Raw genomic sequence first — 144,179 nt, 5'->3', positions numbered from 1 at the left:
GTGCACCAGTAATACACTTATGCCCTGGTGGATTCTGGGAGTTGCGGTTCACTGAGCAACACCTGAGCAGGAACCGGACAGCTCCTAGTCCTTGCACACAGAACACATCGCCCTGTATAGATTTATATGTAGATTGATGTGCTTGTATATCACTCTTCCCCTTCTTGCACCTCTGCAAACTTAGATAATTACCAGGCTTTCCACAGAGGAGGGAGATCCCCTGGTTCCAGTATTGTTAGAGAGTGTGTTAGCATGCTCTAACACAAGCTTATATGTCACTGGCATCAAAGCTAATGTTATTGCATGTAAACAGATTGTATGCTGTATTAAACAAACACGCACTATGGGGGGAATTCAATTGGTCGCGTTACTGTTAAAAGTAACGCGTCCTGCGCATTATTACTGTTATTACGCTAATAGTGCGCGTAATTACCGTTATTACGGTAGCTCTAACGCCGGCTTTTTGCTCGCAGCTCCCTCAGCTGCGAGCAGAAAGCCGGGTTAAAACTACCATAATAACGGTAATAGTTTTAGCGCGGCGGTACTTCGGGGGGAATTTAATTCAATTACCCCCTATGTATACTTATTTTAGTTCTTATTCGTAAACATAATCTCTAGAAAAGTACACATATTTACCATCCCTTTAAATAGTAGAGGTCATACAAGATAGATAGATAGATAGATAGATAGATATGAGATAGATAGATAGATAGATATGAGATAGATAGATAGATAGATAGATATGAGATAGATAGATAGATAGATAGATAGATAGATATGAGATAGATAGATAGATATGAAATAGAAAGATAGATAGATAGATAGATAGATAGATACGAGATAGACAGAGAGTTATGACATAGATAGATAGATAGATAGATAGATAGATAGATAGATAGATAGATAGACAGATAGATGTGAGATAGAGAGATATGAGATAGATAGATAGATAGATAGATAGATAGATAGATAGATATGAGATAGATAGATATATAATGATATAGAAAGATAGATAGAAAGATAAATAGATATGATATAGATAGGTAGATAGATAGATAGAGAGATACGAGATAGATAGATCGATAGATAGATAGATAGATAGATACATAAATACGAGATAGATATGAGATAGATAGATAGATACATAAATACGAGATTGATATGAGATAGATAGATAGCTAGATAGATACAAGATAGATAGATATGAAATAGAAAGATAGATATATAGATAGATAGATAGATAGATAGATAGATAGATAGATACGAGATAGACAGAGAGATATTTGATAGAAAGATAGATAGATAGATAGCTATGAGATAGATAGAGAGATATGAGATAGATAGATAGATAGATAGATAGATAGATAGATAGATAGATAGATAGATAGATAGATCATACTTGCCTACTCTCCCCGAAGTTTAATGTTACATATAGATGCTCTGCAAATATTTCATTCCTTTCGCTACACAGTGACAAATGAATTATGACACTTTTGTTCCTGTGACAATTTGTAAGATACAAATAAATACATGTAACCCTGCACCATAATACATCTCCTTGACGTAAGGCAGAGAAGCCATGAATATATATTTTCTTTAAATAATATTATAGGTATAGTCAGACAGCGATCAAAGTGTAGAACATTCCTGCTGCATCTAATGTATATAACAGACTCCCCGTTATTACCACATCAAAACACATCCACTAAGCTTCCATTTAGGTTCGATGCAGCAAATTGTTACCAGAGCGGAGAGCAAACAGATCACTGTTTAAACAAACGGCAAAGAGTCACTCAAACACAAAGCTCAAGAAAAACATACAGAGCCCTCAATTTTACCACTGGAAATTTATTTATAGAACGCCAAATATATTGTTGCAAGGATATCAGTCTGCCAAGTCTCTCACTCAGTCGTAACAGAACTTGTATTTCACATCTGCGGTGATCTGATGAACGTTGGCTGTAGATTTAAAATGTTATATATATATATATCTGATAAATAGCTATAGACGTACAATTATACAGGCACACACTCTTTGACCTTACTAAGATGCCAATTTTAGGACACACCTTGTACATACCAGAGGGTGATAAAGATAATATGCTGCACAGTTGTTATAAACTGGAGATAACTCAGGAGCTGGTGCAGGGGGAGACATACACCAGTTAATGTAGCGTATGCCTAGGAGGTCGGAACCGTTCTAACATCGGCCGAGTGCGGTAAAGGCGTGTTTAGGCAATCACGGACCTGCAGAACCACGCATGTACGCCTGTCAGGAGTCGTATCTTTTGCATCTGATACACCGCAGGTGCAAACTCTCGCAGATGATGATGAATCATCGTAAACCTGGTGCATTTGCTGATAATTCAGAGACGGGCGTACCTCAAGATGGGTTTACGCCAGGCATATGTCACAGACACTTATGTCACACTTGTGCTATATTTTTAAAATTTTGTGCAACTAATGTATTCACTATTAAACATCCACAGTCAAAATTACAATAAATAGACATTTACAATACTAATTAGATAGAATAAGGACAATATAACATACTGAACTCCTATTTAACCTGACAATGTAAATACAGGATTATTTTGGAGATAGAATTCTTACTTCATCAAACTGTTCATACTTTATTGTACAACTAAAGTTCTTTTCAAGTGGTGGATTGTGAGTACTCCTAGACAAACGGTCTTTCTGATAGAGATGCTCGGGCTCAGTTTTCTGAAAACTGAACCCACCTGAACTTAGGAGATCCGAGTAGGCTCGCGAGCCGGCTCGTTACTTTCGCGCGTCCTCGGATCTGAATCCAGGCAAAACTGCCATTGTTGCGTTGTTGGATCTCGCGGCTTTTGGATTCCATAAGTACCTCCCTCTCCAGGAGATCCAGCGCCATTGCTCACAATAAAACAGGGGTAGCAGTGTTCTTGTCACTCTCCAGTCTCCAGTGATATTGCTCAGTGACATTGCTCACACAGGAGCAGGGGTAGCAGTGTTCTTGTCACTCTTCATTCTCCAGTGACATTGCTCAGTGTCATTGCTCATAGAGAAACAGGAGGGGTAGCAGTGTTCTTGTCACTCTCCAGTCTCCAGTGCTATTGCTCAGTGCCATTGCTCAGTGCCGTTGCTCACAGAGAAACAGGGGTAGCAGTGTTCATGTCACTCTCCAGTCTCCAGTGCTATTGCTCAGTGTTCATGTCAGTTGACAAAAATTGACTGGAAATCACTGAATATTAATGTTATTGAGGATAATAATAATGTAGGAACAAAAAAGGACCTAAATGATGTGATTTTAGAAAAAAAAAATAGGAATATTAGAGAAAAAAATAGGGATCCAAAAGCAAAACACGCGACGGGTGATTTTGCCAAAGCCAAAACCAAAACAGGAAGTTAATCCAGACCCAAAATCAAAACACGAGGGGTCAGTGAACATCTCTACTTTCTGATTGGATCTCCGGTGTCTTAACCAACATAATGGGAGCGCCCAGACCCTAAGGATATGTGGTGACAGCAATTGGTGACTTCCAATTCTTCTATCATGAAATACATTGTAATGGTCTAATTATTCTAATTTTGACCATGGAACTATCTGAATACAGAGAATAACTAACTGACTAAGTCAAGGAGCTGGGCTTTAAATAGCGCTTATTTTCTAGTGCTCTAAGATTCTTTTGCTCCAGGAGAAGATCTTTGAGGGTAGACTGATTACACCTTGTAGAAAGGAAAAGTGGAGGTGTTGCCCATAGCAACCAATCAGATTCTAGCTATTGTTTTTAGGAATGTAGTAGGTAAATGATAGCTAGAATATGATTGGCTGCTATATGCAACACCTCCACTTTTTATTTTAAGTATACATCTTCCACCTGGAGACCTTTGGCTTCCCCTATGGTGTCATGGTCTATTGTGTACCTATTTTTTTTTCTAACATATTGTAGGGTACGGGGCTAAACCTCTTCTTACTTATTTTCTCCTGTAAAATGTGGCACATTCACCTTGGTCAACATTTCTAGAGAAATTGAAAGTGCTTACTGGCTTCCTTAATTATTGCATGTACTCTTCCCTTTTTAGGCGCTGTCACAAGACTTATTTAGCGATGACAGCAATACAAGGAAAAAAGCTTAGCAACACTTGGTAATCTGGTGATAACACGCATTAAGTAATATTCTTTAAATAATCTAATTCTGAAGTGTCATGTAACCTTTGGTTAATATTTTCCAAGCAGGTAAAGTTGTTTATGCAATGTGACCTGTTTTAAAGCACAAATTGCACCAATAGCCAGCCGCTATAGGTAGTATGAGCTACAGGGCATATAAGTCTACACACCCTGATTGCAATTGTAGGTGTTTGTGAAGTAGAACCTGAAATCAAGATAAATCCTGTCAGACCAACAAAATTCAGGTGAAAGACGAATTGACATTTTATTGTAGGAGCAATAAGTGAAAATAAAAATACCTTCCCTTGGTTGCATAAGTGTGCACATCCCTAAACTAATAGTTTGTGGAAGCTTTTATTAGAGAAGGGAGCCTTTATGAATAAGTCTCTATCAACTTCGCACAACTAGACTTTGCGGGCCTGAGACATTAAGGAGGGCAAAGCAAAAAAAGGAGTAAGTTTGTTCCTGGACAAACCATGTTACAAGGGGTGCAAATTAGTTTATTATTTTGCAAATAAGTTAAATACTGGCTGTTTTTTCATGTAGCACACAAATACTTGATAGTTTTATTTTTACACTGAAATATAAAGTTGATCTAGGACATGCCCTACCCCAACTATAAATCTGTCCCCACATTTTAAATTTACCTCCCCTTCCAATGCAACATGGTTTTGCCCAGGTGCAAAGTTACTCCTTTTTTATGCTTTGCTCTCGTTAATGACTCAGGTCCTACAATTCTATCTCACTCTTCTCTGCAAAAAAGTTCAAGGTCCATTTAATTGCACGTAGGTCTCCTGTGGGCAGCTCACTTTAGGTCATTCCACAGGTTTTCAATTTGGATTAAGGTCTGAGCTGTGACTGGGTCATTCCAAGACTTTATTATGATGATAATAATAATTATTATTAACATTTATTTATATAGTACCAGCATATTCAGTAGCATTTTACAACTGGGAACAAACACAGTAATGAAACAAGACTGGGTAATACAGACAGACAAAGAGGTAAGAGGACGCTGCTCGCAAGCTTGCAATCTATGGGACATTCATCTCCCGTTTCTGAAGCTATTTCTTGGTTCATTTGGATGTGTGCTTTACATCTTTATCATGGAGGGTGAAATTTCTCTTCATCTTCAGCTCTCTGACAGAGGCCAGCGGGTTCCATGCTAAAATATCTGGATATTTGGAGCTATTCAATGTGCCCTTTATCCTGACTAGAGCCCATGATGACAAACTCATGCAATATCAATAAGGGTGTGTAGACTTTTTATACCCCCTGCATTTAGTGCAGTGAAACCATTGGTCAATAAAAGAACAACTTTGACTGGGTAGACACTGCAGAAAACGTCTCCTGATGGGATATCGTTAATGATTTTACCAACGACTGAAAGTCCCGATCAGCAGCCGATTCCTGTGTACACATGAAACATGGTCTACAAGATTTACCTTCAGATCTGTGCTCTTCATCTATCATAATAACCATTGGCTGAAAAGCTGGTGACTCTGTAAACTCTATAGAGATCTGTGGACACTGCCAGTCCTGAGCGCATACACACTGCAGAATTGGAACGACATTGAATGATGTTTTTAGTTCTGTTTAAAAAATCAAATGAAACGATACAATGTACTTTGGGACGATAATCGTTCATTGTTTCAGTGTACACATTAATGTTATATCGGGCTGAACGATCGTTGATTGTGTGATTGGCCTGATAATTGTACTCAGCCTTTGTCACAGTGACTGGTTGACTATGCTGAGACTTGTAGTTCTACAGCTGAAGATCTACAGAGGATTAGCCTTGGTTTGGGTGGTGTGTGTACAGTTTTAGTATATAAGGAGTTTTGGTACTTACAGCAAACTCCATACCTTAAAAGAACGTCATATACCTGACTGTGTATTTATCTTTGATTTCAGAGGAAAATATTACACTGTCTGTGTTTTCCGATAGACTTGCAGACAGGAAGCCTTCTCTGCATAGGAAAAGCAATCCTTCGCAGTGGTCATAATTTTATTTCCAACATATACAGGTCTGAGAGGCTATTGATACTTTTCCATATGTATTTTTATATATAGATATATATATATATATATATATATATATATATATATATATATATATGTATACAAAACAGAAAGAAAGTTGTCAGCACTTATCCTTTACACTGCATATCTGTGTGTGTCGAGCAAAATGAAAACATGAGGTATTAGTTCATATTTTGATCAAAAGACTTAAGACTGCATCCCAGTGTCAAGGGCACCTCATTATATGCAGGTCCTACACTGACCTATATGCTTTAAACACTATTAAAATGCAGTTAAAATCAGATGCACTCACCTCCCAGGTATAGGGGTTTACATCTAGCAAAGGCTGGCTTGTGAGCCACACCCAAATGTGCCTTAAATAGGCTTGATGGACAGTTGCTATGACAAAAAGGCAATATTTTGAAACAAAACCAGAGAAAAATAAGCCCGCGCTCGGTATATCCCACATTATATATGGTACCAGCTGACAAGCCAGCCTTTGCTAGATGTAAACCCCTATACCTAGGAGGTGAGTGCATCTGATTTTAACTGCATTTTAATAGTGTTTAAAGCATATAGGTCAGTGTAGGACCTGCATATAATTAGGTGCCCTTGACACTGGGATGCAGGCTTAAGTCTTTTGATCAAAATATGAACTAATACCTTATGTTTTCATTTTGCTAGACACACACAGATATGCAGTGTAAAGGATAAGCGTTGACAACTTTCTTTCTGTTTTGTATACATATATGGGCATTTATATTGCCACGCAGCTGGTACCACATACAATATGGGATATACCGAGCGCGGGCTTATTGCCAAGCAGCTGGTACCATATATAATGTGGGATATACCGAGCGCGGGCTTACTTTTCTCTGGTTTTGTTTCATATATATATATATATATATATATATATATATATATAAAGAGAGAGAGAGAGAGAGAGAGAGAGAGAGAGAGGTTTTTATTGGAGCATAATTGTATTCTAGGTTTAGAGGTTTGATGAAAATTTTCAAACAATGAAATAATTTTTTTTGCAATCAGCTACTGGGCAGGGTAACTGGACACAAGCATCGGTCTCTCCACCCTAAATATAGGACATTGTTGCTAAGTGGTGAGCTCCGAACGAGAAGTTTATGTAATACAAAGAGGAAGCTACTTATCTTTTAGCAAAGATTGTAACAGCGGCACGTATAAAAGAGGAAATAGCTGAAGTAGAAGTATCTTTTTATGGAATAAAATGTGATAATATTCAGTGATGATTTTAGAGAATCTCTCCGTAACAAAACAGAACAAAACAAAATTTTCCAACACAGGTCCAAGTTCTGCCGAACACTTCACAGTTATGTCCATTGAGAGTTCATTAGGTTAGAAGTGCAAAGGAAGCCTGGTTCAGATAGGTATTATCGCAGCAGCATAAAAAAGGATATTAAATCACCCTGACGACATAAAAAGTGGCACAGTGCATACTTTAATTTGGAACTAAACCCAAAATTAATATTCTGATATGTTTGCATGCCCTCCTACAACATTTACTATGGACTTTGGAGTTTTATGTACTAATGAACAGTGTTCTGAGTTAATACATATACCGAAACTCTGCTCAAAAACAGAGCACAACTGGCCTTCAACTCCTCAGATGTGCTGGAGGATTTTGGCGCAGCGAGCAGGGGAGTGGGCGGGGCCACACACTGCATCGTAATGGTTAATCTCATTCCCACGGGTCTCCACCCTCTCTCCATGCTGACTCCCTCAAAGAGGACACGAGCCAGGACCGTTTTTTCGACTGGGCTCGATGGGCAGATGCCCGGCGGCCCAGCCGACAAGGGGACCCGAGGGACTCCTGTAAAAAAAAACAAAAAAAAACTTACCTTTTGCGGTCACCTGACCGTTCAGGTTAGGTGGCAATCCGGCTCCCTCCCTGGCTCCTTCTTCCGCGCTGCGCTAGCAGTGAATGTCGGGCATGATGCTGTCATCACGCCCGATATTCACTGCAAGCACAGCAAGGAGGAGCGCAGCACGGAGGAGCGGAGAACAGCGACGAGGAAGAGAAGAGGATCGGGCTCAAACAGGGCGATTGAAAGGTAAGTTAACGGGGATTTGAAAACAAAAAGTGATATATATATATATATATATATATATATATATATTATAATCACTTTTTTTACACACACATATATATATATATATATATATATATACAAGTTAACCCGTGCATGATACTCATGCATTCTAGTCTAATCAAGCTACTTAAGGTGTTAAAAAGGTTCTTGTCATGCATTTGGGCCTAGCCCAGACCTCCTCAGGGGAAGAGCGTTACTTCCCGACGCAAGCGCCCTTTTTTAACGTGGTGTTGTCCACATGTCACCACCTCATCATTTTTCTCCATCACCTCATCCTTCATCTTCATCGCCACATCCTTCATCAAGCTACTTAAGGTGTTAAATACTCCCCACTGTCACCCCCGGCAACCACCAACCACTCCCAACTGTCACTTCTCCTTCAAGAAATATATAGGTCAGTGTATAACTCTGCCCAGCAGGTGGCGCTGCAGCTTGGTTTTTTTTTTCTTCACACGCCACTAGGCATTTATATAGTAGATATAGATATATATATATATATATATATATATATATATATATATATATATACATATATATATATATATATATATATACATATATATACATATATAGGGGCCCCGGTGCACTGCTTTGCCCAGGGGCCCATAATGTTGTTAAGATGGCCCTGGCACGAGCCAATACATTAAGTTTGAGTGAAGATGGAAAATCCATTTAATCATTTTAAAGAATCATTATGTATTATGATAATATAGCATAGTACTAAGAATAATAAGACTAAAATATAATTAAGATTTCTACAGCAGGTAGAAATTATTTAGCTAAGTTGTCAAATAATGACTTCAATATTTTGCTTAACGCTACATATTCATTTCACAGCTAGAACTTGGAAACAATTCCTTTTCATGTAGCAGACGGAGAAACAGGTGACACGGACTGTACTTCGAGTTTTCGCTCGTATTTGTCATCTTTCTCTAAACTTCTTCCCTGCACTCTGTGAATAGCCGCTTGGTAAATACATTTGTTACTTTTCTCGCTCGACGTTATATTCTTAAACTCAAGTTCAAACAACGTGGAAAGAGAAGTGTCCCATGTGAAACCACATTGTGAGGATGATCTGGTTATATACAAGTCAGACATCGCCACCACAACAAAGTGTGAGAATGATACATCTCATTCCTTGTTACATTGTTACCATATTGAGATTGAAGAATATACATGTATGCAAAGACCAGTTACCTGTCAAATGACAAACAGCAGAGAGAAGGATATCACCATTTATCTATGAATCTCCTTTGTCTGTTCGGTGTTTAACAGCTCCTCGTTTGGTAAAATGACACATTAGTTACAATTGTTCTAAAGGACTTTTCTGGAGTGTGTCAGATGGATAACCGGTGGGTCATGACCCCAAATAGAACCCAGCATGGTTTTTTTGGTGTCCCCTGATAGTTAGATATATAGAGTCTGATTCATTAAGTAAATGGACTATCCGATCCGGTGACTTTCCTGAGCGTGGTGTATCCTCAGTGTATCCGACCCGGAGTTCCACTGTACAGGGCTTGGTTTCTTCTGTATGCGCTGTGTGTCTTCAGCTAACTGATCCTGCTCCTCTGTGCCGTACCACATTACCTCTACAGAGAATATTCTCTTTATTCTGCCAGATCTCTTACCTACCGTCGGTCACTTATCCCGTCAGTGGGCTAACCTAAGGGCCGCGACCTGCGGACCTCCGGCAGCAAAATCCATCCCACCTTGCGGCGGTTCTTGGTGAAGACCGGGGGGTTAATTAGACTACACGCCTTAGGAAGGTCAGCGCTAACACTGACTGATAGGAAACTCCTGAGCACCGTAACAAATTCACAAAATTTAGGGAGTTACTAGGGTAGACGAATCTCCGCACATTTTTGCTCGTACTTCCATGTGGAGTACAGTTGTACAGCAAGAGCGTGAATCAAGATTGAAGTGTTAATACATACAAAAGGCACACACTGTCACTCTGTGAGTTCCCGGTATAGAGAGCAATCATATGATTTGGGTTTAGTGGATTGAATAAGAGGCTACATGTACTGAAACTGATCTGATCGAAGGAAGTAATGACGGGGACAAGTTTTATATTTCCAGTTAATTCCTCTCAGTACTGTCCTTTGAAGTGTCACTCATCTGAAGAGTTATTCTGTCCCTACCGGAAATTAAAAACTGTGTCTCGCTGATCAGGTTGTTCGCCTAGAATAGGGGACGTAAATGTTCCCTCTTAGTTCTCTGTTTACATGGATAGATGCACCTAGCGAAGAGACAGAAGAGTTCTCTCCTGTGTGGGAATATCTTATTGATAGACATGTGCTGGGGGGGTTACAGGTGCCCAGAATCCCCCTAACCAGGATCAGACCTTCAGTATAAAACACGAAGAACTGTTGCACCGACATTGATAGAATCAGAACATTGGCCCAAGTATCCAGACCCAATGTTGGCCCAATATACTGACTGATTATTATAACTCTGACATCTTTCCATATAGAAGCTGTCTGACAAAACTCAAATCAAGGAAGTAATGAATGTATTGAACCCTACAATCAAATGGAAAAAGTATCTACTGGTTTTAGATACTGTACCACCCAGTGGTCGAAGAGGTGGTATGGGAAATGTTTTGCAACTAGGCAATAGGAGAAGTGGCAGTATGGCATACCACCATATATTAGCCCACTTTGACCACTGATACCCCAAAATTAATATAAGATTTGAAGAAATATACTAATTATTGAATAAGGACCTAAGGCAGTGATGAGCAACCTGATGCCCTTCAGGGTGCCCATGGACGTCCCTCTAACCTTCAAAAACTCTGCACATTACCCATAGTCTCAGAAGTAGGTAAAAGCAATACATTTAATCAAAGAAAGAGACACCAATCTGTAATAGCATATCAGCAGGCACCCAGTATTATAAGCTATAACAAATATGACAATAAGGCTGAAAGGAGCTGAGGCCACAGGCGAAGGCTCGGAGGGCTGCATGTGGCCCTGGGGCCGCCTGTTATCCATCACTGGCCTAAGGGTGGAAGTTCCCCCAGTTTTAATACTTTCACACACAATTTTCTATAACTTTAGGACACAATATTCATTTTATTTGATATTTCGCCTTGGAGAAAGAAGTGTCGGATCTACAAAAAACATTTTAAAAATAAATATAAGAAAGATATTATTTTAAATGTAATGATCTTGGGTCTGATTCATTAAGGAAAGTTAGGTAAAAAATCGAGTAAGTAGTTTCCTGGACCAAACCATGTTCAATGCAAGGGGTGCAAATTATGTAGCACACAGATACTTGATAGCTGATTTGTACATTGAAATTTAAAGTTGATATTTGTGTGCTACATGAAATGACAGGCAGGATTTAACTTATGTGCAAAATAGAAAACTAATTTGCACCCGTTGCATTGTAACATGTAACAAGTTGTTATCCTTTGCTTTTATTTATCCCTTTGTATATGTGGTTTGACGAGTTGTGTAACACTAGAGAGTTTCACTAAAAGTGAAACTGTCTTTGTACACGATTGCTGAAACATTATGTGAATGATGACAGCTCAACCTTGATGACCAGAACAACATTCGCCCCAGGTTCACATGACAATAATGATATAGGACACCCGGGGGAAGGGGGAGATCTCTTATCCACCAGTGAGGTCGGAGCTTCATTACTTCTGTGTATCACAACTCTCCATCTGTCACTTATCGCAATGTGATAAATATCTGTATCGTCCTGGCTAACGTCAGCCCTACGAATCACAGCGTTCACAGAGAGCTGGCAACCATGATGTTTCCTAACATAGTGCGCAGTGCTGTATATAGCGACAGCATTACATTATCCTATTAAACAATGGGAGCTGTAAGCAGAGAATGGATAATAAACAAGACTATTCCGCTACATACACTGGGCCGCATTCAGAGTTGCGCATAAGAGCAAGTCAGCGATGTCATTTTTTTTTTTGTCGCATTGTGAATGCGCAGGTGGGTGTGTTGCAGTAAGGACGTGCGGGAGCATGTTAACCACACCCCTTTGAGTTTTGTCACATTTTGAGTGACATCTGTCATAAGGTACGCGCAACTCAAAACTACAGCTGTAAACCGCAAGTGTGCGGACTTTTGCAGAAATATGACAGTATGCAGTGACTAACCTATAAATGGCCATCTAAGTAAACTGACCTGTTCTGACTTTGCTTATTGGTGAGTGCTGGCTGCACAATTAATTGACTCATCTAAGGCTGACCACACACATATCCCCCCCCCCCCCAAACAAAAAATAAACAATTACATTTTTTGATTGTTTGTCGCCACACCTCCTGAAATGGCGTACTTCCACCACTAGGTGTAGCGTCATCTATCTGTCATGGAATAGGGAGTTAATACTCTATCAAACTTTTCTTTTTAGCAGAGCTGCAGTGGAATGTCTTGTTAATGTTGAGCAATGTATGTTACCTTCATGCTTCTTATCTGATCATTTACATTTTCGGGTTTAGCGGTGCTTTAAGCCTTGTACAATAAGAGCATATTCGGTCATCTGGACATAAATGAAAGTAAAATAAGGATGAAATACATTTCCTAATGACCTAGTTATCTTTAGGTAAAACAAACGCATGCATACAGGGAGAGCTAATATAATTTGTACATTATTCTGCAGAAGAGTGGAGTGAATATATGTCAAGACATCCAAACATCTCAACTTCCTTCCTCAATTGCCAGTGATTCGAGCGGTGTCTGATAATCGGAATAATATCCTGCATACAATTTGTTGTAGCCAAGTTGTTTTTTATACGTCTTAATGTTCAGCATTTCTTAAACAGATTATTCTCTCAGTTGTTGCAATGAATATAAAAAGGAAATATTAGCATTTGTCGAAGTCAGCATGAACGCTTAATAAAATCATCAAAACAAAATGGTGTTTGGGACGTCTCAAAAATGCGTTCTCTAATGTTTGAACAGCTGTGAATTAATATTTTCTTGAGAAACAAAAAAATGTGTAAGTATGTTAAGAGGGTTTTTATTTTTGTAAATGTGAATTTGCAAGCTTTAAGGGAGTCTATGATGAGCGTAGGGTTTTTTTAATATGAGATTGTAACATTGATTATGTTACACTAAAATTCTGGTTGTAGACTACCGTAGAAACCAGCAGGCTGTGCAAAGCCTGATTATGCCACTTAGCGAGAGCACCAGACAACAAGACCATTGTCCGATCTAGTCACCACCGTGGTGGGCAAGTTGGAGGTAACGATCAGCAGGAGAATGCTGAACAGTGAATGAGAGCGATTCCCAGGCCAAGGAACAACATGAATGGACAGAAGTGTAGATTGGGAGATTAAACAGAGAGAAACTATGACCCAAGTACTTAGCAAAGACAGATATAGCAACCAATGGACAGAGTCCAGGGTCTGGAGCGGACAGGAATACAGCATAGGGTCAAAACTGAAACAGCTAGCTAGCCAATGGGTCATGGCTAGCTAGCCATGGGTCAACACCACATATCAAAATAGTGTATCAGGCAAGGCTTGAGGCAGGATTAACACAAGGATAAGGAAGTTAAATAACCTGACACTACAGGACAACCAGTCTCAGTGTGCTCTTTGGTCTATAGCAGACATTTTTCCCCACCAGACTGGCCCTCGGGTATTGGATGCCCTCCAGGACTTGGATAGCATGAAGAACTTTGGAACTAAAGCAGGACACTGTAGGGGTGGCAGGAGCAGGACAGACAAGGTAAGGTAGCAACATTAAAGCTGGGTACACACTATAGGCTTTTCAGCCAATCACACGATAAACGATGGTTTGGCCCGAAATCGCATTGGGAGGTACAGGGTAAACAATGGGGAAGGATAACATGATACACAGGACATACAGGTCTGAGAGGGAGACAGAGACTGGATAAGCAAAGCCACTAAATAAGACAAGAATGCAGCAAGCACCAATCAAAAGATTGAGAGTAGAGCTCGACACATGGACAAGTCACAAAAAGGTCCAGCAACCTCCATTGTACTAACAGGCCTTATATATTCCTGGAGGTTGCTGGAAGCTGACTACAGCTGGTTTTGTTAAGGGAGAGAAGACAGACTCAGAATGGAGAGAAATATACCATAGCACTGGCTCCAGTGGTGTCTAATCCCAGGCAGAACCTCCCATTGGTCAAGATCCGGCCAATAGGCTTCTAGGTCAAGTAGTTGGACCATTACCAACAAGACTGGAGCCTGATAGCATGGTCAACTTAATGCCCACTGCATTTACCATCATACTTATGCTTTTGATTGGATTATTAATGACCAATTATTGTGTGATATCGCATTGTGCTGCCGGAAAACAACAGTGATGACCAACAATAGTCCAATTGGTCCAACTGCCCCATAATAAGTAATTTCTGAGCTTGAATTATGATAATCTAGGTGTGAGGCCCTTGACTGTACAGCCATCATGAATAACAGTTTTATACATTTATGACAAGTTGAATGATGTCATTGAGGTTTTTTTTTATTATGCTAGATCCATTTTTAAGCTCAAGTGACTATATTTAAAGTAAAGCCTCTTCTATTTGGCATTAATATATAATGATGGCTCTGTAGTACTAAGCTGGATAACATCCTACATAAAATAACTGGAGTGTTTACACCTAATATGTCCATCGTGTTCTCATCCACTCCTCTGTAGCAGGTTGCTATGTTAGGAGGGGTTCTCTAACACAGCAGACATAGAGTGACTGACAACTATCAGGCTTCTCCACCCCTTTTATTTACTTAATGTAGCCTCATTCATTCCACTCTGTGTCATAGCATCTGTAGGCCTGTTTGGAATCTCTGCTTCACTCTAGTTCCTTGTGTGTAATTCTCTATTTGACATCAGTTTACCACCTGCATCAGCATTCACTGCTTCATTTTTACTGTTACCTCAACAAGACCCGCAGCTGTCTTGGAGTACTGTCAGTGTTTATAGCTCAGTGGCTCAACAGCCATTGCTTCAGTAATCCACTGGGCTCTCCAATAAATTGTCACGATTTAGGCGGACAGCCCTGAGTTCAGCATGTTTGTCCTGGCTCGCTGGAAACACAGAAATTCAAGACTCTTCCAGACATCCCAGGATAGTATACTAGTATGGATAGGATCTTCTCCTATATTTGAAGGCTGAGTATTCCAGCCATAACTCTACCTTCACCAAACCCCTTCCCAAAGTGGCAAACGTATTTTACTGTTATCAGTAATTTGCTCAGAGAGGAAGATGATGGAAAGAAGTGGGAGGATGATGGGTAGGAGAGAGGAAGACGATGGGAAGAAGGGAAGAGAGTGATTGAAAGGAGAGGGGAGAATGATGGGAAAGAGAGGGGAGGATTATAAAAAGAAAAGGGGGGCATGATGGCTAGGAGAGGGGAAGATGATGGGAAGGAAGGAGAAGGTTGATGGGAAGGAGGGGATGATTAGAAAGAGAGAGGATGATGTTGGGAAGAAGACGGAAGATGATGGGAAGGAGAGAGTAAGATGATGGGAATATGAGGGAGGATGACTGGAAGGAGAGAGGAGGATGATTAGAAAGAGACAGGATGATGTTGAGAAGAAGACCGAGGATGATGGGAAGGAGAGAGTAAGATGATGGGAATATGAGGGAGGATGACTGGAAGGAGAGAGGAGGATGGTTTGGAGGAAAGGGCACAATAATGGGAAGGAGGCTGATTGGAAGGAGAGGGCAGGATGATGGGGAGGAGGATGATGAGAATAAGAGGGAAGGATGATGGGTAGGAGATAGGAAGATGATAAGAAGGCGGCGGATTATGGGACAGTGAGGTGAGGATGATGGGAAGGAGAGGAGTGGATGATGGGAAGGAGAGAGGAGGATGATGAGAAGGAGAGGGAAGGAGAGAGGAGGATGATGAGAAGGAGAGGGAAGGAGAGAGGAGGATGATGGGAAGTAGAGCAGAGGATGATGGGAAGGAGAGAGGAGGATGATGGGAAGGAGAGGAGGATGATGGGAGAGTGAGGGAAGGATGATGGGAAGGAGAGGAGGATGATGGGTCAGTGAGGGGAGGATATTGGGAAGGAGAGAGTAGGATTATGGGAAAGAGAGGGGAGGATGATGGGAAGGAGAGGAGTGGATGATGGGAAGTAGAGAGGAGGATTATGGGACAGTGAGGTGAGGATGATGGGAAGGAGAGGAGTGGATGATGGGAAGGAGAGAGGAGGATGATGAGAAGGAGAGGGAAGGAGAGAGGAGGATGATGGGAAGTAGAGCAGAGGATGATGGGAAGGAGAGAGGAGGATGATGGGAAGGAGAGGGGAGGTTGATGGGAATTAGTGGAGAGGATGATGGGACAGTGAGAGGAGGATGATGGGAAGGAGAGGGGAGGTTGATGGGACAGGGAGGGGAGGATGATGGTAAGGAGAGAGTACGATTATGGGAAAGAGAAGGGAGGATAATGGGAAGGAAAGGGAGAGATAACATAATAAGCTCACTGTCTCTCACATAAATATATTTTTCCACATATAGAACTGTTAAATACAGACAATATTTGCACATGTACTTTCCTGCACACATCACAAATAAATCAAGAAAAATAATTACATTTGTGTCCCTTTACCAAGTTAAATCAAGAAATATTTCAGCTTCCTGCAGCTTCATTTGATGATTTTTTTTTAAATTCATATCAATATATAAAACTGAGCAGGTTAAAATTAACATTTTTTTTGTCTAAAGATTTTTTGTTTTCTAAAGTAACTTTTTTTTTAAGCTATAACGAGGACCTTCTAAAATATATTGTAAGTGCGGTTCAATAACAGCTATGTGTGTGAAATCTGCAATGTAGTCCAGAAATGTTCCATGATTCTGGATGACATTCTCTGTTTGTTCATCTCTATGGTTACACCAGTGAGTCACAACACATCCTTGGGCTTCCGTAACTGTAAATGAAGAAAGCTGCGTTACCATATTCTCCAGCCACATGAAATAGTGGTGCTTGAAACTCAGCCATTAAATTCCACACTTCCTGAATGAAGGAACCCGCAAGGCTACGAGGGCTGGCAGCGTTATCATAGTCAATTATCAGTTACAGAACTGGAAAATGAAACGTTTCATATTTGTGTCTCCAGCTCTCGCAGATAAAGGAAAGATTCATGATACGATTCTTCTCCGACCTAGAAAGTGCAGCCTCATTCTGTGGGACTGGGGCACAGTTGAAGTCACTCATAGGGGAGAATTCAATTCTCCCCTTAACTACGCAGCGTTAAACCTATTACCGGTAATACGGTAATTTTAACACTGATTTCTGCTCGCGGCTCCCTGATATTGATATTACCGTATTAACAGTAATAATGAGCACTATTACCGTAATATCTGTCATAGTGCGCATGCCGCGTTACTTTTCTCAGTAACTAGGCCAATTGAATTCCCCCCATAGAGAGGTATTGAAGTTCCTGACCAGTAGGTTGTCTTCACCTACCAGTCTCATACTTCATTTTATGGGGCATATTCAATTGTTGGCTTTACATGTAAAAGTAACGCGGCAATTACCGTTATTACGGTACCTTTAACGCTGGGAGCTGAAATCTGGCTTAGTATTACCGTAATAACGGTAATACTTTTAGCGCCGCGGGAAACGGCAACAATTGAATATGCCCCTATGTGTACTAAATCATTATTTAATGGGCAAATCTATATGAAATTAAACGCAAAAAATAAAACTCTGTTATACAGTTATATAAAGTAGTTTTTCTTCTGCAAATTCCGAAACAATGACAATAATGTTGTTGCAATAATTCCTGGGACAAAGATAACCTAATGGAGAATTTTACAACTAATTTATTTTGACAATTTTGTAATTACTATTATTAGAATTAATATTGTTTATTCTGTAACGATCCTGTAAGAAGTTAAATAAAAGAGGATGAAATAGGGTAATTTTTGTTGCCCACTAGGTGACATTACCCACAGACTCTCTATAGAAAGGAACTTGCTAAAACTTTGCTGTCTTAATATGTGTTAAGCTCATTATTAGTCTAATTATGAAGGTATGTATAATATATAGCTAAGATTCCTCTGGCAAATTGTGAAGTCAAATCACTTTCTATATTAAAGAGGAACATGTGAACGCTCATCAATCTCCCGGACCTAAAGATATAGGACCACAAGGGTTCTATGGCCTGAGAATCATGGTGGGTAAATATATGTCGTGAATACATATCACTTTGTTACTTTAGGTGTTGAGGGTCTTCCATTAATGGATTTCTCTTTAATGGAGTTTTCCCATTCATATCATTCTTGTGTAATTCCTTGCCTGAGAAGTTGAGTTGGTGAATCACACTCAACAACACCAACGATCCGCCAAGTTTCCAACACCAATCTATCAAGCCATACGTCTGTCTCGTTTTGGCAACACACTTTATCAACAGTCTTCGACTATCAACAGTGACATTGTTGGGATTATACATCTGTAAAACCTCTCCCAAGGCAACAGATTGCAGCTACTGGTGAAGCACACAGCAACCCCTATACATCTCCATTCTATTTTCTCCCAGACCAACTACATATTTTCTTTGGTGTCCATAGATCACTTTTATACCAGTGCTGTAACTTGTGGCCATTCAAATCTTACTCCAGGGATAAATTGGATAAACTATGCTCTATGGCAAAGCTATGATCTACCTTATTTCAACTTCTCCTTTTTTTTGCCCGCAGACCGTGAGTTAGTCGGTTGTGCACACTCCCCCTTCCCCAATGTGTCTGAGATAGCTGTTCTCTACCCTACTCCTCCTGTGGATAGTAGCAGCAGTTGTTTTGGATGTTGCTGAATACATTAGCAAAACAAGATATGTAATGAAGTTAAAGAAATTGGGGCCTGATTCATTAAGGATCTTAACTTGAGAAACTTCTTATTTCAGTCTCCTCGACAAAACCATGTTACAATGCAAGGGGTGCAAATTAGTATTCTGTTTTGCACATAATTTAAATACTGACTGTTTTTTTCATGGAGCACACAAATATCAACTTTAAATTGCAGTGTACAAATAAGCTATCAAGTATTTGTGTGCTACATGAAAAAACAGTCAATATTTAACTTATGTGCAAAACAGAATACTAATTTGCACCCCTTGCATTGTAACATGGTTTTGTCCAGGAGACTTAAATAAGAAGTTTCTCAAGTTAAGATCCTTAATGAATCAGGCCCTATGTTACTATGAATGTATCACCAATGTATTCTGCAACAATGTATAATTACAGAGCTGAATTCAGATACATCTGGGTCTCTGCCCCAGTGGAGCTTACAATCTACTTTCTTTACAACACACACATACATCATGGCCAATTTTTGTATGTAGTGTGAAATTTACAAATACAGTGCGGATCGGCCAAGCAAAGTCGGAACTCAAAGGTGGTTAGCACTTCTGCCTCACAGCGCTGGGGTCTTGAGTTCAATTCCCGACCATAACCTTATCTGTGTGGAGTTTGTATGTTCTCCCTGTGTTTGCATGGGTTTCCTCCGGGTGCTCCGGTTTCCTCCCACACTCCAAAAAAACATACTGGTAGGTTAATTGGCTGCTATCAAAATTTACCCTAGTCTCTCCCTCTCTGTGTGTGTGTGTGTGTCTGTGTGTGTGTGAGTGTGTGTGTGTGTGTGTGTGTGTGTGAGTGTGTTAGGGAATTTAGACTGTAAGCTCCAATGGGGCAGGGACTGATGTGAATGAGTTCTCTGTACAGCGCTGCGGAATCAGTGGCGCTATATAAATAAATGATGATGGTGATGATGTAGAGTTGTTGGCAAAATGGTCATAAATTAAAAAAAAAAATAATCTGAACTTTTGTTTCCTGTCGTTGCTATATTGCTAATTGTTTATTTTTCCTGTAGTGTGTACCTTGATCAGCTGATTAGGACAAAGAGTTGGTGAGATAGGATGAGAGATAAGGTAGAGAAGATTTCAGGAATTAATGAGATAGGCTGAAATTTATATAGGTGCAAATATCAGATGGGACACAGTAGATAGTTCCATAACTGTGGTGAAGCTCAGGAGAAGTCTTGAGGTAGCAACTTAAAAGTGGTCCCGATTCCTGCATATTCCCATCTACCACCAGGGCTGACAGACCTGCAATTACTTCCCGGCTCAGTAATCTGTTTTAGTTCAAAGCAGAGCTCGCTCATCCATGTCTATCTTACATTAGTCATTATCCATGCATTAGTAAGCAAATGCATTCTTTATAAAAAAAACATTCTGATCACATAATAGAGCTTCTAGAACACTTACATTTAGCAAACAATTAAAGTCACTAATAGGTAATAATGAAACGTAACGTTGGGTGTCTGGTATTTTTATAGGTGTGACTAAAGTACTCAAATAAAAACTGTCATTGCTGATAGCCCTCTCTGGGAACGCTAATGCTGTCACTCACCCGGGCTAGTATTAGCTGTGCGAAATTAAATTCATGGTCTGAACACTCGGGACGTTATAATAAATGTGAATCATGGGCCCCAGTCCCTGGTTTGGATTCCAGCAACTCAGTTGCCGATGTTTTCAATGAAAACAAATTCATATCAATATAAAATGTAGCAAGGGGTAATATTTGCGCCTCTAGGCTCAAACAAGGGAGCCATAAAAAGTATGTAAAGCAAAAATGGAGTTGCAGTAATATAAAAACAAATTGGTGTGTGTATACAATATAAACCACAATTTACTCCACATAGGGCAACACGGTGGCTCAGTGGTTAGCACTTTTATGTCACAGCACTGGGGTCATGATTTCAATTCCCGACCATGGCCTTATCTGTGAGGGGTTTGTATGTTCTCCCCGTGTTTGCACGGGTTTCCTCCGGGTGCTCCAGTTTCCTCCCACACTCCAAAAACATACTAGTAGGTTAATTGGTTGCTATCAAAATTGACCCTAGTCTCTCTTTCTCTGTCTGTGTGTGTGTTAGGCAGATTAGACTGTAAGATCCAATGGGGCAGGGACTGATGTGAGTGAGTTCTCTGTACAGCGCTGCGGAATCAATGGCGCTATATAAATAAATGGTGATGATGATGCTAATAGTAAACCTAGGAAAAAAGTGATTATTTACCTGTACATATTTTATATATGACCCACCAATGTTCATAGTCATATAAATGTTTATTACACCACTAATGCTTACTTTTCTTGCACCCCATAGCACTTCATACCTGTAACCGCCTATGTGCCCTCTGCTTTCTCATCCACCACAACCCAGACTCTGGACAGCTAAGTAGCAGATAAAGATCACACGGCCCAATTTTATTCCTAAAAACCTCGGATCCTATTTGGTCCTTAGCTTTTTTCCTGATTTACTATAGTCTTATTGCCTATTCCAACCATGATTGGGCAGCACGGTGGTTCAGTGGTTACCACTTCTGCCTCACAGCCCTGGGCTCATGAGCTTGATTCCCGACCATGGCCTTATCTGTGTAGAGTTTGTATGTTCTCTCCGTGTTTGCGTGGGTTTCCTCCGGGTGCTCCGGTTTCCTCCCATGTTCCAAAAACATTGTAGTAGGTTAATTGCCTGCTATTAAATTGACCCTAGTCTATCTCTCTCTCTGTGTGTTTGTCTGTGTGTATAAGTTAGGGAATTTAGACTGTAAGCTCCAATAGGGCAGGGACTGATGTAAGTGAGATCTCAGGCCAGCGCTGCGGAATTAGTGGTGCTATATCAGTAGTTGCTGATGATGATGATGATGATTACATTTCTCGTCCTCTGTAGAATGCTTGATATATGTGAAGGCTTCTATCATTTCCCACTCTCCCTTCTCTGCTACAAGCTATACCTATTGAGGTCCTTTAGCGTTTCCTGGGAAGTTTTGAGATGATGACTATGCACCATCTCTGTAGCCCCTCTGTACACAATCTTTGGCCTCCTGAACTGAACACATTGTTCTAGGTGAGGACACACCAATGACTTGTAGTGGACTTACCACATCTCTCTTTCTGCTGCTAATTCCTCTTGCTATGCAACCGAGCATCCGAAACACTTTCCCCAAATGCTTTGCTTCATTGGTTCTTGAATTAGTGATCCAAGATCCCTCTTCAGTATTTGCTGTTTTATTGTCATTAATAGCTAGTACTGTAGCTCACAAATCATTGTGTACATCCCGCAGCCATGAAACACTACCCGATCCACCTCGCTCCACACACCATCATGCACTAAGTCTTCACGCTTTACAGTCCATTCCATTATTCCCTACATTTCCATACAAATAGATGCACAGTACATATGTACCATCATTTAACACCACAAAAGGCACTTGTTGCCCTCCTGTGATGCGCCACTTATTCGGAATTAATTCCTAAATGTAAATTTAAGATGGGTTACTGTGGATTTTTACACATTTGAATTTTTGCACTTGTTAGTAGACATCCCCTAAGGAATTATTATTAGTATGTTTTGTACTGATTTTGTTAATATTTTTATGAAGGAATCGAGGAGTTTTACATTTACTTCTTCATTCGTGCAGCTTGGAAATCCCAGCTAGATACAGCATGAAGACTATGGGGTATATTTACTAAACTGCGGCTTCAAAAAAGTGGAGATGTTGCCTATAGCAACCAATCAGATTCTAGCTGTCATTTTGTAGAATGTACTACATAAATGACAGCTAGAATCTGATTGGTTGCTCTAGGCAACATCTCCACTTTTTCAAACCCGCAGTTTGGTAAATCTATGCCTATGACTCCTCCCGTTAGCTAATTGAAAAGTGTCTTCTGGACAATGATGGACCACCTGCGGAAAGAAGAAAAAACTCCTCTCGGAACTTATAAGTCTAAAACATTCTTGTTTAAATTCTATGGTTGCAATTTCCCTTTTCAGGTACAAACTGTACAGACATTTGGGTGACTGTGACTATGTAACAACATCACAGACATCCCAACATTGTCTTCTGAAAGACCTTCTTATTTAAAAATGTTTATTTTGCATAAAGGGTCTCTTAGCTAATTTTTTTCTTCCATTTGATACAAATAGACACAATGGAAAGAAAAAAAAATAGGTTATTTTTAAAGAACGATCTATCCAATTTATTATTTGTTATTATGCAATGACTGAAAGACTGATTTCAAGTTTATTAAAAATTTGGCCTGTTTAGCACCTACATTATTGAATTTTAATTGATGTTCCATTTATGCATTTTGCTAAAACCACAGCATTTTGTTTTCATTTATGAAACATATTTTCCAGGCTATGGAATTACCGCTGTCTCCGTGTGTCTGTCTGTACTTAGAATTCACATGTGTTTATACGCAGTCAGTGGGTGACAGTTCTAAAAACTCGCTCCAAGACAAAGCTCCGGTGAACAAGCGCAATTTGACTTGTTACATTGAACTGTAGCATTAAAAAAAAAAATGAACTTTTTGCTTTTAACTCTTTGAACTCTTGCTGTAAGAAAGGCGAGGTTAATCTTTGTTAATTATTGCAACACATTTTGTAAAATTAGACAACTGTTTTTTTTTTGTTTGTTTTTACAGCATGAATTAAGGGCACAGAATAACGATAGCTATGACCTGGCATTACACAGTTGCAGGAGGGGTACTTTTGTACGGGAGCACAAACAGTTTAGAGATGTGATGACATTTTTTTGTAAAAGTGAAAGAGGAACACGGGTTAACTTGAGTTTAAGTGTCCAGTCACAGTGGTGCCCTCTTCTTACTGCCAGCATACCTAAAAGCTTTTACTGGAAAATCAGGACAAGTGAGGCAACACTCCCAACCCGCCGAAACCAAATGTCAGGCGAGTGGTCCCATGAGAAGACGCCTCTGTTGCATCCTCTGAAAATCCAGTACACAGATGAAGAGGTTATATCTGAAGAGACAACGGGCACGATTTATCAAGGCACGCATACTTAGGGGGGTATTCAATTGACGGCGTGAACGCCGAAAATCGAGCGCTCGAAAAATATTACAGTTAATACGGTAATCTGCGCGTAAAAACCGTTAATACGGTAATTTACTCGCTGCATTTAAGCTCGCAGCTCAGGGAGTAATTACCGCATTAACGGTAATATTTTTCGAGCGCTCGATTTTTGGCGATCACGCCGTCAATTGAATACCCCCCTTAGAGTCAGGGGTGGATGTAGACTTTATGTTTAGGGGGGGGCGATTTTGCCTAATCACGCCCTTCCTTTACTCTGATTGGCTGGCCCGCGTTTAGCCCCACCTTCTGCTCGCGATTGGCCCCACCCCCTCCCCTTTTGCTCGGAGGCTGGGACCTATTTTAGAGGTAGGCTTTCTGCTGCCCCGATCACCCAGCCCCAACCCCCCCCCCTGGATCCGCCACTGCTTAGAGTAATATCTGATTGTTTTAAAACGCTCGGAATATACATTCTCAAAAGAACGCACAGAGAAATGAAAACCTATATTAATACTATAGGCATAAATGACAAAACAGTTGAAAAATATATGATTCCCCAACCCCCATGCAATACAATTATAAGGGTCATCTTAATGTCTACTGAGCATAAAATAAATTTTTACAGTTGCTCCTGACTACAAACACATGTTATAGCATGCATTCGAGACTGTCATCACTACTGATCAGAACTTAGACTAGCCCTGTAGCTGGAGCAAGAGATACGGCAGAAAAACAACTTCCTTGGAGATTCCCAAGGCTTGATTCAGACACTGCTGTGTGCGCTCTTGTTTGGCACGCCCCTACTGTACATTGACTATGGGCAAACACCCCTTACCCGCCCGTTCCCTCCCAGTAATCGTAGGCTGTAGTAAGTGTGCTTTGCATGCCTAGATGCAGTGAACTTTGCTGTCTTTAGTTGCATGTGGCTCGGTCCTGGACATGCGCAGAGTGATTTTGCGCACAATACGCACAAAATCGGCAGATACGCTCTTTGATGAATCAGGCCCAACACAAACAATGGTGGTGCTCCAAATGGGTTGTTTAACTGGTGTTTGTAGCCACTCCCTCTGAGTCACCGCATACATTCCCTTCACTATGGTTCCAACCTCCAATGTGCCCTAGTACAAACTGAAGCGTAAATGTATCAAGCCTTCTAAAAAGTAAAAGTGGAGGTGTTGGCCACAGCAACCAATCAGATTGTGCCTATTATTTTCTAGAATGCACTAGATAATAGATAGCTAGACTCTGATTGGTTGCTATGGGCGACACCTCCAATTTTTCTTTCTTCTATCAGCACATACTCTGTGCTGATAGGAAATAATAATGGGTGCAGGTAGTGTAAGAACTACCAATGCGGCAGGGATTCAGTGGCTACGGAGCCCCCACACCTCCATTGGCAGCAGTAGCCGCGCACACTACGATGGTAGTAGTTTCACCGCTGTCTCCTAGGCACATGGCCCTTGTCACAGATCTGGGCTTACGTACAGATAACAATTACTTTCTTATGTTTTGCATCCTGACAATGAAATGAATGTTGATACAATTTAGGCCGTCTACATAATCAACTGTAAATATATTCCGATATAAGCTTGGGTGACTTTAATGTCGACGCAGATAATGCAGTTTTAAATGGCATAAGGGTAAACTATTAATTGTAAAATTAAAAAAAGAAACAAGGTTGTTAAGTCATTTTAAAGAAATTGCATTGTTCATAGGCATAAAACTTAATTTAAAAAGGAAATAAAGTTAATTAATCCCCACATCACAGAATTAGAAAGCCAGTGCTTAAACTAACTAGTTAGCCATAATATGATAAGTCTTCTGCTAACTGTAACTGAAATGCCTGGAAGAGCGAATCCATCAGGATATCCCACGTATTAATTGTCTTATCATTGTAAAACAATTGTCATGTTTTAAGGGAATGAATTCATTTAGCAAAACTACGTTTCACCATTTATCCTGAATCGAGGCGGCTGTGAGGCTGCGTTTCAATTTGTTTCAAAATAACGGCTATCATTAAATGCAATCTCTCATTTACGTATTACTTCATTTAACTTTGTTTTATATGTCATTATTTCTTCAATGAGCCAGTTGGTGGTTCTCTGTTTTGTTGTGAGTGCAGCGAATACCAACACGTTGGTTATTAAACAACGTATATGCCCAATAGGTAACAGATTAAAATAAAAATCTTTTTTTGTTCCTATCTATGGGTTCGGAAATTATTTTATTAATGTTTTAATATCCACAGCCCACTCCCACTCAGCTATGACACTTTTAGTAGAAGGGTTTTTAATATTTCAGCAGTAAAGAGGGTGTGGTTTCTTGATTTGGGGGAGGGACTAGACTGCTCGAGCCAACTCTGGTCAAGGGGTGTCTGAATCAGGGAAATGTTCAACGTTTTTTTTTAGGGATGTTATTAATCTAATGACCTGCAAATTATTAGTACAAAAAGTATAAGAAGGGCTGAAGAGAAACTAAGAGGCCCTGGATTACGTAACATCTAAAGACAGAAATAAGGGAACTGGATAAGTTTCGTTTCACTGAAACATTTGTTTTTTTATAATATAAAATAGATTTTCTGGAAATGTCACGAATTGTTGCTTTAAATAAAAATAGTTAAAAATATGTTACAGAAATATATCTTCAGGTCAGTTCCTATGACGGCAAGAGATAGTGAACTGACGGAGTAAATTTTATTTATCTGTATATATAAGCACTGGATAAATATTTGCAACATATATACAGTTTGTCTGCAATGTGCTGTATACCCCAATCTTCTTTATCTATCTTGGTATTATTATTATCTATTATTATTGTTTATTTTTATAGCGCTACCATATTACGCAGGACTTTCCAGAGAGTATAGAATCATTCACATCAGTCCCTGGCCCATTGGAGCTTACAACACCTAATAATTAGAGATGATCGGGCTCGGTTTTCTGAAAACCGAGCCCACCCGAAATTAGGGGATCCGAGTAGGCTCGCGAGCCGGCTCGTTACTTTCGCGCGTCCTCGGATCTGAATCGAGGAAAAACATCATTGTTGCGTTGTCGGATCTCGCGGGTTTTGGATTCCATAAGTACCTCCCTCCCCAGGAGATCCAGCACCATTGCTGACACAGAAACAGGGGTAACAGTGTTCTTGTCACTCTCCAGTCTCCAGTGACATTGCTCACACAGAAACAGGGGTAGCAGTGTTCTTGTCACTCTCCAGTCTACAGTGACATTGCTCACACAGAAACAGGGGTAGCAGTGTTCTTGTCACTCTCCATTCTCCAGTGACATTGCTCAGTGCAATTGCTCACACAGAAATAGGAGTAGCAGTGTTCTTGTCACTCTCCAGTCTCCAGTGACATTGCTCACACAGAAACAGGGGTAGCAGTGTTCTTGTCACTCTCCAGTCTCCAGTGACATTGCTCACACAGAAACAGGGGTAGCAGTGTTCTTGTCACTCTCCATTCTCCAGTGACATTGCTCAGTGCAATTGCTCACACAGAAATAGGAGTAGCAGTGTTCTTGTCACTCTCCAGTCTACAGTGCCATTGCTCAGTGCCATTGCTCACACAGAAACAGGGGCAGCAGTGTTCTTGTCACTCTCCAGTCTCCAGTGACATTGCTCAGTGCAATTGCTCACACAGAAACAGGGGTAGCAGTGTTCTTGTCACTCTCCAGTCTCCAGTGACATTGCTCACACAGAAACAGGGGTAGCAGTGTTCTTGTCACTCTCCATTCTCCAGTGACATTGCTCAGTGCAATTGCTCACACAGAAATAGGAGTAGCAGTGTTCTTGTCACTCTCCAGTCTACAGTGCCATTGCTCAGTGCCATTGCTCACACAGAAACAGGGGCAGCAGTGTTCTTGTCACTCTCCAGTCTACAGTGCCATTGCTCAGTGCCATTGCTCACACAGAAACAGGGGTAGCAGTGTTCTTGTCACTCTCCAGTCTACAGTGCCATTGCTCAGTGCCATTGCTCACACAGAAACAGGGGCAGCAGTGTTCTTGTCACTCTCCAGTCTACAGTGCCATTGCTCAGTGCCATTGCTCACACAGAAACAGGGGTAGCAGTGTTCTTGTCACTCTCCAGTCTCCAGTGACATTGCTCAGTGCAATTGCTCACACAGAAACAGGGGTAGCAGTGTTCTTGTCACTTGACAAATATTGACTAGAAATGACTGGAAATTAATGTTATTGAGGTTAATAATAATGTAGGAACAAAAAAAGAGCCAAATTATGTGATTTTAGAAATAATAGGGATTTTTAGAAAAAAAATAGGGATCCAAAACCAAAACACACTAGGGCGGTTTGCCAAAATTTAAACCAAAACACGAAGTTAATCCAGATCCAAAACCAAAACACGGAGGTCAGTGAACATCTCTACTAATAATGAGCTAAATACATTGCCATGACGCACATCATTGCAAACCACGCCCCATTTTCCAGCAAGCCACGCTTCTATTGGCCGCTGGATACGGTAACTACTAATCGTAAAAAGGAAAAAAAGAGTTTATATTAGAACTTTACAAAACTTCAGGAACAAGCAAACAAAATTATTACCTCAATTCTCCATCTACACTTTGTCTAAAGTTCTCTATTAGTTCCCATATTTTATGTTTTTAATATTTATTATAGAAACATTGAGTTGTATTTTCATTTGTATTTAGCTGCTGTTATTACATAGCAGTCCTACAACTGTATAGTCTGAATAGTTCAAGTAATAATGGTTATTCGATTATTAAACGATTTCCTTGATATAATTAAAGTGGAACATCCCGGATTGTGAGCCCCTTTTAAATGGGACCAAGTTAAGCGATTTTGAAGCAATATTTGCTTATATGCTCCTGTTTATTCATCCATTGGTGTAAGTAAATGGGGCAGTTGGGGGGGGTCTGGCAGTCCTTCCTGCCTATCACAGAAGACAGAGCGTTACTGTGATGCAGGAGGAGCTGCTCTGAAAACTCATTTTCATTCATGGAAATACAATGTACAGATTTGAAACCTCAGAAAAGAGAAGAAAAGTGAAAAGTACCTGAAATGATCAGATTACAAAGCCGCATGTTATTGTTACATAGCGATTTTGTGGGAGTGATATCCTGTGGACGCCTTGAGGACAACTGTGATAGAGATGTTCACTGACCCCCGTGTTTTGGTTTTGGATCTGGATTAACTTCGTGTTTTGGTTGTGGCAAACCCGCCCTTGCGTGTTTTGGTTTTAGATCCCAATTTTTTTTCTAAAATCCCTATTTTATTTGCTAAAATCACATAATTTGGCTATTTTTTTAATCCCTACATTATTATTAACCTCAATAACATTAATTTCCAATCATCTCCAATCAATTTTTGTCAAGTGACAAGAACACTGCTACCCCTCCTGTTTCTGTATGAGCAATGTCACTGGAGACTGGAGAGTGACAAGAACACTGTTACCCTTGTTTCTGTGAGCGATGGCACTGAGCAATGTCACTGGAGACTGGAGAGTGACAAGAACACTGCTACCCCTGTTTCTGTGAGCGATGGCACCCGTGTTTTGGTTTTGGATCTGGATTAACTTCGTGTTTTGGATTTGGTTTTGGTTTTGGCAAAACCGCCCTCGCTTGTTTTAATTTTGGTTTTGGATCCTGATTTTTTTCTAAAATTCCTTTTTTATTTGCTAAAATCACATAATTTGGCTCTTTTTTTTAATCCCTGCTCATCGAGATTTAAGTTTCAAGTAAATCACAGGAGGGCACAACCTGGGGTTGTCGGTTTTACGTGTTACTATTATAAATTTTAAAGTTGTTATGTAAACTTACCGACTCTCCCAGATTGTCAGGGAGACTTCCAAAATAGTGGGCGATCCCCCTGACTTCCAAGAGAGTCCAGCAGTATCCTTGAAGCTGGAGCTGTTGGCTTGTGAGTGCAGTCATCTAAATGAAACAACGGTGTTTGACTCTAGAGCTGAGAAGTGGGACCAGAAAATATATATACAGCGGTCGAACTAGGAGTTATAGGGTGGAATTCCCATAACATTTTAGAAAAATCGGGATTCAAAACCAAAACACGCGACGACGGTTTTGCAAAAACCAAAACCAAAACACGAAGTTAATCCAGATCCAAAACTAAAACCAAAACAATGGGGTCAGAGAACATCTCTACTTTTGAATGGTCTGCTCTATTTCCTATACAAGCCTCGGAATATCCATCTAACACAGCGTACGGTTTCTATCAGTGCCACATGGAGACCTTAATTTGCGGTTCCAAGATGGTTTCTCTCCTGTTCAGCGTTTGGGTTTATAAAGAATTCAGCAGAATCATTAAATGACAAGTTTTACTTAAAGTAAGAATCTGTTTTTCATCAGTTTAGACGTGACAAGTCCTCTGTCCAGAAAAATGCTAAGCGAGTTTAACTGCTAGAGACCTGGCAAGATAGTGGGCACAGTAAGGATATAAAGCACTAACGATAATTACTGTACCATGCAGCTGATGTCTCTCAACACTGCCGCTCCTGAGTAATACAATACTGAACAACAGCATAGGAGGAAAATGAGACATATCTTACAACAAAGGAGATTCTATAATTGATACTACGTCCGCAAAATCACTCTGTGCATGTCCAGATCCGCGAGATACATCCATGACAGGAGCATCGCCCGCTGATTGTTTGAACTGGACGGGGAAGGGTGTTTTGCCTTAGTGAACTTATTGGCGTGGCAAACCCAAGCACACACAGCCACAAGTTACTTGTTCTTCTTAGAGATGCTCACTGACCCCCGTGAACTGGTTTTGGTTTTGGATCTGGATTAGCTTCGTGTTTTGGTTTTGGCAAAACCGCCCTCGTGTGTTTTGGTTTTGGATTTTTTAGAACAAATCCTAAAATATGCTAAAATCACATAATTTTGCTTTTTTTCCTGTTCCTAAATTATTATTAACCCCAATAACATTAATTTCAAGTCATTTGAAGTCAATTTTGACCACCTCACAGGTCACAATATTATTTTCATACACTTTGGGACAAATACTGCAGCGACCTGGCTGGATTGTAAGCGACAGAGCAATGACACAAACACACGGCAGTTCCTAGCACATCTAGGACACATTGGCACACAGCAGTGGCAGAAAAGATAAATGGTGCAAGATGGATTTGTCCTTGGGCCCTCCAACCCACCCTTATGTTGGATCTTAAAAAGGAATCCGAAAATTGCGAGATCCGAAATCCGACGACGTAACGTTTTGCCTCGTTTTCAAATCCGAAAAAGCGCGAAAGTACAGAGCCGGCTCGGCTCGGTACTCGGATCTGCTAAGTACCGTGTGTGTTCAGTTCTCGAGGAACCGAGCCTGAGCTTCTCTAGTTCTTCTGCCATATCTCTTGCTCCAGCTACAGGGCTAGTCTAAGTCCTGATCAGTAGTGATGACAGTCATATACATGCTATAACATGTGTTTGCAATCACGTGTAACTCTTAAAATGTATTTTATGCTCAGTGGACATTAAAATACTCAGAATAAATGTATTTAATGGAAATAGAAATTAAAATATATAGATATATTTTTTTCAACAGTTTTATCATTAATGCCTATATTATTACCAGGTGACATTAATTCAATAACTTTCTTCTTTGCGTTCTTTTGCACATTTATGATCTATATAAGTATTGGGTGTATTCTGCAGCGTCTTGTGCAGTATAGCACAGCAGACCTGTCCCTGATTCAAAAGCACAGCTAGGGGGTACATGTATCAAGCTGAGAGTTTTCCGGCGGGTTTGAAAAACCAATCAGATACTAGCTATCATTTATTTAGTACATTCTACAAAATGATAGCTAGAATCTGATTGGTTTTTCAAACCCACTGGAATACTCTCAGCTTGATACATGTACCCCCTAAAAAACTCTCAGCTTGATACATGTACCCCCTAATCTAGAGATCCGTGCCTTGACGAGAGTACGCAAAGCCTAAATACGCGCGTATTATACTGAACGTGGGTTGCTCTCACAGAATACGTGCTTTGCTGAATCAGACCCTATATGTTCGCATTTTGAAAATATTTAGCCATTTTTTTTAAATGACATTATCCTTTAAATAAATGTGTCTTTTTTTTTAGTCTTAGCTATTTTTACAGTAATGACGTTAACATCGTAAATGGAATTACTATGTGTATGAAAGATAGTAATTTTGAAGCAGGTGAATATTAGTAGCGCTTTCTATGCAGAAATAACGATAAATTATAATAATTCAATATTATTGTATTGCAAATATTGTCCTTCAATACCCTTCAACTATAACACGCAGCATAAGAACAGTTAGGGAAATGTATCAAGTGTACAGGACAAGAGAAGTTGTACTGTGCACCTGGTTTGTATTAAAACACAAAGACTAATCATGAAAAACAGGGATTGCCCTTGGACATTGGGAGTAGTTGACGACTAAGCAGTATTTGTAAATAAAGCCAGCAGCTGGGTATCGATTTTGGATGGAGAAGATCTTTGTAGGTTGTTATCACTTTTAATTGTGGAGTGTATTGGTTGTCATGGAAACCATTCTCTTCTTATAAGACCCCAGTGCAAAGTTTCTAAACTTCTATGCATAGCATAGGCAAACCGAGGGGAGGTTCCTAGTGCCTGGAAACCCCCCTCTAAGCCTGGGGCACTGTAAAATTGAGGTGGCTGGACCCTGCTCCCACTTTACACAGCTCTGTTTAAAAAGGGAGAGCTGCCTGCACCTAACAGTAGTGCACGCAGCATTGCCCATGTATATTATGGGGATAAGAAGAGTTGGAGAGAAGCCAAGCACTGTCTAAAATTATAGCCACATCCCCATGCATGCTGGTCACGCCCACTGGCGGCGTGGTGTGGAAACCACCCTCTACAAATCCCGCATTTGCCCCTGTATAGGAACATCTTACCTGAGGCTACATTCTAAAAATACTAGTTTTCTTGCCGAAAAAGTTGAAATTAGTGGTTTGTACTTTGATTTAATCATGATTGAAGCTGCATAATCTATTGCAGTTCACTGTACTTCATGCCTGCCAATTTTCTGTTGGTGGAGTCTGGGAGATCCTGAAGGGGGGGGCGGCGTGGTGAGAGGGTATAAAGGGACCAGTTGCCACGATGACACGATTCACCACAAATTGCGCCATTTAGGCTCACTACGAGCAGGATACGAGCAGGATGCGGGAGAATTGCCAGCTCTCCTGGTAGTCCAGGAGACCTACCCGAGATTCAGGAGTCTCCTGGACATTTCGGGAGCATTAGCAAGTATGCAGTACTTGTATACAAATGTATACTGTCGTTTATATAAGGGGAACCATTGTATTTTGCACCTCAGCCAGCGGAATGGTTGGAAACATCCCATATAATTAACCCCTATAGTGTAAGAAAAGTGACAATATTGCCCTCTGATATGTAATATTGTAGAATGTTTTGTATTTGTTGTATAAGTAGAAACAATTAATCCATTTACTATACAGTGGACCGTTCTAATTGCATTTACTGGTTGGCTGTGTGTACCCCAGTGCGACATTGCATGACACAGCAGGGCAGTAAAATTAAATACAAGACATCCCAACATACATTAATATATATAAGCTACAGTACCCAATGGCATGAATCATCACATGACATTCTATAGTATCATAAACCACTGTCTAGTGGTATAAAGTGTGAGGAAATCCCAGATTATTTGGTGCCCTAAGACATTTTCGAAATTACTGTCCCTCTATCCAACACACCTCCATTTTTTTAGCAGAGAAAATAGGTGAGTGTTGAAGACCAATTAGAAAAAAATAACGGTAAAAAGTAAATAAAATCAAGCTAAAAACTATGTATTTGCTGCCCCTTGGACACGGCCCTAGATTACTGATACACAGCTGCCAACATTTTAAAATATTTCCCAGTAACTCTTTGCTGCTGAACGCAGGTCAGGCGGTTATACTGTGTTTGCGGTCCTTCGAGTGTTGCGCATTCTGAATTTGATTATCACATTTTTTTTGTGTTTTAATGACTCATTTTCCAAAAAAATAAAACCTAGAGTAAGACTAGATGGTAAGATTTACATCTGGAATGCAGGAAAAGAAGATTTGTAAAGTGCGGGTGGTCAACATTGAAAAGTTAGGAACAATTTTTTGGGGACCAAAAAATTCCCGGAACAAATCTTTAAAACCTAGAACTGTCCTTGGTAATTAGGGACATTTACTATACTCTAAGGGCCTGAGTTATTAAGGAAAGTAAGGCAAAAAAATTGAGTAAATGTTCGCTGGGACAAACCATGTTACAATACAAGGGGTGCAAATTAGTTTATTATTTTGCACATAGAGTATAAGTCGACCCGAATATAAGCCGAGGCACCTAATTTTACTACATAAAACTGGGAAAAGTTATTGACTCGAGTATAAAAATGATAGGTTCAATCTATGAAATCATTTTTAGCTAAACCATAAATAACAGTAGATGACAAGGAACATTCATAAATGATTATAAAATCATTGGCATTGGGTACAACCTAACCTAAATAAAGGGGTATATAAGGGGTAGGGATATAAATGTATGAACATGGTGGCTGTATTGAAAAAAAAAGGAGAGAGAGAGAGAGAGAGAGAGAGAGAGAGAGAGAGAGAGAGAGAGAGAGAGGAGAGAGAGAGAGAGAGAGAGAGAGAGAGAGAGAGAGAGAGAGAGAGAGAGAGAGAGAGAGAGAGAGAGAGAGAGAGAGAGAGAGAGAGAGAGAGAGAGAGAGAGAGAGAGAGAGAGAGAGAGAGAGAGAGAGAGAGAGAGAGAGAGAGAGAGAGAGAGATTTTTTTTCCCACTTACCCGGCAGTGGAACGCATATGCGTTCCAACAACAGGAAGTTCGGCATTTGGAACGCAAGTTTGCGTTCCAAATGCCGAACTTCCTGTGTTGGAACGCATATGCAGAAGTTGAAGCCGAGGGACCGGACACCAGGTAAGTTCACCCGTGTATAAGCCGAGTGCCCTTTTTCAGCATACAAAAGTATGCTGAAAAACTCGGCTTATACACGAGTATATACGGTAAGTTAAATACTGGCTGTTTTTTCATCTAGCACACAAATACTTGATGGCTTTATTTTTATATTTTTATATTGAAATTTAAAGTTGATCTAGGACATGCCCTACCCCAACTATAAATCTGTCCCCACGTTTTAAATTTACCTCCCCCTCCAAAGCAACATGGTTTTGCCAAGGTGCAAAGTTACTCCTTTTTTATGCTTTGATCTCCTTAATGACTCAAGCCCTAAGGTTAAACCCTCAGTGTGTGGTCACGTAACCTACATCCTAGGTAGCTCTGTAACGGGTAAAAGGACACCTTTACATGGCCTTATGTCTATTTGTTAATATATCACTTAATGCTATGTTATTCTTCTCTTTTTGCACAGATCTATCAACCGCTCAAAAGCAACGTGTAGCAACAAGGGTAGCAAGCAGATGCAACAGCACAGGGGCCCTGGATCTCTAGGGGCCCCACGCAAGCCCAGTATGGCTGCTCAGTACTTTCCCAGAGGGATTTTAACTGAACTTACAGGATCGCCTAGCCCCATTGAATAGCATAGTGTTGAGTGATACGTCATGGTTTTTAATTATTTTTTTTTTATTTTTCTCTTGGTCAGTGTACAAAAAATATGGGACATCAAACGAGAAATTGTACAAAAACAAACAAAAAAATTAGGAAAAAAAAATGTACATTATAAAAATAAATTACAATTTCATTTACAGAGACAATCTCAGTGTATGTTTTTTTTCTTTTACTAAAATGGTTTAGTAAATTACTGACATGATGGTTTTTTTTTTTTTTTTGGCTGTCTACCAATCATACATTTACAATGATCTGGTTGGATTATAACCAGAAATCAATCCGTTTTGAGCAAGAAAATGAAAAAGGAAATTATTACATAATAGATACAAAACCACGTATCCGACATTTCAATTATTTGAAATGTTATTTATTGTGTTTAATAAAGTGGGAGGGATGTATATTGCTTTTAGTCCTCAATGTTAAAAAAGAGCAAGAACCCCCACTATGGGAAATTAATATATATATATAATTAATTAATTATTAATTAATATATCTATATATAGCAAGCTGTGTATTGCTTCACTCAATAATATACCTGAAATAACTGTTTATTCTTAACAGAATGTAGGGAAAGGGATGATTATATTCCTTGAAACAGTGTCGATTGGAATGAGGTGAGAGAAGATGAAAGATTAATAGATCTGAATGATTGGCTTGCAGTCTCTTAGGTAACGAAAATGTTCTTTATCACCAGTGTCACTATAAATATAAAGGGTCTATATTTGGCTGTGAGAGGTTTTTCTAAGCAACTTTAACATATTTTTGTTTAATAAGGCTGCAAAACAAGAGCAGTGTATTAAAGCAGGATTTTTTGTTATTTTTTGTGAGACTTAGTATTTCATTTAAAAGCAACCTCTCTTGAGTTACGACAGCAAGCTTCTGTGTAGAAAACAAAAGAAAATGGTCTTGTTTTTTTATGAATTAATGCCAGCAAATAACGTTACACATATTATTATGTCAATGCATGGGCTTTTAAACTTATTAATACATTGGAGCATCATCTATTTTCATTTATGACTTTTTAAAAATCAGCAAACACAGGAGACTTATATCACAGATCCACAGGGGCATAAATACTGTTTTTTGGAGAAACCACACTTATGAACTAGGGTTAACATGTGCAAATTTTCTACAAATAATTCAGCAATATAACTATGTTTGCAAACAGAATAAAAACATATCAAATTACTTTATCAATAAGCACTAAAAAAAACACCAATATATTTTTTTTTAAGTAGTCAGTCACACTTTGCATAGTTTGGCTACATTTTTTATTTGAGCATGGTCATTTTCAAGAGAAATTACAAATTGAAAATTCAATAATACTTTTACAAAGACAAGTCAGGAAAGATTTTTTGTCACGATATTATACATTGTATTTAACAGTCCCTCTTTTTTTTAGCTAAAAAACAAGATGAAGAAAGTGGAATTTTTCAGTCGAAAATACAGTGTTTTCACAAGATCGTATCAAAAGTTCCCAAATTTGGAATTTCCAGTAATTGGAAAGAAATAAAATAAAATAAAACAAAAATAAAATAATAAAATTGAAAAAAAAATTGCATTTCACAATTAATGTTTCAAAACACAATAAATGCTCTTCTCTTTACGTAAAATTTGCCCAAGTGATCAACATCATGTTCCTTTTTTACTAAAATATATCTATATTGAAGAACTATTATACTGTACACTACAGTATGAAATAAATAAAATTAGGAAATATAAAATGAGCCACATAAATAAAATGTTATTTGACCTAAAATTAAATGAATGCAAAATAAAATAAAAAATTGCAAAAAAAAAAGAAAAAAAAGTTTGGTGTAATACTGACAAAATTAATGGACAAAAATAATACAGAAATAAAATTGCACAAACATATGTAAACTAAGGAACTGCCATCTATTCTAATACTGACATGGGTGCTTCAAAGAACAGGGTAAGCTTAACACTGAAGCTGGTGCATTGGTAACCCACGTTACCTTCTTAACACTGTACAAGGATGGCACTTGCAGAAACACACAGATTAAAAGGTTTGCATATAAGGCTTTTTTTTTTCTTTTAAAAAAAAAAAAAAAACACCTTACAAAGGCTCTCTTTAATATTCACCTTTCTATTTTTTCCCCATCATATCCAGGTCACTCTTAAGACTTCGGTATCTCCATTATTTTTTTTTTACATGTTCCTTCACATTAAAAATAAGAATAAAACAGGCCTAAAATTGTGTGGTTGTCTAGCATGGATCTGAGAAATGATGAATGAGTAGCAAAAGTAAAGTGATGAAGGAATTCTAATACAGGTGTATTGCAGCGCTAGCACCTTAAATTAAAGTGAAATGATAATACTGAATTACAACAGTGCAAGCACTTTTTTTTTATGTATTAATATAAATTAGAAATATCTTTTTTTTTTTTAGTTTGTAGTGATATATAAGTAGAGTGCAATTCGTACAATTAACTATTTTGTGCTTAAAGAATAAATGCTATTTAAACACAGGGTTTAGTCTCTGAAACCACACAGTTTCTAGGCCTTTTAATACTGTACAAAAATTTTGCATAATGCAGTTCTCAACAAGGACAACCTCAAACTTCATTTGACTTTTTTTTTTTTTTGGCAGAACTGCCCCTTTTCACCCCCTCCCACCCATTAACTTTCAGTTCATCTATACAGGCTTCCTGGAAGCTTCAGGCACGTGCATGATCAGCTTTAACACAGCAGAGTTTTTCAAGCAGGTAACAAGACTACTGGAGAAAAAATCGGAAGCTTAAAAAAAAAAAAAATGCAGTAGTTTATTACATGCCGTCCTCCATGTTTTCCTCTTCGTGATCGGATTTTATTTCCATTTTGCCATCCTCGGAACTATCGTCCATTGAATGTTCACCGTTCTCTTCCTCGTCTCGAATCGTTTCCGGATCTGTGTCCATGCTTTTGTTTTCGCTCTCTTCCTCTTCCTCTTCAAACTCTTCGTCGCCGTCTTGCCTTCCAAGCTTATTGTAAACGTCGTCCACTTCCTTATCGTGCTCTCTTTCAATCTCCCCGTCCCTCAACATACTTTCTCTTTCCTCTGAGTCAGAATAGCCCTGAGGGGTTATACTCTGTAGGTAAGCTCGATTCATCAGCAGCTCTGTGGGCTCCAAGTGGCCTTTCTCCCGGGCTTCCCTCTCGGCGGCCTCCCTCTCCTCCGCCTCTCTCTTACAGTAGGAATACCTGTGATTCATGTGCTGTGAATAGGACCCAGAATGTGAAAACCGCTTCCCACATTTGTCACACTGGTATGGCTTCTCACCCGAGTGCAGGCGCGAATGTTCGATTAGATGGTGTTTATGTTTAAATGCTTTTTTACAAATTTGACACTGGTGCGGCCTTTTTCCTGCAAAACAAGATCAGATACACTTCTGTTACTTTCCATTCCACGAAAGAAAATGTTTACAACAAGAGACAATCATTCGGAGTCAATTAACTACCCATCTGCTCTCACTTCAATGTGACCTGTCACAGAAGTTCCATTTGCTGAAGAACTTCTTGGAGTTTGATTCAACAATCACCAATCTACCGTTACTTGGCATGACGTCACAAAACAGAAAGTGTTGGTTTTAAAGTGGTTATCTTGGACATGTTTTCTAGGCATAGATTAGATTGTCAAGTTAAATAGAGGTCAAGTGCTTATGGTCTCTGTCTGTGATCACTCAACATCAAGGGGGTAAACGTATAAAGCCCCGATTTCTTCAATTCGCCCGAAATCGGCGACTTTGCAGAGGGAAAAATGCTGGGACTTTACAAGCCATCGCTGCTTTAAATTTCCCCTGAAAAGTCGCCAATTTCCGGTGACTTGCAGAAATCAGAGCTTCGTACATTTACCCCCAGATCTCTGTGTGGTCACAAATATGTTGGCAGATCTAGTTTGGTGGTTCAATGTCCACAGGTCACATCCGTGATTATCACACAGATCTGGTAGTTTGTCTGTTGGGTCAAACAAAAGGTTTTCAAAGTACACGGGGCATTTATTTCCGGGTCAGCCTATGACCTCAAACTTTCGGATCAGATTTTAATTGTACAAAACTACTGCAAGTTTTGCAGATGTTCTTTAAACATGCAAAATGATTTTCATACCTTCCTTTTTGGTGCTAATGCTTTGCTCACATTGAGATTCATTTAGACTTGGATGCAAATTTACCTAAAGTATGTAAATTTTAACCCGGACAAACCCCGTTGCAATGCAGAGAGGGAAAATACCATTTATTTTGCATGCAGGGAATACTGGCTGCTTTTGAATGTCACACACAAATACCGGGCAGCTTTATTTTTACACTGCAATTTAGAGTCGAGCTAGAGAGCTGCACATCTCAACTCTAAATCTCTCCACACATTTGCCCACTCCTCCCTTGAAGCACACCATGCACCCTCTATCTGGCTTTACTCTTAGCTCTAAATGAGGCCCGTCATGTTTCTAAAGTTTTAAATGGGTTGTAAATAAATTTGCAGCGAGGTATCTGAGAGACCCATTTCAGGGGCAGTATGTACATTCTTCATCCCAAGATTGGAACGTGAGAGCTACGCCAAACCCTAACACATCTGGCTGATTCCAGGCTGCAAATAGCCCAGGAATGCCTTTCACACCTTCCATAGCGGCCATGCTTGACGTTTCATTCAAAAATAGACCTGACACTGAATGTTTGACAGCATGATGCCAGGGTACAGGACCGGGACACATGATGCAAGGCAGAGACACACAGGCATTCACTTTTATACAACTGCATGGCGTTGATGGACCTAGAGGTTTTAGTATAAGAAGCCTGAATGAAAATACATCCAAGTCTTCTGTGGTCCTACTGAAGCTTGGAAATGACAGCTTACTTGTATTAGGGGTGCTATTGCCAAGCTAAAACACATCAACCTTTACAGCAACCAATCGATACCCCAAACCTCTGTTACCCTAAAAACAGAGGTACCCTATGGTGGAAGTCTTGACTGTTGGTGGCTAAGTGGTTAGCACTTCTGCCTCACAGCACTGGGGTCATGAGTTACATTCCCAACCATGGCCTTATCTGTGTGGAGTTTGTATGTTCTCCCCGTATTTGCGTGGGTTTCCTCCTGGTCCTCTGGTTTCCTTCCACACTCCAAAAACATACTAGTAGGTTAATTGGCTGCTATCTCTCTCTCTGTGTGTGTATGTTAGGGAATTTACACTGTAAGCTCCAATGGGGCAGAGACTGATGTGAGTGAGTTCTCTGTACAGCGCTGCGGAATCAGTGGCGCTATATAAATAGATGATGATTATGATGATGATGACTGTTGTCTGTTTTAACCATATCCAAAATAAACCTCTTTAAAATAAAGCTTTAAAGCAGTTGATGACTTTAATTTGTCGGCTTACACGTGCCAACCTGCTACATTGACCAAATACATTGGTTTGTCGCCCTTCTGTGTCTTTTAGCCATGTATTTATAGCATTAGGTAGCTTTGGCCATTTCCTTTGCCCTTGGTTAGAGGGCACGAACAAGCCAATAAATTAAAAAAGATTTAAAACCACTCTACACTCTAAAACAATCCCTAAATGTGGCAACAAAGTAGTCGCTGCTTTTAATATATCAATATATTATTGTCCTTTAATACCGTAGAAGATGGAAATAACAACAGTTGGGGTGATCGTGTTATGTAAATAATAGTTGAAATCTATTATGCACCAATAAAAAAAATAAAAAATAACTTTGTTTGGCGTTGGGAGCTGCGCTGATATTGCTGAACTACCAGGAGTCAGGAGAGGATTCTGTTCTTGCGGTTGAATACCACGGCTAGTGATCTCTGTTTGCATTCCGTAATGAAGGATTTTAAACCCGTCTCTTAAATAGAAGAAAGTGTACTGGTGTGAAAGGATTTTTCATTACTTTTAATAGTGAGCATTAAAGTACTAAAGCTATAACTGCTTTCTATTGAACAATTGTAATGAGACAAGCAAATCATGGCTTTAAATTGCTCGAGGATTTTTTTTTTTCTCTGAATCGACCTCAAAGTGAGCAAAAAATAATGTAAAACGCCGAGCGTGGCTGGTGTGTAACTGGAGGCTATATACACCTGCTGTGTTAGTAGCAGGACCACAGTGACGGCGCACAGGAATGCTAACATTGGGGGTAGGCTGGCAGGGGGGCTCTTGTCATATTAATTATCTGGGACAATCACATACTGGCAACCAAGTGCCATAATGTCTGCAGCTGCTTCTGAACCTCTTAGGGACACAAGCCATTAATCATAAGCTTTACCTCAATCCCATTTAGCAACACAAAGGTGATCTATAATTCTCATACCAAATGCGGGACACATAAAGATACATGTAAAGGTTGCCATTCCTTGACAGTCTTTAAATTGTGCCTGCGGAAAGAAATACTTCTTTCCATGAACACCTAGAGCACTTCCTTGATACGCTATTGCGGTACAAGTGCTCAGGTCATTTATTTTCCTCCTGCTCGGATACTGTATAAGTCCTGACAATGTATGAAAACACATTCGCTGTGACTATTACAAAATAGCGTAATTACATTGAATTTGCGCTATGGAGGCCCCCATCTTGCCCAAATCACTAGGAAGTTGGCAGAATGTGGGAGCATGGCCTGCTCTCCCGAGGGTCTGGGAGACCTACCGAGAATTCGGGAGTCTCCCAGAGACTTAAAGCATAACCGTTGCCTACATGCACCAGATGTGGGCATTTAGTACCTCATGCCTCAATGGTTTAACTAGCTCATAGGAAGCTGACAGGCTGCTTTCTCATTAACATTGGCCAAAACCCACAAAATGGCTGCCTCCAGTATCGGTACACTCCAAGTCATAACTCTGTAAGACATGGAGATATTTATTAAGACTTCTAAACAGGAAAAGTGGAGGTGTTGCCTATAGCAACCAATCAGATTCTAGCTATCATGTTCTAGAATGTGCAAGATAAATGATAGCTGGAATCTGATTGGCTGCTATGGGCAACACCTCTACTTTTCCTGTTTAGAAGTTAGACTAAATCTACCCCATCATCTCTCGGTTATCCTGGATTCCTTTTTATGCCCCAACAGAACTTTATTAAAAGATGTATTGTTTTCAATAAAAGTAATCTTGTCAGTATGATGTCTGTTCAGAGAAATTCTAATGTTTAGAGTACAGTAAAAATGCAGGTACAGGTGAAAATCCATTTACCTGTATGTTCGTATTTATGTCTCAAGAGGGAGCTACTTTTCTGGAATGTCTTATCACATAAATCACACGCGTACATGCCACTCTCCGTCTTCTTAATCTTCTTTCGACTCAAGCAAGAGTCCGAATCCGTCATATCATCTAGACCTGACATGTAATCCGGGGCTACGTCAAGCATTTCACCCTGTAACATAACAAATTAAGGTTAGTGCTTTATTAAACGCTGATGTGGTTCTAAAACTGATGAAAATCACTGCGCCGTCATTAAAAGTATTGTTTTATTCTAATTTGGGTTTATTCATTTATATAAAGACGATAAATGCCGTTAGAAGGAGTGAATTGGTTTCTGGTTTTTTTTTCCTGCGCTCTAAAAGAAATTTTGTATAATTGAATTTCATGATCAGATGCAAAATGTTATTATACAATTGATTTAAGTGTATGTCTGCTGACAACATGCCCTGAGCGTAATACTTAATGTTGTCATTTAAAATAGAGAATGTTTTATCAGGGTCCTGCATTCACGTGCCATCAGCATTAGACAATGATGAAAGTGGGTTGGTAAATCATTCTGGGTATTTAGATATATTTTTGTCGTGACTACAAAGAGGCACTCACATGCATTCACGTCGTACACATGGCTTCTTGGACTATGTAACCGCTAATTAATTAATAGAAACCAGATTACAGGGGTTTGGGTGGCATTTGCAAGGTTGATGCACTTTAGGATCTAGAAAGAGCTGCTAGAAAACTCGCAGGCATAGTCCTGCTTCCCGTAATGTTGTATACAGAACAGAAGGCACTTAGCAAAAACTTTTAGTGGAATTACATTAGAACTTGTTTAAATCTGAAGAAATTCACATTCTATATGATATATAGCAACTCCATTTTCTATATATTCTCTTTAGGATATATATTTATACATGATACATCTGGATATCATCTTTTAAACAGGATGTACCAATTTTTGGGAAACAATTTTGCCTGCAGCACAAATATGCAATAACCCTAGCAGCTAATAATAACAATCAACAAGTTAGACTGAAATTTCTGGTGGGATTACCGCATATACGTGCTACATGAGCCATGCTAATAATAATTTTCATAAATGTTCATAAAAGCTTTCAAATTATTCATTGCAGGGGTCACCGACACATAGTGGAGGGAGCTATTTTGCGGGCTGAACGATTGCTCATGAAAAAGCAGCAAATCAATTCACTAACAGCAAATGATATCAACGAAACATCAGTCATTGGTTCCTAGTGAATTAGTAGGCTGCTGAAGAAGCTAAGAAAAAGCACTGCACCTTCCCATATTTCTGTGAAAGTCCATCTCCACAGCCATAGTCACCGATCTAACCTCCCAGTAAGTTATAGTTTGTACTGCAGCAGTTTAGCCTTCTACAAACATTAGCTTGTAAAATTATTGCTGCCAGAGTTTTTAGATGACTGATACACTTTAAAGAATGTTTCTTAATTCTTGTTTGCCAAAATTACAAATCTAAAATTTATGTTACACCAACAAGATTTATTTATTTGCACCAGAGAACATCTCTATACGGACAAGGATTCAGGACCCCCTCTAGCAGTACATAGGTATACAGAGTTAAAAATAGGCTGTATAATCATGTAGATATTTGATGGACTACAAAACACATATACAAGTATATCAACTGGTTTAAATGTCAGCATGGTGGCGAAGTGGTTAGCACTTCTGACTCACAGCGCTGGGGTCATGAGTTCAATTCCCGACCATGGCCTTATCTGTGTGAAGTTTGTATGTTCTCCCTGTGTTTGCGTGGGTTTCCTCTGGGTGCTCCAGTTTCCTCCCACACTCCAAAAACATACTGGTAGGTTAATTGGCTGCTATAAAAAAAAAATTGACCCGAGTCTATCTCTCTCTCTGTCTGTCTGTCTGTGTGTGTATGTTAGGGAATTTAGACTGTAAGCTCCAATTGGGTAGGGACTGATGTGAATGAGTTCTCTGTACAGTGCTGTGGAATCAGTGGTGCTATATGCATAAATGGTGATGATGATGATGAATGTCAAGTATCTGGTAAATGAAAGGGGTTGTCCACTTTCAGATTTCATTATGGCTTCCTTCTGTGACATTTCGCTACGTATTTAATGTATCCGGCAGAGTTGTTTATTTTCGATGCCCTTGGTTACGTCACAGAGCTTTACAAGGCAAACTTCATGCCGTGTCCAAGTGCAACGAAACTAAATAGCATAGTAAGGGTAAAAAAAAATTAAGCACAATGGTAAAACAAAATCAGTTTATTGTATACCATCGTTTGTAACACCAGTTATTAAATTACCTGAAATCCCTGTTTCCGCTGGTATTTCCTCCTCTGCTGCATATCGGCAAACGTAGCCCCAGTTGGGTATGTATAGGCCATGTGCGGTAGGAAGCTCATCTGATCGAGTCCCGGGTAGTGTCGTAACCCTGGGATACTCGCCTGCACCGGAGACATGAAAGTGGCTGGCGGGAAGGGGCTCTGCGGTGGAAGCGCCGTGTACAAAGGTTTGCCGCTAAACGGATTCAGACCAAAGAGCGGGTTAGTGCTTTTGTCCAGGTTATTAGAATGACAAAATTCCTTCTTAATGTACGTTAAATTCAGTGGCTCGTCTACAGTCTCTGATGACAAAGGAATACTGTTATGGTCAATGGTGATGTTATTAGGTTTGGTTTTGTTCTTTGTGGCCATAACACTTTTCAGTTCCTTCATTTGTCTTGGTACAGATAAGTCCAAAGGCTCAGCTTGAAGCTCCTCTGAGGAAAAACTGTTTGGAGTGTAAGAACTACTATGGGAGTTTTTAGAAGATGTGGAAGAAAGATTTAAAGGAGATGGAGTATTGCTCCTAGAGTGGTCCAATTTTTCAACAACTGGTTTCAGACCAGCAAAATGATTAGGTTTTGTAAGCCTGAGAGGTGTATCGCAATTAGATACCCGGTGATGAAGTTCCGCTATAGATGGCGACGTGATGGAATCCACAGGTTTCGCTGGAGATCTGGCGGACATAGAGTCTTTAGTGGGAGTTGTGGTGACCAAAGTCCCTTCCGCAATGGTCCTTTCTAGAGACGGTGACCTGGAAGTTGCATATTGGTAGAATTTTCTTTGCTCGAACCATTCCTTCACAAATTCCTGAGGAAGGCCAACGGCTATGGAAATTTTCAGTAGTTCATCAGAATTAGGTTCCATATTCATAGCATAATATGCTTTAAGTACAGACATGTGGTCCTTGTATGGGTTGAGTGGGCTAATCATCCCTTTCTCGGAAAGTACTGATGACAACAGGAGGGCTTGTTTCTCTGCAAACATTCCCTGTTTATTAAGTATCAGGTTTTCGCTGGGCTGAAGAACGGCTTTTATTTCCTCGTTCATTTTACATAAGTATCGTTCGTGTTGATGTAAAGGAATGGGGCCGTTAAAACTCTCTTTACAAAACTGGCAAGAAAATGGAGTGGATATATGATGGTTCTCTAACATCTTTTCTTCACTTACTAGGTCTATCAACGTACGTAACTTTTCCTTCTTAATACTACTGAACTGTCTTCTTGAATCCGTGGTCAAGCTCTGTAAACAAGCTTTGGCTTCGTTAACCTTCTCTAACGTATAGTCAATAATACTTTTAGTGGCACCGTTATGACTTACAACTGGAAGACCCACTTGTGGAATACCAGGAGATGTCATACCTTGTTCCTCTCCTTGAGGTCCTGTTTCCTTCATGTGATAGCCCTTCAACTTTGTAATCTCTTCAGACTTGAATTCCATCTTCTGCCTAGAAACAGTGTTATCCACAATTTCTAGGACCTTATGCACCTCACTTAAGTTACTGTTAATGGTTGCGTACCCGAGTAAAGATGCTTCCATCCCTACACTTAAGTGCTGCATTGGACTTTGAGCCGAAGAGTGAATTCCCAAAGGGCTGGTTCCTCCCAGACCACCGTTCATGAATGGGTTAGGGCCGTTAAACCCGTGCGTGGCTGCCATAAGAAGTTTATAATCATTGTAATCTAGTGATTCCGTTTTGATCTTCAGTAAGCCTGAAGGTTCCATCATACCGAGTGGTTTACCGTTCTCCAGTTTGTGCCGGAGCTGCGTTATGGCTGAATTGGTGGGAGATGAAGACACGGAGTTAGGAGATGAACCCGTCTTCATGTTGTTTCTCATCCTCCCGTTCACAGAGATTAGGCCAATGCACTTCTTGCTGCTAATGTGGGAACTGTAGGAACCCGAGTGGGAGAAGCGTTTCTTGCAGTTTGGGCATTCGTACGGCTTTTCCCCTGTCGAGCAACAAAATAGAATACATGAGTAAGCAGCTCTCAAATTTTCCAACTCTAGTATAAAAAAAGTTTGGTTGGTTAATCAATTATTATTTTCCCAGTTTTATATATTAAATATATGAATTTTGTTGTACGTAGAAGGCAGCTCTGAATGTGGCCTCTTCTACTGCCTCTCCTTTCTCCTCCCTCCGATCCCACTCCCCAATAAAAAAAATTTCTGATAAAAAAGTATAATACTCTGTAGTCTGTGCTTCTATTTGTAAATTATACAGTTGGGGTCTTTAGCACAAATAGGAGGAGGGTGTATCTAGGAAGATATCAAGAATGGTGGTGGTTCAAATGGGTTTGTTTGCTACAAGAGTAACTGCGTATAAGATTCAGTTTCAATACTTTTTTTTACAAAATATTTACCCCCCTTTGCAAAAATGATTTACCCCCCCCCCCAAATATGATTAGGCATCCATCTTATACATTATTTTAAATACCTATATTTAATGTCATTAACAAATGCAGATCAATGAAATAGCACCTCCAGCACTCACCGCTGTGTATACGCAGATGTTCCTTTAGATGGTGCTTATATTTAAATGCTTTGCCACACTCCGTACATTTGAACTTGCGATTGCTTGCTCCCTGGGTCAACATTTGGTGCTGCGTAAAGGAAAAAATAAATAAAAGATGAACATACAATGTTACACACAATAGCGTACAAGTTGCATTTTTATATGCCGCAATTTTAACAACAACAAAAGAGAACTACAATAAAATTTCTATAACATGAAAAATATATCAAAAAGGTACAAATTGGCAACAAAATGTTTTATTCTGACCACGTGCAGACCATGAACTGAGACTGTGCAGTGTGTAAAATGCAACAAGGAGATCTTACAAACTGCAACCAAAAGAGGAAATCAGGTGTACGTTTATTACAGCAGGAAAAAGGTTTAAAGCGTTACAGAGATATATTAGTTGCGACAGAGGATGTTGAAACAACAGTGTCGGTGCTCAAGGTATGTCAGGCAGCTTAAGAACACAAAAGCTTCACACACACAAAAAAAAAAAAAAAAAGGACAGCACAGAAGCAGTGTGACAACTGCTGGGGTATACTGAATCTTCCCACATTCCTGGTGAGACAGATGGTGTACACAGGACACAGAGAGGTCTGTTCAAACACCAGCAACCTTCAAAGATCAAGCCTAGCCCAACCCATCGAACGCCATTGAGGGACCAGAGCTCGTATGTTGCCGAGTTGCATAAACAAACAGCAACAGCTGCTCGGACTCCCCCCACGGACCCCAGAGGACCACTATAAACTTTAGTTGTGCCACTGCTAATATGATACAATCATTTTAATTTACTAATTGTAAATGCCACGAGCAAATGAGGGGAATTTTCAACACCGAAGGCGTCTATTCATACCGCGCCAAGCGCCAGCACGTCGACATTGAACACACTTAACGTTCAGCCCTGATAGGCACTGGTAACAATGTTGCATTTTAGAAACTGTGTTACTGTACTTGGTTAAAGTTAAAATGTATCATAAATGCTTAAGTCTCACAATTTTAATTAATTAGTTACCAAGATGTGATTAAATGATTTTTTTATGTCAAATTCTTGACATATTTCACATTAATTTTTTTTAATTTTTTTTTAACACATTTTCTTGTCTTTTAACTGAGATCATATTTCCACAATAATTAATGGTTATTTTATGATTGCATTCCCTAAAATGTGTGATGCTCCCTACTGGGATTCATATTAATATTAGACAGAGGAAACCCCGGATCTTTTGTTACGTCACATTGATCAGTTATTTCTTATTAGCTGTTTGGACCTGATCATATTGAACTTCACTAAACTCTTTTAAATGTCTGACAGAGGGTTCCAAAACATCACTGAGTTTCTGTATTTTGTATAACCAATTGTAAAGCACTATGGAATCTGCTGACGCCATATAAATAAATGTTGATGATGATGATGTATCAGGGCAAATCTAGGCAAATTCCTGGGCAACATTTTGCCACCAAAATGTCCCTTTCATTTCTATTAATTCTCTGTATTTAAACACGGGAAAAAGATTTGACAATTAATTACCCACATTTATGTTTCTAACATATACTTATTAGTAACCTGAGACCAAGGGGTATATTTACTAAACTGCAGGTTTGAAAAAGTGGAGATGTTGCCTATAGCAACCAATCAGATTCTAACTGTCATTGTGTAGAATGTACTGAATAAATTATAACTAGAACCTGATTGGTTGCTATAGGCAACATCTCCATTTTTTCATACCCGCAGTTTAGTAAATACACCCACAAGATGACTTTCTATACAACAAGATGCACCAAACATCATATCCTACAATAAAGAATAGGGCTAGTGACTAAAATTACAGATACTGATAGAATTCCTGCTACATTATCCTACAAGGTAGTGGCAGTGGGGATTAACTACTTGCAATGTGCAAATGTGCCTCCACTCACAGCAACCAATCACAAACTAGCTTATATAATTTTATTGAAAGTTAGACAATGAAAATAAAATTAGTTACTGTTTTTTTTTTTTGCACATTTAAACTTTTGTACTTTATTAACAAAACTACAATGTCTAAAGCGTCATTGTGATTTAGAGCTTATTAATTATGCGCTAATGTACGCGACTAGTACAATAGATTGTATCGGTAAAAGTGAGACAAATGAAAAGCACACGAAAAACTTGTTGAAGACGAATCACTAAAACGCATCTAAAGTGCTCATTATTTTCAAACCATTTAACTCATTATCCCAGCGCATCTGTGTGAATGAGCCCTAAATCTCGATGTTATGTTTCCTCCACAGGTTCTGCTTAGTTATTGTCGTGCAGATACAGTAATATGAAAGCCTTAAACTTATGAATCATCTTGGGAATGAGCAAATCTGAAATCATTAACATTTTTCAGCATTTTTTTTTTTAATCGAAAAAATATTACATACGTCTCAAACACCAGGCTCGCTTTGTACCGTTCTGCTGAATGACTAAAAAAAAAATCCTAGCAACAGCAATTTTTTTTAGAACTTGTTAATTAAAACACCAATGTTTCATTCACCTTTTCAGCGGCATTAAAAACGTTAAACTAAAGTGAAGTTAAAGTGCAAGTAAAATTTCTAAATGAGAAATTAACACACTCATTCGATCGTGAACATAAGTCTATTAAATTATATTAGGAGACACCATCAAAAAATCATTTAGACCTCAATTAAGGCTATTACCATTAAAAGATCTGCATCTTCAAAATGCCATGAAAAATTAATAATGATTGCCAATCAAAGCAATATAGTTTCTCTAAGGGGTAATTATAAAAAGAATCACTTAAAGTCAATCTCCCCCACCTGATCTCTCCCTGGCTTGTGCGTCACCATGTGCCGTTCGAGTTGGGTGCGGTAGGCGAACGTGTAGCTGCAGAGAGGACAAGAGAAGTTCTCCTCGTTCTTCTCGTGGCGGTATTTGATGTGCTCCTTGAGCGACGTCAAACGCTTGTAGCCTCGGTCGCAGTAGGGACAGGTCAGCAGCTGGGCGAAGGCATCTGGCGTTCCAGGTGGCAGATCTATAGCCAAGACAAACGAGAAGGAAAGACGGGCCAAGAGGTTAGCCAATCAATGGCAGCTAATGGGCTTGTTGCCCAGGACGGTCTTACGGTTTCAACAGTGTTTTCGTAGACTGGTCTCAACACACTTCAATCTCCTACCGCACACCCATAAAATACTTGCATGAATCATTTCAAACTGTCATAGGAAATTAATTAAGGACCTCACGCCTAACCTTTGCCCATTACAACATCTCAAGAAGGTACAAAGCTTCGCGTGGGGACCCCGGATGGATTGCACTTGTAGGATTTCACCTTTGGGCATTTCCTATACTCTTTAGCCTCTCTCGCCAACGACAATTAGTCGGAGGAATTGTTACATTGTTACGTCAACCCGGGCAAAGACATTCCCCGTTCCAGTATTTTTTTTCTATGTTGAAAATTAGAACACTTGCTCGTTTACAATTTCAACGCTAGTTGGGCTCAATTCATCCTAAGATCATAGTGCTCAGCAATTCTCGTCCTTCAAGTGCAGCAAAAAATGTCAGGAACTTGCAAACAGGACGGCGTGAGCTTATTGAATGTTGGGCTCATGGAATTCCAGGCCCCTGCAGCTGTTCCTGAAATTTTAAGGTAAACACCCAGCACATTTATAATTACAACAGCTGCAAAGGGTCCTCATGGTGTCTAAAAATGAATCACAGTCTCACCATTCTCCTCCTGTCCGTTGGCCTCCGGTGTACCCAAGCGGCAGAGTTCCTCGGGGGCTTCTGGGTAAATGATGGCTGTATCGCTCCGGTGCAAGTATTCAGCTATACTAACTCCGTGTCCATCACTATCATCCATCTTTCTTTTGGCGAAATACTCCTCAAATTCCGAAGTGCAATTTGTGTTCTTCACTGCAAATACATCAGGAGGAGAAGAGAGAAAGAAAAAAAAAGGTGTCAAAAATAATCATTTGCTCCATCTCTTGAGCTTATCAGTCTATCCAAGGTAGAACTAAATGACACTAATCGGAAATTGTGCATTTCCAGGGGTTGGAATCCACTTTTTTTTTCGTATGGGATTTAAGAAATGTCATCCATTATTACTCTAAGTGGTGAAAAAACATGCCCTGGGGCTGAGCGTTACTCGCTAACAGTCAAGTAGGATACACTTACGTAAATAAACACAACTAATGCTTAACAATGATGCCTTCTACAACTGGCATTCGCTGACCCACGGTGAAGTGAGTGAGCTGTTAACTTTGCCGGGAACCTCTGACCCCGTTCCAGTTCTTAACAGCTTACAAGTGGACTCTTAACTTGACAATATTGGGTAATTGCTAGTTGAACAAACAGTCTTATTGGAAGGTAATGAAAACACGGAGTGCGGTTATAGAATGTGGAGCGTCTCTTGTGGATTCCCATCACTATCAAGCCTTTCAATATTTCCTTCTCAAATATGACATATCGTGTTTACAGACCCTGATTGATACTTATTTCATGGCTCTGTGACAAAATATATTTTTATTCTGCAGCCTAAATACTGCTATTGGGATTATACATCCCTGTATTTAAGATTTTTTTATTATTTTTTTTTTTTATTTTAATATAATTTTTTTATTTTTTATTTTTTTTAGAAAGAAAGGTCTGCCGTTACCTGTACCGTTGTTTATAGTAGTTGCATGAGTGGCTTCAGGTCCCATACAGTCATATTCTCCCTTCATTTCATCTGGAAAGTGAAATCGGTCATTAAATAGAGCACTTAGCATACAAGAGGTTTTGAAAGAAATTCTGCAAGTGAAAAAGTTAAAGCGGGACGTCAGACAGGAAGGGCTGTTCGCCACGATGTATTAAAATGTCAAAGCCAAACACAGGGTGGGGTTACAGGTACCCAGAATTCCCCCCCTCTAGACTCGCCATACTGATTAAAATATTATAATTATTAAGCAACACCTATACTCAAACTAACTCATTCCCTTGGGCAGTGTGATTTGTAGGCAGATTAGGAAGTATATATAATGTTCGCTATACACTTTGTATGTAGTGTTTGTACATCATTTTGGAATCCTTTCCCCCCTGGTAAAAATCCTGAGCTTGCCCCTGAATATTATATAGCTTATTTAATAGAATGACTCTGGGCCTGATTCATCAATGCACACATACTAAGCGCAACCTGAGTTTGTTTTAAAACTCACGGAATTCGTGCATACGCACGTCCGAATTCCACAAGGAGCAGATCGGAAGATACGCGCGTTGATGAATTTGGGTGCAGGTCTGCTCAGCATTACTACAGAAGAGGCTGCAGGATATGTCTAATACCGAGGTGGAATATAAATTTGCATAAGAACACACAGAAAAAATTAATTAATTAATGTTTCCTGTTAAAAATAGAGGTATAACAGTAAAAAGAAAAAAAGGGGTTTTATATATTTTTTTTTCCATGATAAACATTTATTAAGATGTTGTTAATGTCTACAGAACATAAAATACATCTTTACAGTTTTTCCTGATTGCAAACACATGTTATAGCATGCATACGGGACTGTGATCACTACTGATCAGGACTTAGACTAGCCCTGTAGCTGGAGCAAGAGATACGGCAGAAAAACAAGTAATCAGGTCCCCTATACGCACGAATGCTGTAACCCACATCAACCAATCAGATACGACCTGCCATATTTCACCGTCGGTTTATAAAATGACTGCAAACATTTCTGCACATAGCACCATGTTTTGAAGTAATGTTCCTAAGCAAGTCATATCTTAACGTCTGTGGCAAGATGGCCGACGAGCGGCTACCTCGCCATACTGCGCTGGTACAAAGTGATAAGCTGGCTTGAATGCTAAAGTGCTTGATTACAGAAGGTAGGAGAGAATAATTAGAAAATGGACTATTTCTGGACCAGCTAAGTGACATAGACGTTTTATCCTCCTAACTCGTTTCCAGTCTACAAGATAATTTAAAGCTTCGGCATTGTACGGTTTGCATATTTGCAGGGACTGCTCTTCATACTGAAATGAGTTTTATGAAGTGTTTAGAAGAAGGTGTTAGGTTAATCTGACCCTCAGTCAAATGGATGCTTCCGGCTTGTCACAACTTGTACTTCCCGCGTGCAGAGACTGTTGCTGGTGACACCTTGTAATAATCCTCACAGCCGGGGAACTTTAGTCAACTAATGTGCTAGAGAGCTGTGACTGGGATGAAAAAAAACACCAAAACCTTCATACGTGTGTTCTGTGAACATACATGGAAACAGAGAATGACAGCCAGGACACTTGAAAATACAAGTGGTCTTCTGTACAAGATAACAGAAGCTACTCTGCTATTATCGTTGTCTCTATTTTGTTTTAAAATGATTGTGGAAGGATCACGTCTCTTACAGTTAGCTCCTATTCCCATTATAAAGTATAACTTGCTAGGATTTTATTCCATATGCATTGTACATATCACATGCAACAATTAACCCCAAAAAATAATTAATGGGATTTTTATTAATGTCAATAAATATGTACTGAAATGTTTATCCGTGAGTAAGAAAATACTTAAGATCAGTAAACATCTTCTTGATACACAAAGAACCATGAACGCAATGATTATGAGAGCACAGTATGTTTGAAAATCTCTTTCTTATCGTCCCTGATCCAAGACGGTTATTGATTTGTATTTTTGATAAATTTTGGTATAGTCTAACTATATGTCAGTAAAACAATGTCTGTTAGTAAATTTTTATTCAGTTGTTTGTAAAAAGAAACATGGTTGACAGAGTTTTTGTTTGTTGTATATGTGGAATGTTACATTATATAAATATTTTTCAATCTTTTTTGTTCTTTATGGTTTAATTTGAAAGGGTTACATTTGGATTCATCTAGTGTTCATTTTTATTCTAACTTACTCTTTTATTTTATTTTTAAGACCAATTCTAATACACTTTTTTAGTCAGCATGATGCCATGATTTAGGATATATTGTTGGTGGGTTTCCATCGTGAGAAGCTTACACGTCTAAAAGAGAAATCTGAATTGTTTCTCTACAGAAAGATTCAAAACATCTCACCCACTTCCTTCTGGTACTTTGTGTCTGATCACGGGAACCGCTTCCAATTCCAGCCAACAAACCAAATTTAAAGTACAAAAAAAGCCTAAATCTTGTTCCTCGCGACCATTATGCATTATTAATAAAATGCCGACTTGTTGATATGGCTGTAACAATATTTTTACTGCATCCGTTTTGCTGTTATAAATATTTCTGCCTCTGAGATTTGTGGGTTAACAGTACATAACGTAATGACAACATGTCACTTTTATTTTATAATAGATTCTCCTACCTCACGTGATACTGCAGCCCATATGGCAGCGTTCCCAAGTCTACGTTAATGCCTCAGAGATCCATTTATTTATATGGATTTCATATATTAAATGAAAAACAACTCTTCATAAACACTGACAGGTCGGTAATTGAGTCATTTCAAGGTATACTGCGTTATGAAGTAGAAAAGAAACATAATTCTGTCATTTGCAAATTTCGTTTGCTAGGGGACAAGACCCACCTATTAAGCTATTATATGTATTACGCCTTTAAAGTGTACTCGTGACCTTCACACATGGAGGTGGCCATTTTGAGTCAGTGTTCACGTAAATGCACTAGGAACCAGTGACATCACTAAATCATAGTTGCAGACTCTTTTTGCTGCGTTTTGCATCATCGCGCAGTGGAAGGCCATGACGACGCCATTCGCAGTGAATCAGAAGTTACCGCTTCATAAAATGCACACTTGCACATAGAACGGATTTAAAATACGCACATGACATATCCAGGTGTCATCTGAGTTTTGGGTAGAGCTCCCCGAAATTCAGGAGTCTCCCAAACCTTCCCAGGGGAGCAGACAAGCGTGCCATGAGGCACGAGCCACTCTGAGTAGACAATGGTTATACAAGTCTAGGGGGTATATTTACTAAGCTGCGGGTTTGAAAAAAGTGGAGATGTTGTCTACAGCAGCCAATCAGATTCTAGCTGTCATTTTGTAGAATGCACTAAATAAATGACAGCTAGAATCTGATTGGTTGCTATAGGCAACATCTCCACTTTTTCAATCCCGCAGTTTAGTAAATATACCCCCTAGGTTTCTGTCACATCACAATATAAATACATATGTTATCAGAGTTAGTTTTAAAGGTTTAAGATAGAATTCTATAGAGATAATGGAAGTGTCTTTTTACATGCCCATTCTATATGTAACTGTGCATTTTATGAATAGACAAACTCTGGGATTGGGCAAGAAAGGAGGAACAGATTACCACATGGCAGGAGTGTAGGATACGCTTCTTAGCATCTCATTTACATATGGTTCTAGGAAAGTGCTATTTCCACACATATCTCTTACGCCCAAGTTATTATTACACTCCCTTAGGTGACAGCCACAGATAAAGGCAGGTAAGAGATCATTGTAGCTGAATGCAGCCACAGCGCATAGGGCTGGTAACGCAGCGAGCTGTCTCCGTCTCTGATATTTATATCAATCTCTGCAAGTAATTAGATCAAGGTATTTCCGAGAAGGTTGTCGCTGGGAATAAATATAGCTATTGTATGTCCCCTCTTCTTTACTCATCTCATGTGATTCTCCTGCCTAGGAGTCACAAGATTCCTATCAGAGGGCATCAGCCGCAGAGGAAAACCATTTACAGAATTATTTTTTTTTGCATAATGCTGGTAATTTTCTACATTTTTTTTTTCTGCACTTCCTTCCTCATTGTTGTTACATGCGAAGAAGTAAGGAGAAGTTCACGTATCTCTCCAGCTAATAAACTGACGGTGGTAACAGGAAAATAAGCTTTTGTTTGCACCTATGGATCATAAAACTACTTTTTATTTGTCATATACTGAAAACCATTAAGTGACTTCATTCATTCATCATGATCAGGTTTTGTTTTTTTTTTGTTTGTTTTTTAAAGTAACTTTGCGTGTATATTCAAAGTATTGATTGTATACTGTATTAGTCACCTATACATAGCGGAGAACTTTACATAGCCATGTTCTGAGCTAATACAATATTCAGATTATTAATTTGCTAAGAACTGGTGACATTTATGAGGCACGAGGTGCCATACGCCTCAGTCAAATCCATGTTTATACTGAATGAATAGACTGCATTCTCATCAATATTGGTCCGGCCCACAAAATGGCCGTCTTCCTGTGTGCAGCTTTAAATATGTCAGTTGAGGAGACACTGGCATGGACACACAGTAAAAACAGAAAAATGTTTTAGTTGATAGTAAAAGATTTGTGGTAGATGTACAAAACCTTTTAAAAGGAAAAATGGAGGTGTTGCCCATGGCAACCAATCAGATTCTAGCTATCATTTTGTAGAATGTAATAGATAAATGATAGCTAGAATCTGATTGGTTGCTATGAGCAACACCTCCACTTTCCATATTATTATTTTTTAGTAGTAAACTAATGATTTGTAAATTAATAGCAAAAAAACAACAAATAAAAAGGATGGTCTGTAGAAGAGGAACTAAGAGGTTCTGGACGATTTGAAGTTACAGACTTATATGTTTAGTTTCCAAAACAAAATAAAGTAACTTGTTTCACTGCCTATCCCACCGCACTGTGGATTCTGCAGGTCACAGGATAATTTAAATTTCACAAGTGATGTATTGTTGTTCATGTGAGAACTTCAACATGAAGGGCTGAACGCAGAGTCTGCTGTCCAGTGCAACCCTGAACGTTGCGGGTTCTTTTTTCTTTGCAAGTTCAGTTTTTAACACTATCCAGAGTGCTCAGTGTAGAACGTGGCTGCCTACTCTTCCGAAATGTCCGGGAGACGCACAAATTTCTAGGAGGTCTCCCGGACCTCCCTATTGAAGTGGGTGGGGCGGGGCTCAAAGGCACATTGAATCACATCATCTTGTCCCCGCTCCCCCTGTTTTATCCAGCAAACCACAGCGTTGGACATAAGAGGGCAGAGCCGCGATGTCACTAAGTTTGGTTCAGGCCTGACAAGTCACCGTTATGGGATGCATGGGCCTAAGAGTAACGTACAGTATGGCTCATAACCACATGCGTTTTATTAGCTCTGGGAAATGCATTTGTTACCCAAATGCGTTTGACATGCATTTTTACTGAAAAAGCACAAATGCAATGCCAGTGTGTATGTGGGCATAGGAAGCCCGACATCTGCCCTAGCCTGTGGTCCCCAGAACATGAACACGTCTTGAACTCTTGTTCTCAATATGTCAGCTATCATTTCCAAGAGAATAGAAAATAATGCAGATGTTTTCAAGTTTAGAACTTTTTACCAAACTTTCTCTTCTAACAGGTGTGAGCTGCTAGCTCGGAAAAGCTTAAATATCTCTCCCCCCCCCCCCCCCCACCCCTTTCCTCTAATAGCGCAGAGTATTTATTTTGAAAACAAGAGTAAAAGTTAAGATTTTCCTGTCGCCCTTGGGGATAAAGGTTTGTAAAAATAAAGAACACTTTCTTCCCCTGGTGGAAGAATCCTTGTACAAGCAGGAATCTGGGCCAACGCAGGTGATTTATTTAAACGGATGATAATGATGTCATGCTGTATTTCAGCACACAGTATCCACCCTATTGTGGGACGAAAGAATGTCAAGGACAATAGCTAGCACAAAACTTTGATTGTGCTTGAACCGGAAAAAGCACAGTGAGAAGTCCACAGCCCTCTTCAGTTTAAACCTTACATCCTGCAGACAAAGTGGAGAAAGTATAGCAGAATAAGCAGAAGAGAGGGGGGCTTATCTCACAGAAGAACTATGCACAGAGGTGCCACAGGAGACAGAGAGGCACCAGGGATAAAACACCGCTGAGCAATCTGCCTCTAGGATCCCAACGACTGTCTATATTGCATGTTTTTTAACAATAATTAAGTTACAAAAATATTTTTTTTTTTTTTTTTTTTTTATCAGAAGAAAAAAAATGTGTTATCTGCCGGTCAGGATAAACACTGGCCCGATTTCAGCGGAGGGAGAGGGGGGGAAGGTGAACAATCTTTCTTCCTTAGACATCAAGGCACCACATCAGAGCACTTTTAGTACAATAAAAAAAAAAAAAACTATAAATCATTACTAGTCATTAGAAGCAGACAGGTACAAGCAAAGTACCTCTCCTGCCCTCATAGAATAGTAAAAATAAAATAAAATAATGGATACAGACGTACTGAGCAGCTGTCAGCCAGACTGGATGGGGTCCCTCGATCAGTTAACTATTCATAGCCCGAAACATCTCCTAAAAAAACGCAAAAAGCCAGGAATGCAAGGGTTAAAAAAAACAAATGAACCTTCGTATTTTTTTTTTTGGGCACAATCTAGAGCAGTGTTGGCTAACCTGTGACACTCCAGGTGTTGTGAAACTACAAGTCCCAGCATGCTTTGCCAACATATAGCAGCTTATTGCTGGAAGGGTATGCTGGGACATGTAGTTTTACAACACCTGGAGTGTCACAGGTTAGCCAACACTGGTCTAGGGTATGGTGAACTAACGCCGCACGGCGCAGAGGAAGAAGTGAGGAAAAATATATTGCTTTTTTTTTTCAGCAAGCAAAATAAAAGGAGGCCCATTCATAATGGGATACGATAGAAGGTGAAATCAGACCTTTCTGGTGGTTTTTTACAAAAGTTAGTCATACTTGCCTACCTTTGGCAAGGTGTATCCGGGAGGTTGCATGGTGAACTGCGTCATTTTGGCCCTGCCCCCAGCGTCAAATATGTTGTTTTTGTAGCAGGGGTTGGGGCCAAAATGATGCGATTCGCGGAAAATCGCGTCATTTTAGCCCCGCATTTGCGGGATGCAGGAGTTTTGCCAGCTCTCCCGGGAGTCCGTGAGACCGACCCGAATTTCGGGAGTCTCCCGAACATTCCGGGAGAGTTGGCAAGTATGAAGTTAGTCATCATTTAGAAGAAAAAAAAAAGAGAGAAACTTTTTCTCCACTAGAAGTTTGAAATCTTACATTTGTTAAATCCCTATTAATTATTCCTTTAAGGGTAAAAAATTCCCAGTAATTGGCCCTTACCCTTGATTTCTAGATATTAAAATTTAAACCATCAGTACATTCATTCTTATGGCTTTCAAATCTAGTTCATTAACAAATATGAATAGCTAACACCAGCTCATTTAAATACTATGTCTTACAAGTCTTCTCGCTACACTCAGTTCCTGTCACCCTGCTCCCAAGAATCATTGGTACTTATTATACATGTAAATGGCTATCATAAAAATAAAAATTTCATTTAAGATTGTTAATGACTTCTACAGCAGTCAGACTTCCTTTAATGATCATCCTCTGCCCCCTAATTAAACGTATTTATCTTTCCTCCATCTTTGGCTGATCTCCCCCCACCGACACCCCCCCTCCTAGTCGAAAAATGTGAAACCTTAAGGTCTTAGAGTGTCTGACGATAAATGTTTATGTGAGATTCGAGAAATAGCCAGCCCCCGCCGCCGAAAAAAATATCAAATTTAATGTGCAGTTTACAATTTGTTGGAAGGATTGAGTATAGCTCGGGCACAGATCAGGCTGGCAAATCGTTGACGTGAAAGATTGGCCCGCGGGAGACTGCTTTTTTAGGCCTCAGACGTCCAGCTATAAGGAACAGCTGATGGATAAAGCCAGTGCTTTAAATCACGTCTAAGCATACTGTTAGTGCCAATGTCTATACATTAAAGTTGGTTAGGATAAAACCAAGAAGTCAGGTAGCAATGGATGATATTGTTCTGACAACTGCGCTATTTGTGGATATGATACCGTATTATCCATTCTCTGACTAATATACATCTATAAATCACCTACATTGATCATTAATAATTAAAGATAGATGGAAACGTTTTATCTAAAGTAGCAGAGGAGACGGCATAAAATACCTGGATACTATCAATGCAAATGCAGCCGATAAATCTGTCAAGACTGACAATACTGATATCACTGGATTCTAGTGAGCTGATATCTGCATAAATACTGGCTCAGTGCAGAAAACAGGCTGCTACCCCTGTGTATGCTTTCAATAGACTTCCTCTGCTTTACTCTTATGGGCTTCGGGCTTTTGGACACTGATAAACAGATTTCTGTCAAGAACGCGCTGCCCCCTACTGGTAATTAATTTCCCGCACAGTAAAGTACAGAAACGTATCTGTCATACCTATCATCACCATTTATTTATATAGCGCCACTGATTCCTCAGCGCTGTACAGAGAACTCATTCATATCAGTCCCTGCCCCATTGGAGCTTACAGTCTATATTCCCTAATATACACACACAGACAGACTAGGATCAATTTGTTAGCAGCCAATTAACCTACTAGTATGTTTTTGGAGTGTGGGAGGAAACCGGAGCACCCGGAGGAAACCCACGCAAACACTGGGAGAACATACAAACTCCACACAGATAAGGCCATGGTCGGGAATTGAACTCATGACCCTAGTGCTGTGAGGCAGAAGTGCTAACCACTGAGCCACCATGCTGCCCATACCTATCCATTGGTACTGCATCTTTCAGTCACTAACTAATGCCTGAAAACCACGTTAAAAATAGTATACATGGCTTCTTGGGGACTCGTTCCCACCATTGTGGTCTAAAATATTAATTCCGTTTAGAACGGCCTACAATCTGTTTCACATGTATTACCAGTATAATAGATAGCAATGAATTATGCCTCTTACAAAGCGCATATTTGTGAACAAGCCCTTTGGAAGGTTACTATCATTGGGTAAAAGTGATGTAACTGAAAGCAGCCAATAAGGTACTTGCTTTTATTGGATAAAACTTGCACCAGATTGTTCAAAGCTTGTTGCTGATTGGTTAGTGCACATGCCTTTATGCTCAATGGTAGCAAATCATCCCTCAAACCAGAAGCGGAACTGCCAAGCTGTGTGCCCCAGTGCAGGGAGGCAGGGAGGGATCTGGGGCCCCCGACCCTGTGCATCTGCCATGCAGCGGGCCCCATTATCTCCATGGGCCCCAATGCACCGCACCATCAATGGTAGTTCCGCCACGGCCTCAAACGCATTCTCATCTACAGCAAGATCACGCGCACTCCGCGTACTTAATATATTTTATGTCACACTACAATCATGTTTCATTACTCCTAAAAAACATTACTATATACACTCACTTCTCGTGCGTATAAACTCAGAAAATAATAAGCCACTCGCCGTTTTTCACAGGCACTCATATGAAATAGAGATGCTCCGGCTCGGTTTTCTGAAAACCAAACCCACCCGAACTTAGGGGATCCGAGTAGGCTCACGAGCCGTTTCGGTACTTTCCCGCCTCCTCGGATCTGAATCGAGGCAAAACTGGATCTTGCGGGTTTTGGATTCCTTAAATACCTCCCTACCCAGAAGATCCAGCGCCATTGCTCACACAGAAATGGGTAGCACAATTCATGTCACTCTTCAGTCTCCAGTGACATTGCTCACACAGAAACAGGGGTAGCAGTGTTCTTGTCACTCTCCAGTCTCCAGTGCATTGCTCAGTACCATTGCTCACACAGAAACAGGGGTAGCAGTGTTCTTGTTACTCTCCAGTCTCCAGTGCATTGCTCAGTGCCATTGCTCACACAGAAACAGGAGGGGTAGCAGTGTTCTTGGCACTTGACAAAAATTGACTGGAAATGACTGAAAATTAATGTTATTGAGGTTAATAATAATGTAGGAACAAAAAAAGAGCCAAATTATGTGATTTTAGCAAAAAAAAAATAATAGGGATTTTAGAAAGAAATAGAGATTCAAAGCCAAAACATGCGAGGGTGGTTTTACCAAAATCAAAATCAAAGCACAAACTTAATCCAGATCCAAAACCAAAACCAAAACACAGGGGTCAGTGAACATCTCTAATATGAACGATATGCCTATAGAACCGATAACAAATCACAATGTCCGATCATCTTAGGAGGCCCGATGGCTGTTCCCATTTACAAGAGAAAATTAGACTTTGTAGTAAAATGAAATTGATATTTCACGCCAACCAAGTGTCACAGCAGAAGAAGCTGCTTGGCAGAGGTGCGAAGGTCCAGCGATACAGTTCTACTTTTGCTTCAACCTTACACACTGGATTTGTAAGGTTGCATTGCATGGAATTTATAGTTTATGGGTAGAGTTGGCATGATGATGGTGAAGTCATTCTGCTGTGTGGTGTTGTTGGCGAAAGACTGGCAGTATTTAAGGCCAAATTTCACCGGCGAAATGTGTAACGGCCAAATGCGCGAACAAATTTGGCTCCTCTGGGTATGAAATATACTTTACGTAGGAATACTGTATACTATCCATTTAAATAAAAATGTAAACTGAATTGAAATCATTCATCCACTTCAAAATATATAATGAATATTGATTTAGTCGGACGGTTGAGATGAATCGACTTTTTTGGCTCTTGTACACAACAACGTCAATATGCTGATGACCAATCCCCAAATCTACGCAAACTCTTCACCAATGGAAGCGATCTCTCTATAAAACTTTTGAAGGCATCTCTGAGCTTACCTGAACCATCTATGGAAGCTTTCAGAAGATCATCATTGTGCCAGTTGTGATCTATCCCTCCGTCCCTCAAATCATCTTCTTCTTCCTCTCTGGCCAGTAGTGCCTGGTTGACATGTGGTGAAGACTCGTGGTTGAGTATACTGGCTGGACTGGGTTCCCGGTCCAAAGTGGTGATAATACCGTCATCTTCAGCAATGTGAAGCTTATCGTCTTCTTCTGTCTCCGAACCCGTGTCTACCACATTGTCATAATTCAATACTGCAAAAGAACAGTAGAAAAGAAAACGAATTAGAATACACTCGCAGTTTATAGTTTAAGAAACATCATTTTAGGCAAAAGCTAGGAATCCTGATTTTTATTTGCATTCATAATACTTCTGTTTATAGGCAAATAAAATCTTTGGTGTTCTCGACTAACCAGGAGAAACTACCTATCTTTGCTATAACTATTATGATCTGAACATATCTTTTAGTTTTAGCAAATTCCGGTTAGAATGCAATATACAGATCTATAGGACCCTTGAACTTTACCCAAATCATTTTCATATTCCAAAAATTTCAGGACGTACCGCTTGGCATCATCAAAACAAAAAACAAAAAGTAACTTATAGGAACCTACTGGTCAATCATGTAACGCTCAGTCCCAGAATTGCTCAGCAGATCCTTTTTTTTTTTTTCCCTTTTTGTTTTTTTTTTTAAACGCAGCCTGTAAATAAGGTCTGTGAACTCAATTGAAGGTGGCTGTTTCTGAATTAGTCAGCCCTCACAAGGCTCTCGGCCTACATGATAGTACATAAATTGTCCACTTTACCAGCAGACAAGAAAGATTAGAGTAATAAACACGGGGCATTAGCTCAGCTACAGAAACACACCATCCGTTACGCACACATGGGATTGCCAAAATACGTTAACCTAACTCTCTAGAAGCATGCACAAAAAAAACAAGCGAGAGCCATGACATCATGGGAACGAGGGAGACAGAAGAGGGGGGGGGGGGAGGCTGAGGAAAGGGAGAGAGGGGGAAAAAAATAAGAAGAAAGAAAACAATTTTCAGGTTCAGTTTGATTTCTCTCTGTCTAATAAAGCCGACCCTCTCCTAAGTTATCAACTGAGCTATCTCAAGTGGCTCTTGCCAGCTATCGGATTATGGAAAAGTGGCAGGAACGAGTGGAAGAGAAGGAAAAATAAAATATATGTTAAAGGATTGTGTGTCGGGATCATAACGCTGATGGAGAATTCTTGAGACGTTTCAATTTTTTTTTCGGCGGTCGTATCTGTTTGCAGGTTACGAAAAGAGAACATTTTTTTTTGTGTGTGTGTGTCATGTGAGTCTGGGGACAAAAAGATTACACCGTGCATATCTGCTTATAATATGATCTTTGTATAATCCGCCGGTCCACACTTGCCTTCTAAACAACTGCACAACAGGTGCAAATTAAAATGAAAACGGTTGCAGCAGAAGCAAACAGAATCCGCTGACCTGGTTTGAATACCAATTGACGGGTGAAACAAAACCTATTCAAGAGGTGTGACCACAAGGGTTTAAACAAGTTCAGGCTGGGTAATGCCTTAAGATCTAGCAAAAGAGAGATATTCTAATGTCCCCCGTTCTAGCTGTGTGGTCCACATATACCTTAGTACAATCAATATTGTGAATCTTTTTCTTTTTTTTTTTCCTTGCTGGTGACAGAGGTTTAACCATTTCTTAGCAACCCACAGACGGCCCTTTTATAAATGTTTCTGAGCTCTGGGGGGATGAGGACGGGGGACAAAACAAAAGATCCTTAGGCCTGGGAATCTTTCAACCCACCTCTTAAAAAGTGATCTCTGGGCACGGGAGGAATAAAGAAAGGTCCAGGAGGAGTGAATAAAATTATCTAAGGCTGGACAGGCATTAAAAGGCCTTTATCCTGGAAGAAAATATGTCTTTTGAGGTCCCTTTTTTTTTTTTTTTTTCCCCCGGTGATGACTATCCGGAGTGACACGTGAGTTCCATCGCAGCGAAACAAGCTGATATATTTTGTTCAGGATTTATAAATTTAAAAAAAAAAAAAAAAGAGACAGATAGATGGATGATTTATCAACAGTCCCCTGAGGAGCCCAAAAAATCGGAACAATTTCAACAAGCAGTGAAGTCATGTCTCACGATGCAAGGTCAGGAACGGAGCATCCATCACATGACAACAACACTTCACGCCTGCTGCTCTCTTTTACCAAACAGAAGTAAATACTTTAAGGGATATAAATAACTTAAGACACAAAGTGGACTAGAGTAACCACATAAACATAACAAAAAAATCACAGCTATCTATAGTCACGCCTACATGCCTTATTTAATGTCTGCAGGCCTAGCTATTCTTATATCAAAACCGTATCTTAAAAAACGATTAAAACTAATTTTTCGCTGCTGTAGTTTATAGGAGCCCGATGGCCTTTGCACACGTATATACTGGAGTTGAAAGTGTTACACGAGTATTAACAATGACATCACTAGTTCCATGAACCGCTTCTTACTGAAGAACCTATAAAACAAATTCAGCCAAGGAGATCGAAGGGAAGACTAATGGGGATATTTGCCAACGTCTGTTTGCATTATGGATCGAGACAAATTATTTTTTTATTGAGATATAACATGGGCCAGTGGTTTTTCATCCACTGGGGTTCCCGACCCTTTAATATGACCTGACTGGCGATTCAGTAGATACCAGAACAGAATCTTTGTGGTTTATTATATCCATGGGGTCAAAATTAGCAAAACAAAAACAAGAATACACGTAAAGCTGTTCTAAGCGACTTATTCAAACCACAAAAAAAGTTGGAAGCCCAAAGAATTCCTTTTCTGTAATTCAATAAACAAGAGGAAAGATGTACTCTTCTCTGGCTGGAAATAGACACTAATTCTACATGCCTCTCAAAGGAGGAGGAAAGACAGTAAAAAAACAAACAAAAAATAACTACTAAACAGCAGTGATAAATGGCCAAAAAACCAGCACTGGTAACCAATTCCTCACAGTAATCTTTAGGAAATTAATTACAATCCGTAGCATTAGATGCCTTGCCAAAGAGCAGCCGTAATTACGTTTCGTACAGGTAGAGATGGAAGACTGCCATGGAATCCCACGATTACAGGATAAGAGATAGTAAGGCTTAAGTTGCGCACGACAATCACTTGCTAGGCTATTCTGACAGTATTTAAATGTTTCCTTTAGTGCGAAGCAATAATATTACGTGCTACAAAAACAACAGCGGAAAAAAGGACGCAGTAAAAATCTTGGTGATGTCACCAAACGCGGATGACCGACGGCGTTCTATGAATTGCGGAGACAAGTTTACTGGAAGGTATATTAATAAAACAAAAAAAATAAGCTCATCTGGATATTGTTAACAATCCATTAATCAGTCATCCTTTTGTATCATTTGTCGTGTAATGATTATTATTATTTTCTGCTTTTTGGCTCAACGTCTGCGGAGCGTGACATTTCAAGATCACCTCTACCTGCTACAAGGAAATCGAGACGTTGAGGCTTCTGCTACTTAGTAAGCATTGCTGATAATTAGTCTGACATTTAAAGTAGTTGAACCATTATCTGTGACTGTAGGAAAAAGTTGTTTCCTAGTGAGCCTCTTCTCACAGATGTATGCTACTTTGTGAGTTGTGGAACACAGAAGCATCTGTTCCTAATACATGGGGTATTGATCATAGTGACTTTCTGCCTTGGGAAACTTGAAGGGGGAGGGAGGGAAGAGTGATCCCTGTGTCAACGTATGTCGCTTCGACAAAACTCTGTTTGCGGAAGAGGGGAAGAGGCAGCAAAAATAATTAGCGATTGGTCAGTTTATATTGATAGAGTCCACAAGCCATTAGGTGAGCCGTGCATACCAGCAGAGATTCATCAATGTGTTCAAAGTAAAATTCTCCATTTGTCTGTCACCTTCACACATTTTATGATAAACAGGAAACCTTGTCAATGTTGATGGAGATGTCTGTTGTACAGGAGATTACACTGAAATAAAAGTGATTGGCAGCTGTTTGCAAGAGGTTCTGCAGCAGCTACTGGAATGCTTACATCAGCATACCTCCCAAAACTTTTACATGGCCATTTAAGATATGTATAGAAAAATATAAACGATTTCTTAGTGACATGGACACCAGCATTGCATAAGCCTCCTTCGATAATTGCAGCATTCATCATAATTGTCACACGCCATATAGAATTTCAATATAACGCACTTTTACAATGGGTGCTGTTGCTCCCAAAAAACTGTCACTATCTAAAATGGGAACAAAAGCAACCAAATGAATGATAGTAACTCAAATAACTTTTGACTGGATTGGCACATATTCCAGAGACCCCTCTCACCACCCCCAGTTCAGTTTCTGGATATAATTACTGAAGGTATAAAGAAAGTACATAGGTGTAAATAGTGGACAACAAATTATACATGACCACAGCTATTATGATAGAAGAATAAGGAGACAAGGGGCCTGATTCATTAAGGATCTTAACTTGAGAAACTTCTTACTTCAGTCTCCTGGACAAAACCATGTTACAATGCAAGGGGTGCAAATTAGTATTCTGTTTTGCACATAAGTCAAATACTGACTGTTTTTTCATGTAACACACAAATACTTGATAGCTTATTTGTACACTGAAATTTAAAGTTGATATTTGTGTGCTACATGAAAAAACAGACAGTATTTAACTTATGTGCAAAACAGAATACTAATTTGCACCCCTTGCATTGTAACATGGTTTTGTCCAGGAGACTGAAATAAGAAGTTTCTCAAGTTAAGATCCTTAATGAATCAGGCCCAAGAATAGAGCTTGGCCCCCTAGTCCAAAACTCTGTACCATGCAAATAAACATAGTCATTCATTAACACAACACAACCCTATACCCATTACTGCTGCTAAAATGCATATACATTGAACTTGGAAAAGAACAATAGCCCGAATAAAGGATAAATACAAAGAGAAAAGAACAGGACTTCCTATGCTCAGAACACATTATGATAATAACCCACTCGCCGCCAGAGGGCCGGAAACAGGATGAGAATCCACAAACTTCAAAAAACAAATTAAAGGACAACCCGGACATCCCATAACTCTCATACGGACTTTCTATACAGCCCACAATATATTTATATAGACTCCCGGTATAAACAATGTCTACGTTAAATGTGCCTAACATTGACTTTCATATATATATAAAAATAAAATTACACAACTAAACAGAACAAAAACATCTGTCGTCACTGGTCCCACAATAATAACGCAAAGACAAATGCAAACATCTCATAAATAAAATCACAACGCAGGCTTCACATAGGGAAGATACTTTGTAAAGTAGTTGGGAGTCGTGGCATTGTGATCCTGCGTCAGGGACCTTGTCTTGAGTTACGTTTTTGAAACCTTGGACTTAAAACCTTGACAAGAAAATGAGGAAACACTGTCCTTGTGTAAGTTATTGTGTCTAATACCTTCCTCTAAGAAAGATTACACCATGTAAAAAAGCCCAATGACTAGCGCAGTAAAAATAATAAAGTACAAATAAAAAGTACAATAAAACTGTTACGTCCATTGCTTTAGGTATTGCAGCAGTGGGAGCAGCCTCACATCCATACACATACAATAGGCATTAACATAGGACAATATCTATAGCCGGAGGACAGTAGTTTTTGGTCAATACGGGTTGCGATTAATCACCCTACCTGTAGCCGGAATCCCATCATCTTGCATAATTGCAACACATCTCTTAGAAAGTAACCGGTTATATTCCATGTTGAATAATCCTTTGCGTCTTCTGTTCCCCCCATAAAAAAAGGAAAGTTACATTTTGTTCTATGTGACTCCTCTCCTGGCTTGCTGCACTCAGCCTGTACCATCAGCAGCAGTTGTTACTGACAAATGGTAGGTATACCTAAGGGGGATGACTTGCAGCCCATTACTAATAGGAAGAGATGTCTCCTGTAAAAAGCTTTTTTTTTTGTTTTTCTTTTCCCCCCCAGTCAGCTGGGGAGAGCTGATTACCTGAATAGTTAAAAAAAAAAAAAAGGGGGGGGAGGTGAATCCATTAAGGTGGAAATTAGGGACATGTTGTGCTAAAGGAAAGGTCCCAGCACCTAATGATATTGGGGTAAGTTTATTTTGATGCAAATACTCAAGTTCCTTCATTTGCAGTCTATTGCAGGTCGTGAACTATAAGGTGGTCATTTCAGGCACCCAGAGTAGGCACTTTTCTGCTACCAGTGACCTAGGAAGTGATTTGAAATCAATTAATTCAACCAAAGCGCCCGATCACTGCTCCACATTAGAAATTGTGATACTGACATATCAGTAAACCTAAAACTTAATGTGGCATCCAAATTTTATTTTTAAAGTACTTTTTTTTTCATCCCTGGTACCATCCTCTTCCTGTTAACATGCATCAAAACGGAGAACTAGTTTAGCTCTTTTTTTTTTGTTTTTTTTAAATATTCAGTTGCTTTCAAACAGACGAGCGCTCATTCCTGACACATTAAACCTTCCTGTTTTCCAAACTGCACGGTCGTACCTCACAATGGACAAAGCCAGACAGGGGATAGTGACACGACACAGACAAAAGCTCAATGCATTACGGTCACTCTGAACAGGGCCACAAAGGCGACGGAGGCAGCGATGTGTAAATTAAACAATGCGAAGGGGGGGGAAATATTGAATAATTTCTGTCATGAGGCACTGACTAAAGCTGGGCTCTAATTGAATTAAACTCCCATTTATTTGCTCAGGCCTAAACAACAGGCTGCAAAAAAAAAAAAAGAGAGTAAGGTTTGTTCAACTGTTCTGAGGTAAACACCTTTCCTCACCCCTGCACAAATCCACCATCTGTGCTCCCACACACACATGTCCCACCTCACAACAAATGTACTCAGACCCAGAGAACACAGAAGCCAAAAAAGAAAAAAAAAAAACACAAAACAAAACATGAGCAGCACAAAAGCTCCCTAGGCTACCCCTAGATCTAAAGCAGCCACAGGGAGATTGGGGTAATGGCGACGTGGGGCGGCTACCCTGCGCACTGCCCAGGTGAGATAGTCTGCTGCGCCTCTTAGGCTCGACACGCGTCAAGTAAAAGAAAGGTTAAAATTAGAAAATTCAATTTATTTGATAATTTCCCAGAATAATTAGAGTTAATATGGGTTAATTAATATGCAAATCTCTCAGCAGATGTTATGCAGCAGGGCCTGTGTGAGAAAACAGCCTTTGCTTTCTCCTACGTGATTCTGGCTGTCAGTTATTGGGTATAATTACTGTAACTAACCGAATACACACAAAACCTTTGGAATATCAAATCGTTACAGTTTAGGTACCGCTGAAACCACCACTTTGCTGCAATAAAAAGCTAACAATTTCTTTCACAAAATAGAAGACTCTCTCTTTTTTTTGTGTGTGTTTCTTCTTGGATTTAAAAGAGAAGAAATTAATCAACTGAATGTTTTTTTTTCTTCGTCTTAACTATGGATAATTAGGTCAGTACATTCCAATAAGCGATGTCACCAATGCACACGCCTAACCACCTGCAAAATCAAAAAACATTGTTCCCCAATCTTTCCCTGACCAATGGCAGCGCACGGTGCCAAGAGCCTGTCTCTTTTCCCATTGCAGAACGACACAGCTTCTCAATTTAAAGGGGTAAGAAAATAAAGGGTCCCTACAAATGAAAGAAAACAATTACAGTACGATTCTATCATCCTTCACATTTGTGGGACAGTTTAATGGCTATGATAATATTTTTTTTTCCTATTCTATTCTCTTTACACTACAACTTTAAAATATCCTCTCTCTCTCTCTCTAGATCTGGGTATCTTTTTCACACAAAAGCACAAATAAAAATGAGCTTACTGAATAGCGTACAAATATTGAAACAACTATCATCTTCTAGAGGAAGCAAAACAGCAGGAGGAGAGTTGTTGTGTGCATAATGTTTACAAAGTGGGGAAATCAAAGATGCATCTCGCAGCGCCAGCTAACTTGTGGTCCTGATGAGCACACATTAGAGGCCAAAGTGGCTTTAAAAACACGTGACGCGGCCAGGGAACGCTGTATTAGGAATTGGCCCTGTAATTAAATAGTTACTCCCTTCTTTTTACCACAAAATATATGAAATAAGCCCAAGCAGGATGAGACAGGGGCTTGTCACAATCAGCTGTCATTGTTGTGACTCAGTTTAAGCACCAATAGTTATGTGATCTAATGCTGCTTTCTGACAACATCCCCCTCCCAAAAATTGTGTTGGCTCCTGACTGCTAGGAGTGGGCATGGCCTGGTGCCACTTGTACATGGCGGTGACCCCTCCTGTCACCCCCCCCCCCCCCCCCCCCCTCAAATCCCTTTCAGGTAGTGGAATCTGCTGACACCGACATCCAGTCTATGCTTCCCTGTCAGCTCGAATCCTGGGTGTGGTAGTAACCAGACCGATAGCCTCAGGACATAACCTTGCTGTCCTCAGGAAAAGGTGCCTATTCAAAAAGCAGTGCTCAGCGCTATCTAAAGTTAACCCATCCAATAAATCAGTGGGAACAGTTTTGCCAAAACCATGACTGCTCTGAACCATGGTTAGTAGCCATTGGGCTAAACTTCTGCTTTATACAAAGGTGGTGCAAAATGCCAAAATATACTAAAATTATTTTTTTAAAAAAAAATACAATAAACTATGCAACTATCCCACTATATATATACTACATTGCTACCATACATTGTAACTTAGCATGGTGTATCACAAAATGTAGTTTTCTCTTTGCTGCATGGAAATCTGTTAGAGAAAGTAAAAGCCAATTGCATTTGAAGGTAGAACCCATTAGATAAGTTCAGGAATAGCCCTTAGACCCATCTCTCTGCTATTAGTTATAAGAGATAACTTTCAGCTAGAATCATTACAAGCTGTAGTGCTGACATAGGCAGAGGGGTGGTATGAAGGGGGGCGTGGGGGTGGGGGGAACTGGAGCAGGGAAGGAAAGTTTAGACCCAAACTGTCCGGACTAGAAACCCTTCTGTGGTGAGTGCATGAAAGTCTGATAAGACTTTTATCTCCTGCAGCAGAATTGTACTGTGCACACAGATAACGCCGGGCTGCAGAACGTTTCACACTCACGCACTTATCAATGCCATGTGTTTGTATAGACCTCAAACACTTATCTAAATCCCTGAACTGAAAGTACAGGACCTCCACTGAAAGGAAGATAGGGAAGGGTGTTTGGAAGTGTTGTACATGATAATGTTCCTGGGCCTGCTTTGCAGCAGCTCTCTGGACTGATTGCACTTGCATTCTTGCCTGGGACAGCGTGGGTTAAGGTCCTGATAAGAGATAGGTACTGACGAGGTGCAAGTCTTGTTTACAGTCCCTGCAAAACAGAACTGACTGATTGATTTCTATCAGGTTTGCTTGACCTAAAGCAAATTATAAGTGTGAAGAGATTCAGAAAGAACTTAAAAAAACGTATCTCCTGATTGTGTGGGCTTGTTACACCTATAATCACTAAATGATGGTTGTAAGTGTAAGCATGACATTAACTGGTGCATGGCTAGCAATGTAAAACAGGTGCTGTAATCTCATAGTTGCCTACTCTCCCGGAATGTCCGGGAGACTCACGAATTTTTGGGAGTTCTCCCGGACTCCCGAGAGAGCAGGCAAAAATCCCGGGTCCAGCTGGCGCCGTTGTTGAAAATGGTGGGGGCGGGGCTAAATGCGCCATCGTGGCCTAACGGCGCACCACGCGTGGCTACTCCCCCCTCGACTGACCCCCTCCCGGACAGCTGCCTTCAAAAGTAGGCAAGTATATGTAATCTGTATCAAACAATCAGATGCTGGCATATTTTGAATACAGTGAAGCAAATATTAGTTTTTGATATTCCCTAAATGTAATTCCACATTTTAGAAGTGAAATAATAAACTAAATGACTATGACCATTGCACCCAGCGCTACGGAATTTGCTGGCGCTATATAAATAAATGATGATGATGTCACAAGCTCCCAACATGACTGCGCAACTGCTGCGATGTCCCAAAAAACGAATCCCCCTCCTCCATTACTTTTATGACAGAAAAATAATTAAAAAAAGAAAGTAAAAAACAAATTCAAATCACCAGAAAACTACTTCTATGCTGCCCCTTGAACGCAGAGGTCGCCAATCAGTGGCGCACGCAGGGAGGGGGGGGGTTTCCTGGGTCTCAGGAAACCCCCCCTCCGCTAACTAAGCGCCCACCATATAACCCCCCCTGACAATCCTGCGTGCGCCCCTTCCAATACATAGTTGCCGCTACTTCTAAGCACTGTCTTGGCGGACCTTGGAGAGAACTACAAGTCCCATCACGCCATGTTCACTAAATTTCCTTTTAACATTCTACTTCTGCACTGTAAATGCTCCACTTCAGTGAATATCAAGTTGTAAAGCCCATAAAATGAGAATATATGGTGACGATAGCTACTAGGAGGACAGAGAAAGAAATTTTTTTTTGGGCACTCGGTCAATTTTAAAAAACAGGGACATGTCCAACAACTATGATTGTCCAGTAAATGCATATAACTTCGCCAAAGTCAAGAAAACTAAAGAAACAATGGTATTGGCACAGAAGAATGTGATATGTTTAATATACATATATATATATATATATATATATATTTATATATATATATATATTGCTGAACAAGCCATCATTGTATAGCATACCTCACAACATTTAGACTTGCGAAATCAGAACAAATTAAATCCCACCCATTTTTTATTGAAATTCTGCCGCTTTCATGTAAGTCCCACCCATTAGACGGTCAGACAATTGGGACTGTTGTGCCTAATTCGGGCGGCATCTATAGCACACGAGCTATCTGCAAACCCAACAACCACACAACAATTGCCCGTCAACAACCTCCCCTTACATTCTATAAGTGTTTTTTGTAGAGATTTGGGGGTAAATTTATCAAGCGGCGGGTTTGACAAAGTGGAGGTGTTGCCTATAGCAACCAATCAGATTCTAGCTATCATTTACTTAGTACATTCTACAAAATGACAGCTAGAATCTGATTGGTTGCTATAGGCAACAGCCCCACTTTTTGAAGCTTATTAAATTTACCCATTGGTCCTTTGCAAATATTTGTACAAAATGTCAGAGCGTACCAACCAAAAACTGGTTAAAAATACCATAAGTTGTTTGTGTCAGGTATAACTAAATACAGATATCGTAGAACATTGTTAAAAAATTCATATGGAGCTGTTTAATTAACAAAATAGTGCTATGTGCCGTAAAACATTGCAACCAATTAAATTCACGTTCTCATTTTCTGCAGCAGCTTAGAAAATGTAAACAAACTTCTGATTGGTGGCTGTGGGTTAGTGTAAGTAGCATTAGTTATTTTTTCCAAATGTCTGAAACCAAAGACTGAGAAAATCAGCAAAAGTTTTGTAGCTGCGGGCCTCTGTCCTGTTTTAATAAAAAGAGTCCCACTAAAATAAATGGCTTTCGCTAAATATATGCAAATTTCAATGTAAGCAATCATTGCAAAATTAATTTTGCCAGAACTGATTAAAAGCATTAATAAATCTATATGCCGTATTGCTCCGGTCTGATACTGTAAGAATCCTGCCACTTCCTGTAAGATTAATTATAATTCTACAATAACATATTACAGTGCCAGAGAGTATAACTGTACGTTCTGTTAATAATGGCTAAGTCCAAACCTGAGCGGTAATTACGCCGAGAAACACTCATTTGATCATCGTTGTTTTCTGTAACTGTTGATGTTAAGCGTGAAGCTAAATGTGTATGTACCAGGGCTTTCATTGTATATTTTATTTAATGCAATTTTAATTAAAATCATCAAACCTAGCTGCATTTGTTCCCACGGAGCCTTTGCAACATTATGTTAACCACCAAAACCGTCGAGCTGATTGAGATAATAGGAAAGTTAATAACTGCACTCTCCTGTTTTTCAAGGTTGTTTTGAGTTCCTTTCACGTTTTATTGGCTTTTAGGCAGAGGTAGGAGACCTGTGGCTGGCCAGATGTTGGGGAACTACTAAGCCCAGTGTGTGCAGGCATGCTCAGACTTGTAGTTCCACAACAGATGGCGGGCTGCAGGTCGCTAACGACTGTCTGCAGCCATTCAGATTTCTCACCATTATTGCAAAGGGTTTCCACTTAGGTTTAGGGTCATCGTTGGCTCGAGTTGTAGGCAAATGCAAACACCAGGTCCGATATATATATATATATATACATCACAGCTTGGGTACAAGTACTCTCAATTTAGCAGACAAAAAGCTAATTTTAGGAGCAATTGAAAGGATACAGATATGGACATCCTATACATTACAAGTGAAAAGATTGGGAGAGGCATTTGACTATATAATTACAGTGTATAGCTGAAGATATTGGAAATATCCTGTTTAATGATCACCAATATAGCAGGCCAGAAGCAAAGCAAGATCTACATAATACATCTAAATTACCATGGGGTAAATTTATCAAGCTGCGGGTTCCGATAAAGTGGAGATGTTGCCTATAGCAACCAATCAGATTCTAGCTATCATTTATTTAGTACATTTTACAAAATGACAGCTAGAATCTGATTGGTTGCTATAGGCAACATCTCCACTTTTTCAAACCCGCAGCTTGATAAATTTACCCCCATGTGATATTTTAGTCACATAAGACCATTTCTTCGTCTGCTTAATCATACAAACTATAACGATAACTATACAAATGTAATCTGCTCTTAAGCTACTCATAAATAATTCAAACTTAAATGTCTCTTAATGAAAACCGAAACAGTACATGTGCTTAAAAACATTAAAATGTTTCTCTTATATTAAAAAATAAATACACCTACACAATGATATATTTAATTGTACACATAATTCCAACAGGCAATTTTCCCTTGCAGTGCTTACTTTATCACCTGTCATTTTTGGCTCTGCAAATGTTGCAAGTAGACAGAGTAATTAGATTGGACAATTTGGTCTGTGTGTGGGGCCAAAAAAAGATGTCAGACCAGATCAAAAGGATTTTAGCTGTCACATTTGAAAACGTTGTTAGCTGATACGTGTGCAGTCATTCCCAACTTGTAGTGCTCATGTGTGTGGTCAGGATTATATATATATATATATATATATATATATATATATATATATATATATATATATTATACTGATATATACTGATATCTATTTGTCTGTGTAGCAAACACCCACGTTTATTTTTTTGTTTCATGTGATGTGGAATGTCTGTAATATTATAATATTTACAAGTCCCGTGTTTACCCTCATGAGAAGCACAACTGTCAGACCTCACCCTATTACACAATTTCCTCTATTCACCAAACCAGTGGCTCTTCCATAGAGTGATACATTCACAACATTTCCACCTAATTAGGTGTATCACCGACACCACACAATTAAAATGGTCTTCTACAACAAAAGAGAAAATGACTCCGTCTATATAAAGTCGTTCTTACACCTGACTGATAACGAATTGCTCTTAAATGTCGTAATCTTGATCGTTTAAGTATATAGGAGACCTAATGATTATTTTAAATTTAAGTATAGTTTTTTTTTTTTCCTTTTAAACCTTATTGTTCTGTTATTTTAGTGTTTAGTAGCGCAAAACAAGGAGCAGTATGGTAAAGAACTTCTATAAGTAATAATTCTTTTAAAAGCTGTTTTTTGGGGGATTTATCCCTGATTAAGCCAGAACACAAAAAAAATCAATGTAAAGTCAGATTTTGTTGAAAGGCATCTGTGCACAGAGATACCATGGTGTTTTCTGTGCCATAAACCCCTGTGTCGCCAGCTGGGGGTCGGGGATTTGCAGAGGTCGGGGGACCTGGTCTTTCAGATGGGATAAAGATCACAGAGAAAACCAACCAGGTGATGGTCAGACAACAGATCAGCACTATCTGTGTTTTTATTCAAATGATAATGAGTGCACATCTGTTCTCCCTCTGAGACTGTATCTCTGTCACCTGAACAGCATCCCCACTAGGTATGAAATGAGCTACAGGAAATAGCTTTTTTTTTTTTCCCCCCTTCATCTGTCTTCAAACTGCAATGAGAAAATGATCACCTAAACAAGAGTATCCACACTTAGCAAGGATGTCAGCCTTGAAATTCCCTACACTGATTAATTACCGCAATGAGCCGGACCAACCGTAACACTGCGGAACCTTCAGTCCAGCTTTTGATTGAGCGCATTCTAAGAATAATATCTTCATCATCATCATCATTTATTTATATAGCGCCACTGATTCCGCAGCGCTGTACAGAGAACTCACTCACATCAGTCCCTGCCCCATTGGAGCTTACAGTCTAAATTCCCTTATATACAGAGAGAGAGAGAGAGAGAGAGACTAAGGTCAATTTTGATAACAGACAATTAACCTACCAGTATGTATTTTGGAGTGTGGGAGGAAACCGGAGCACCCGGAGGAAACCCACGCAAACACGGGGAGAAAAAAACAACTCCACACAGATAAGGCCATGGACAGGAATTGAACTCATGACCCCAGTGCTGTGAGGCAGAAGTGCTAACCACTAAGCCACCGTCCTGCCCATATCTTGTTGGAGGCCCTGCTAGTAATATCGTTGGATAGTCTTTAATTGCCATCTACTACAAACTCGTTTTTAACCGGAGAACGGCGCTTATGGAGAGTAGCCGGCAATATTTGCTTTAGAGTAAAATTAAATTAAAAAAGGTAAATATTGAAGAAGACAAACATTATTAAAATGACGCGGAGACTATATATATATTTTTTTGCATATGACGTATTTATTTTGCACCTACCAGGTTTAATGCATACATGCGTTATCAATAATGAATTTATTTGATCAGATGCATAGAAGTGTGAATGCTTTAGGTACCCAGGCAAAGGAGAGGTGGTAATTAGCCCAGCAGGATAATTGATGTGTAGATTGCAGAGAGTACAAATGATCAGGGCTGTTTTTGTGCTGCCTTCTCTAGCACCAGTCTTTTAACTCAGTTTTGCTAATGAACATGTTACCTGCTTAGTCAAGCTGCTAAGGATATACATTTACTACAATAGGAACCCCCCTTACTGCATTGGGGGTTAGAAAGTCGGTATGGGATCTTTTACAAAAGGCTTTGATGGAGTATTGCAACTTCTAAATCCCTGTCTAGAATGCAAAAAGTGAAATAGCCAGTACACAATATCCCACTTAGGAAACGGTTGGACTGCAGGAGACCGACTTATTTCATTTGCATAGTGTTTATGTGCAATAACAATAGGATTCTATATGCCTATATGACAATGTAAAGTCCTAGATGAAGGACACAGCCACTGTTCTACTAGAGAAGAGACTGGGTCAGTCATGCTCAGTATTGCTAGGCACAGAGGCCCGGCTACTTCCTGTGTGACCAAATTGGTTCGCGAGTAGTCAACATATTACTTTACATGTACATGTGGCCTGCAAATAGTGGCGGTAGCCATGATGTGGGAGGTGTCAATGTGTATGAGAAGGCAGCCTATCAATTTACTCGGAACTGGTGACATCACAGGAAGCGCCTGACTGAACGCACGCTGACTTGGAGGATGTCGTACACAGACTGCGCCATGTGAGGTTGCCAGGCAGGATGTGATTGGATAGAGCCACTGCACGTCCAATCGGCTCCTTTCTGACAACCTGGCATAGTGCATTCAAAATTCTCAAGGCTGTCATTCATGGAATAATCCATCACAGGTGCTGGTGGGGGTGAGTATCTCCAGAACCACAGGGATCCTGTGTATTGGACCCCCACCCCCCCTGGTGGGAGGGGGATTTAGAGTTATAAACTAATGCCTGAAGTTTCCATTACATATAAGATATGACTGGGACACTTTTACTGCATTTGGCACCAATAAGAAAACCTGGACTGGTATTTACGAACTGAACAACGTTATTGTTAGAAGATAACATTGTTTGTCATTTTCTGCAGAACTATGCAGGGTGATTTCATTGGGTGGGGTCACCGGAGAAAATTCTGTTATTTACCAGTTCGTAGAAAACATTTTTACATAGTGCTGTTTGGTATCAAAAAGCAAGAGGACACCAAGTTTCATTTTAAATTCCATCTGTCCGTAAGCATCTATGCAATGGCGATGACAAATAGACCTAATTTGGGGGGGCTATTTTGTTACAATGTTACAGTGGCTACAATGTTAAACGCTACAATGTTAAACCCAATTACAGTTCATTTTTTAAAGTCATAACATTGTTAGTATATACCCGTAATAATATATCTTTCATTCTGCATAGGGTTTAGTTGGATTTCATAAACACATGGAAATCTCCCCGAGGCTTTCAAGATTTGAATTTAAACTAACAATAGTTAATGAAATGGGCAGTGTTTCGGCAAAGAACGACATTAGCCCGTATTAATGTTATATGTCTGGATGGGTGGGAGAGAGGGGAGATTTAAAGAACTACACAAATGTGTTAAACCTGAATCCAAAAATACATGCAAGGCTGAAATCTGATACACACTGAAATAGCAAGGACAGCAGATTGAATTTATTACCTTCAAAGGGTCAGATTTCTGTCACATTGTAAGTTATATGGAATGTGTTCCTTGTACTCCAGGTATTGTAACCAGTGAATTTGTGTCAAATAAAGCTCTGTCTACATTCCATTAAGATATTTTCATGGACAAGTATTAATAGAAAGTACACTAGCGAACATAACACGACAAGCTATCGCTGGAATTCAAGCCAATCAAAAATGAGACATCAAGAAAAAAACTATTACACTTTGAGATTTATTATTACGGGAAGGAAATATGTTAGCCGAAAGTTTCTGTAGGGGATCTAGTGCATACTTGCCAACTCTCCCGGTATGTCCGGGAGACTCCCGCATTTCGCAAGAGTCTCACGGACTCTCGGGAAAGTGTGACAGTCCTAGTGAAGTGGGCGGAATTAGGTCCAAAACGCAGCGATTCATCGCTGCAATTGCGGCATTTGGCCCTGCCCCCTGCTGTAAAATGACGCGTTTGCATCATTACATCACAGAGGCGGGTCCAAAATGATGCAAATTTTGGAGCCCCGCCCCCCATCACGCCCACCTCCCCCGACAGGCTCCCGGAAGCCAACTTCAGAAAGTTGGTAAGTATGATCTAGAGCAGGCTTGCAACCAGTGACTACCTAGCTGTTGTGGGACTATAAGTCCCAGAATGTCCTGACAGTCACAGACAGCAGCCTGGGACACCTCACACACACACACACACACACACACACAGAAATTAGCAGTGATTTCGACCAAAGTATTATTCAAAATAATGCGACTTTTATCACGTAATGGGTCATGACAACTCTTACAATGCAATGATTTTAGTTAATTATTTTAAACCTTAGCTGCTAGGTACCGTAGATTACACATAACGTGTTAATTAAATCAATTTTATGATTTGGCTCTTTTCAAACATAGGAGAATCCTATTTTCATTGGAAAACAAAACACATTCTGTATCTACAAGTTGTCGTATAATTGGCTGAATGTTAAAACTGGGGGTTTGAAAAAGTGGAGATGTTGCCTATAGCAACCAATCAGATTCTAGTGATCATCTATTTAGTACATTCTACAAAATGACAGCTAGAATCTGATTGGTTGCTATAGGCAACATCTCCACTTTTTCAAACCCCCAGTTTAGTAACTATACCCTAAGGTGCAATACAGGAGACAACACAGTCCAACGCAGAATAAAAGCCACTTGTTAAACTGTCCGCTTTTAGAACATTTCATCCATACAACATTATTCAGCTCCTCATCACTACGAGAGCAGCAAACAATCAGGAAAGCTAATTTCTTAATTAGCTCTGCTCCGGCAGTAATGATTGCGGATCGTGTCAAGTAAAAATCTGTTTGGATTTCTGTAAATTGGAGTCCGACAAGGCTGCAGTTCCATCGCCAACCTGATAAATTTCACCCCCCTGTCTTTTGTTGTTCCTCCAAGACTCTTTCCTGTCGCCATCTCGGTATTTAATCTGACACCGCCAGGCAGGGAGAAGGGCTCACTCTTCCCTTTAAAGAGAGAGTGAGAGAAGGAGAATGGAGGAAGGAGAACGGGCCACGGGGACAGGAGCACTGGCTGTACAGGAAGCCTGCACCCAGCTCCAGCCCTGACACAATCCTTTAATCTTTCCTGCATTCTCCTGGAGTAATACACTATAGTCCTTTCATGTAAACTCAGATAAAGGATTTTGTTTTATTATTTTGCATTGAAAAAAGTGCTGTATTCACGGCCTATTCTATCTTACGGAATAAAACAACGGCAAAAACTGAACTAGAAATTGTAAACTGTTCCGCATCGTATAGATCATCATCAACATTTATTTATATAGCGCCAGCAAATTCCGTAGCGCTTTACAACTGGGGACAAACACAGTAATAAACAATACTGGGTAATACAGAGAGAGAGATAAGAGGACCCTGCTCGCAGGCTTACAATCTATCGCATACTTGCCAACCTTTTTAAACTTCTTTCCGGGAGATCCCAGGCAGGGGGGCGTGGTTGGAGAGGGGCCGTGAATCGCGTCATTTTCACAGCAAGATGCCGTTTGCAGGATATTTGGCTGCTCTACCGGTAGTCCGGGAGACCTATCCGAATTTTGGGAGCCTCCCGGACATTCCGGGAGAGTTGTCAAGTATGATCTATAGTAAATGGCGTTTAAAATCCAATGTGTGGCTTAGAAGTGTAAACCCTAAATACTGCAAACAATTTATGATTTTTTAATTATTATTATTATTATTATTATATATTAATATTATTATTATTATTTTATTATGTATGTGTCACTCCCATGGTTGAGAGTACCACTGTTTGCCTTGGAGTGGATCCCTGTGTTGAAAACAAAGTTGTGATTTTGAGCCAATAAAAAAAAATGCATGAGCATAAAATTATATATATATATATATATATATATATATATATATATATATATATATATATATATATTATTTTATTGATATAATATTTCCTCTGTAAGAATCTGTGTTATTTCATTTTGCAGTGTTAATTACATGTATACTGTACAGACAGCTCTGAACGAGTGCGGATACATACACGCTGGTATGTCATACAGACACTCCTTGGTGAGGGCTCATATTACTGGGCCATAGACCATCCTTAGCTGTATTGTAAATTCATGTCATACCAACACTCTTAAAATTCTATACTTGTACTTCAAACCCTTTTACTTATTTCACTGAACATACATCGCGCTAAACACACAGATGAACAACAAAACAGAGGATCCTGTCGAGCGTGCAAAGTTGTGGTTTGTTTTTCCAAAGTTCCCGTTTCTTATTTGACTTTCACGGCAGGAAAAACAGAAAACGTATTTCAGTGGGCTGGGAAGGTAAACGGTGACAGACATGTAAGGTCATCAGAATTTAGTGGTCATGTTTAAGCCTCCTCCGCTGGGTAAACATTCCTGTGCTGACGGCCCACGATGAAGTATGAGGCTGACAGTTATCGGATCCTCCAGTGAGGTTAAGTCAGAAGAAAGAATTAAGGTTTAATGAAATACCGTGGAAAAAAAAAATCAATTTGTGAAAGTAGCAAAAATAACGGTAACCGAGGTGGAAAATGTGGTCGGAATATGGCAGTGTGCAGTGGTGTAACCATCATCTTTGTCGGGGGAGGCCCAGAGGAAAGGGGGCACTGTGCTGGCCCCCCCACAGGCTCAAAAAAGCAGAGAGAGGCCTCTGAATGATAGACTGGCATAACCGTCCTTCCCGGAAAAAACATTTTACGACTATGGCTATCGGCCTGTTTCGGGGCCACCATTCAATGTGGCCACACACATGTACGGCCAAACTGCATGATACCCAGCTGTTCATCTCTCGAGATCTGCGGCCAGATCACTTCTGGCTTCACTGCAGTCTGTTAATATAGCGGGTAAATGATTGTAATCACTGGCCGAAACTGGCCATGTTCTGACTTCGTGCCTATTGATAATAAGTCGACTGATTTTGATGGAATCATGCTGCTCAGCAGTTGCCTGTGTAGGAGAGGAGATGAATCAAGGCAACCATAAAAAAGACCATTTATATTGAAATAGCCATTGCCCAGGGTTGCACCAAACAGCAGATTCTCAATGCAGCCCAACACATTTTTTTTATCGGACTAAGATTTTAACTCTATCATCTCTGAATCAACAGTTTAAAGGAACCAATAGAACTCTCTGCACAATGACCACAGCCGGATAGTACTTAGCACAAATGATCTGAGGGCCTCCGTGGATATATAACTGAGAAACTCATTAAACTATCAACACGTGACTCAAGTAAGGTGAGAATATCTAAAGCAGCAGAGTCCAAAGTTACTCACTTGTCCACCCCGATATGTGAGCAAACGTTCTACCAAGAGAAAATCTGAACTTTACAATCCAATAAAAACTAAGCCCATTGCTTCCATATCATTACACATAAAGTGTACCCCGAAATGATGGAGGCACTCTCTGCAAAACTTCAGGTGTATAGTGCACCGCTCCAGCAACTTTACTGCATCTAGATCCCAACGTGAAACTGTCATGACGCAATATTCTCCCTTGTGCGAAAAAATGGAGGGAGTTTATTAACAGAGGTGCAAATAGGCTCCTCAGCGACCAATCAGACAGTGGCTTTCATAAACTCATCTCACACTAGACCAGTGTTACCCATGCTTGCCAACTCTCCCGGAATGTCCGGGAGACTCCCGCATTTTGCGAGAGTTTCCCGGACTCCCGGGTGAGTGTGGCAATCTCCCGAATTCTGCCCACTTCACTAGGAAGTGCCCCACTTCCTAGTGAAGTGGGCAGAATTAGGTCCCAAACGCCGCGATTCCTTGTAGTGGGACTTGTAGTTTCACAACACCTGGAGTGTCACAGGTTAGCCAACACTGCACTAGACCTAACAAAACCAATAGATTGTCATGGGTTAGAACACATGTACGATTGCACTTTTGTATATTTATGCCGCACTTATAAATCACCAATAATTTAAGTACATAGCACATACCTTAAAAACTAATAGCAAACAGATACAGAGGGGGAAGAGGGCACTGTTCTTGAGAGCTTACACTCTTAACTGTTGCGTCCAGATGAGTAATGACTCTCGATATCGTCTTATGTGAGTGAGTTCTCTGTACAGCGCTGCGGAATTAGTGGCGCTATATAAATAAATGATGATGATAAAGAGGTCGGATGACAGATACTGTTACTTTCCAGTGACACGTTCCTTGGGATACGTGTCGCAATCATTAGACAATTAGACTAATACCTACAACGATTTTACCCGGGAAAGACTTTTCTCAGGACCACGTGGAGCCCGCACAACATAAATTCCTGCAAGTTACCTGACTCAGCTGTTTGCAGAAATCAAATTCAGTCAGAGATAACAGCTAATCATTTGTCACTGTGAGAAGCAATTCCCGGGAATCAGAGGGGACCCTGCCGCTTCAATCTGCCGGTCTGTCAGATTGCTAGAAATTACATTCTGCACCGACTAACCTCTGCACTTCAATTGTTAACAACAAGCAGCTACGCTCTATCAAAACACAATATTGCATGACCAGACACAGCTTCTCATGTGTTCGGTTCCAAAGGAAAGAAAAAACCCAGAGAGAACTTCGCCAGTTCAACCGCCTGAATCTCCATATCACCAATCTGTGCCGCGTGTCTGAAAATGATTTGTATTATCTATATGAGCCAGAGAGAGTGGATTTGTAATCTCCCTTTAAATGTACAATATTTTGCACCATGTGCATTCCAGCTATATGCATTGTATATATTTATCTATATATATATATATATATATATATATATATATATATATATATATATATATACATATATTTGCTATTTCATGCAAATCAACTTTGAAACGTAAACAGACGAGATATCCAAGGAATATGGATTGATCTTGCTACAAATCTTCACACAATTATATTATTAACGTTGTTTAGCAATCATACATTCCAAAACATAACTTGCAGCCCTGATTGGCTACTTCCAAGACATCCATGAGACAGTGGCCTTCACTTCTCCGTTCATCAGTAATATTCATTGTAGCCCCTTCTGTACTTTGTCACGCACAGTCAACACTTTTGCAACATTATTATATTTTCATTTTCTAACATTTTGTTTACTACTGTAAATATTGTTATACCAGGTGACAGTGTATTTTAGTGTTTTGTTTTGGTTTTTTTTTCATTTAATTGAAAGGTCCTGATACGTTTCAGATATGTGATCTTTTCAGCTATCTGCATGGCGTCTTTAAAACAAACCTGTCCGGCGCTAATGCTATCGAGCACCAAAGGCGCAGGATATTTAAAACACGCTCTGAAATTTAAGCAGGCAGCCTTGGAATTAAAAAAAAAAAAAAAAAGAGAGACATCACTGGGAAAAGTCTGCAATTTCTCAGGTTTAACTAAATAATTTATGCATACATTCACTTTGGCATGATGAAGCAATTTTAGCCTTTAAAACCCACAAGTACTCAGGAGGGAAAAGGCCTGGTTCCTGCAACTTAAATAATTTAAACATCCAGGTGGAAGTGTTTTTCGCCAGCCTTTCCTTCTAAGACAAAAGGAACGAGGCTTCGAAACACAAATGAGCTACCAATCAGACAGAGAGTGATAGAAGTGTCAGCCTTGGGAGCATTTACTATAGAGAGGAAATCCTGTAACTTATTTTTTTTTCCACCGGAACAGACCAGATAGCGACTTATCTCCAAACTCCTTTAATTCCTTACTGAAATCCTCACACCAAATACTCAACAGGAAGTTTAATTTGCTACAGAGACCAGTATCCATCCCTTTCTTAAGCACATAGCTGTAAGCACGTTAAAAGTAACGTTTCATGTAACTTTATTTACACAAACTGGGGAACTGCAATATTTTCATCAGCTATGTACAATACATAACAGAATTAGATCATTCAATTATTTTTGTTTTTTTTTAATTCCATAAAACATCTACAAATAAAAGACAAGTGAGTAACTTGATCAAGCTGCATGTTTGAAAAGTGGAGATGTTGCCTATAGCAACCAATCAGATTCTAGCTGTCATTTTGTAGAATGTACTAAATAAATGATATCTAGAATCTGATTGGCTGCTATAGGCAACATCTCCACTTTTCCAAACCCGCAGCTTGATACATTTACCCCAAGGAATATAAAAGTAACACGTTAGACTTCCTGGAATGAGGTCTCTGGGGAGTTAACTAAATGTGTGAAATGGTTTTGGAAACATTACGCTAAAAAACGTGCTTATTTTTCCACCCAAGGAGATGAAAAAAGGAAGCGAATCAGAATAATGTCATCTAATATTACCTAGAAAAAGATCAGATCTAGAAATGAAACCAGTATCTAAGAACTATTGCAAAAAGTTAACTTAAGTTCTTACCTTCTTGACTGTCTCAGTCTTGCAAACCTCTGTGCTTTTCTAATAAAATTCTTCAGGTGTCACAAAGCACACAAATAACAATCCATATTTGTTTTGTTCACTATCTACTGGTGCATTGCACATGTATAGAAAGCCACGAGGCTGTGAGTGTCTTAGATAAAAGGAGCAAAGGACTCTGGGATATCTTGTAAGACTAAAGTGTACACATATTTACTCCTATGATGTGTCACCTTTTCCCTTCGACAGTTCACCCACACATAATAATTAGTCTAATAGTTTGAAATGAAAGCTTGCACGCGTCATGGGTTTCCCCAAGCACCTTCTACTGCAATTAGAGTGGCGCTTTCATTCAATGTTTTCCCGGCCCTACGGTGAGTTTCAGTTTAAATAACGGGGATTTTGCCTTACACCCAATTCAGGAGTCGTAACTCAGAAGCGCGGGGATTAAACTGAAGTCCTGAAATTGTGCTAATAACACAAATTACTGCTTCGTGTCTCAGCAAAAACGTGAAGTAAAAATCCCCAATATGATAACTTTCAGCTTCTGTGACACATGGAAAATATAAGAATTGATGGCATCTGGTAACACAATAAGATACGTAGCTGATACTGTCATTGTGGGAGGAGAGCTGTGATTCTTTGAATAAATTCACGTCGTCATATGTTTAGTTAGGTCTATCATATATTCCGTAGGAACAGAATGTTCCATATTGCTAAGGGAACATTGCCAAATAAAATTTCATGATGTGTTCATTTATGTAAACAACAAGGTGACATTTAGACGAGAGCAGAAAACAACAACTTTGTCGTTAAAAATGGACGCGAGGGGAGGTTTCTTGAGCTGTGGTGTATTTTAAGCTTCATTTTAAAATGTCTCAAAAAAGAAAGATAACTGTACAAAACCACAAAATTACTATACCCGCACTTGCCTATTTTTGGAATCTGCGCCCTGAGAGATCCCGCTCCGCGTTGTACAATGATGTCATCTCTTTATCGCGCAAATCGAATTGTCAAGGCCTCGCTTGGCCTCTTTAAAAGAAGGAGAGGTGGATTCAGGGAGACTGGCCCACTCTAGAGCCTCCTAGACATCCTGGGACAGCAAGCAAGTATGACTATACCAAAATAATTGGCAACTTAACAGTAGTATATTGGGAGGGGGGGAGAGTGAGACCTATCAGTAGGGTGTTTGCATGTTCTACGTTCCCCTCGTCTTTGTGTGGGTTTCCTCCGAAAACATACTATTGGGGTTAATTTGTTGCTGACTAGATTGAACCCTAGTGCATACCTCACAACTGTCCCTGTTTCAGTGAGACAGTCCTGATTTTAGGGTTCTGTGCTGCTGCCCCGCCCTGGGGCATATTTGTCTCACGGGTGTGGAATGTGTCGGGAAGGAAGGTAATGTAGTGGGCAACCTAGTGATTTACAGCACTAGGCAGTCCTTTAGGGGCGTGGCCACTCCCCCATCGCACAGTGACCACGCCTCCTTTGTGGAGTGGCCACCCCCCCCGCTGCTGAGGACAGACATATTGGGAGGTATGTCCTAGTGTGTGAGTTTGCTTAGGGAGTTTAGACTGTAAGCTCCAATGAGACGGAGACAGATGTGAATGATAAATATTCTCTGTACAGCGCTGCAGCACATGGTGGCGATATAAATAATTAATAATTATAATAATAATAAATTTATTCATACTGACAAAAAAAAAAAATCACAATTCCACCCAGAGAATGCAATACATTGTGCTGGGAGCCAGAATGGGCTAGATTTACAGACATCTGCCAAATATCCAAACCCAAGTTGTATGCTGTTTTCCCTTCCTTTCCACACAATATCACTACTTTCCAATACAGGAATTTCAAGACCGATGTAACAAACATTCCTCAGTATACGCAACAGCTTGCGACTCTTTGTCTAATTAGAACTCTCGCAGTTACAAAAGAAACTGTCATTTTGATAGAGCAAAAACAATCTGTCTGCCAAAAAACGTCTAACTATAATTCTTAAAAAAAATAATCATCTACCCAGCGAACATGCTATTTTGTTTGATATACTGTCTTATTGGAAGCCCCTAATTTGCTTTCAGCTGGAGAAACAACATGTAACATACGTTTTTGTGATTAATCTACTCGGATATATGAGTAATTAGAACGAGTGAACCATTTCCATGGATGGATTATTAAATTTGCCATAAATGCTGTATATATTTTTTTCACCCGTCTCTCCCTTGAAGTTTTATTGCAAGACGATAAAACCCTTGAGTGTTCAGTCTGGTCTCCAGCAATGTGTACCGGGGTATTATTACTCAAGGTAAGATCTCCCAGGGCCCCCTGGGGCATAAAGACATTAGCCGTATGTTCTAACACAATTATAAAAATCAATAAGCAGGAACCCCCCCTACCTCTGCTCCGACCCCTGCGCTAAATTTTACATACCATAATAAAGCATATCAATTTCCACCACCCTGTGTACATGCCCTCCAACCAACGGGGAGACTGCTGTGTCAAACTTGTTTATCCTGGTGTTGTACAGATGCCAGAGTCACTGAATCATTGTCAGTTTTACTCTCTCTAGAAGTGGACGGGGGTCTAGTGCAAACCATGAGAAATATCACTAGTGAACATGCATTGACTGTCAAGGATCACAATCATTATTAAATCTTAAATTAACTTAGTGGACCTTCCAAAAAAAAGGAATCCAGTGTAGTAACATTCTGCATTATTTGTCACATTTCTCAGGATAATCACAATAATGATATTTGCTATGGGAGAAGAGTGCACACAACTGAGTTTAAATGCCTCCGTAGTGTTTTACTATTACTCAATTACTGGTGGCAAAAGCACAGAGACACCACTATGTAATTATGGCATAATCCATTTTTTCTTTCCAGCCTGTGTAGCCTTAACTGTTATGATTAACACCAGGAAATAATTTAAGCTTTGCTCCCTTTAGATAAAAAAAACCCTCTTTATTTAAACTTGGAAAATGTAATTGTTTTTAATACATTTAAAATTAAGGTATGCTTAGGCCCATACTGCATACTTGTCAACTCTCCCTGAATGTCAGGGAGACTCCCTGAAATAGGGGTGATCTCCCTCACTCCCTGAAGAGTCTGGCATTCTCCCTGATGCTGAGCCAGTACAAGACGTGGTTGGCTTCACCATCTGTGGCATGATGACACAGTTCAGAAATTGCGTCCTATGTCCATGTATTGATGCCTATGGAAGTGGCCATTTTTATGGAGACCAATATTTAATCAAAGACTGACAGGTAAGACAACATGACTTTAGTAATGGAGACAGAAATGTAAAAGACACTTCAGTCTCTAGAGATTCATTAGCTGATTTTCCTTTAACACATAGTTGCCTACTCTCCCGGAAACTCTGGGAGACATCATGGGCTCACGGGAGAGCAGGGCAACCTCCCGGTTCTCGCCCCCGCAATAGATAAGTGGTGGGTGGGGGCTTAATGATGCAAACATTGCGTCATCTTAGCCCCGCCCACCACTGTAATTGGCCAAAATTATGTGATTCATCAAGCCCCGCCCTCGCATGCCCACCTCCCCCAGGATCTCCCTGAAGCCAATGAGGTAAAGTTGGCAAGTATGCCATACAGTAAAAGGCAATGGTTATAAGGGGTTAACCACTGTCCCAAATCTGTTTCCTACGCTATCATTTTAATAAAGGGTGTATTTTAAGTATTGACCAATGGTGTCTCAGGATTGGTTGCACCTGAGTACTGTGTTATAGCAGCGTCAGACAGGGGGAGACCTTGGAGTATTCTAACCCTGACAAAAAGCTTCTTTGTGTAACCGGATTTGCCGGCATTGTGTGGATAATAGACAAGTGGTGCTTGCAGCCTCTCCAGCCCATCAGTCAGTTACACGAAACCAGAAAAAAAAAAAAGTTTTACTGCAAGAGAGAAATAGTGGAGGAGAACCGACGGGTGGCAAGTAGGGGGTACATGACATGAAACAGACTCGGAGTACCAACACCGAGTGCATCCGGTGTGCTGATCCACCAAGGTGCTGCAGGCAGACATTAGACTTTATCTTCCACGCTCTCGCCATTGACATTGCAGGGGAAGAGGCTGTGCCTGGCACTGGCTAGGCACCGAGGCTGGTACAGTGGTGAACAGCTGGCATGTAATAGATAATTTAAGGGAAAGTGACCCTAATGTATAATTTTTAACTGGAAAACTGTCAGGGGCCATTAGTTGTAACAGAATCTGGCAGGGCACAGATCGGCTGATGGGGTATTGTAAATGCAAAGCCGCTCACACTGTTACCTTTATGGCGCTGCAGAAAATGTTGCATTAAAAACAATTTTTGCCCAAGGTGTAATCCGCTCCATCATTTTTCTACTAATAGCAAAGATAACGTTCAGCCCATCTGGGGCACAGGTGCGCTAACACATAGTTAAAGTATTCGCCGATCGTTACATAGATATCCTGCCACAATGTATCTGTTCATATAATGATGACCTCTTAAGAAACCCTAAGAATGCAGAAAGATGACCGCCCTATAGAGAACCGGATCATCCGTTATGCAACCCACGGGCTCCTGCCTAGGGGGCAGCGTGCACTGAGGGGCCCCAGATTATGCTAACACAATTATAAGCTAAAGATACAAACATACAAGTGCCCACAGGGATAGCATAGAAAGGTCTACAAATTGCAGCAACATTTTTTTATAAATGTACTTCTGCAAAATTAATACATTTTGGAAAATATAAAAAAACAGATGTTGAATGTACTTCTGCAAAATTACTAATTTTGGAAAATGTAAAAAAAACCATTAACTATGTATTCACAATGTAAAATATTGTGTTAAACCGATCAATGTGTTTTGTTCTCTCTCTGCCCGTTATTATCACTCCTCCGACTGCAGAGGTGTCTATTAAAATACACGCACATGTTAATCAATGTCTATTATTATCATTGTTGTATATTTGTATAAAGCCATCATATTACGCAGCCTTGTCCAGAGGATATTGAACCATTCACATCAGTTCCTGCCCCTTTGGAGCTTACAGTCTATATATAGACATACATACCGCACAAACACACGCACATTCACTAGGGTCCGTTTTTTTCAGAAGCCGATTAACCTACCAGTATGTTTTTGAACTGTGGGAGAAAACTGACGCAAACTCGGCAAGAACACAGAAATTGCACACAGATAGTGTCCTGGGGCCTGATTCATTAAGGATCTTAACTTAAGAAACTTCTTATTTCAGTCTCCTGGACAAAACCATGTTACAATGCAAGGGGTGCAAATTAGTATTCTGTTTTGCACATAAGTTAAATACTGACTGTTTTTTCATGTAGCACACAAATACTTGATAGCTTATTTGTACACTGAAATTTAAAGTTGATATTTGTGTGCTACATGAAAAAACAGTCAGTATTTAACTTATGTGCAAAACAGAATACTACTCTCACTTCTATTGCAGTGTAAACTCCACTGCCGGCCTCTCTCTTTTAGTAGCACAGATATTATTCATTCCGCCAGACGTACTGCGAGCTGCCAAGTGCATGCTGGTATAATTGTATGATAAGCAAACAGATAACTTGCTACGGTCTATTATTGGCATCAGATCGCACGAGAACACAACCAGGTAACAGAAATCCCTTCGCTGTCAGTGATAAGATTTGTTAAGTTTTGCTGCACGAGGAAATACATTTATTCTTAAAAATAAAATGGTTTGTGCACTATATGTCTGAAGGCAATGCATACAAATACAGCAATTTGGCTTTAATCTTATCAGCAACTCTTGGTAAACTGAAGAAAACATGATACGAAGTGACAGAACATTATGTATACTGCAGGTTCTTATAATTCTGAAATGGAAAAACCATGACATACATACATGCAGCCTGAAGTTTGTTCAGGCCATATAATCTACTGTATATTTTTTGGAGGGAGATATAGGAATTTATTCTGGCCTATTGTAGGGGCATTACTGGTCTGATCTATGGGAAAATTAGAACCAGAATTTATCGACTGAAAATTAGGGAACTATATTGGAAAACCTGGGACCCCTTGTGAGCTCTGTGTATGCTAAAATAATTACACTACAGTTTAACGGAATACATAAAGGACCTCATTTAGAGTCGGACGGAAAGTCTGTTTAAGGAGTGTAGGAGTGGGAATGTGCCGCAGCTTGGTAGGGTATTACGAGTGGCAAGCAACCCCAGTTGCATCCCACTCTTAATACCCTATGGAGCTGCGAGCAGTTCCTGCAGCTAGCTAACGCTTGCGCCACTTAATTCCTGCCGCACAGCTTTAGCTCTGTTTTGACGTGTGTTGCGTCTGCGCCTCACTGCGACTAGGATGTATTTACATGGTCACGCCTTCACAAATCCGTGTTCCTCCCATTCTCTCGTAGTGAGTCGCAAGCTGTCGCAAGTGTTAATTGCGTCCAAGATACAGGCGCATTTGGTGCTTTCTGCACATGCGTGGTAGTGTTTTTTTGTTAGATGCGCTTAAAACGGACTTTGCGTCCGACTCTAAATGAGGTCCAAAGTGTCCTTGTATGTTGGTGTGTAATATAGGCAGTTTGTCAGACACAGACGTGTAGATTTGGACATTTATAATGGAGATATGGATATCTCTCATAATTCTCTATTAGTGAAAGTAACATTGGCGCCAAGATGATGTCAGGAAGTTCATGATGCAATAAGGTGCTAGAATGCTGTGCATTATACTTATGTCATAGCATTTCATACTTTACACATCTCTTCTTGTATGTGATAATGAATTTGACCACATTTTAGCTGATGGTTGGCGTTGCTCGTAAGACTACATTTTCACACATGGAGTGTTATATCTAACAAACATCTTACTGGTCTCATAGTCTCCTCTTCCTCTTTTCGTTTAACCGCTGATGCCCTACCGGCGGCCTGTCTGCGGCCTTTCAATACTATCCTCCGGTCTGGAAACAGCATGAAGAATATTGATTTTTTTTTTATACTGATTTTGCTTTGTTTTGGTTAATTTTTTTCCCTACTGTACCAATATCTAAGTTACCTGACCTGGCATCCCTGAGCGTGAGTGGGGTCAACTGGCTTCATCGTTGCTAAGTCACAGCATTCTATTTCAGGTTCAATAGAATGCCTGACTACTCTGCTCTCTCCAACCCTTGATCTGGGCTAATGACCTCAACCTTTCTGCTTTCTCCAATCCTTGACCTCTGCTAGTGACCGCAAACATTCTGCTCTCTCCAACTCTTGATCTTGGCTAATAACCCCAACCATTCTGCTATCTCCGATCCTTGATCTTGGCTTGTGACCTTAATCATTCTGCCTCCCTCGATCCTGACCTCAGCTTGTGACCTTGACTATACTACCTTTATTAACATTACTATTAACATTTATTTATATAGCGCCGCCATACTACATAGCGCTTTAAAGTTATCCAGTCACTGACCTCAGCTACAGCTATTTATATTACTGATCATTATTATTACAAATACTGGGGTCTTATGAATGGGCATTCCGGGCACCGCTGACATCTTACTTCATGCTACTACTAGTTATGTATTATTTGGCATTAAAGTTACTGCTGTACATATTGTTGGACTGCTACTGGCGGGTTATTAATGCATATTACAGTCACTGCTATTTCTGACCATAACGTCTACTGCTGCGGTGAGGATTGCAGCTACTGCTTACATACTCTGTGCTGCTGATGCTGCCAGGCAGTTTACAGGCTCCCTATTGAAGACAGACATGTGGTTTGAGGTATCTTGGAGGTGTAATCCATGTCTATTTTTTTTTTTTGCCAAACCTCAGCTTAATACATAGGATGCTCCATACCTTCCATGCTTAAAAATTGGGGTGACGGTTTTAAACCGTGACCTTTGAAGTGCGGTTTCCTCTTTAGTAGATCGCTGGCTCGCTCGGTTTAGAAACCTCACATCAAAGCGCCTGAAAATAAAACTAAATCTCCCCCTTAGTGTCTAATTCTGCGGCAATATCACTGGATTCTAACGAAGTATTAAACCTCGCTCTAAGGATCACAAGATAACGGCCTCTACTGTGTATAGCTGATGTATATACTTCAATGCTAATTTCGAAATGCTCATTGTCCAAACTATATAAGGTTTGCACACTTATGTATTCACTGAAACAACAATCATCCTACTTAAAGCATCTTTAGAGTCTACCTAAAACTGGGTACACACTACACAGTTTTCATCCAATAATCGGCTAAATCAGCCGACATACGACCGCTCGTTCAAAAGTCGGGTCAGTGTGTGCAGTGACACGATGGTCGAAAGTCTGCCGAAATGGACGATTGTCGCCTCATTTGGTTGGCCGTACCGTTTAATATTTTCGTTCCAATCTCGTTTCTGTTGTGTAGTGTGTATAAACTTCCGACCGATCCACAACAATGAGTACGAAATTACAGTCATTGCTCACGACAACATGGCTGTAAAAAGTCGCTAAAGGGACGTCCGCTCTTCCGTTTATCGTCCTAAACAAGGCTAGTGTGTATGCAGTCCATGGACCGAGCGATCGGAACATCGATCGCATGTAAAATCGCTCTGCATTAAAAGGTTGGTTGAAATTTCTGTAGTGTGTACCCAGCTTTACAGTTGTCCAACTCACTTTATCAGCCCCTAAGAAAAATGTCAACAGTCAAACTAACCACAATCTACAGACAGAAGTTTCTCACAAATGCATAATGTATTGAATTACATTCCATTATTGACAGGCGGAAGGTTTGCTGTCACCCCCCTACTTGATCCACTTGTGTACATTACAAAGACGCATTGTTCCCACAAATGTCTTATTTGTAAGTGGCTCATGTAATAGCTCTAATGAGGTGATAAACAAATTAACCTTTGATACAGGTGACTTTCTCCAAATAACAGACAAGCACACTTTGCAGATAGAAATCTCTCTGCCTCATTAACCCCAACCATGCCAGACACACCTGTCCTGCAGGAAACATTGAAAGGAAAACCCCTACCTGCACTCTCTGTAATAATACAATGTTACAATTTTGACAGTTGCTGCTTTTTTACTCTCCTCTTTCTGCTACTCTTCAGTAGAAACCATCTGCCAGGAGTAGAAACCAGAGACAGAATCCTGAAGCTCAGGAAAGGAATCCGCACAAACAAAAATAAAAGTCAGAATAATGGATAGAAATTCAACAAACGTAATTTAATTCTTGCTACTTCTCTGACCGAAGCATTACCCATTGCTGTAGTTAAAGTGAATTGATGCATTTAGCGTTTTTCTCTCTATCCTCCTGGGTACAAGAATCAGCTGTAATCTGATAAAAGCAGTGTTTTCTAACATTCTCTCAGCCACAAGTGGGATGTCTATGACTAACATGGAAAATGTACATTAAGCAGAGAAGCCCTGTTTTACAGGTAACATCAGTCCTGGCACACTTTATTCTTATTATACGCTATAGATAGGCAGCCTGTGGCTCCCCAGTTGTTATGGTTGTCCTACACTTCCCAGCATGCCTTGCCAGGCTACGGACGCACGGCATGCTGGGATTTACAGGTCCACAGAAGCCACCGTTTACCTCAGCTTGCTTAAAAATCTTACATCGCTTACATGCATAACTAAACTTAACCAAAACAAACCAAATATATCACTAAATTAAACAACGCAACATGCAAAACTCCCATAACCAATTACAATGCAAAATAAATGTACTGTCTGAAATGCTCGTTTAGGGTTAAATATTCATCAAAAAGGCAAAAATCCTTGAAAACAGAAAGCCTGTGGTATATTTTTCTCTTGGAAGGGTGGGAGGGTGTTGGCTCAATCTGGTTTAAAATGAACCAAGTATAGGTCATTGTTTTATTACAGTCGCTGTTACAAAAAAAAAAACCATATCAAAATCAGTGGAGTTTTTTTTTTTTTTAGAGAGAATTCATAAAAAAAGGGTCATTGTGCCGCTGCTAACAAATGAGTTGGCTAATTACGAATTACAGTGACATCCGGCAGGACGGCTATGAAACGACATGACAATGTTTTTTGCGATATGAATGCAAGGTAACTTATTCAGCGCCAGTCCTACATATTTATAGTTTAAAAATTAGTCAAAATTTATGTCCCGAGGTTGCACCTACAGGAAGCCAGATGTGTGCCTTCTGCATGTGACCTAAGACAGGCCTTGAGCAACAACTGGATAAATCCTCGCTCAAACGCCACACCGTCGATTGCGGCGGCTTTTTGAGGTGAGAGAATCTGACAGCTCAAACTCTCCAGGGCAGAACATTCCAGTCAAGTGGATCAGCGGACGGAAAATCTCTTATGAATAGTCATTAGGCCTTCATTACAAACCCCTCACAACCCAGTTCTCTTTTTGCAACCAAATGCCTTTTGTCATTTTCACAAGGTGCATCATTTAATTACCAATTGATTTCTTTCTATATGACAACATGTCAGATAGCAAAATACAGAGTATCTCCCCCAGGGCCGAAAAGTCTGTTAACTATCCGAGTGCCAGATTAGTGAGTCACGCTGAGAGAGAACTGCAGTCAGTCCGTGCTGTGTACTATTAACGGAACTCGCTCCTCTGACTATGTCTGAGGGAAGTCTGTCAAGGTGATGGGACTTTTAGTGGGTCACACGTGTTAACGTGACAGAGGTTACTACACCCGTCAAGTTATCCGTTAATCACGACACAAACCTTTACATTCTTCAATGAAAATGCAACTATTCAATTATTCCTTTTCAAAATCTTGTTTTCTTTTCTATTATAAGTTGACGTTGGGGTGATAGAAATTTGGATATCATGAGGGCAGAATGGTGGCCTACAAGCAGTCATTTCTTATCTGGAATCTTCTTACGAGTAGAAAGTTTGGAACTATCATTGTGTGTGAAATTGAAATTTAGGATAGTATAACTTCATAACAATATCTTCTACCTGATAGACAATTAGGGGGTCAACGGTTCAAAGAGCTGGTTGGACAAACAGCATAATTCTTACTAAATAAATTTAGTATAAACTTAATCTGTACTGGTATCAGATGGAGCCTAGAAATAAGGGGGGCCGCACAGAGCGCGGTGCGATATGGTGCGTTTCTGATTGGCTCCTAAATACTAAAAACACAGAGTAAATAACTACTTAATTAAAATGATCTAACCGCTGTGTAGATGGGGAGAGACTGCCATAGAGACAGCTGATTAGATAGTTTAACCCCTAGTTTGACGGACTGAAAAATAGAAGGGTCGATGGATGAATGAATGGCACAGACAGAGATGTCTTCAGGTTTTCATGAAATATTCATTAGGTTTTAACTGAGCCCACAACACTGCACAATACTCATTCTCCTCCATATTTTGTGATATAGGAGACACAGCTACGCTTTTGTGCTATCGCACATGTACGCATAAAGGAATGTGGCCAACCGCGGATTTGGCTCACGCACAGAATCTTCCCTATACCGCAGCCTGATAATCAAGTCAGTATTGCCTTAATAAGCTGAATAATAGGGGGAATTTCAAATGTGCACAGGCCCATTATAGCACAACAATGAAACCTCAAACTGTGGAGACCGGAGCGGCACTGAAGGTAGGCGTTAAAATATAATGGACCCAGTGTTGAAGTTGAACATTCCATTGTGCAGCAAGCAAAATGCCCCCTTCTTTCAGGAACAGAAGCCACATTATCCACGAGCCTAAAGTACTCTCAGAGCATGGCTGTGACTGGTAGTGACAGAACCTGGCAGCGCCACGCGCTGAAAACTGACATTACACTGTACGATGTGCTGCAGGTGTGCGGACCGCCGCATCGTGCCCCAATTACACATCTTTTCCTGCCGAGCGACAATTAAGGTCGCCAATATAATTGCCAGTTTCTTAATCCCTCTCTAACAAGACTGCCATAAGGATGAGTTTATTTTACTCTGGTGATTTTCAAAAGTGTTTGTGAATATTTCATCTTTTTATCACACTGAATAAAACAAGCTCTTGTGCTTGGTAATGTGCAGTGTGTAAAAAAAACCCGATATGATCTGCGTTATGGCTGTTAGACCTCCCCCCCTCGTCCCCCCCCCCCAAGTTTGTTTATTTATTTATTTACTTTATTGACTTTATTACTGGATAATGTTGCAAGTTTGAAGGTTCAGGAGCCAGTTTGAATATTTATGAGTTGCATAAGATAGAAATAATGCGAGAGAGATACATTTTTTGGATTCCAAACACAGAAATAAAAAAGTTCCGAGCCAACTTCAGATCTCAGCATATATCATTCCACATTTAAACGCCTGGAATTCTAAATGATCTCAATTATTAGCATATGTAGATGACACGTTTAGGGGCTTATGCTAAGTTGAACGCAAATTCTTGGGCTCTTGTCTTGTTTTGGAATTGGCGCTTTGTCCGCTTGCCAAGAATTAAAGCCGCCAAGAACGCAATTTGCGTTCGACTTCACATGAGCTCCTTAGTTGCTTAACTGGGGCATGAAGCATATTTAATAAAATAATAGTAGAAGCTTAACTAGCATGTGAGAGCGATCAATCAGATATTATCAATAGTTTCACTATACTAGCTGATAAAACATGTATATTTGGTGTCTAGGGGGCTACAGAGCATCATTGTTATTTCAAGCATATTAATAAATCCTATTTGCCTAATCTCCTGGAATGTCGGGGAAACTCCTGAATTTCTGGGAGTTCTCCCGGACTCCCGGGAGAGCAGGGAAACCTCCCGGGTTCTGGTACCCTCATTACTTAAGTGGCGGGGGGCGGGGATTAGAGCACGAGTTGCTTGTAATTGTGGCCCCACCCACGGCTGTAATAGGCTGCAAAAGTGTGATGCCGTCTAGGGGGCGGGGCCAAATGACACTATTTTGCATGCTAATTCAATACAGGAGCCAGAGGCCTCACCAATGCCTAGTGTACTGATAACCAGTATTGTCATTAGCATAGGCTCCGCCCACAAGATGGTCACCTCCACGGTGTGGAGACAACAGGTGAATACTGATAGCAGTAATAATAACAGTTAATACCCAGACATTTTATATTGAGGCCCAATCAAGGACAGGCTGGGCTGGGGGGCATGGGGGCAATCAAAAAACTACAGTAAGGCCAAATAATCCTCTGTTTCACAACTTTGTATGTCTTTACTGCAAGCTACTATATAATATATACATAACATAATGACTCTGATGTCTGTCAGATGTTCCTGTATTTGATATTCGAGTAAAGTGCTGCAGAAAAATGACAACGCTGAATCTTTAAATTTATCCTAATAAAAATGGTAACTCGCGATGAACAAGATGTAAGCTGATTTAAAGTTTACCCAAATTTCAGCGTTTCACAGCCAGGGATTGAGGTTTCAAAGGTCACGGTGAAAAATTTTGGAATTCAGAGCTTTATTTTAAAATGACAATTTCATTAAAAATTATATTGTCTTTCCGATATAGTTATTTAACGTCAAATTCTATATTTAAAAAAAACCCAAAAATGAACGAAATACATTTTAAATGACCATGTTATGGACTTTTTTGTTTGCTCACAGCAGGAATAAAAGATTTGTGAATCATTTTGCCGAAAATAGACTTTTAGCCTAATAATGGATGGTCACACTATATTCTAACTAGAGGGCCAACCGATGTAATCTGCCTCCAGCACCTGTTTTGTACACAGTCACACCCTTGGCTGATAACGGTTATTTTCTTTTTCTAATGCACAGAATCAAGTGACACCAATGTTATGACTGGGGAATGGCATGGAGAACAGGTGCGGAATACTGGACTCTCAAATATGGGAATCATTTTTATGTCGGTCAGAGGACACTCCAGCCCCAGCTAACGCTGCAGCTTGCAGTCTGTCCGCTCTGATTCCGTTGCAACGCTCTTAACACGGAGCAAAAGCTGCTTTATCAAAAGAGCCGCAAATGTTTGCACAGTTTCTAAATAAACAAAACGACTTGATGAGAAATGTTGAGGTTTTAAATTCAAAAGTAAGCGGAAAAAAAAAAAAGAAAAGAAAGAAAATAAATGGTTATATTCCAACATCTGCTGGTAATGTTGCCTGGAGATGTGATCAAGACACAAAAGTTAGTGAGTCATCTATATCACAACCTGTAATTAAGTTTAAGACAGATTTGTAAATGCGAAATATTTCCGGATGCCTCTAAGTGCAAAAAGAATTAAATAAAAGACAAAACGAGCCATTATATGGCTTTTGAAAGCTTTAAATATAACTTATTCATTTGGTGGGTTATTATGATTGACATTGCTACTGTGGGTTATACAAGAATTCTGGGTGTCCCTTGATATATACAGCAATATATATATATATATATATATGTTTATAGTGCCAATATAAACAAGACCATCTCAGCCTGCTGGTACTTGTAGTTCTAAAACAGTCTGCTTAACGTTGAGTGTAATGATAAAGTATGAAACTGAAATTAAGGCATGTGCTGTTTGGCCGTGATGGGACTTGTAGTTCTACAGATGGAGAGTCACAGCTTGAGAAAGTCTTGTATCTAGCATGATGGGACTTGTAGTTCTACAGATGGAGAGTCACAGCTTGAGAAAGTCTTGTATCGAGCAAGATGGGACTTGTAGTTCTACAGATAGAGTGTCACAGCTTGAGAAATTCTTGTATCGAGCAAGATGGGACTTGTAGTTCTACAGATGGAAAGTCACAGCTTGACAAAGTCTTGTATCGAGCATGATGGGACTTGTTGTTCTACAACAGCTGGCCAGCCGTAGCTTGCCAAATCATAGCGTAGAGCATAATGTATAGAGGGCTCGATTAAAATGAGGGCAAGATTGTATCGAGCATAACATAAAAATAGATTGAACACAAATCCATCACCTTAAAATAATACACTAACAACACATCACAATAAATCTCGGATTGAAATTTTGTAGACGGAGAAAAGAATCATTTTTTCGTTTTATCTCCTATCAGTTCACCTTGTGCTAAAACATTTCTGTACATTTCCTTTCACACAGTGATATTTATTAGAACTGTTCTGCCTTTTGTTTGAAAGTTGGTCTTGTGAAAGATGACATCAGCTTAGAAAACAATATAGTGACTGTAATAATGTCTCGTGGGGGCCGTTATACTTTACTTTGTTGCAGTAAAATTCAATTTTCCCCCAAAAAAAAAAAAATCAACCACACCAAAAAAAATAATACAAAGCTACACGAAGCATGACTGCGTATTAACCCTATCATCGCAGCTAAGGGCACGGACGGTACTCGAAATATAGGTCACTGTTTATAAGCTTTAAGTTGTTTGGTTTTTTTTGTAAAAATAATCCATCTAAGCAGCTTTTCCTTCCCCAACAACCTGGTTTGCGTCCCTTTTCTAATAGTAATATTAAAGACATATACTTCAGAGTATATCGCTTTGTTGTTTTTACTTTAGAGTTTACTTGTCCTCTGTGCACGGGAGGAGGCTGCCAGGTTCTAGGCGGAGCCAATATGGTAGCCAATCAACTCGCTGGGAACTAGTGACATCACTGGGGCAAGAGAAACAAGGTTAGTTTGGTTTCTGAATAAAATGACCAGTGTGTCGACATTTTTATTGCCAGAATGAAGCTTCATATTGTAGTTTAATTTCAGGAACAGATGGAACTGTGTTGTGATTTGTTTTATATTCAAATTAAGTAATATAAACTTAGGGCTAGATTTACTAATCTGCGGGTTTGAGAAAGTGGAGATGTTGCCTATAGCAACCAATCAGATTCTAGCTTTCATTTATTTCGTGCATTCTACAAAATGACAGCTAGAATCTGATTGGTTGCTATAGGCAACATCTCCACTTTTCCAAACCCGCAGTTTAGTAAATATACCCCTATAAGTCATATAACCCACCTTGAACAGGGTGATTCCCCCCCCCTCCCCCATAGCATTAAATGAAGGATTTCACTATTTAAAGGGACTTTTTGACTTAATCTTTTTCCTCCCCAATAATAGTGCTTTATTAGGGACTTGGGACCCCACCATTCTCTGCATTTAGCACCACAGACCTATTCCAAATACTGGTCGGCTACCTCCGTAGCAGGTGATATCCGACACAGTAGCTCTGATTGAAAGCTTTAGCGCTGCTGTGTCGGATCTCCCCTGCTACGGAGAAGGATGAGCAGCGATAAAGGTGATCCGTAGCTCTGTGTGAGTGCCGGGACTCTACTAAATGCAGCAAAGGGTAGGGGGCCTACCTGGATGGACCCCCACAGAAGCACTATTTAGGGATTTAGCAAAATTAATTACGAAAGTGGAAATCCCCTTTAAATCTGCATCACCCTGACAATGGCTTAAATAGAAAAACTTTTTTTTTTGCCTGTCTGTGTTTAACCTCACCAGCTCTGCAAATGGTTAAACGTTGGGAAAGGATTTTTTATTTTTTTCTTCCTGGAGAAAGGGACAGGATCAAACACCCTCCACCAAACAAAAGGTAATGTCAGGGGGGCACTCAGTCACAAAACTCCTTCAACAAGAGATATTTCAACCTTTCAGAACAGTTACCCAGGCAGCGTGGCAAAACATCCCTGTCACGGAGAACACAAAAGGGAGAAAGGACAGAGGTAGGTATTGTTATGCGCACGCCTCTGTGGCAGTAATATTTCCATCCCCCCTCTCACATACTTTGTGAGGAAAGCAATGGGACGGTTCACAAACTAGAAGTTACCATGTGTGCTTCCAACCTCCAGTGTATGACCAGCTGATACTTAGCAAAGTTCACCTGATGAATGGAAATCAAATGCAAATGAAGTTTTTAACCCAGCCCTCGCCAGAGGAGCGTGCAATTCAATACCGACCCCCCAAGGCTGCTTCCAAAAGGCTATAATCCCACAGCCAAGATATAGTAACAGGAACCAAACTCACGAAATGGATTAAACCTCATCGAAAATGAGAAAAATAAAACTTAACTGGAACTTAATAACTCGAAACCAAGAAAAAACTGCTAAGTTTCTATGTTGTGCAATAAGTGCAGACACACGTGGATATTGACAGTCATCCCACCTCTGAACCGAAACACAGATCAGCCACAGCAGATGTCTGGAAATTAAATATTATCGAACACAAAGAAATCACAGGGTCTATTATGTGTCAGTAAACGGGTGTGATATACAAAGTCTCCATTGCGTCTTTTGACAATATGAACGCAATTCGCTCTGTCTATTTAAAAGTTGACACAAAGTGAGAGACAATAGTTCTTCTTTTGTCTACTATCACAATTTCCAGGGGGGGTAGAGTGCTGCCATTTTGGTGCTCTCTCAATGGCTATATTTAGAGCGGCATGACTTGAAATGTACCTGTCCCGTAGATATAATGGGGGCAGCCATTTTGTTGAAGCACTGTACAGAGCATATGTAGACATACACATCAGTTCATGACTAATTGGAGCTGACAGACTAAATTCCCTCACACATACACACACAAACACACACACACACACACACACGCACGCACACACAGACACCTACCAGTAGGGTTTGGGAGTGTGGGGGGGAAACCGGAGTACTGGGAGGAAGCTCACGCAAACACGGGAAGAACATACGAACTCAACACAGATATAGACCTGGTAGGAATTGAACGCATGACCCCCTGTGAGGCAGCGATGCTAACCACCGTGCTACCACGCCCCGCCCAATCTAGCTACTAAATGCCAGACATCTTTGCAGCTTACAAATAACCCAGTAAGTGTTCTGGCAGGAGACGTGTAAAGCAGGAGAACTGATGAAGAGGTGTATTATTACAGCTGCAAGACCAGCAAAGCTCTTGGATGAGACTGATTGATTAAGACCAGATGGATAGCCACACATAGGTGCGACAAAAATAGAAACACATTGCCAGCATTCCAGGCATTGTCCTCCCAGAGCCGGGGAGGTGGATGGACCATGGACGGACCTTAGATACCTCCCGATGAGATGAAGAATGGAAGAATGTTAATGGCACAGTAACTCTTCTATCCAATGGTTTTAGTGTCATTGGACTCACAATGAATCACCCTGGACACTTAGAAAACAAACCTCAGAGTTTTAACTTGATGACTTAGCAGCTGCCCCGGGTGAATCTTAGAACATGGATTGAAAGATTTATTTTTAATCTCTCCGTTCTGCTAAGAAAGGCATTGGGATATTTCATTGAAGGACTCTATATATATATATATATATATATATATACCGTGTTGAAATGCAGATTCAACATGCAAAAACTGTTTTATAATGCTAAGTAGTGGTAACTACTGTTAAACTACAATTCTCATTCTTTTCCTATAACCTGTGACTGATCCCACTTCCACTTTAAGATTCTATTAGATTCCTTTTTTATTTAGTCACCAGAAAACGGTCTCAGGTTGGCAGTTCTGATGTACATAATGGACCTCATTTAGAGTCGGACGCAAAGTCTGTTTTAGGCGCATCTAACCAAAAACCACTACCACGCATGTGCGGAAAGCACCAAATCCGCCTGCATCTTGGACGCAATTAACACTGGCGACAACTTGCGACTCAGTACGAGAGAGTGGGAGGAAGGCGGAATTGTGAAGGCGTGACCATGTAAATACATCCTAGTCGCAGTGAGGCGCAGACGCAACACACGTCAAAACAGGGCTAAAGCTGTGCGGCAGGAATTAGGTGGCGCAAGCGTTAGCGAGCTGCAGGAACTGCTCACAGCTCGGTAGGGTATTATGAGTGGGACGCGACTAGGGTTGCTGCCACTGGTAATACCCTACCAAGCTGCCGCACACTCCCACTCCTGCACTTCTTACACAGACTTTGCGTCCGACTCTAAATGAGGTCCAATATGAATTTCGAGATCAACAGAAATGTTTAATCTGTTGCATTCTCAAAGTTCTAATTCACAAAGTCATCACAGCCAGTGAGGTATCTAAATCAAAGGGTTAACCACTTAAGAACGCTTTAAAAAAGTTAAATCATTGTGCAAAGGAGACAAAGTAAAAATGAAACAGAACCTCAATGTTTCTTTCAACTTAGGAGTCTTATTTTAACTAAAACATCTTCACCAATCAACCCCTATATACTTTAAATAGTTGTATGATAATTAAATCTTAGAAGTGTAGCCACTTTTTAAAGTCAGATGTTGTTAGATTTTGGAATTTGCATAAATGACCTTTCTTCATAAGACAAAGACATGATACACAGATATCATATATAGAGTCTGCAATAAGAACACTAAAAATAATGCACAAATATTTATTGGAATGCATATAAAACGTATAAAGATGTTTTGGTGAGGTGTAGGAAAGGCATAGGTAACTTTCTTAGGAAACCCAACCCAACCAAGATCAGTCAGGGGTGAGGGAGACAGATGACTGGAAAAATGGAGGTGTTGCCCATAGCAACCAATCAGATTCTAGCTATCATTTTCAAGACTGTAGCAGCTAAATGATAGCTGGAATCTGATTGGTTGCTATTGTCAACCCCTCCAATGTTCCTTTTTAGAACTTTTCATAAATCTACCCCTATAGCTAGCAATATGTGAAGGAATAACATTTAAAAACCATGGGTTTTATTAAAAACTTATTATATTTCCAGGTCTCATATTCTAGCGACACCATTCATCAGTTCTGTGTGACCTCATCAAGGTTGTTAGTGATGTCACACACCAATAGGAGAAAAAGAGGGGTGTCACATTGGCAGTGTACATGACATACTTTGGAAATAAAATATCTGCGTGCTGGCCGAGGGGCTTCAATATCATTCGTACTTATATATTTTGGCTCAATATTATTAGTTTGCAAAACTTTTCTTGTTTTTGTGGGGTTTTTTTCCCCACTGATCATTTAACATTATCAATGGCCGGCAGCTTTTTTACTGCAGTGACAGACAGCTCGTAATAACCAGACCTCAACTTTAACCTCATCCCTTGTCTATAGTGCAATGCAGCAGATGGACACTGTTCGGGTATCTCCATTACCTGCAGCCCTTCCTTTCTACCCTCATGAATGTTTTATTTGCAGAAGGGCAAAGGTCTGTGCAGGAATAGGATGCTGCCTGTCCCAGCCCCCAATCTCCTTCAGTGTCTCAGTCTGGCGCTATTACACTCAGCATGATGTTTTCACTAATACTCTGTCACACAGGCCTGAGACTGTTACCTACTTGTTATAAATCTTCTCAAGTTTCACTACAGAGATTCTGATGGGGAGACTCTGATTGGAGACTCACTCACTGGCCCCCCCAAGGGGGGGGGGGAGAATCTTTCTCCCCTCTCCTTCACCCCTGGCCCATGCTTTGTGGTCCCTAAGACTATGTCTCTCCAGCTGTTGTGGAACTACTGCTCCCAGCAGAGCTTGTCAGTGCCTTCCCGACACCCGTTGAAACACCTCATCAATACACGTCACTCTGTATGTTTTATACGAGTTCCGGTAGATATTTTATAGGGAAACGTGCATTATTTTTAGTGTTCTTATTCCACAAATTGCACAACACAAAAATAGTAAATTGTGTCTAGAATCTAATGTCCGATCGGGGAAAGTATTTTAGATTTCGTAGCTAACTGTGTATACCGACGGGTCTGTGCGCTGCTTTTATTAGGGTCATAAAAATTGCTGCAAAAAAAAAAACCCCAACAACAATCATCAGCCGACACAATGTAACAATCACTTCCTGTAATTCTAATGTATAAATAAGATTTTTTTTTTTGTGTCATTTGTGAAACTGAAGTTTCCATTGAAGATGAAAAAGGAATGGTGTATTCTGAGAAAGAGCAAATATTACCCACTGAAACTGTATGTCCGTAAACCACCGGCCTATCTATTATTTAGTTCCTCAAACTTTACATTATGTCATAAAAGAACTGAGAGGGCGGATTTTTTTTTTTTGTAATATATTAATCCTGTGAGGACTGACGTAGAGGCCGGAGCTCACTCCCAGGGGTATATTTACTAAACTGCGGGTTTGAAAAAGTGGAGATGTTGCCTGTAGCAACCAATCAGATTCTAGCTGTCTGTAGATTGCACTAAATAAATGATAACTAAAATCTGATTGGTTGCTATAGGCAACACCTCCACTTTTTTAAACTTGCCGTTTAGTACATCTAGCCCTAAATCTATGTGCATGTCTTTTGTAGGGTTCAGCTGGGTTATAGGCTGGAGATTTGTAGACTAAGAAATCAACCAAATGAAAGAAACAAAGTCTCCCCATGTAACAGATTAGTTGGAAAGTGTTTGATTTGTTCTTTGTTCAGTTCTTAAACAAAGGACAGACACAAATATAATAGGGCACATTTACTACCATTGCGTCTTCAATCTTCACTGAACTACAGCAACCAATCAACAACTAGCTTTTATCTGTCTAATGCAACTTACATTATGAAAGCTGATATCTGATGGGCTGCTGAGATTTCATTTAGCACAAACTTAGCCTACTAATTAGCTAGGAATCAGTGACATTACCCAGAATCATTTGTTCTTACAGGCTTGATAATTTGCATTCTAGAGAGCACTCCTTCATCTACAGAAATGGCTGCCTCCACTGTCCTAATATCCAAGTGGTATTTATTCTGGATAATAAACGGAGCACTCTACTTTAACAACATCTAATAATTTAAAAAGAATGAAACAGACATGGAGCATTTAGCTCATGCACAGATTTGCTTGACCAGCAATACAAGAAAATAAAACTTAATATCTAAGGTGGCACGGTGGTCAGCATTGCTGCCTCACAGTGGTGGGTTCATGTATTTGATTCCAGGGCCCACTCTATGTGAAGTTTGTATGTTCTCCCCGTGTTTGCGTGGGTTTCCTCAGAGTACCCCGGTTTCATCCCACACTCCAAAAACATACTGGTAGGTTAATTGGCTTCTTATAAATTTAACCCCAGTGTGTCTGGTAGGGAATTTAGATTGTAAGCTCCACTGGGGCAGGGATTGATGTGAATAATTAAATATTGTCATTTCCCTAGTGAATTAATGGATAATGGATGGCTGCTTCCACTATGAGTAGGTGAAATGTACACTTTAAATGAAAACATACTTTGTTTTTAAATAGGGTACATTTTCTAGGCATTGAAGCACATGCCTATATTTTGGGCAGAATCAATGCATCCTCTACCTTGGTACACTTTCTACATAGAGGCACAAGCCATGTGCGAAAAAAAATCTCTGAGTGGGCAGCAATAGCCACAGCGCCCCCTTCAGGTCAAGGAATGTAGTGTTCCATCCCATCCAAGCACATATAATTCCAAGGAACTCAAATGATGCTGATTTTAACATATACATACATATCTGTGGATTTAAAATAATGCTTTGCTTTATGATTGTGATCTTCAAAAAAAAAGCCCCATCAGATTTAAAGGACCTTGCAGTGCTTTACAATTGGGAACAAACACAGTGATAAAACAACAATGGGTATTAACAGACAAAGAGGTAAGAGGGCTCTGCTCGCAAACTTACAATATATATGAAAATATATGGCAGAGTTCCAAATTACCTGACATATAACTCTGCTTTACCAGTCCCGTTGCCCTACTGAACTGCTGAGGCAGAGGGGGGATTTGAACATGTATACTTTATGAGCTAACCCACTCGCTATTTTTTTTTTTTTAAGAGTCTCACGTTATAAATGAGTGTAAGTCAAAGCTGCGGCATTTCACGGATCCCTGGGTCAGCTTGTTGCTTTTCGCGCTCCATCTTGATATTAAAAAACTCCACACATTGTATATAGCTGCGGGCTAAACCGACAGTAGCTTAAAGGACATCTCAACACAACTTCCATGTTTTTTATCTCAACTACGCTCAACTATATAAATACACATTTAATATTTTTTTGGACCACAAAGAACTGCTAACCTGGCCAACTGTTTCCATGTTGCGGATGTAAATTTTAATTTATATGAAGACACCTTGGCTCGGCCTCCAATACTTCTTCCGCCCTCTTCTATCTAAAATCTGGTAGCGAGGCAGAAACGTGCATAGAGAGCAATCTGCATTATTGCAATGTTTAAATATTAATTGCAGGACTGTGTAGTAAAGATGATCAAGTGTGAGTGTCAGGTATAGTTTGCTGTTTGTTTGTTTTTTTCGCCAAAGCAACAATATTATGCTCTCTTGAAAGTTATTTAGTTAAGCAACAACCCAGTGTACAGGTTCAGCGTGTGTGAGTTAATTTGTGTGTTGTATTAAAGCCTATTTATGTTTATACTGTACAACAGTTTTAGCGATGATACAGAAACATACAAAATACAAAATACAAAACTCCAGCCGACAAATACAGTTATATTCTATTATGACAGTATAAGAAAAAGGGCTGCTCAGGTGTTCAAAGACCCAGCATCTAAGGAAAGCTGAACAAAACAGATGGGGAGACAGATGCACATTGTTAAGTGAACACAGTGCGAATTCTATTAACGTATATGGAAGCCACCGTGAGTTGATGAGTTCAGGCAGCAGGTTTAAAAATGAGGAGCAGCGGGGGAGCCCCGTGGCAGTTGAAGAGTTAATTGTTGCCGAAGTTCCTAATGGCAGACAATACTTCCAAGTTCTAGAATCTTAAGATTCTGAATAACTTAAGATTCCGTGGAACTTGCGGGGAAAGAGATCACTCGGAGACTGGCTCATACAGGCACACTGCCAGCATCTCCCACCTGAGACAGATCGCAATGCTTGTTCGAATCATTCATGCACATGAAGCAATACACAAATTCAGTGTAAAGCCACTTTTAAAAGCTCATCGGGTGCCCGCTTTACTTGTACAAAATACCTTATTCATGATGGAGCAGTGAGGACCTAGGTAATTACTCGAATCAAGGTGGCCTCAGAAGTGTTTAAATCTACAAGGACACTTAGAACATGAATAATGCAAAATAATTTGCATCTAAATTTTTTAAGTGTTCTTTATTCAAAAACTAAAATGCAGTTTCGATTAAAGTTTGATGAGTGAATGCTGAGCACTTCATGCCCACTGCGAAACATCTCCTATTTGTGAAAATTATTTTAGACAGTGGAAAAGGGAGAAAAGAGATGAAAAAAAGTTGGAAGATTAGAAAGCGCTTCTTTCAAATCTACTTGTTTCCTGATGTTTCCTGTCTGCCTTGAACTTTCTATCTGTGCAGCTATGACACTGTTTTATTTAACCAAGCACTGGAGGAACATATATATTTAGGTTTATTTATGCCGTGTTGTAAATATTTCATGTTTTCTTCAGTGTTGTAACCCTTGCAGTTCCTAGCAGTGGGGTAGATTGATCAAACCTTCTAAAAATAGGGAAACATGGAAGTGTTGTCAATAGCAACCAATCAGATTCTAGCTATCATTTTCTAGAATGTATCTGATCACTAGAATCTGATTGGTTGCTACGGGCAACATCTCCACTTATAGAAGGTTTGATAAATCTACCGGCTGTGTATCAAATGAGATGCTTAATAACAGACACAACTAAACTAAGATGTCTAAAATAAGTAACAAAGAGCAAGAAAAGTCTACTAAAGTTTAGAACGAATCCCACTTAGAGCTTGTGCAAACCTCAAGTCTTTTCTCAGAGCGCAAATCAAGGACATTTTACTCTTTATAAATAAGGTACAGTGCCTCTTAATTGCAATCGGCAAGTTTACATTGCTGCATTTTAATTAATAATCCTGCATATTAACAATGGAATGAGCCAATAGATACAACTCTGTCCTCCTGCTATACTGATTGTTTAATACTGTGCTCCAATACACCACAATCTGAGAGGGAGCTGGACACTAGGGGCCTGAGTCATTAAGGAAAGTAAGGCAATAAAAAGGGAGTAAGTGTTCTCCGGGACAAACCATGTTACAATACAAGGGGTGCAAATTAGTTTATTATTTTGCACATACGATAAATACTGGCTGTTTGTCATGTAGCACACAAATACTTGATAGCTTTATTTTTACACTGAAATTTAAAGTTGATCTAGGACATGCCCTACCCCAACTATAAATCTGTCCCCACATTTTTAATTTACCTCCCCTTCTAATGCAACATGGTTTTGCCCAGGTGCAAAGTTACTCCTTTTTTATGCTTTGCTCTCCTTAATGTCTCAGGCCCTAGGAGCGGCCTTAGTTCTGCAAAACGTGGCAGCGATATGCAATGCCTAAACTGTAGCATGTGGGTGAGATTATCTGCCTAACCATTAAGTCACAACTGTCGCCTATACGCCACTTTGAGTTAAGCCACAGCAAGTTCAAGGCACTGTGTGTGTGTGTGTGTGTGTGTGTCACCCCCATTATTCTGGTCCTTAACTCTTTAGCAGCCGGGAGAGGTACAACATAATCTCGGTTTATTTCTATTGGCTAGAACTGTAATGTTTACTGACCCTATCGTTATTTACTATTAATTACTATAAAAATTAAATATATTACTGTTGACTAACATTCCTCAAATGTACTGTACAATCCTGCACTAAAACCATAGCCACCTGCCAGATATTAACTTTAATTGTCTAACCTGCAGTAAATAAATAATAAATCGCTTTTTGGTTGCAATAACTTTTAGTGTAGATTCACACCTTTGAGCAATGTTACCAAACAACAACACTTAGGGCTAGATTTACTAAGCTGCGGGTTTGAAAAAGTGGGGATGTTGCCTATAGCAACCAATCAGATTCTAGCTTTCATTTATTTAGTACCTTCTACAAAATGACAGCTAGAATTTGATTGGTTGCTATAGGCAACATCCTTATTTTTTCAAACCCGCAGCTTAGTAAATCTAACCCTTAGTTTATTTAAAAGCACAAACACAATACAGAGATACATATCTATGAAGCACTGTCGGTTTGTTGTATTAAAACTAGGAGATCTGTTTGTTTTTTTTGTTTGCTAAAAGACATCTGTAATCCTGCTATAATAAAACACGCGGTAGCATTGCAAAGTAATACCGTGAAAGAAAGAGTATATAATCTAGTAGGACTACAGTTACAACTTCTTACACTGTATCAGTACATCTTTACAGAAGAGCGGAGCTTCCTGTTCTCTCCTATTTTCCCAGTTGATCCATAAATCATGATCCCAGTTAAATGAGGATAAAATGGACCTTGACATCATTATTCCTGATTCACTACTGGAAGTAAATCTGACATATTTTTTTTGTTTAGAAGTGTAAATAAAACTGGTTTGTAGTAAAAAAAAAATAGGAGACAAAAAAACCAGGGTCAGATTCTAAACGCTGGCGGTTTAACAAAAGTCACTTGAGCCGAATTTAACTGCCCCAAAATAAAAAAGCTGTGTAGTTCAGGTGGGGACTGTCTGAATGAGGGTCACAGAGGCTAAGTAAGGGTCTGGCTGAACGCAGACATGAAGACTTGTCTATCACACAATCTGTGGCTTACATTCTGACAGCGAATAGCCAGACTAAAACACGTTCAGAGGCGGCTTAGGGAGACTCATGAGTGAGCTTGCCACACTTGATGTAAAATTATATCCTGCGCTTTCAAAGTTGTGTCTCTCCCCCCCCCTGCCCCTCTTTCTCTTTAATTTAAACAATGGGGACCTTCTTTCTTAAACTTAATGAACAAAGATTTCCCCGGCAGCCGACCCCCTGCTCAGCAGGTCACCTATATTTGCGACAGTGTGTTTCTCTTCCCACGCTAACCCCGGGGCTCATTTGCATAAGATATCTGTTGTGACAATTAGTTTCAGGTGAGATGATTGGTTTGAAGCCCGGCTCAAAAATGATGCTCCGGTTAGGGGGCTTCCCCGTTCTGGCTCTAATTGCGACTGACTGGCACCATTCACAACCACCCTCTTGATTCAGCAGATTGTTCTGCCAGTCGCTCGCGGTGACCTCAGGATACACAGAAGTCTATCCTGTATGCCAGACAATGTATGGCTGCACAAAAAAACAAAAAACACAGAACAAAAAACAAAAAACAAAAAAACAAAAAACAAAAAACAACACATACCAAAAAAAAAATTCTTTGCTATAATCTGACAACTATTTAAAAGACACCACCACCTTGCAGCTATACCATAATAATGAAATAAAAATCTAAAATATTCTTATTTAATTGCCTTCACTAAAAAGTGTACAGCTCGTGATATCTGTCTATTTATCTATATAAAGACGTTTTGACCACCCTTTTCTACGCTATGCTACCCTTCCACAAATCCGTGTCTGATAATGACCCCTCGTGTATTATACAGCGGTAGAACAATTGCTATATATCTCCAAACTTTTAAACCTTGCCTTTTATTTGCAGAAGAGCCTCATTTTCTAGTTGCGCCAACAAATAAAAAAAAATGTTGTGCTCTTTTCTAATTACCCCTTTGATGGTTCTCAGGTGTAAACAATTATTTTCTTTGAAAGTAATCTTGCAAGGAAACACACAAGTACCATACACGGAGGAAGCAATAAGTCTTTATACCATGCAAAGGAATCAGGTATTAGGACGTATTATCCCGTAAAAGACAGTTAAATAATCTGTAAGGAAAAATATATCGCTGAGCCGCTTTAGTTTATCAAATGAAAGTACTTTGCCTTTTGAAATATGTAATTATATTTAAAAGGGGTAGTTAATCTTGAGTGAAGAGTTTCCTGCTACCTCTGTGAGGTTCCGTATTACATAAAAACCATTTCAAAACTGCGCAGAGGATTATGAGCAATAAGTGGGGATGGGTTTGGTAGAATCCGGCAAGACTGGTTGCCGGGTTGACTTCAACGTGATTTCGGAGCAAAGGAAGATATTTACTAACAAAGTGCATATTTGTAGTAACTCATCGCGATCGGTCATCAGTTCGCTTTCATCAATATATTGCAAGCTAAATAATAAAGCCATTGTTTAATAGGTTTCTGGGTTACATTTGTAACAAATTAATAAATAATCTTCGTTGGGTGTGGAAGTATCATAATCCGGCCTGGCTATGGAAAAATTAGGTCGTAGTGGTATAACTTGGCTTGGATGGGCAAAAATTAAATAGTTATAGGGGCCTATTGATGAAGCTCTAAACCATTTGGAAACTGCTTTTTCCACATGGAATTTTTACGTAAAATGTGCATTTAAGAAGAGCCTAACACAGGGGATATCTCCTGCATTAGGCAAATTACCCCAATTTTACCAAGTTCCAAAAAGCTTAGCTCTTCGGAGCTTGACCCCGATGGCTGACGACATCTGAAGATAGCGTTAACCATTCAGTCCTCGCTTTTTACCGCAAATGGCAATTGCGCATACATGACTCCATCTTTAAAAAAAGCAATCGTTGGGACAGTCTCCTATTGGATGCGACATTACTTGTTTAGTACATTGCCCCGAAACGTCAATATATAATATATATTATATATTGATAATTATATATTGATAATATTGATAATTAACGGGGCAAAAACCCGATCATTATTGAATAGGCCCCAAAATCTGTCCCAAGTGCCGTAAAGAATGCTGCGTTCGTGCTAGAATTCTATCTGAATGTGCATGAATGAAGTTGTAGCGTTATAAACACAAGAATAAGGTGTATATAATCCTGTCCCAGTGCAGGAATAAAGAGGTGACAGTATGCTGCCCTTGCTTTAAAGAGCAAGAATCGGGTACTAATGTTATAATCTTGACTGATAGTGGGAGGACGAGGCAGTGGTGTAATAATCCTGCCAAACTGCTCGGTAATAAAATAAAATCATCTGATAATAACAGCTCTCGGCTGCCAGCATTTAGATTTGTGTTATTAAATAATATGGACTTTTTTTCATGTGAAATCAATAACCATTCAATTAATGAATTAGTTTTATCAGGAGAACGGAGCAGTGTCAAGTGCATTAAACAGAAGGTGAAATACTTTCTGAGTGCGAAGTGAACAATCATTCAGGTCAGCGAGATTTGAATAATTTCATTCACTCTACATTGATGTTTCTTTACTCATCTTCGTTCTTAAAATTGCAGTGGATTAAAAATAACATTGTGGTTTTCAGTACAAGTATACGTAAGTCATTGATCAGAAGTCAACAAACACATAGGTACAACAAATCGGCACTTAGCGGTGGTCATCCACTAAGGATGGGTGACGTGCAAAATTGCACTTTTTTTACTTGTACCCTTGGCCCAAAAGTTGATTTCTAGGGACTTCTAATATATCATTGTGGATTGCAGAGCTTTTGTCAAAAACTGTACAACATGTACAGTGATGTTTCGGATGGGCAGTCCCGAAATTTGCACTGCCTCCGAACCAAGCCTCATCATCATCACCATTTATTTATATAGCGCCACTGATTCCACAGCGCTGTACAGAGAACTCACTCACATCAGTCCCTGCCCCATTGGAGCTCACTCACATCAGTCCCTGCCCCATTGGAGCTTACAGTCTAAATTCCCTAACATACACAGACAGACAGAGAGAGAGACTAGGGTCAATTTTGATAGCAGACAATTAACCTACTAGTATGTTTTTGGAGTGTGGGAGGAAACCGGAGCACCCGGAGGAAACCCACGCAAACACTGGGAGAACATACAAACTCCACACAGATAAGGCCATGGTCAGGAATTGAACCCATGATCCCAGTGCTGTGAGGCAGAAGTGCTAACCACTGAGCCACCGTGCTGCCCTGAACACTTTGCCTATTTTTCAAACCAATACAGCATGCTTAATGACGGCACAGCCAACTTAAGTAATCTAAATAACTGTTGAGAACAAAATACACATTTTTGTTCTTAAACATTTTGTTGTTAGAAACAAGTTCACATGTTCTCAGGAGACCGCTGGAAAGCAAAAATGACAAAAAGCTGTCATTTATCAAGTGATGAATTTCTAGGGGATAATACAAGCTACCGTCAGGAAACTCACTACGGCTCTTTCTCCTGTTTAACAGATGGATCTGCAACAAGTCTCTGTCTGTAGCGGGCCCTATGGCATCTCAACTGGGATAATGAGAAATGGTTGCACTTCTGCAGGGGAAAGGAGAATTCTGTTGTCACCCCTTTCGTTTTTGTTAAGTTGACATGTACATCACATTGTGCAGAAGTATGCTGCATGGGTTAAATTTGATCCCCCCCCCCTACATTTTCTGCATATTGAAATATCTCCTGTTAGACGGGAGCCGGAATACTTATACACAGCGTAGAAATCGCTACTTGCTAGCAGCCAATCAGTGTCCAGCGCAGTTTACATATATCACAACTTTATTAATGTACGTTCCGATTTAGATCGTAGTATTTCACCGCCACCCTGTTGGTTTTAATGGGGCACTCAAAAAGACTGGAGCCGTTTTAAGCATATTAAAATCAGTCAATTTGAGGCAAGTGAGCTGAAAAGGTAATGAGAAATGTTCTGAGATTTAAATAGTGTACGAGACATTTCTTTGACTGAGTGTCTTCGCATGAAATACATGTTTGCGCGGATACATTTACCCAATCACAGGCAAGCACTGGTCTGATTGCATGTAAAGACAGATACCAAAGTACAGAGACACATTCCTAAAGGACAGGAAAATGGAAGAACCTGCTACGAATGTCAGAGGTCTACGGCAAAACACTATGCAACCGGTGGAAGAGTTAGGGTTCCATGTAGAGTTGGAAGCAGGTCCATTTGCATAAAATGCTAATTCCACTAATGCACACACCCACAAAACAGACTTACGCTTGCATCTTGCGTCTACCACTCCTTACACTTATAGAGGCAGATCGCGGGAAGTCAGAGGATAGGACAGGCCAAGTGTAATGATGGAACGTTCAAGTCAATGCAACAATTGTAGACCTTGACCTGGATGTAGATGCAGATACACCTGTCAGGAAACATATCTGTTTTGGGTGCTCTACCCCTGGTTTAAGACATGAGTTGATAATGATGATGATTAGCTGAGATGTTCATCACACTACGTAGAAGGTGTCATTTTTTTCAGATGCAATTTACACTTGCATTTTAGACGAAAATTGCATCCAACTTAACATACGCCCCTTAGGTTCATCTAATCAAACAAAAGCACCATTTGGAGAAAAGGTCTTGGGCTAGATTTACTAAACGGTGGGTTTGAAAAAGTGGAGATGTTGCCTATAGCAACCAACCAGATTCTAGCTTTCATTTATTTAGTACATTCTACAAAATGACAGCTAGAATCTGATTGGTTGCTATAGGCAACATCTCCACTTTTTCAAACCCGCCGTTTAGTAAATCTAGCCCCTTGTCTTTGTTTTGTTAGCTCTCTAGTCATGACTTGGTACATAGATTCCCTTCTGATACCATTACTAGACTCACATAACAGACTACACACACACTACACACACCAAACTAGCATGAACAACGACCAAATATTAGTCCTGTCACTATAAATTTACAACAGAAATCCTATACAGCTCCCTCTGCCTCCTATAGACACAGCACGTGTATCGGAGCTGGCATTATCTAATGTACGTAAAATAAAACGTTTTACGAGACTTAACTGCAGACTGCTAATCGATCATTACGCTGTATAGTTTTATTACTATGCACTGTCTTTACAATCATCTATAATGTAAATTGCAGATTTCTTCTGGGGCGTTTTCCTCTCGTTACTCTCAGCAAAAACTTCATAATAAACCGTTCTATTAAGAGAATCTCGATGCCGTCAGCTCGGTTGTACCCTGTGCAAAAAAATTATAATCTACACTTTATCTTTTCAGAATTAGGTACAAAAACGCATATCAGCAGAATCGGCTCTCTACTTTATTTCATTTATAAATTACGGGAATGATGCTATTATATATTATTAATTTCTGCTATTCTTCAACTTCAGGTCTGCAGCAGCGAACTGGGGATGTTAAGATGGTGTAATTATGTTCTGCTGAAGCGCCCATCCGTTTCCATTCAAACATGAACAGGATTCTTAACCGTGCTGCTCTTTTGCAGGAGCGAGCATGGCAGAAACTGGGCACATTCAGTTACGCAGGAACACCTGCCTAGCACGACGGCTGATGACAACAAGAACTACATAAAGGGAAGATAGTTCATATATTGTAATAATGCACCCAAGCATGTTACTATAACAATAAGTGGTCATTACTTCGACCTAGTGCTTAGGAGTCTAATTCTGACCCTCCGAAGAGGTTTAAATTCCCTGAAAACTGCAGTTTTATGGGGATTAATGCACTTTTAGAATCGCATGATCACATCATCACCATTTATTTATATTGCGCCACTGATTCCGCAGCGCTGTACGGAGAACTCACATCAGTCCCTGCCCCATTGAAGCTTACAGTCTAAATTCCCTAACATACACACACACACACACACACACACACACAGACAGAGAGAGAGAGAGAGAGAGACTAGGGTCAATTTTGATAGCAGCCAATTAACCTACCAGTATGTTTTTGGAGTGTGGGAGGAAACCGGAGCACCCGGAGGAAACCCACACAAACACGGGGAGAACATACAAACTCCTCACAGATAAGGCCATGGTCAGGAATTGAACTCATGACCCCAGTGCTGTGAGGCAGAAGTGCTAACCACTGAGCCACCGTGCAGCCTCTTCAACCTCAAATCCATTCCCCATTGATGTCTATGGTGATTCCGATCTTGCACTATTTATCAAGCTCCAAAATTCAAAGCTTGACACAGACAGATGGCGTTAGCTGTTATATCCTATTCCCATTCATTTATGGAATAGGAAAAGTGCTTGTTCACTCTTCGGGTATTGTAGATCTTGCAGTGTGGCACCACATACAGGACCACAGGTCAGGTTTTAAGTTTATGTATTTACTTTTTACTTTTGACTTTATTATTTTCTTTGTTAAGATTTTGCCAACGACCCCTACATTTTTTTCTGCACAAATTGCAGAGGAACTCTGGATAGATGGTCCTGGACGGACGGTACTGATTTCGGGTGCGTTAGCTGACAATCTCCCAAGGCAGCGTCAACTCTTGAACATGACCCTGATCACATTGTCTAAGAAGGACTTTGAACCTCTGAACGCTCGTCATGTTTGTTGCCGAGAATACCCAGCACACTTGACGGACGTGGAACAAAATTTCTCATTCCTGTGGTATTTACAATCTGTATTTTCAATCCCCTTCTGCTAACCACTGGAGACTGTCTATAGGCATCTAAATCAGGGGGTTCTCTTCCACGCAACAATCCCGAGATCCCACAACTTATGCCAGACACTGCATCTTACTTTCAGCAGAAATCAGAGCTTCCTCTATTGCTACATTCAGTCTACACTGAGTGTTCATGTATTGATTAATGCACACATCTCTGAATGTATGTTATCAACCCAGGGTATAAGGCAGGGTGGTAGGAACAAAAAATTTCTTTGGGGGACAAAAGGCCAACGACTACTATATGTTTTTCTTGCGTTTGGTATCTCATTTTACGACAGTTGTAACAGTGACTGTAGATATACAAAGACTCCCAATCCTATGTTCATGTCTATCTATCTATCTATCTATCTATCTATCTATCTATCTATCTATCTATCTCTTTATCTATCCAGTGCTTTTTTTGTAAGAAAAAAGGTGCCGGAACTCACATCACGTAGTCAATCACTGTACACACACCCACACACGTCAGTTGTGTAACGAAACATAACGGTCGCGGCCGGCAGTAAACACTCAGCGCGTGACCACACGGCCAATCACAAGCTGAGCAGCGCCATTACAACCAGCGCGGACAAAGCATGCATACATCAGATCTCGACGCACAAGCAGCCTGCATGCACCGGTTTAGTGATTTTGCCGTTGACCTGCTGCACTCGACAGAGCGATTAAAATCCATGTGGACCAAATATCAAATGTTCAAAAGTTACTTTTAAAACTTGGAAAATCCATTGAAAAAAGGTGCCGGAACTCAGTTCCGGTGAGTTCTATGACAAAAAAAAGCACTGATTCTATCTATCTATCTATCTATCTATCTCATATCATTCTATCTATCTATCTATATCTATCTTTATCTATCTATCTATAATCTATCTATCTATCTATCTATCTCATAGTTTTCTATCTATCTATATCTATCTCTATCTATCTATGTATCTATCTATCTCATATCATTCTATCTATCTATCTCATATCATTCTATCTATATCTATCTCTATCTATCTATCTATAATCTATCTATCTATCTATCTATCTCATATCATTCTATCTATCTATCTATATCTATCTCTATCTATCTATCTATCTATAATCTATCTATCTATCTATCTATCTATCTATCTATCTATCTATCTATCTCATAGTTTTCTATCTCTCTCTATCTACCTGTCTGTCTATCTATCTATCTATCTATCTATCTCATAACTATCTATCTATCTCATATATTTTTATCTATCTATCTATCTATCTATCTATCTATCTATCTATCTATCTCATAACTATCTATCTATCTATCTCATAACTATCTATCTATCTATATATCTATCTATCTCATAACTATCTATCTATCTATCTATCTCATATCTATCTATCTATCTAGTTTATGTATTAAATGGTGGGGATGAAAATTGGACTCTCAGAGAAATCATCTGCTTTGACTTGTATCAGTTTTTAACAAGCTTGATAAACATATCAGGACACATCATGGCTTCCTGCACGCCCACGAGATCAACTACTTTCCGTTGGACATTAAAGGTCCGGCATCAAAGATTATAGTTTGAAATACACATACAGAGAGAGCGTTAAGATGTGAGTTCTTCTTGGTCATTGATATGATTCCTTGAAGTAAAGAAAAAAAAACACAAAAAAAAACGTACGTCGGTAGCTACTGACGACAAAATCGCATTTTTATTTCATTTGAAGATGCCAAACGGAAGTATCAACAGAAAGAGATAAACGAATTTCTAAAAGAAAGGGGAATTAATGAAATCGCCTAAAGTAGGGCGAGCACTGACACAGAATCGTACCTCTGCTTTGGAGTCTAATACAGGCCCAATTATGTCCTAATGAAAAGAATATATAATCACACTGCGCCGGTAGATCACAATCTCCATCACACATTAATGCCGTTGAGTTCTAGGATATTTTCTCTTTTCTGCAAATTCTGCCCTTTGCTTTCGGTTCCGCAGATGTACAAGCAACGTTCAGCGAGGAACAAAGACGGCACATTTTAACACAAATCTGAGCCTTTGTAATGAGCTATGCAGTACAGCTGTAAGTACAGCTGTAATTTACAAACAAAAAAAATGTTCTTTAAATGTCCAGCTGGCCTTTCACTTTAATAAAATTGACATATTGATTCTTTTGAATTTACAGATGCCTGATTCATAAACTCTATCTGCAAAAGCCTAGACATCTTCAGAGCGGTGTCATTTTTTTTTTTTCTCTCCCTCTCTCTCTCTCTCTCTCTCTCCAAATGGATCAATTATGTGCTCACGTAATCCTGTTACCTGTGAAATCCATTGCATACTTTTCCCATTTGCCTCAGCTCCCTGGCGGACAAACCAGCATTATGTACGCATAAACAAACACAGCATTTCCCAGATATTAGGAATTGTTTTCAAACTGGAAAGCTGTCTCCTGGGTCATTCTCCAAATCATAGATAGTATTTCTCTTCCTTCATGTAACCGCGGTGTGCAAGATAAATAAATAACTGCAATGTTATGGCTTCTCGAGGGAATTGTCTATTTATCTTCAAGGCCGTTCCCCCCCCCCCCCCCCCTCCCATTCCAAGAATTATTTCGCTACTTTCTATAAGTACCTGTACATTAGTCCCTAACCACGATCTCGCATATTTTAACCTGGTGTTCGCCAGTGCTAGGCAGCTTTCTTACCCCTAATGAGACATCTCAGCCATTAATAGACCACGAATGCTCAGCCAGAAGAAAGGTTCCAAGCTTCCTGAGGAATCATAAAGGGCCCAGTTTCTTTCGGTCACAAGAGAATTTAGAAGGAAGTCTTTGTGTGTTGCCTAATGCTGCGACTTATAAAGACTTATAAAGACTCAATATTGCACAGTGGAAGGGACAGCAATGTTAGTATGATTGGGTAATATATAATGGACCTCATTTAGAGTCGGACGCAAAGTCTGTTTTAGGCGCATCCAACAAAAAAAACACTACCACGCATGTGCGGAAAGCACCAAATCCGCCTGCATCTTGGACGCAATTAACACTTGCGACAGCTTGCGACTCACTACGAGAGAATGGGAGGAACGTGGAATTGTGAAGGCGTGACCATGTAAATACATCCTAGTTGCAGTGAGGCGCAGACGCAACACACGTCAAAACAGGGCGAAAGCTGTGCGGCAGGAATTAGGTGGCGCAAGCGTTAGCGAGCTGCAGGAACTGCTCGCAGCTCCATAGGGTATTAAGAGTGGGACACAACTGTGGTTGCTTGCCACTGGAAATACCCTACCAAGCTGCGGCACACTCCCACTCCTGCACTTCTTACACAGACTTTGCGTCCGACTCTAAATGAGGTCCAATGTGTTTAACCTTGCTTTCTGGAAACCAATGAAACACATCACGTCAGTGTTGTATAGTGGTACGGGGCACCTCCCAGTAACATGGGAGTCATAATGTTCAGTTCTTCAACAATTTATTCAAGTGGGCCCCATCACCTTTACACCATGGAAGCAGACATTTTGTAGGCGGAGCCAAAATTCAGTCCATCAGTTCATTTGGCGCTAGTGGTATATATCGCTGGGGGTATTAAAAAAAAGTGGGAGTCACCTGTGTAAAATTAAGTAGAGGTGTGTCAGATGGTCATGTCACATGACTATAATGTCAAGCAAGGTATGAATATGTCACAAGACCAAACCCACCAATGTGAAGACGTCTTGTACTGGCAAATGATTGGCTTAGCTACTGGAAAAAAAACGAAACCGCTCTGCTTGCCTTCTACCCTAGACCACTAATTTTAATTTACTGGAAGAAAATAAAAGCCTTCCAAACTATAAGGCACATAATAATGGCACGACGATCCAATCAATTATGTCATACAGTGATGTCATAAAGTGATGTCACACAAACATTTTCCACATTGACGATGGGGAGGGTAAAACATTATACGCATCCATCACCTATAATTAGTACCAAATGAATGCATGTAAAACAGAATGTATCTCTGCTAATACATAAACACACACGGACAGAAAATCAATACGTAGACAATATTCACGGTCAGGAAGAGGTCATAGAATACAATTAATGAAAATATATCCAAGATGATATGGTAGATGTAAAAATGAATATGCATTATATATATATATATATATATATATATATCGATATATGTGCATATATATATACAGTAGATACACACATATATATATATATATATCTCAGTATCGCTTTTTTACCATTGTGTGAATGTCAGTATCTGCACCAAATCTACAAACGGCTGACTTTTCAACGGATATTAAATAAAGTTACAAACGTCCCATTTGTGTTGTTTCCAATGCTAAAAGATGTCTCATCCTCTGTATTAAATTATATTGGCTTATCTGCTTCCAACACAAGCCAGTATCAGACTTTCTGACAGCTACATATTATATAATTGACATTCGCATGTAGGCGGCCCAAACCTGAGCAGTGGGCGTGACTCTGGCCCAGGATGCAATCTGGGCGGAGCCTGTATGTTCTCTCTGGTTTCATGTGGGATTTCCTCCGAGTGCTCAGGTTTTCTCCCAAGTTCCAAAAATATGCTAGTAGGTTAACTGGCCTTTGACTAAATTGCCAAGAATGTGTCTGTGTGCCCCCCCCCCCCCCATAATCTGTAGTTTAGCTTGTGCCTGAATACAATTCAGATTGTACAACACTGCATATTACATTGGTACTTTATAAAGGATAATATCAATGCAGTCTAGTAAAGATGCAGTCAATAGTTTGCAAGTAAATATTCTATTTATTACAACGGGTCTGTAATGTACTATGTCCCATGGTGCCCTCAGGTATAACAACACAGGTACTCTGTGTTCTAGAGTTAGGCCAAATCCAACATTCCAGAATGTCTGGGATTATTTTCAAATTACCTCAATATTTTGCAAACATCTTCACCTGCATGCTGAGAATGGCAAGGAGTGGAAGGTGGCAGTTGTGCATTTTTCCCCCCTCATTCTCTGCTGAATATATTTATAAATTACCTCATCACTGACTGAAATTAACACTGATTCTTACAGGCAATTTCTCAATTTCCAATGCTAATTACATTTTTTTTACTTTTAAATTCTGTACCACCTGTTTTGGGCAAGACATCTTAGGCAGCGAGACCACATTTAATCACAATTTTAATTAACCGCCCCGTAGATGTGGAAAAGAAGCAATTATAATGTAGATGAATGATGATTTTTTTTTCTTTTTTTTTTCGCATGGAATAGTTTTGTTTCCCCCGCATGTTGATTGTCGAACAGCACACAAATACACTAACTGCGCTTTTTTTTGTTTTTTTTTATCATTGTAATTTTATAATTGTTTTTGTTAACAAAAAAAAAAACAGTTTGCGGATAAGTGACATTATCTGTTTGCAAATTGATTGATTTTGTTAACTTGCAGCCTATGAATCTTGAAATGAATTACATTCTATAAATGAAGGATGAGGCCTTCTTCCCGGAATTAAAGTTACTATCTAAATTGACGTCTTTTAAGATAACTATATTTGCTAACGGTCGACAGGCTGCTACTGGCTATCAAAAAATGATTGCATTTTTTTTTAATGACGAAAGAATATATATACGTTTCTACTGCTTTCATTTCTTTGCAAAATTGAGAAACGATATATGAAGTATGACCTAAAACGCTGTAGAGAACTCTCTGAACTGCGGGAATTATTACTAACATATGGGGCCAATACACTTGTATGCTGTTCTACCGGCCTGCCCCATTCATGAGTTATGGCACGTAATGATCTCACAGCTTGCAGGAAAGTTCCACTGAGGTTGATCATCAATACGACCAAGCTTAACTAGTTATCTTACTCAAGAATGAAAATACAGATCCCTTGCTTACAGAGACGTGGAGAGAAGGAAAAAAAACAAAAACGCAGTTGGTGTATTTATAGATTGGGAGACAGATACTGACATGATCCAACAATTAATGTTTCCTCGGGGATGTCAATCTCATAACTCTAATTACAAAAAGATTTATAACAGTTATGATAACCACGGCAAACATTTAAAAAGACATGTCATAACAGAGGGCGATTGTGCACAGGAAAAACTGAAACAACAGTACACTAGGAAAAGGACCTACTATTTCGCGATTCTTTCCTCCTATAAATATTTGGGTGTCGTTCTGGTAGAAGGGGCGGATCTTGCTCATCTCTGTCAATGTGTAATATAAGTCCTCCTTTTTTAAGCAAGGGAGAAAAACAAGGAATGATTCAAACAGCCGAAAGAACATTATTCAAACACACCGAACTACGTACTAGTTTATTTGTTTTTTTTACGACAAGAACATTAATGAGAATCCAGATCCCGGGGAGGCAGGTGATTTTGAACAGGTAAAAACCCTGGTGTATTGTTTTCCGGGAGTCTCCCGCAAAGTTTGCAAAGAGGGCATAAGGTCTTTAGATATATTACACTACTATAAAATTGTTTAATTCACTTGCCACGCAGAACACATATCGAACAATTTACAGATCATGTCGTTTTAAAAAAAATACACATTTCTATTATGAATACATAGTGCTAGATCTCAAATAATGAGCAATGAATCGGTCTTGATTCTGTTTTCTTTTTCCAAAGCCCAGCTCACACTATTTAAATCAGACATTCATAATATATTATAAACATTGCTTGCAACCATTAACTACATCATTACTGTTTGATCACATATAGAATGGAACTTAAGCGAAATATATAAAAAGTCTGAAAAGAGGGAGGACATGCTGTTTTATGTTAACTCTAGAAGATGCGGAGACAACGCTGAACATCTGTCTGTATAACCCTCCTCTGCTAATGGGGTCTGTAGGTTAATACAGTGAAAGGGGTCCAACATTTTCACTTCTTTGATGGGAGAAAAAGAACTAACAAACCACAAATAATTATAACAGTGTCAAAAGAGATGGTTTTGGAAACAGTAAAGAGACAGAAAAAAGCTCATTTTGATAACGTTAACTCCCACTACCATATAGGTTCATTTTATGATATTCAATTATTCTTACTTGGGTGCTACACAACAAAATGAACATTTTTTGGCGTAGCGAGCCAGATGCAATGGACGAAGCAAACAGCAAACCAACACTTTTGCATTTGTCGGCAACTTTGCTAAAGTCACCGACTGCTAGAGTGGGCGTCGAAACCGGCGCCAAAGCTACGTTGGTTACAGGATTGACAGGGGATATGACGAATATCTGGGGGTATATTTACTAAACTGAGAGTTTGAAAAAGTCTATAGCTAGCAATCAGATTCTAGTTATCATTTCTTTTGTACATTCTACAAACAATGACAGTTAGAATCTGATTGGTTGCTATAGGCAACATCTCAACTTTTTCTGCAGTTTAGAAAATACACCCACTGGAGCTAATAAAGGGACAAACCCCCGAATGTTGTCTACTGGTCAAATCTCAACTGTGTTACCAGCAAGTAAGGTTCGTATATTGCTATAGTATCATATCTAGACACAAAAAATAATAAAATTGAAAAAAAGTTTTATGGGATCAGGAGACAACACACAAACACAACACAATCTGAGTGTGATGTATTCCCATTTAGAGGTAAAATAATTTTTTCCCCCGTGTCTTTCTGCTAACATTAACAACAATCCCCTAACACCATATACATGCATCCCTATCCATTTGCATTTATTTGTAAATCATCTCTCTATGATAGAATGCAATTTGAATTATTCTTGTCAGTTTAAAAGTCTAAGCGATTTTCAACGCCTGCAAATACAGCTAACCTTTTTGTGGAAGCTTATAAGCAAATCCACTGTAGAAATAATCACTTCCAACACATGATCAAAGAAAAATAAATCTTTTCGACTAATAAGACTTTTTCAGAAAAAAAAAAAACCCAAAACTGAAATCCCCCCATTTTAAAATGGATAACAGCTCGAAGGCAAGTTGCAATCTATGTTTCCAAAGTTATTGTTTTATTGTTTGTTATATGGAAATCAGAGCGATATTTCAATGCCTGTGTCTCTATCTTAAGACTAAAGTTTTTTGCGTGGAGTATGGAAGAAGCTCATTGTTCCGAACTTAACTTTTAATATTGAGGCATAAACAGAGCATTAAATCAGGGAGGACTGTGACAAGCCCAATATTCAGAAGGATGATGCCAGCACGGCATCTCCATCCCTTTGTTCAAAGCTTAACAAAAATGTGCCGTCACACCATTTAAACTCAACAGGGCCTGTCGAATGGGTATCAACAGATCAGCCAATGGCTGTCACACGCAGGACTAAAAAAAAAAAAAACTATTTGAAAGCAAAGCTTACGTCTGCTGGAGAAGTAACAGAGACTTATTAATCAGACTAATACTTTGCAAAAAAAAAGTGCTTCAAAATTGGAAGTAGACAATAAGGTATTTGGATGAATATTTATAAACTCTTGTTAAAGTAGTAAACATTATAATATTTATTTATGCTCTCCTTATCATTGTTTATGGCAAGAAAGTGTAAACGTTGTCGCTGTCTTTAAAGAAAACGAAAAAAAAAAAAATTGGAGAAGTAATTTTTTTTTTTTGCAAGTTCCTCGGCTCTGCGAGTTTCAGGATATCATTGAACAAACAATAATGTAAACGGTGCAACTATTCAAGGAAGTGTTTATTTTATTTTGGTTTAATTAACTTTACCAAGCTTTCTGTTTTCTTTTCTTATGGAGAAAAGACAAGCTCCCCCCTGCCCTCCCCCCTACAGTAAGATTAACAACCTTTCCCAAAGGTTTGCATCGATTCTACAGAAAGTAAAAACAACCTTTAAGGAACGGTCCAAGGAAAAGCTCTCTGGTTAGACAGACAGAAGTTTCTTTTTCACGTTTACTTATATCGGTGACAATAAATTCAGAAAATAATTTACAGGTCTAGTCTAGACCTTCACTGTCAGTTTTCGAAAACTTGTAACCGAAGTCGACAACGTATTAAAGGCCAATCAGCGCTCGTGAGACGTGAAACCTTTCGTTTGATACTTTGCCTGCACTCCGAGAGTTACCATGGGGTATATTTAAGAAAGCACGGTAGTGCACTATCGTGCACTTACCGTGTAAATTAGGCCATGATGTGCTCTCCGCAAATTTATTAAAGGTGCATCGCAGCAGATATCATGGATATCTGCTGCTTTGCACTCCTGATCGTTTTTGCGAGCAGTCACCATTCAACAGAATGGTGACTGCTCCTGGCCGCAATCTAACAAGTCCCGAAAAAATGTTTTTTTTGGGAACTTATTGTGTCAATGTGAAGCTGGCGTACATCATAGGAAATGCTGGTAAAACTTCTGTTCTTCGTTATGTCCAGCTCTGCTCCGGAGAGCAGAGCTGGACAGCGCATGCGCAGGGAGTGACCTTGTGATCCCTCCCTGTCACAGCCTCAAGCTCTCCGGTCCGGCACATGCGCAGTAGCATGAAGAAGAGCAAGGACACCGAAGAGGAGGAGATCGGGAGACAGCGCGACCGAAGAGGCAGTGGTGAGTATGTTTTTTTTTAACACAGAAACAGCAGTTTTTCGGAACTGCTGTTTCTGTGATCCATTTTTCATAAATTTGAGAAATACATCAATCCTTATCCATGCGATAAGGATTGATAAGTATTTCTCACTTTCCCCGATACATGATAAATGTGCCCCCTAGTCTCTCGCTCAGTCCGATGCTGTCAGTTTACTGCTTACATTTCAGCTGTCTTTCTCTCTCCTAGTCCCTACCCTGTCAGTTTCTGGGCTGCCAATTTCAACTTGAAGCTTGACTGGACTGATCAGATGGAAATACCTCGAGGGAAAACCCCAGAAACTGATGAACAGTTATGTCAAGTCGATTTTGCACCATCGGGAAAAGGTAACCTCTGCGAGAGAAAAACCAACAAGGTTAAAGAGACAGGGGTTTTCGTGTGTAATATCACTGTTCTACATCTTGTTCGCTGTCTCCAATCCCTCAGAAATTGAAACTGTCAGAATTATTCCTAATTGCAGATGCAAAGCTGCCATTAAAAGAGAAACAGAGGCAGAGCTGGCATTAAAAGTAGCAGCCTAATTACTGTAATTTCAAAGGACTATTCTACTTTTCATTTTTTTTTTTTTCTTCTTTTTCTTTCTTTTTCTCCTCTATTTGCAGTTTTACGATAAGTTTGGAGAGATATCCGCTACGTGACGGAAATATCGCCACATCAGATGTAAGGAGCGACAATATCATTGACAGTTTGCATGTGGCGAAATTATAATTTACATTAAAATGACTGCAAAGAACAGAACGTAACATAATAAAAAAAAAGAAAATTATACATATTAAACAAAAAAAAGTTATTGAGCTGATTTTATATTGAGTACCAGCAGGTCACAGCACAGTACAATGCTCGGAAAAAGAGACTATACTGCAAACTCAGATATTTAGAAGGAATGGCTCGGTGGGTAAGAGTGTCGATTGACACCAAGAGATATGCTGAAGACCCTGCATCAAACCCTGGCATCAGCTCCTTGGATCAAGTCATCTTTGTGTCCCAATAATCTTTGTATAGTGGTCTGAGATACATACTATGGTCTTCATTAAATATCAGCAAATTTAAACATTTTATGAAAAAAAAAAAAAATTCTAAAATTCGATGGGAGCCAAAAAATAAATGCTAATTTCTTTTTTCGCCTTTTGGATATAAAGATGCATTTCTTTGTGACGGTATATACTTTATAGTGAGGTGTTGGTGGATTGGGTAGCAATCAAAACGATTTCAGTGGCAGGACAGGCAAGCCAGTGTACTCATTCATCACCCTCATCTCACAGGAGGTGCTTGTAGGACATCAGCGTTTGACAGCTCAGAAACTCTGCCACCATAGCCTTCCTCTCAAAGAATTCACTGACACGTATCATTTGTGGTCTAAACTCACAAGCTTCGGTCACCTCACACTTGTTCACTGTGTTAGTGTTACACTCTATACCTCCTATTGTTGTCTACTGGCTTTAAACCCCAATTTCCTCTTTTTTAAAGGCACAAATATATTGAACTACTTGAAATCATCACTAGATACAACATGATACAGTTGTTTTTTATAACATGTGTTACATATAAAAATATATATTTCTCAGCCTCAAGTTATTTTTTGCAGTAATATACAAGTGTACAATTTCCCTGTGAAACCGTGAGCTCTTGCAAAAGCAAATTTCACTCCATTCTTGTCCAACTAAGTTAGTACATAGTGACCAATGTTGTGTACATAGCCGCTGAATATGTTGGTGCTTTTTTTTTTACGAATAAAAGATGAATACAAATAACACAATCACAACCTACTTTTATCCTGTATGTTTTCAAATGCTTAATTTTACTCAGGTACATTATTTTGATCTCAGAACTTGTCCTGTGAACAATTTGAGCTTTCAGTCTGCAAGTTGAAGGTGATTGATGTGTAACTGAAGACTAATTATAAGAAAGTGGATTGGATGCCCTCATTACCTGGAGAACATTTTAGTTAAAAGTAAATGTCCGGTATGGAAGCCATACACGGCTTATAAACCTCCTCATTAATTACTAAGTCAGTTTAAAATGTATTTTTGCAAGAAAGGAAAGTTCTTTCAAAATATGGGTGAGCTGTATATAGGGGCAGCTTAAATTAAAACCACACAATCCACACTGTAATTCCAGTATTGCCATTGTATCGTTGTATTATAAAAAGGAATGATCTCTACTATACATCTACACTCCTTATATTCCAAGGTATCTCCCTAAGATCAGTGTACAGACATCAAAACTTGTTCACCTTTGAATATGACCGTATGTGTTTGGCCTGCAGGCTACTGTATGTAAAACTTCAAAATAAAATGTTTTGAGATGATTTATGCAATATATTGTACCTAAAGATACAATCAAAGTATTTAGCAGAACAGTATTTGACTCCAGAGTTCAGGTTCCCCGACCTCCCCTCTTTCACCACCATTTTTTTCCTCTTCTAAAGCACCTTTTGCCTCATGATGAAACCTGATCAATTTCCCTTTTCTATAGAGCCTGAAATGCTTAGACGGGATAGTGCAATCTGAGGACATTGAGCTACGGCCCCCTTTGCCCACCCCTGCAGTAGTTCAAATGGTCTAGACCTCCAAGGAAGAGGATTAGTCCTTAACATAGGCCATCTGCTGCAGTGCATGTTGGGAAATTAATATCGGCTTAACGGTGCTTGCCAAGAGGTTCTGCAGCAGATCATTGAGGCACACTGATCAGAAATTACAGGGAAAATAGGGGCCATATTTGTGTCCCACATGCCATCCCTCTGTTGCCATCAACCAACTAGCCTGTCATAGGCGCTTAGATGCCATGATAAGTTGTGGCGAATGAACTTATGAGGGCTCAGCACGTGCAGTTATATTACCCAAAGCCAGGGCACGACTTAAGATCAGTATAAGATATTCTCCACCAATAGTCTGATTAGCCATATTCTAAAATAAATGCAGTCTAATTCATGCTTATTTTTTTTTTTTTATTTCAGAAGGAATACATTATGCCTGATTGTTCATACGAATAACATAACACTTCATTATTGGATGATTTGACAGATGGTATTTCTGCCAACCAGACAGCCAGTGCCAGCTTGCACAGTGCTGCTGCCGCCCTGGGACTTACAGTGAAGGCACCCAGGAATCAATATTACAGCTGATCTACCTTGTATAAGGGCACATTACCTGGCACTGTGGGAAGAGGGAACACGCTGGGAAGGCATCTAGGAGTTAATACCACTCACTAGCCTTTGTAATTGAAATAAATACCATCAATAAGCAGCTGTTGGAAAAGGCGGGTGATGTCATATAATATTTTAACACTGTTTTTGTGCCCATAATAGTCGTTTGATTTCACAAGATTTTTTATTTTTTTTTGCATGTTTTTATTATTTAACCCTGTTTTGCAACAGAGTCCTGCGCCAATTTAGGTTTCATCATTGCTAGATGCAGTATTTTTAATCTCACAATTGAGGTCATCCAGGAAAAGAGGGATTAGATGACCTTGTAATTCGGACTTTTTATTCTTATAGCGCCAACATTTTTCTGCCACTTGGTACAATCGGGGCAAAACTGGAGCATTCAATGACCCAGAAGGTGAGCCAGTCTTGCTCACAAGAGCTGACCCTCTAACACAACTGCAAATTAACTCTGTCCCTGCCACAGGATCCAACAAAGGTCACATCCCACACAGAAGGCATCAAGCTATACTTTGATATTTCATTGTGACTGTCAGAGCTAGGTGCACAGGAGAGAATATTAGTAGGGGAGGGGGGGTATTTATAACTCTACTGGAAGACTGCTGTATCACCTACAAGAGAAGTTGATCTACACCGCGCTGTCAAATCACCAGGAGGCTGTGACAAAGGGAACTGTGTGTGTGCAAGGTGTAACACCATAACAAACACCTTTAATCCTGTCATGTCTCATAGGCTGAAAATTCACACTTTACTAGCTGCTCCCACAGTGACACTTGCAGTTCCTAACTAAATAAGGAAGTTGTCTTTAAACTCAAAATCAACACCTGTACACACATATTTCAGCCCCTACAAGATTGCTGGGTTATGTTTAACTAAAAGGCAGATAATGGGTTCAGATGAGAGGTGGGATTGCTACATCTTTCACAAATATATATATATATATATATATATATATATATGTAGGGTTACATACAGAAATATCAAGAGTACAAGAATCTATATTCTAGCACTGCATCAGAAATGTGTTAAATCTCTATGTTGCAGAAGGAAAAAGAAATTAGTTATTTTGACATAACCGATGACAGACAGAGAGCAGTGAGTGAAGTTTGTTAGCCCAGAGAAGAGAGAGGGGCTGGCGGGAGGGGGGTCTGGCTTCACCCTGCTGCTCAGACCACATACCCACTGATCTCTCGTGCTTTTCAGGGCTGTCTCTCCAGCACACAGGGGGTACAAAGATGGTGTTAGGATTCTATCAGGATTTTTTTTTTTTTTTGTTGGCATGTTAATTCTTTGGAAACAATCATGTCTAGAAACCTTGAAAGAAAACTCAATAAAACACAGATCTTATCTTCTGAGTGAAAGTACTTAATTCAGAAGGAGTTAAGCAGTTTTCCAGCATTGCTCTCTAGGTTAATATCACAGCTGCCTAGTAAACCTTTTTTTTTAACAAAAGGCTCCCTTTTGCAAACAGAATCCTGTACCCCCCTCCCCAAGTGTCCAAAGGTGTTTACTGAAGTAAATCTGTCTAAATCCTCCATGGTTTGGGTCATGGGGATAGCAGAGAGAGGGGGGGGGGGATGAAGGTGTAGGGATAATCCCTTTTTGTACCAATGTTCCTGTAACGTCTGGGAACAAATTCACAAATCTGTGTCACATGTTTCTTTAAAACTTGTAACATCTTGCTTTTCATTATTTTTTTTTTAATAGATGTTAGATGTAAGTTCAGAGAAGAACTACCTACACCCATGAATCAATAATCAGCATTTTGTCCTGAAGCAGATCACAAGGCGATTGCATCCACTAACCAGGGATTCTTATTTCAAGCTAGAATATATCATGAATCTATTTATTCTTGAGAAGCTGTCTGTATCTGCAGGATAGTTTTATCACTGCTCACTGTGACAAACCTGCCACTTTCGAGAGACCCCTCAACCCTATCGCCTCCATGCAACAAACTTACTGCTACACTTTATAAATCGGTATTAAAAACTGCCATGAATTGTGACAATTCTGTCTCAGAAACCCCTCTGCAGTCTGGATGCTTTTCAAAATAAATCATTAAAAGTAAAAAATATATCCAAATGCCTCTGTGTATTTTTGGAATGGGTTAGGAAAGGGGGGGGGGGCGTGAGTTGTAGTATTATTTTTTTTTTGGTCTAACAATACTCATTTGAAAAGAAAAAAAAGTAGATATATAAGGGAATCAGTGAGATTTTGTGCTCATTATCCAGATAAAATGCTCACACCCTTTCACTTCACAAATAAGCATCACAATTATAACGGTAAAATTCTTCAGCAATACAGATTATATTTAAATGAGATTTATCACAGGGAGTAGATATGAAATGGGTGACAAATGGCATTATTATAATTTTTTTTAAAAAATAATAACCTTGGTAATAATAACTGCTATTATTATCATTACTATTATTGGAGGACAGATGGATGTCTGTCTGGCTGAAGTGTGTATACACCTGATTTGTACTGGGAGACTCACAGAGTAGAATTTGATCTGTCTGAGAGACTTTTTTTTTTTTTTTTTACCTCAAGTGCTAAAGCAAAGGCCACGAATAGTAAGTACCCTGTTGTAACACTATCTGGCTGTCAGTGGGGCTAGGGCTGCTTACAGCAGGGTCTATATAAGGCTTGTAACTAGGGAAAGCCCAACAAACAACCACAAACACCTAAGTTATTTTACTCTGACTACACCCTTAGCTTACACCCCCCCACCCCCCTCTACCCCCTCATCTCTCTCTTTTTTTTTTTTTTTCTTTTCATCTTGGCTTTCTGTTGCAGAATGCAAATGTACCCTGCCGGCAAAGGGCTGAATTGTGATTAAGAAGAAGAAGAGTTCCTTTCTTTGTTCATCCCTCAGGGGATGTTTACTGGGAGAGACACAGCGGATCAGATATGAAAGGCATTCAGGTCAGCATTGATGTGAACGAAAGTGAAATCATACCTAAGGCATCCACAGGACCGCCGTGTCAGGGGTTCAGCTAACGGAACATGTGCAGTGCAGTGTGATTGTGTGCCAGTGTGTGTGTGCCAGTGTGTCTGTGTGCCAGTGTGTGTGTGCCAGTGTGTGTGTGTGCAAAATCCACAGGCACGTCAACAGTGCACAATAGTGCTGCAACTTCCCATCAGACCCCCACTGTCCTGGACAGTCCCCGGAGTATCCACAGTATAAGTATATCATTTATAAATCCATCTGTGCGTTATGGAATAGTGTCTCCTTAATGTATGACCTGACTGGACAGCATTTTACATAGGAGTCTCCCAGTTGACCTGTAAAAAACAAATATATATATATATATATATATATATATATATGTATATATATGTATATATATATATATATATATATATATATATATATATAAAAACACTTATATACATATATACATATATCTATATATATATATATATATATATATATATATATATATATATAAATATGTTTCTACATCTATCTGTATATACATGTATATATATAAATATATATATATATATATATATATATATATATATATATATATATATATATATACACACACACATACATATGTTTATATATATATATCTATATATATATATATATATATATATACATACTATATATATATACATATATATATATATATATATATATATATATATATATATATATATATATATATTTATGTCCCTAGAAATATTAAAGGTTTCATATCCTCCAGTTCTTCTGTCTCATTTCCTTCTAAACTTCCTACAACTGCACAATATTTATGTAGTCACCCCCTCCAGGAACGTTCACTAAATCAGGCTCTTGCACTTTTGCTTTTTCAACTTAATTATGCACCTTTAGCTATTTTACGTGACTAGTCTGTACACCAAATAAAAGAGGGATAACACACTTCATTTAAACCCTGTTGCCATTCACGTCCAAACGCTCAGCACATCAGCGCAGAAATAAGTTTACTAAGAAATTAATTAATTAGCCTGGATATTTCTTTACTGTCTTCTCTATCTCTGTTTTTTTTTGTTTTTTTTTAAAAAGAGAGAAAAAAATTCCCTTTCTTCATTTTCTAAAAAGATAACCAAAGAGTAATCAGGAAAAGGTGTCTGCCTGGGCTATTCAGACAATTGCACCCTTGTGGGAATGCCGGTCTGAATAGTACATTGGGTACCCTGCACTATTGTCCTTATAAACATGCAAATGAACGACATTAAGCAAAGACAATCAATTGTCTATAGTCACTCTGAACCTGCAATCCCTTTCTGTTTGACAGGCACAAAATACCGACTACCTTGGATAGCCAGGGAGCACAGAATAGGGGACAAAGCCTTTTTACATGGAAAATGCACCTTAAAGCCTTTCAATAGCACACGTCAAAGAAAACAGTTATAAGGGCTGAATTCCCCACCACGTATGTTGAATACAGGACCTATTCTTAAGCTTCCCACCTTAAGGGTCATTGCACAATTCTCCACTAACTGCCCCTTGTGTCATAATGGTATTATTTCTTAATGACCTGCAAGCTTTGCTTTGTACACAATATGCTTGAACCCACGTATTACAACCAGCTATATATTATATGACCAACTCATTTTCAGGCTAGGAAAATCATTTATTACAGCTAAGCAGATTTAGCCACACAGATACAATCTGTGACAATAAAGTAACAGTTTTTAGCATTGCTACTCTTGCAAAAATATTTACTCAACACCTACTCTTGTAAAAGATGTTAAAAAAAATGTAAACTATAAATAAGCGAATAAATATCTTAAAACTATAGCAATATATTGTATTTTCTCTTTTATAACAGATACAGAAATTAGAAGTTATTAATAATATATAACTAAATAGCTCTAAATAAAGGTATGTTTTTCCAACGTGAGTTTGATACAAAACAAACAAAAAGGTTTAGATGTAATATTATTTGAAATCATGCAAATTCTTGTGCAAAATCTGTTTTTCTTTCGTTAAAGATAGTGGAAATGCATCTCCAAACGTGGCAAATATCGAAGACAAAACATCCCATTTCTGGGCAGAGATCAAAGCATCACCAAAAAGATCAATACAAAACAGTATCGAATATCTGCCTCCCCCAACTCTCTATAATAGCAGCTTTACAGTCTGACTTTATTTCTTATTTATTTTTTATGCACACACACACACACAATTTATTTAATCCATCAACACTCTTAGTTTTATAGAAGAAGAGAAAAATAAAATAAAATTATAAACAAGATTACAAGGATGAAGTAGGCAAATAGGGATTAAAGTTGTAGGAAGAGCACACAAATGACTCCATTGCAATCCGAGTTTATCTTTCTAGTCGGAAGAACGATTTTCTGTTTGGTTAGAACTTTATTACAAAGCGCTGTAAATATTTCCCGATGTATGAAAACATCGAGGAATATATTGGGGGGGGGGGGGTCTTTAGGGAGATGATCGGATTTTTTTGTTTTAAATAATAGGGGTCAAAAAAAACCAGAATTACACAACACGATAACAGTTGGTGTGGCTTTGACAGAAGACAGGCTAAAGTTTCATTTTAGCCAGCTAGCTATGCCTGACAATACACTGTGTGCTAATTATCTTGTACAAGGAAGCCTGTAATCTTAGCAGTTATTTTTTTTTCTTTTTGTGGCAAGAAAATTTACAAAGTGGTGATCAGGAGACTTAAGGTCATCTGAAAAAAAGTGTGAAACTTTGCCGTACACTCTGCCTGTCCTGAGTTACAATCTGAACATTGTTTTATTTGTATCCCTTGTATTCACTTAGATGTTCCTGTCCTGTCATTTTTTTATATATATATTTACATATATATAGTTATGATATGAGATGTCTTCAGCAGACTCCCCTCACAATTCCTGATCAATTAGAGTAGACTAGTAAAAAAAATAATCATCAGGGTTAGTTTTCAAAAGCCCAGATGCGTCTCTTGGTCCCCTCCTCTCCGCCTAATTCTTTCAGTCATTGCACAAAGCATTTGCATCTAATCCTGAACACTACCAGTCTTTCAATGGTACAAAACCCCTTCTCCTCATCTATTTCCACTTGGTCTGATGTTGTCTCCTTGCTTTCTGTTTTTCTCTCTGTTGTTTATTGATTTCATCTCTGTGTATATCTCTTATCCCCACATCCATCCACTGATCATTCTTCTATTGGGTTAGGGGTTATATATAATATTTATTTTGTCATATACATCATCATATATTAATGTTATCAGTAATGATACAGACTAGATAGACTCCAGAAATTCAGGAGAACGAAACAGTGGGAAAAAAAAATTAAACTCAGTTTTAGATAAACTCTGGTGGGTCCCAAAAAGGTGCCATGTGTATAAAATCAAATAAAATAACTGCTTATAATAAAGATGAGTTTAAAGGTTTTGATTTATTTTTAAATCAAATCAATAAACGTTAGACACAATTAACTTATTTTTTTATCCCTTGATATTCCTAATGCAGGTAAAAGTAATCATTGTGATATTGCAATCTCAAATCAAGTTTTATTCAGAAAACCACACATTATAAACTTGTAGTTCAAAGCGATGCCAAAAATAGCAAATATGCAGGTGTGATTGAATCATAAGTCATTTGTAACTTGCAACATGACTGCAAAAATCTATTTATAACCCGTCACACCTTGTCCTGTATTTACAGAAAATGAGAGTTTTTTTACTTAAGTGGGGGGGAGGAAATAAGAATTATCACCAAAGATAAACCACAAGACATGTGCCATACCTATCAACCATGACGTGTACCCAATATAGAAGAGAGGTAACACAAATTAACTTCAGTACTGTACTAGGGGGGGGGGGGGGGGGGGTCACAGTCGACCCTGCTTAAAGCTCTTTAACATAAATAAAATACTTGACACAGAAGATTTTATTATCCAGTCATCAGTAACATTCTCTGGCTACTTGGCAAAGGGGAGGGATGCCCCCACCCACCCCCACACAGAGAGACATTGATTGGTAACAAAATCAATAACCAACATTTAATAAAAAGGACTCAGGGAACAGAAGACGGTAGAAGAGAAACATTACATGTAATTGTAGCCTGAGCTAAGTCAGTCTGAGTGAAATGGGAGGTCTTGACTATAGGGGACCACCTTAACAGTGACAGACAAGGGTAAGAAAATACTTAGAGACAGATAGCGCTAGTGAATCGTCTGTAACTGACCAGGGTGTGTAATCAACACTATATATTTTTTTAATTACTAAAATAAACAAAGAGATGAAAGACCTGGTGGGAGGGAGGGGGGGGGGGGACACAACAGTTTTCTTATTAATGAATCAACACTTTCGCCCCAGCAGCATTTCAACATAAAAAAAAGAATTAAATCAATATAGGACAAGTCACAATTTAGGTATAAAACATTGACTACGGGTTACGCAGGCAGCTGCCAAAACACCACGGCGTTGGGAGGGTTAATTCCAAGGGGTGCAAAAATAATTAAAAGAAGTTAAGAACCCACCAAAACCATTCATTAAAAGCTCTCGTGCCTAAAAAAGTTTCTTGAAGTGGGGAGAAGAGTTTGGCAGCTAGTGATCAAGAAAACAGGCTGAGAAGTGGTCTAGGAGCATAGCCCACCCCCCACCTCCCTCCCCGACCACTAAAGCCAAGGAGGAAAGCAAACTAACAGCTTGGGATACGTAAAGACACAGACACACAGCAGTCACACACCCAGATCATCCCCTACTACACACTGATGCTGTTTACTAATTGCAACATTAAAGTTTCACGTTTAAACAGTGACATTAGGAGAAACCAGACACTTAAAGCTACTGATGGTTTTTTTTTTTTGGGATTTTTTTAGGGGGGAGGGCGGGGAACCCGGAATACTTGGCTGTTCTGTGAAGCAGAACCCCTTATTGCTGTAGCACCCCCCCTTCCTCCCCATAAAGATGAAGGCTCAGGGTCTAATCGTAACAAAACAAGAAACAAAACAAGAAAGTGACAACGCTGTCTGGCTGCTGGGGTGGCTTGTACTCTACAGGCAAATATTGGGGTTGGTTTAGGGTCCCCCCCAGCGCTGTCTTGGCTAATGCTGACCTGGGAAGCTGCTGTGTGGCTATTGCTGGCTAGCTCGGGGGGGTTACTGGGAAGCTGCTGGGGGAGCCTTCTGCTGCCTGGCCCCTTGCAAAGAGCTGGGAGCTGCGAATTAGAGAAGAAAGAGATCTAGCGGTTTGTGTCATCGCTGAGCTGCCTCCAGGAACCGTTATGTCAGACAGACTTTTTGTGAAGAAAGAACAGAAAGTTTCAGCAGCACCCCTGCCCCAATCCCACTCCCAGCTCAGATCTGGGGGGGACCCTAGGAACCCCACACTCTGCCTCCACCCCAAAGCTGTGACCCTTCTTGGAGAGAGAGAGGGGGGTCTGACAAGAAGAGGAGCTGTGAGTGCGGCGTCCCTGGCACTTAACTCTGGGATCCCCCCAACTCTCCACAATAAGACACACAAGAGGCGCACGGCCGGGGCACCCTCTCCAAGGGCACAAGGGGAAGGGGTCTCTGCGCAGTCCTTACCGTTTTTCCTCCTTGGATTGGCTTGTTTTCGCCTCTTACACCTGGGGCCATCCGCCATGATCTCCTGCTTCATTGATAAGAGTGGATCAGACGCCAGTTCTCATGGACTCGACAGTGTATCAGCAGCACGCAGACTCTAACAACCAAACAGAGCACAGTGTGGGCATTGGTAGATCCCATTTAAAAAGCAGGGCGCCAAATAATGCCCCTAAATATCCCACAGACCCCTCTCTTCCTGGCTCCTGCCTTGCACTAGGGTCTCCTTTTCCTCCTCTTTTTTTTTTAAACAATATATTCCCCTGGTTTGTTGTTGTTTTAAGGGTTGCACCGGTGAGCAGATCACACAAGAACTACATCTTGCAAATGACTCCGAACTCCTGAGTGGACTGATGAGTCAAATCTCCCCCCCACCCACCCACCCACCCCTGCATCCTCGCCCAGATCTCTGCACAACTTTGTGTTATGAGTGTAATGGGATATGCAGATCCGTGGATAGTGACTGTAATTAAGCCTTGTGAACCAGGAGGCTGAAGACCGACACTGTGACCACATGTATTGGCAATAGGCAAGAAGTAACAAGGAATCAAACTGTCCCGTGTTTATCAGCTCTGGCTGTGTCCACATGTCACGTAAGTGAAAGGCTTGTGGGCTCTCTTATTCTGTGTCTGTGAATCAGCAGGGTCTTGTTTAGGGGTGTAAACTTTAATGTGTAGTAAAAAAAAAAAGTTACATTTTAGATAGTCTCTGTCAAAATGTTAGGGAGGGGGGGGGGTAAGGGGGGCTGTGGAGTCTGAAACAAGACTGCAAAAGAAAAAAAAATTAAGTCCATCTTCAAGTTGTTGCATCTTTAAAGGGCTCTAACTTGGGGATTAGTTTAAACAGGGGCTGTAAAACATGGAACAGATGCAACCCGTAAGACAAGGACAATTAACCCTTACCCTGCATGATTTCATCCTAGATAACCTTTAGTTGACTATCTGGTAAACCTTTAGGAGAGAGTTGTAAGCTGTTCTCCACTTATAACACCTATGTACATTTCCCAGCCCCTCTATCTCCCCAGTACAAACATTTTCAACGTGTCAAAGGAAGGTTTACAAATGCAGATTCCTAAAAGCTGTGTACAAACACGCATAAGGATGTGTATATGGTGGATCCTGCTATGTGTGTTACAGCAAAACAAACACATCTAAACACAACTTGCAAACACAGATAAAAACAACTTCACCAAATAATATACAAAAAGTGCACCATGTAACTACTTGGGCATCTGTCATTTTTGCAAATAACAAACAACTTTTAATAGGGAAACATGTTGAGTAGATGATTCTTAGTAATTTTCAAATGAGGAAACATAGGAGGTAAATGGCGAGAACTAACTGTTTTTTTTGCAAACTATGAAATTCTCATTAATCACACACTGCACATGACTGTAACTCCAACATATATTTTCCCTATGTGCTAAAACATATTTCCATTGGTATGAAAATATGTCATCCATCTACAAAAAAAAATCTAACAACATAAAATAAAATAAACATGTCCTGGTTGCCAAATGGATCTTTACAGATCAATTATAACCCATCACAATCCAGAGGTGACTTCTTTAAATCACAGGGCTGAGGTGTTAGGTAAGACACAAAATAAACACATAAATAAAAAATACACAATAATGGAACTCGTTAAATTAACAGGATAATAATAAATGACCCGGGTAAATGTTTCTAGAAACAGAAGGCGCAGTCAATTCCAAGATGGGCTAAAGACAGAATTTCTGCAAATATTACGCTCTGTCAACTCATTTACAGGTAATGTGCAAACTTTTAAGTACTGCTGTGATATATAACATGCTATACATTTCACAGAACTATTGCATTAAGTTTAATGTGCAGTTCTTTAAAAATAATAAAAATAAGAATTTAATCTTTGTAATATTATTACCTATTTCTACCTGCACAGCCAGGTAAATGAAATTATTGCAAAGCCAAGCGTGCTGAGATGCCAGAGATATCAAAATAATATTGGGGTGCAAAGGGGGTACTTGAAACAGGGGGGCTACCTGCATATATTGGATAAAATAAGTAAAGGACCTACCTTTAAAGTCCTGTGGGAAGTTGGGTTGAGGTGTAGAGGATCATGAAGAAGAAGACCTGGGATAAGTAGATGAGGGCAGCTCCTAGATATATTGTAAGCCAGGGAGTAGTGGTAGAAGGACCGTTATTCCTGCTGAGCAGGTTAGGACTGATCTCTTACTGCCACTTCAGGAAACACAAACCTGGGGACGGACTGACGTGCTACGCTTTTGCTAATGACATTTTTTTCTTGTTGTGAGAGTACAGATTCTGAAACACACGCCACCTATCTTTGTGGGGAGGGATAATTGAACACCAAACGTGAGCATCATGTGAAAAACGTGATCACTAAGTTTCTCTCTGGGAAAGGATCTGGGATAGATTATACCTTGAAGTCTCAGCAAACGCTTAGTGGAAGAAATGAAATTCCACCTCCCTTACCCCCCCCCCCCCACCACCACCCACCCCCCTGAAAACACTTCTCTCTTCTCCCTTCACTCCCCCTACCTCATCTCCTCCTCCTCCCCCCCCCCCTTATTCTCTTCTCTCACCCTCCCCAGCCATCAAGTTCTTGGCATTATTATCTTCGTCACTAAATCCTACTGGATACAAGACTGGGAACATTTTTCACCAATCACACATCTTATAACCTAAAGGAACTTAAACTTACTGAGATATCCCTGCAAAGATCCCAGCGCTGCAATCAAGACCTCTGCATTTAAACACAGCTGTCTGCTCTGATCTGTTCTGTAACATATTGGGGCCAAACCTGACTTATGGATCCCTCTCCTCTGATTTTCTATATTTGTTTGTCTTTTCATTGTCTTTATTTTGTCTAATTTATTTTTTTCATTTCTACATTACAAATCATTGTTTAAAAGAAAATATTGTTATTTTTTTTGTGTGTGTTGGTATTGATTTAATTCTGCTTGTTTATGTTGTGTTTGCATTGTCTTTGTTTAGTATTATTCTTCTTTCTTTTTTTTTTTTAAATAACATTGTTACATTATTGATATTGTATTTATATATTTTTAAGCAGTGACAGTTCTGTTGATTAGATAGCATGTACTTGGAGGAGGAAAGACAGCATAGGATAGCTTACAGTTTATAGGATGACAGTAAGTTGTCGGACTGTTTGATGAATGTGTGCAGCTAGCATATGTCAGAAATGTAACTCAGTAGTCATAATTAAGAGGTTATATATGCAGATCTGAGATGGGTTTGCTAGAGAAAACGGTGTAGTTTTTTTTTTTTTTTCACTGTATGCTTAATTGAATCATCAGTCAAAAGATTGTGATGTGACGTTCAGGTTCTAAGCCAATCAGGTCGTGTGGGTCTAAGAAGACAGATATACCCTACATCTGGAGTTCAGCAATGTAGTAAGGACTAAGCAATATTAACTAATTCAAGACTACATCCCAAGGGAGGACATTGAGCATAAGTGTTTTAACCAGTGATCTGCTGTCTCAC

General features: G+C 39.6%; 1 protein-coding gene and 1 long non-coding RNA gene across 3 annotated transcripts; one reads left to right on the top strand and one right to left on the bottom strand.

Annotated features, from left to right (window-relative positions):
* Positions 1-36,919: 36,919 nt before the first annotated feature.
* On the bottom strand, positions 36,920-143,117 carry ZEB2 (zinc finger E-box binding homeobox 2). Of its 2 annotated transcripts, XM_075180931.1 has the most exons (11): positions 142,732-143,117; positions 140,641-140,776; positions 125,553-125,648; positions 63,159-63,416; positions 52,320-52,391; positions 51,389-51,577; positions 50,485-50,699; positions 47,659-47,767; positions 45,147-47,116; positions 42,836-43,016; positions 36,920-39,029 (listed from the first exon to the last, which is right to left on the bottom strand). In XM_075180931.1, exons 2-11 carry the CDS (start codon positions 140,711-140,713, stop codon positions 38,452-38,454), a joined length of 3,741 nt encoding a protein of 1,246 aa, XP_075037032.1. In that variant the 5' UTR covers positions 140,714-140,776; positions 142,732-143,117; the 3' UTR covers positions 36,920-38,451. The 2 variants fall into 2 exon arrangements, with proteins under 2 accessions (XP_075037032.1, XP_075037033.1); XM_075180932.1 differs by lacking the exon at positions 125,553-125,648.
* Positions 128,808-131,866, top strand: LOC142098241 (uncharacterized). The gene is made up of 3 exons (XR_012678314.1): positions 128,808-128,922; positions 129,149-129,285; positions 129,562-131,866. It is a non-coding gene; the product is annotated as an uncharacterized LOC142098241 (long non-coding RNA).
* Positions 143,118-144,179: the final 1,062 nt, after the last annotated feature.

This window comes from Mixophyes fleayi, chromosome 7, assembly GCF_038048845.1.
Source record: "Mixophyes fleayi isolate aMixFle1 chromosome 7, aMixFle1.hap1, whole genome shotgun sequence".
Taxonomy (NCBI): domain Eukaryota; kingdom Metazoa; phylum Chordata; class Amphibia; order Anura; family Limnodynastidae; genus Mixophyes; species Mixophyes fleayi.
This window is presented reverse-complemented; position numbering and strand designations above follow the sequence as displayed.

What these genes read in the sequence shown, in the direction of transcription:
- ZEB2 (XM_075180931.1), bottom strand. Translation starts at nt 140,713, where the DNA reads ATGAAGCAGGAGATCATGGCGGATGGCCCCAGGTGTAAGAGGCGAAAA. An exon ending in CAATCCAAGGAGGAAAAACG is followed by an intron (nt 125,649 to 140,640) that starts GTAAGGACTGCG and finishes TGCTTAAAAAAG; the next exon opens with GAGGACTTATATTACACATT. An exon ending in AGCGGAAACAGGGATTTCAG is followed by an intron (nt 43,017 to 45,146) that starts GTAATTTAATAA and finishes GTTATGTTACAG; the next exon opens with GGTGAAATGCTTGACGTAGC.